Raw genomic sequence first — 135,109 nt, 5'->3', positions numbered from 1 at the left:
GGTTCAGAATGTCCACTGACTACACTTCTATATCGCACACCCTTTAGTTTGTCCATTTTCATCCCACATGATTTCACATGAATTTTGTAAACATTTGAATTTCAATAGCTCTTTGGTCATGTGATCTACTGGACTCGAAGGTTCAGAATGTCCACTGACTACCCTTCTATATTGCACACCCTTTAGTTTGTCCATTGACTGTACATTCTGAACCTTGTTTGAAGTCAGTAGGTCACATGACCAAGGAGCTATTAGAAAGTTTAAAAATGTAATGTAAAAACGTGCGATGACAATGGACAAACTAAAGGGTGCGCAATGTGTATGCCCGCTGATTGTACATTCTGAACTTTGTCTGAGTCCAGTAGGTCACATTACCAAGGAGCTATTGAAATTAGAAAGTAAAAATGGACAAACTAAAGGGTGTGCAATATAGAAGGGTAGTCAGTGGACATTCTGAACCTTGTTTGAAGTCAGTAGGTCACATGACTAAGGAGCTATTGAAATTAAAAAGTTTAACATTTTCTATGTAAAAACGTGTGAAATGGAAAAAATAAAGGGTGTGCAATGTGTCGGCCCGCTGAGTGTACATTCTGAACCTTGTTTGAAGTCAGTTGGTCACATGACCAAGGAGCTATTTAAATTACAAAGAGAGAAAAATTAGTGTAAAATCATGTGAGATGAAAATGGACAAACTAAAGGGTGTGCAATATAGAAGGGTAGTCAGTGGACATTCTGAACTTCCTTTGAGGTCAGTTGGTCACATGACCAAGGAGATATTGAAATTCAAAGGTAAAAAAGTTTACTTTGTTCACGCTCCCTAACTAATTCAACTAGGAATACAAAATACTGCTCACATTTCCACACGTTTATTAGTTTTGCAAAGCGAATTAAGGTCCAAATCGTGAAAATTTGAGTATTCAGACCCCTCTAGCGACACATTTTCAAAAAAGCGACTAGCGACAAATCTAGCTACTTTTTCTGGTGTTATTGGAGACTTTTGAAGACTCTGACGTGAAAGCACGTATCGTTCTTACTCTTCTCAAAGAGCAGCGGGTGCTGCCGTGGGCCCCATCCCCTTCCCAAAGCACTCACAGGCGGCCCAGTCCTCGCACAGCAGTCCCTCCCAGCTGCAGTCAGAGCAGATGTTCACCCCTCCGCGTCCAGACTGCAAATGAATCGCGCATGCGGGAAGCCGCCGCTGGCTGATCCCGCCCTGGCTTACATTAAGGTGGGATGTAAAGGTAAAAAACGAAACTAAAAAACTAAAAATTGTAATTAAATAAAAACGAAGTAACTCCGCCAGAGTGTCTCTTTTGGGTCACTTTTGCCGGTCCCAAGCCCGGATAAAGGAGGAGGGTTGGAATTGTGACATTAAAAAAACAAGTATCTACAGAAGAAATTTCATTTGTAGTTCTAAACATATTTAGGGTGTTTTTTACTCACTTTTTGTCTCTCCCACTACGTTATTCCTCTCCTACAGCGTCCATCACAATTACATGCACATGGCCAATTATGCAAATTAGATAATGATGTCATTTAGCGACTTTTAGGACAGCCAATAGCTACTTTCCTTGCTGAGGAATGGACACAATACAACACTGTATTGAGGTTTAAAAGCGCGAATATCCGTTGAATATCCAACCTGAAACTGTTTTTACCTTGGTCAATTTTTGGTTTGTTTGTTCCGGGACCTCTCAACACCATCTATGCACGTAACCACTCACTTACACTACTGATTACACACACCATTGTTACTTGTTTATAGTTTACTTTAGTTAGTAAATATATTTTTGTTGTTGCCTCTTTGTTACGGGAAACGATCCGGTTCGTGACAGGACCTCAACGGAGCTGAATACTAGCACTTCAAATGTTCTACTGTTTAAACTCCTGTTCCCTTTATAGAATATTAGCAGCTCAAAAGTATTGTGGAGCTCCTGCACTGATAAGAAGTCTATTATATTATGTTTCCACTGGATCAGAACATTACATTTTTCCCTTTCACGCTGAGTGGTTATCGAAAGAGAGAGAGCTGGAAAGATTTTCAGATACATTGAGAAACTATTATAATTCTCAATGGATGTAAAAACAGGCTTCGTTTTCTTGCTGTTTGAGGTGAAGAAAACATTACTTTGAGAAACTCCACAGGTCATTAGTGGTGGTGCGTTAAGCCAATCAGAAATACTATCAGATCCCCAATGGGCACATTTATATGACTAGGTTTGCGCACAGGCCAGGTAGCCTATAGGCCTACTTACTCAACATTGACAGGGGTGCTCTAAACAAAAGACAATGACAAAATTGACAGGACGCCTAATTGGATTTAAACAAACCAAAACTAGTTTTTTACAAGTGTAGCATAGGTTGTGCACTCTGCAAACAATGTGTCCACTCCGAGAATGAGAACAGGAAGATTGGAATAATAATATTGAATGCATAAAAAAATGACCGTAACCAAAGTAACAAATGTAGATTAGACATTATGGGAATTAATAGTAAATGGCCTACTGGTGATATATGTAATGGGGAATTGATATACAATAACAATGAAATGCAAATAATTCACACAATTAAATTATGAAAGGATGAATGTGCACAAATTGGCAAGAGAGAGCGCATTCTGGAGTGAGAAGTGCATTGTGCATCTGGGCGTATTGGCCATGCAGCATTTACGGCATTTACGGATATGGCCTCAGCAGAAGTCAGGGCAAGAATGGCCTTCGCAGAAATCAGGGCATTCATACTTCTTGCGCTTTGCGGCGTAGTGCAGAGCTGTTGTCAAGGAAGTGAGTTTGTGTTTATACAGTATGTACCTCTCCCACCTACCATCAACTAAGCATGTCAATGCGGAGATATACAGACCCCTCTGCATTGTTACAAAATGTGGGAGGCGCATGGCTATGCGGTATAGAGCTCGATTCGGCCTCTGCATTCCTCTGGAGGCTAAGTTACATCCTTATTCTAAAATTGATTAAATAAAACATTTTCCTCATCAATCTACACACAATACCCCATAATGACAAAGCAAAAACAGGTTGTTAGAAAGTTTTGCAAATCTATAAAACAAAAAAACAGAAATACCTTATTTACATAAGTATTCAGACCCTTTGCTATGAGACTTGAATTTGAGCTCAGGTGCATCCTGTTTCCATTGACCCTCCTTGAGATGTTTCTACAACTTGATGGGAGTCCACCTGTGGTAAATTCAATTGATTGGACATGATTTGGAAAGGCACACATCTGTCTACATAAGGTCCCACAGTTGACAGTGCATGTCAGAGCAAAAACCAAGTCATGAGATTGAAGGAATTGTCTGTAGAGCTCCGAGACAGGATTGTGTCAAGGCACAGATCTGGGGAAGGGTATCAAAACATTTCTGCAGTATTGAAGGTCCCCAAGAACACAGTGGCCTCCATCATTCTTAAATGGTTGGAACCACCAAGACTCTTCCTAGAGGTGGCCGCCAGGCCAAACTGAGCAATCGGGGGAGAAGGGCCTTGGTCAGGGAGGTGACCAAGAACCCGATGGTCACTCTAACAGAGCTCCAGGGTTCCTCTGGGGAGATGGGAGTACCTACCAGAAGGACAACCGTCTCTGCAGCACTCTACCAATCAGGCCTTTATGGTAAAGTGGTCAGACGGAAGCCACTCCTCAGTGAAAGGCACATAAAGGACTCTCAGACCATGAGAAAGGCCATCCCTACAGTGAAGCATGGTGGTGGCAGCATCATGCTGTGGGGATGTTTTTCAGTGACAGGGACTGGGAGACTAGTCAGGATCGAGGGAAAGATGAACGGAGCAAAGTACAGAGATCCTTGATAAAAACCTGCTCCAGAGCGCTCAGGCCCTCAGACTGGGCGAAGGTTCACCTTCCAGAAGGACAACAACCCTAAGCACACAGCCAAGACAACGCAGGAGTGGCTTCAGGACAAGTCTCTGAATGTCTTTAAATGGCCCAGCCAGAGCACGAACTTGAACCTGTTCGAACATCTCTGGAGAGACCTGAAAATACCTGCACTGCGATGCTCCCCATCCAACCTGACAGAGCTTGAGAGGATCTGCAGAGAAGAATGGGAGAAACTCCCCAAATTCAGGTGTGCCAAGCTTGTAGCGTCATACCCAAGAAGACTCTAGGCTTTCATTGTTGCCAAATGTGCTTTAACAAAGTACTGAGTAAAGGGTCTGAATACTTATGTAAATGTGATATTTCAGTTATGTATTTTTTATACATTTGCAAAATTTCTAAAACACTGTTTTGCTTTGTCATTATGGGGTATTGTGTTCAGATTGATGAGGGTGGGGGGCGACGATTTAATACATTTTTGAATAAGGCTGTAACGTAGCACAATGTGGAAAAAGTCAAGGGGTTTGAATACTTTCCCGAATGGACTGTATATATCTGACCAACAGCCTAACGACAAAACATCAACCAGTTGACTGATTGAGGTCAGCCCTAAATCAGGCACATTTGAATAACCTTAATATTGACATATTTTATTGCAAAAAATGCATTTAGTTCAAAGACGAGTAGATACAAGACAGCCCTGAGAAAGCAAAGGGGTAATTTTAGAAAAGTTGCATAAAGTATACTAACATCACAGAAAGCCATGTCCTCTGTCTTTCCCCTTTGAGACAAAGACACAGCAGAGACCAAAGGATCCCCTATCTATTGATCAAACATGTTGCCATTAACACAGAATCCTGATCAAATCAGTTAGGGCCCATGCCCGCAAAGATTATTGATTGGAGGACTCGTACAATAGAACAGGAAGCACATAATAGGACAACCAATCAGAACACACAGTGGGAGGTGCTACAGTATACAGTATCCCCTCCCCCCCATTAATCAGCAGCTTATAGAAGTTTCACAATAAAAATGGATGATTTCTTTCAGTCCACTCTATCCATTGATTAAAGTATGGTTTGGCATGGCAAGAAAATGTGTAATTTGCGCTCAGGGCATACATACATTCCACACTACTGACTTTCTTCGGTGGTAGATGTAGAATTTATGACACTTTACAAGCGATTTGAGAGGAAAGATATGAAACACATGGACAATTAAGGCACTGAACTGAACTGAGGAGATGTTCATTATATATACACTGAGTCATTTGTTGTAATGTAGTCTGCCTTCTGAGAGTACAGGCTCTGACCAGTGCTCTCTTCATACAGTAGGCTTGATAATACACAACTCGGGTAGGTATTCAATGACGAGCTATGACTGTCCGATACAAACACTTTGACAAGTATGTGGTTATAATTGAACAATCACATTGATATTCAGAGTTCTGCCCATGTATTTTGTGTTATGTAGTCTTGTGGATATTGAGGGGACAGAGGGACAGACACATGTTCTAGGTTTGTGTCTGGTTAGTACTTTATCTCTAAAGTATATGCTATCAGATATTTAAAGCCTGCAGAATTTGGTCCTGAGATTACATATGAATAAATCTCATGAAGGTGCAGTTGCTACTGCTGCAGATGAACAGTATATAAAAGTCCATTAAAGCATCCCAATGTCTGAGGAGCAAAGAACTGCATTCTGATGAAACAATTGAGTGATCTTTTTCTGCCAGGAGTTTCTTACATATCATTTACAATGTTTTTTGTCTATGAATGTTCACATTTGTTCAGTGAAAGACACAGGGAACCCAAATCATTCTGGGACTGTGCATGACTACAGCAGTTTGAGATTCAGTATGAGGTGCAACATCATCATGCACTCGAAAATAATGATTTCCTATGGAACAACTACTGTTTCTCACTGTGATGATGTCATCTGACCTTGGACCATCTGTGACCTCTGACCTAGAATTCCATCCTTGTGATTGTCTGGTCTGTTACCTCCTGTTCTGAGGCATCCAGGTGTTTGTTAGCTTAATGACTGCATGCTGAGAGTTCAGGTGGAAATGGTGGACAGTTGTGGGCACTGCGGGAGGAAGCCAAGTACTGTAGCGATGCCCCTGTGTCCTGGGCAGAGGGACTCGCCTGTGTCCTCCTACCCCAGTGAGCGCTCTGATTCTGGGGATATGGATATGGCAGTGAAGATTTTCCTCCCTTGGGCTTACATGGACACACCTCTGACTCCTGGTGAAACAGGCAAAATTGGAAAACTTTCAAAGGATATCACTCAAACACATATTAGAGAACTAGACCAATAGAAGACAAAAATCTAGAACATAAACTTTATTAATACAGTATCATGTATCAATAATCTGCCCACACTGAAACAAAGGTTATCACAAGACTGTCATTTTAATCTAGAACTAGGCAGTGCTGAGCACAATCACTTTGGGCTGTCATTGCTGTCTCTTACCATTTCAGAAAGTCATCCCCTCTGTGGCTGGCTGGGTCACTGTTTCCTCTGGACCACCTGTTTGAGGTGCAGCTCGCTCTCGGCCGCCACGATGGGCAGCTCGTTCTTCAGGTGGTAGCTGATCAGGTGACTAATGCTCTCAAACAGCATGTCTTTGGTGCGTACCTGACAGTGACGAGGAGGAGTGGGCTAACAGATGTTAGCAGGTCACCACATATTTAAGGATGCTAACAAGAATGCTTCTGATACTATTATTTTGCACTCAACAATGCTAATGCTAGGCTATAGCTAAGTGGCTGACACCATTTCCATATAAAATATATACTCTATGGGGCAAATCCTAATTTTCACTTAAGTAGAATTTTCACTTAGTCATGCATTGATGTCAATAGGTGACTGTTGTAAAATGTGAGGTGATTATCACTCACCACTCCCTCTGGGTCCACCAGTAGCAGGTGTTTGGGCAGACCACAATGCATGCCCGTCAGGACATACTGGCCTGGGTTGGTGGCACTGTCTCGTACCAGGAAGTCCCCGTCTCGGACCAACAGTTTCTCAGCATCACGGCGGCTCATACGACCGTGGTACCAGGCCTCCCGCCGGAGCTGCTCCTCTGTAGGGGCGACAGGGGCACGACGTCGGGGCGGGCTGGGCCACTGGTCCTTCAAAACACACACCCCACCGTTACCACCGACACCACCAGCCTCGTGCATCTTTAGAGCATCCTCAAAGGGTCCTGCAGAGAACCAGGAAAAGTGAGAACACATGCATGGCACACACGTGGAACCTGTAACATGAATGACATCATCCATACATGCCAACCCTATTTCCCAGATACTCCCTTCATCTTGAATAATAATATCTCTATTGTGTCAGTGGCTGTGTTCAGTGGATGGATAGCTGTTGATGAGACTCACTCATGTCAAAGATGTCTTTCATGGGGCTGTCTGGCCCCCAGTCCCCCCTGTGGCCCTCTGCTCCCTGCTCCAATCCCTCCAGACTCTGGGTGTTCACATATAGGTGCTCCTCATAGTCCCTGCTCCCCTGGAGGCTGGCCATCTGCTCGCTGGTAACCATCTGATGTCAGACCTGTCAATCACAACTCAGTTTACTAATACATAGCTACTTACACACTCTCTGCAATATTCTTACTTAAAAAATAAAGTATCCACAAACATTGTAATATCTGTGACTTGCAGTATTGTGACCTGTAGTACCATATCAGACTACCGTAATTTCCGGACTATTGAGTGCACCTGAATATTATAAGCCGCACCCACTGAATTAAAAAATATATATTATTTTGAACATAAATAAGCCGCACATGTCTATAAGCCGCAGGTGCCTACCGGTACATTGAAACAAATGAACTTTACATAGGCTTTAACGAAACACGGCTTGTAACAAAAATAAATAGGCTTTAACGAAACACGGCTTGTAACAAAAATAAATAGGCTTTAACGTAAAATGACTACCGTAATCAGAATGATGGGAAGTTTGAGAGCACTCGATTTAATCTAAACAGTAAACAAAAAAGTTGTTTGACCTTAACCCATTCGGCAATTTCATTGGTCTAATGAAAGCTTCATGCCGCCAAAAACCTGAGCACGTCACAGAATGTTTTTTTATTTTTTGAAAAAAAAAATTGAAAGCGGGAAAAATCCATATATTAGCCGCGTCATTGTTTAAGCCGCGAGGTTCAAAGCGTGGAAAAAAGTTGCGGCTTATAGTCTGGAAATTACGGTACATAGTGTCTCACCTGAGCTGCTGTTGTTTTCAGTATCCCAGTGAAGCTCGTAGCACAGCTGACCTGAAGGGCAGGAAGCTGTGTCTCTCCTGGACGGAGAACCCATCTAAAAACAGATGCCCAAAACTCACATTAGCATTAGACTCTTCAGACCACCGGGTAATAAATAGTTCCACTTCTACAGACACCATATGTTTGAATCCTCAGTATAGGCTGCAGGGTATGAGCAAGACTTTCCTCTCACCAATTAGCTAACCCAGAGGCCTGGTTTCTATCTCGAGTGATATCAATCTCTTGTAATTATGTAGCAGGCACATCTACAAGACAGTTATTGGGTTCCCTGCTACTGTATGCTCACAGTTCTCTCTCTTCTCTGAGACTTTATGTTGAAAAGCCAGGCAAGGTCATAAGTCATGTGTCCAGAAATACTATATCAAAGGGTTTGGTGGTGAGGCTGGAGGCTAGGGAATCACCTGCACTGCCTTGCTCTCTGGTTGGCTGTGGACGTGGCCCAGCAAGGCCGTACAAGGCTTCAGCCTTGAGTCCACCACTCCCCCAAAAGGAGGCACCTTCCCAGGGATGCTGTTGTAGTAGTCGTGCTCCAACGAGTCCTCGTCATCTCCCCACGCCGAGTCTTCTGTCCTGATGTTCCTGAGGTGACACGGTTAGAATAGAGGTAATTTAATTCCCAAATATGACAAGGCAAGGGATCAGATACCTCCTCCACATTCGATAACGTTAAACACTAGAGTTGAATGTTTCTATTGTTGGTAGCAGGAGATACATTTGAAACCAGAGCAGAGCAGGTACGTTACAATTCTCCTGTCTACCTGGTGACACTCCGCTTTAAATAACAGTTTTGATTTCGATGGATTGAAATCTGAGCACATCACATTTCTAGCAAGTGACTGAGCTAAAATATTTGAGTTTCATATTGAGTTGAGCGCGTGTCATCATCCCAGATTCACTGCAGTGGCCCTGTCTCACCTTTCCATGGTGGGGATGGCTTTGGGAGGGCTGTGGAGGTACTGTTTAAACTGCAGTTCGAAGGCCTGCCCGATGGTGCTGATGACATTCTGAGCTAAACCGTCACAACACTCCAGGATATGGCATGCTGAAGAGAACATAGAGGATATGAGTGCCGCAACGCCACTGTGAGAATAACAACTTATATTTTCAAGAAAAAAATTGAAAAGCCTATATCTTTAAGTTAAACAAGCATTAGTAAACCATAATGCCAGCAAATCCTAATGCGTTTAATGCCAGGAAAAAACTGCATAGCTTTGTTTCTGTTTATGAAATACAATAGTAAACTGAATAGTGTGTAAGGAGATACCTCTCTGATTGACTGGATCTTTGGCCACATAAGCAACATAATCGGGCGTGTCCTGCAACAGAGGGAAAAACCTCAATAAACTCTGATGAATTAGGATATAATTGCATTAGAGGCCGTATTGATCATGAAGTCATGGGATTGGAAAGCGGTCAAAAGCAACCAAGTCAGACATGCAGTCTGCCAAGCGGCCCATGTCAACAAACAGACAGAGAAAGCAAAGCACAAAGTGCACTTATGCTGCAAACTCTCACCGTGTCTCCCCCAGAGGCAAAGGAGATGGACTGCATGGGATGGTGTGCTATCACCTATGAAAGAGGAAGAGAGGGAGGTGCAGCTTTTATATCCATCCTTCATCACATCAAATAATCTACAATTCAGCTATCCTGTTAGGACAACAGGATTCTAAAGATTGAAATGTATTGTTTGTGTTGCATTAGTTGAAGAGATCTCCAACCTGTCGTGTGGTGGGGATGAGCAAGCTGAGACCCTCTATAGAGATGTTGACAGCGATGCTCATACCAGCGAAGCGCAGGTTACTCTTCCCCATGATGGACTGCAGGGCCTTGTTAATGTTCTACAGGACATGAGCACAGAGCCTGGGCTTAGCATCACACACACACACCCACATACACAATTTAACTAGTGTTGCATCAAAATACGTTCACGCACCTTCCTCCTCCAGGCCCCTTTACCCCCAGGCACAGCTTCACACAGTCTGTTGATGGCCTCCCTGGGTGGGTGGAGAGGGGGAGAGGAGAGGTGGAGGGGTCAGAATGACAACACACAGACAGTTACCCCCATAATGAATCCCAAATCTCCCCTAAACCATACCCTTTACAAACAGCAAATCTGAGCATCATGGTAATAGTTCCATCTTGCCCTTTGATAGGCTAGAAGGGCATCTTGCCATATTGGATACATCTAGCCAATCCTTTCAGATCAACTAAAGTGCCTAGATGATAGAGGCCAGGGGTCAATTTGGAATTCAGCTTCAAGCAGCTACATGGGAAAAGGTTGAAAAGTCTAACTGTACTCCATCATCATCATCATCCTATAGACAGCGTACGGGTAAAGTAGTTGCATAAACTATAAAAAGAGCAGGTCAGTGGCCCTTCCCTCAGCCTCAGGCCATGGTCAGAGGTCAGGAGTCACCAATCCATCTCAGTTCAAAGGACACAGGGGCCCTCAGAATAAAGCAGGACAGCAGACGTCTAATCTCAGGTTACACACGGCTAACAGGAACACTTAATATCATAATCACATTTAGCTGAGTTCACATAAACAAATTCTCCCCAGTAAATTCTATTAGGGTAAGGAACACAAGTATCTCAGCATGATTGAAAGTAACAGCGTAATGTCTTGGTCTGATGATTTATGTGCTCATCAGGCTCTATTTGATTTGCATTCATTTTCCTCTCCATTTTGTTTCCAATCAGAAGCGTGTGGTGTACTACTGCAGTGTATTCTATGTCATTAGGCTGTGAGCATGGGGAGCATTGGGGACTTATGAGGGATGATGTCTGATGATATCCCCTTGTGTGGTGGCAGAGTTAGCCGGAACACAGGGTCTGTCAGGGGACAGAGGGGACAGGTGCGGCTGGCTGCCAGAGTCAAGGACCCGGCCCCTATCAATTGACTCGTAAATATTTAAAAAGCAGGAGCGGCCGTCTCCAGTAAAGGACTTCTCAAAGAGACTCAACTCGCCGCCTGGGAGAATATTAGTGCATGCAATGTGTGAAACTTACTCTTCAGCCTGAAGTGTCCCCACTTGCACTACCAAATATCTAGCTTTTCATGTGGTGCGACTAGTAAGATGCTTCAGGAGGGCTGTCATGTGTGCTAGCAACGCAGAGGTCCTGGGTTTGTGCCTCGTGTGAGACGAATCAGAAGGAAGTGGTACTCGCTAAACAAGCAGCGTGACGTCCTTTACACATGGATAATGGACGTGAGTGTTTGTTTGCAGTATCTTTCCTGGCCAAGTACAGTCCCATCCCACATAAAAATAATACTACAGTTTACTATAGAATACTACAGTACTTACTAAAGAATGATATAGTAAACAGTAGTGTACTGTAGAATACTATACTACACATTGTAGTATCCCTCGATCATTTGTAGTACTTACTTACTATAGAATGTTGTAGAATACTATAGTAAACACTACAGTATTATCAGTTTTAAAAAAACACTGTAGTAAATACTACAGTAATGTCCGCAAAAACATTACAGTCCGCAACTATAGTAAATATTATAGGATTTAATTGACATATACCCTGCCCATTCCCCTCACCCATATTGCAATTTGTGCCATCCATAAGTGAGAAACCTACATGCCAAGTATAGACCATTTATTGTGTTCCCTACAGGTTATGGAAAAGCGCAGAAGCTCTGAACTATCTGTTCAGACCCCAGTCGTACAGGTTATGGAAAATGTGCTCTTTTAGTATTTCTCCAGTAAGTTTCCTGAAGGAGAAATCCCCCACTTCTATGATAATCAAAGATAACCAAACAAAAACACAATAGTAAATACTACAGTAATGTCTTCAAAATAACTACAGTATACTACAGTCCGCAAAAACACTACAGTAAATACAATAGTATAGTACATTCTGAAAAACAATACAGTAAATACTACAGTGTACTAGAATCTGCAAAAACACTACATGAATACTTTAGTATATATTACAGTTTTCTTTTACTACATTATTTATACTATAGTTAACTGTGCATACTACAGTATACTACAGTGAATATTACAGTATTCACTGTAGTGTTTTTGTGGACTTAACAGGAAAAAACACTACAGTGAACACTATAGTATTTATACCATAGTATAATATAGTATTTTTTCATGTGGGTTTGTAGAATATTGGCCCAAAACCATCACACTTTGACACCTGTCAAAGAAGACCTCCAGACTCATGCTGGACCGACTGATAATCAGTGTTCTCCAGTCAGTCTTTGAAGATGTGTCATGGGGAATGTCAGGCTCTTTCTTACTCTGATAAATAACAAGTGACTCCAGAAAAGACACAACAGGAAAAACCAAATAGAAGCGGAACAGGAAACCTCAACTAAATGTAATTCAATTAAATGAATTAATCCGGAATGCACGGTAAAATGGAGACATCCCCAATCTCTTCTTCAACATCCTTAAACAATAACAGTATAATGTAAACAGATGTCATTCTGAAAGAAATGGCAATATTGAACTTCTTATTATGCTACTAAGTTATTCAAATGGAACACTGTTAAATTCATTATTTCATAGATCTTGCCATAACACTGTCATAAATACATACATTTTCAATCTCTGCTCTTCTCCCTATTCCTTGTTGTCTCCTACATGCATATTCCAGCAGGCAGGCAGGGGAGTGTCCGCGTGGACCACTGCAGCTCAGCTCTCAACAGTCATTAGCGAACATCATCAATAATAGATCTCTCCATCACTCAATTTCTGCCTCTCCCCCTGCACTTAAACCGTGTGTGTGTGTGTGGGGGCGGCTCAGATTACTGGCAATCGATCATGGAGGAGGGAAAGATCGGTCTGGTGTTCAAGATTACACACAATGTAGCATCACCACCTCTGAGGGTATTTTTTAACCTCTGCTCAGACCAAAATAGCAGGGTCACAAGCAAGTAAACAAAAACTGAAATTAAAATAAAATTAAACCATCATAAATTATGTTCAGTTGTAGGTTTTTGGGGGGCAGGAATTTAATTTTTTTTTTAAATTAAATTAATTTTTTTATGGAGTTTTCAAACCTGAATCTGGCGGATCACATTGGCATTGACTTTCTAATTTAAAAGTAGACAGCGAGATGACGTTGTTATGAGCTGCACCGCAGATATCGGGGACGTTTGAATGGTAAAGCGAAAGCAACAAACTGCAAACGACAGTAGAGGAATGAAGTCAGGGGTGGTTCATCTGCGACAGATAAAAACCGGAAACTACATGCTGACTACACGTCTGCTGTCGTGTGCGCGAGCGTTGCAAAATAAATATATACATACATGTTATTCAATCATTGCACCCACACTGCTGGTGCACGTCAACGAGCGGCTGCGTAGCCAGGTGCTAAAATATAATTTAGTTCTCTTTGTGACAATTGACGCCCTGCAGGTCCCGCCTCTCCCATCTCCTCATTGGTTTTTAGAAGCATATACCCACATAGATGTTTGATAGATGAACTGAGGTCCACACTCCAGTCCAGTCAGTTGTGGTAATTCACCTTAAAGTTGGTTGCCAACCGCCATATAAAGTCCAAAGAAGAAGAAGCCTGAAGGAGGAGAGATTACTAGAAATGATTTTTTAAAACCTTTTTATCTGTGGATTAATTGTTGGAGTAGAGGACCTTGTGCGTTTCAGGTAAAATAACAACCCAATGTTTATATCCGAGGACAAATTAGCTAGCAACAGCTAGCTAGCTAGCTAAATTGACATAAATATTTTATGCTTTTTGACCTGTCCCCAAATTAGTATAGTTGGTTCAGAGTTCGTTTTGATATTTCAACCTGCATGTCCTGATCGCGTCTGGTGTGCGTGCGATCGTGTCTGATCGCGTCAAAATGCGTGCGATGGCGCACATGGACACACGCGCGGTCTGGTCAGCATGTAATTTTCCAACAGCAAGGCTCAGATCAACATGGCAGTGTTGCCTTTGTTAATAAAATGTGTTCTTTATTATGGCGAAGTAAACATGTATTTTTTTTATTTATTTATATCTTTTTTATTTCACCTTTACTTAACCAGGTAGGCAAGTTGAGTAGAAGTTCTCATTTGCAACTGCGACCTGGCCAAGATAAAGCAAAGCAGTTCGACACATACAACAACACAGAGTTACACATGGAATAAACTAACATACAGTCAATAATACAGTAGAAACAGTCTATATTCAGTATGTGCAAATGAGGTAGGATAAGGGAGGTAAGGCAATAAATAGGCCATGGTGGCGAAGTAATTACAATATAGCAATTAAACACTGGAATGGTAGATGTGCAGAATATATACTGCTCAAAAAAATAAAGGGAACACTTAAACAACACATCCTAGATCTGAATGAAATAAATAATCTTATTAAATACATTTTTCTTTACATAGTTGAATGTGCTGACAACAAAATCACACAAAAATAATCAATGGAAATCCAATTTATCAACCCATGGAGGTCTGGATTTGGAGTCACACTCAAAATTAAAGTGGAAAACCACACTACAGGCTGATCCAACTTTGATGTAATGTCCTTAAAACAAGTCAAAATGAGGCTCAGTAGTGTGTGGCCTCCACGTGCCTGTATGACCTCCCTACAACGCCTGGGCATGCTGCTGATGAGGTGGCGGATGGTCTCCTGAGGGATCTCCTCCCAGACCTGGACTAAAGCATCCGCCAACTCCTGGACAGTCTGTGGTGCAACGTGGCGTTGGTGGATGGAGCGAGACATGATGTCCCAGATGTGCTCAATTGGATTCAGGTCTGGGGAACGGGCGGGCCAGTCCATAGCATCAATGCCTTCCTCTTGCAGGAACTGCTGACACACTCCAGCCACATGAGGTCTAGCATTGACTTGCATTAGGAGGAACCCAGGGCCAACCGCACCAGCATATGGTCTCACAAGGGGTCTGTGGATCTCATCTCGGTACCTAATGGCAGTCAGGCTACCTCTGGCGAGCACATGGAGGGCTGTGCGGTCCCCCAAAGAAATGCCACCCCACACCATGACTGACCCACCGCCAAACCCGGTCATGCTGGAGGATGTTGCAGGCAGCAGAACGTTCTCCACGGCGTCTCCAGACTCTGTCACGTGCTCAGTGTGAACCTGCTTTCATCTGTGAAGAGCACAGGGCGCCAGTGGCGAATTTGCCAATCTTGGTGTTCTCTGGCAAATGCCAAACGTCCTGCACGGTGTTGGGCTGTAAGCACAACCCCCACCTGTGGACGTCAGGCACTCATACCACCCTCATGGAGTCTGTTTCTGACCGTTTGAGCAGACACATGCACATTTGTGGCCTGCTGGAGGTCATTTTGCAGGGCTCTGGCAGTGCTCCTCCTGCTCCTCCTTGCACAAAGGTCGGAGGTAGCGGTCCTGCTGCTGGGTTGTTGCCCTCCTACGGCCTCCTCCACGTCTCCTGATGTACTGGCCTGTCTCCTGGTAGCGCCTCCATGCTCTGGACACTACGCTGACAGACACAGCAAACCTTCTTGCCACAGCTCGCATTGATGTGCCATCCTGGATGAGCTGCACTACCTGAGCCACTTGTGTGGGTTGTTGACTCCGTCTCATGCTACCACTAGAGTGAAAGCACCGCCAGCATTCAAAAGTGACCAAAACATCAGCCAGGAAGCATAGGAACTGAGAAGTGGTCTGTGGTCCCCACCTGCAGAACCACTCCTTTATTGGGGGTGTCTTGCTAATTGCCTATAATTTCCACCTGTTGTCTATTCCATTTGCACAACAGCATGTGAAATTTATTGTCAATCAGTGTTGCTTCCTAAGTGGACAGTTTGATTTCACAGAAGTGTGATTGACTTGGAGTTACATTGTGTTGTTTAAGTGTTCCCTTTATTTTTTTGAGCAGTGTATATATATGCATATATGAATGTGCAAGTAGAGATACTGGGGTGCAAAGGAGCAAGATAAATAAATAAATACAGTATGGGGATGAGGTAGTTGGCTGGGCTATTTAGAGATGGGCTATGTACAGGTGCAGTGATCTGTGAGCTGCTCTGACAGCTGGTGCTTAAAGCTAGTGAGGGAGATATCAGCTTCAGTGATTTTTGCAGTTTGTTCCAGTCATTGGCAGCAAAGAACTGGAAGGAAAGGCAGCCAAAGGAAGAATTGGCTTTGGGGGTGACCAGTGAGATATACCTGCTGGAGCACGTGCTATGGGTGGGTGCTGCTATGGTGACCAGTGAGCTGAGATAAGGCGGGGCTTTACCTAACAAAGACTTGTAGATGACCTGGAGCCAGTGGGTTTTGCGACGAGTTTGAAGCCAGGGCCAGCCAATGAGAGCGTACAGGTCGTTTCTAACCCTCATATCACACACTCACAAACTGAAATCATAATATAATATGATGTGTGTACACATTGTACAATCAATTAGTGAGACAAAGCCTCAAATATCACATTTATTTGTATATCCACTGTACACATAAATCACGGCAAATTGGTTCCTGTTCACGTGGGTTAAACTGAAACACCCTAATGATTCGTTGGCAATAGAGCCTCCCACAATGCAGGCGATGGCTGCAGGATGAAGTTGGTAAAGAGCAACTGCAAAAACTTGCAGTCTTCTGCAGTCTAAACTTAATGACCTTTGATCACATGATTTTTGTAAAGTTCATGCAGTCTACATGTAGGAGCCAGTCGGACAGTTTTTATCTCCAGAATGAAAGGCGACTTGACAAAAGTGATCTGATCGAACACACCCATTGAGATGAGCACCATGCAAAACTTTGCTCTCACACAGTCAAACAGACTATCTGCGCATGTGCACGGATTCTTCACCCTGCTACAACGTGGTAGCTACGGGACCAAAACAGCTGAGAAGTTTAGCTTTGCACTTCAACGCTCCTGGTTGTTATGGAAATTGACTCACTACTACTGTTTACTTCCCACATCTACGTCATCTCGCTTCTGTAAGTCTACCTTTAAACCTAACCTATCCTTTGATTTGACCCCTCACCTTATGCATTTCTGCCCGACAGTGGCAAGAAGTAACATCCCTCCCCCCATAAAAAAAATAAACAAGAGTGTGCAAAGCTGTCATCAAGGCAAAGGGTGGCTACTTTGAAGAATCTAAATTATAAAATATATTTTTATTTGTTTAACACTTTTTTGGTTACCTCATGATTCCATATGTGTTATTTCATAGTTTTGATGTCTTCTCTATTATTCTACAATGTAGAAAATGGTACAAATAAAGAAAAACCCTTGAATGAGTAGGTGTGTCCAAACTTTTGACTGGTACTGTATATACAACACGTAAATGGTTCCTAGCCTCCCACACAGGATACTTTCTGTCCCCAACACTAAAACAAAAACTGAAACAAAATAATATAAAAACGTAATATATACAACTTAAACAACTAGTAAAGTAGATCTGAAAAATAATTTAAACTAAATAGAATTTCAAATACAAATCTTAAAACTAATAGAAATAAAAACGAATATAAAAAACACAAAACTATAATAACCTGATTTGGTATCACTGTGACTCTTCTGTGTACCTTATCCTTCTAATCAGATCGGGTTCTACTGACTCATCACTAGCAGGGCAGAATCAACCCTCACTTACCTCGTCACCTGGGTCCGAGTGTTGAAGTCTAGCGATCGCATCGACTTTAACACCTCAATACAGCCCATGTACTGCAAAGATAGAAAAGATAGAAAAATACTTTATTACATGATAGATTTCCAACCAGATGTATTATTCTATAGATCATTTTTCTCAATCCAATTAAAGCACTTTAGGTCATGAGACTGGAACTGTCATGGCAGCCTTTTTCACTGATACGCGGTACTACGGCAATAGCATGTATCACACACCGTGTAACATGTATTTCCAGAATGGTTAACACATAACATGTATGACAATCATTTATACCATAGTACTAAAGGCCCAGTCATTTGCGGGCAGTGTGAGTGGCGGAGTGATGGCCAGATTAAGGTGGTAATAATGTCTCCATGACTAGATTAGCAACACTGAGAAGCCAGTGTATTCAGGGTACTGTAGCTGCAGAGGCCCCAGAGGAGCTGTGTGTGTGTGTGTGTGTGTGTGTGTGTGTGTGTGTGTGTCACTGGGGACCAGGCAAAGTGCTCTGGGAGAGGGGACTCCCATCAACTCCTACTACACCAAAAATACTATTATACAAGATACGTATGCTAAGTATACTAGGACATTAAATGTGCCACGTTACTGAACCATATCAGTATCGAGGTCATTTAAACATCATAGGCATAGGCCAAATTAGACTATGTTTAAATAGGCCACAACGGAGTCCTCATTTAGCTCCTCCCACCAGCATCCACTGAGATAGGATATGTATACTGTAGGGTAGTCGCCTTTACTTTCAAAGGTGTAGAGCGTCTACTAAGCTCCTATCATTCATGTCCATGCATCCTCATTAGACTCAAGCTCAATCAATGTCTTCTTAGTTTGTTGTCTGGATATGTTGTTGTGGCTGGCTGCTGCCAGAGACAGGGAGAGAAATAATCAGGCTAACTCCTCTGCCTGAGAGCTAAATGAGCACCCTAACCAGATTAGGAGACTGGGGAAGTCTTCCATCAGTCAGACAGTCTTCTTCTTCTCCCTCTCTTTCCCTCTCCTTCTCTCTCTCAATGCCTTCATTGTCACACTCTCTTCCGCACGATACACTGTCCCATCGAGCTCTCAACTTTCCTTCCGCCCCCCGGCAGAATCTCTAATACTCCCTTCCTGGAACCAGTGATGCAGCGTTTCCAAGAAACATTCCAGAGAAATGGCGAAAATGTGCCTTTCTTCTCTGAAAGAGACGCCATCTCAGCCACTGCCTTGCCTTCAAGGAAGTGAACATCAACGAAGGATATCTATCATATTACTGGGGCTAATCTGGCCCCACTATCACTGCAACAGAGAACATCCTGTTCACGTCTCCAGCCAAAGTTTATTATCTAATATCTCTGCTGCTGCTGCTCGGCTCTCCAGATAGAAGTAGGGGCCAGCAGGGAGAGACTGGCAAGGGGCTCATGTTGCTCAGTGGAAAAGGTATACTGTACTGTCGCTACCTGTCAGTTGAACCAAGTTGCGGTTTGCCAGGTCAGGAAGTCTGCATTGCAGTGGCTTGGCTCTTGAAGTGGCAGATGCAGGGCCGCCACACCACGAATGCTGGTTTAACTTGCCCGGATGGTTGGCTGGCCGCGATGCAAGAAAGGAAGTGACTAGGTGGAAATGTGCAGAAAAGAAGATACACACTACATGGTAAGTATATGGACACCTGCTCGTCGAACATCTCATTCCAAAATCATGAGCATTAATATGGAGTTGGTCCCCCCTTTGCTGCTATAACAGCCTCCACTCTTCTGGGAAGGCTTTCCACTAGATGTTGGAACATTGCTGCGGGGACTTGCTTCCATTCAGCCACAAGAGCATTAGTGAGGTCGGGCACTGATGTTGGGTGCTTAGGCCTGGCTCGCAGTCGGAGTTGCAATTTATCCCAAAGGTGTTCGATGGGGTTGAGATAAGGGCTCTGTGCAGGCCAGTAATTTTCTTCCACATTGATCTCGACAAACCATTTCTGTATGGACCTCGCTTTGTGCATGGGGGTATTGTCATGCTGAAACAGGAAAGGGCCTTCCCCAAACTATTGCCACAAAGTTGGAGGCACAGAATCATCTAAAATGTCATTGTATGCTGTATCATTAAGATTTCCCTTCACTGGAACTAAGGGGCCTAGCCAAAACCCTGAAAAACAGCCCCAGACCATTATTCCACCTCCACCAAACTTTACAGTTTGCACAATGCATTCAGGCATTCTCTTGGCATCCACTAAACCCAGATTCGTCCGTTGGCCTGCCAGATGGTGAGGCGTGATTCATCACTCCAGAGAATGAGCTTCCACTGCTCCAGAGTCCAATGGCAGTGAGCTTTACACCACTCCAGCCAACGCTTGAGCCGTTGCTGCTCCTAGACATTACAATAACAGCACTTACAGTTGACCGGGGCAGCTCTAGCAGGACAGAAACTTGATTGACTGATTTGTTGGAAATATGGAATCCTATGATGGTGCCATATTGAAAGTCACTGAGCTCTTCGGTACGGCCCATTCTACTGCCAATGTTTTCCTTTGGAGATTGCATGGCTGTGTGCTCGATTTTATACACCTGTCAGCAATGTGTGTGGCTGAAATAGCGGAATCCACTAATTTCAAGGGGTATCCACACACTTTTGGCCACGTGGTGTATGTCATGATGACAGAGAGAAAAGCAGAGAGCAGCATAAATCTGCTGTCATACAGACAGTAATAGATTCACTGGTGCTCCTCCCTGCACACCACATTATATAGAGAGGATGAAAAGACACAACGTCCCTTATATACACACATCTTATCTGCCTGTCTTGCTGCAGGGGCCATTTAAATATTATTATAACGGATTAGGCTAGAGCAAACTGCTAATGAAAACTGGTGCAGGGCACAACCATAATACTTCCTGTAATGCTCTCTGGTGTTTCCTCTCAGTGTAGTATGTTTAGCTGCGGACTATATTAGGCATGGCAGAGTCAGAGGCGTTAATGTGAGGAAAGCACGGTTAGAGCTGAGGGAAGCCCCTGGCTGAGTGTTCTCTCTATGCTGTCTGCTACTACTACTCCTCAGTGTTAATGCAGATGGACCCTGCTATGTCACCCTAGTTCTTCCCTACCACGTGGGATACAAACGACTGTGATTAAATGTAATGGAGTATAGGAATGAATGGTGCCTGTGTGATGTAATTAGAAAGCGTGCTTGGGCCTAGACTGTGCTAATAAAGAGCCATGTTGAGACTGGGGGGAGTAGAGGAGGGGGGATGGGAAGAGCGAAGGGGCAGAGGGGATTGCTGAGGGGAGATCATTGACATTGACGTCAAACAGTCTGCCTTGGATGTAACCCATTGTGAGCCAGAATCACGGGCTTAGACTAGGAAATTACATCTTACTCACTAATTTCATTGGACAATATTATCATTTGTTTTCTATATTTCTCAGATATACTTCTATTTGTAAGTCAAATTTCAAGAAAATGTATTTATAAAGCCCTTCTTACATTAGCTGATGTCACAAAGTGCTGTACAGAAACCCAGCCTTAAACCCCAAACAGCAAGCAATGCAGATGTAGAAGCACAGTGGCTAGGAAAAACTCCCTAGAATGGCCGGAACCTAAGAAGAAACCTAGAGAGGAACCAGGCTTTGAGGGGTAAGTGTGGTTTGACCAAATGTGTGATAACACCTAAAGTATCCACTACCATCAGGATTTGTAAAAAGATCATTACCATTGTCACTGATTAAGACTTTATGTATTGTATGTATGTCTGTCCAAAATGATATGACATCCAATATTTCACTTAGGTGGAAACAATCAAACTAAGATCAAGAAACATGCCACTCACTCACACACACACTCGCACACACACTCGCAAACTAGCACACTCGCACACACACACACACACACACACACACACACACACACACACACGTATCTTTCATTCACCACATGCAATATGTGTTGTTCTATTTATGATTCCATTCTGTTTATTTCCTCCCTCCCACCCACCCTGAAGCCTGTAGGCTGACGCAGTCTCCCCACCACACCACAGCAAACAAAGCAGAGAGAGCCATCAATCTGGATGAAATCATGTATTCCTCCTCATCCTCGACCCATTGGGTTCATAACACACTGCCTGACATTTTAATGTCCAATTATATCCAAGAGACACCTTTAGGGTGGTGAATCATCTTAACGTTGATGTTGTTTCTAAGGAATGAGACGTCCCAAATGTTAACTGCAAACAGGATATCTTCTGACAGTTTTGTCTTATTAAAGCTTTACTGAGGGGATTTAAATGATTCACTATTCGACAGGTTTGTTTGTGAACAACATAACATGAACTCTGGGTGGAAACCATCAACAAGCTGTAAAATTATCGCTGATAGATACAGTATTTAACTGGATGGAAGACGACCCTTAAAAAATGCAATGCAGAAATGCTCAAATGTATGCTGATCGATAACAACATTTGGGTAATGCACAAAGCTGTAGAGGGGCTGCATGTATGGTTACTCACCCTGACTATGTAGGAAGCCCCAGGGCCTGTGATCTTCTTGTCTGGGTGCAGCCAGCCCTGGGAGGGCTTGTGGATGAAGCTGCCCTTCTGGTTGAAGTCCTCCCCTCCCAGCCACATGCCCTCCACCCTTGTCCTGCGGTTCATCCCCGCCCTGGATCCGCTGTGGCCCCCGGGGCTCCCTGTGCACTCTGCAGCCCCTGCGGCGTGGCCACCTGGACTGGCTGAGCCCGCTGCAGATCTCTGCCTGCTGATGGCCTGTAGAGAACAGGGGTTGACACACACAGGGTCACAGGAGTTCAAAACAGAAGCCAGACTGGCCACAGGACCATTGGGGGCAGAAGTTCCACTGGGGCTGTGCGAGCCCTGCGATGAGGGGGCTGCAGCCTTGCCCGAGTCCTTGCTGGAGTTGGAGTTGGAGGGGCTCCTACTGAGCAGTGAGTTAGAGAACTTCCACTGAGGCATCCTGGGGATGAGCATGCAGAAAGTGGTGGTGGCGTCCTGCTCCCCGTCCAGGCAGGGGGAGTCGGCCAGAGCAGGGGCTGCAGAGGAGGACCGGGGGATGGACTCCAGAGGAGGCAGGGGGGGAAGTGGCAGGCTGGGGGCGGAGGAGAGGACCACCGGGGTGGCCACCACTTTGCCGCTCATAGCTAAGCTCTGCATCAGGTCGTCGGAGGAGGTCACAGAGTCGTTGCGAAAGCGGCCATACTTTGGCTTAAGTAGCATGCCCGGAGGAGCAGCCTGAAGCAGAGGCTGAGAGGGGCTGACAGAGGGTGAGGGGAAGGGGAAAGGGGGAGGGGGAGAGGTGCAATGGAAGAGAGGGAAAAAATCTGCAAAATCTTCCGGAAATAGCTGTATCCCCTGTTGAGTGAGTGCTGTATGGTCCTCTCCCACTCACACAGGCTCATTTCACTCACCAGCCTCTCTGCATCTGAGCTGGCCTGCTCCAGCCTTCTCCCTTTCTCTGGCTCGCTCGCACGCTCCCCCACTCTCTCTCTCTCTCTCTCTCTCTCTCTCTCTCTGGGTGATGTCATTGTGTTATTGCTTGTCTATTCGCCCTGCCCAGCTGCTCTCAGACAGCATTAGCTATCACACATCTGCCTGACCCTCCCTCCTACCGCACACACACAAGCATTCACACACATGCACGCACGTTCATTCGTTCACACAGTCAGCATCTACATGCAGAGCACAGACACCATTTACACATTATATTGTCCCTGCATGTGGCAATGACAGAAAGACAGAGCTTCCCACCATAAGACATACCGTAGGCAATTACTGCAAAAGCAAAGCATGCATGCCTGCTGCCATTTTTAACAAAGACCATCAATTAATTATTTAGTGAAGAGAGTCAATACACATCATATTTTAGCTACTATACATTAACATCAATATTTCACATTTATGGGACTGAATTGTGCTGCCAGTATATTAAGACAAAGCAGCTGCGACTTTGACAAAATGCAATAAATTATCAGTGGTTGTAGAGATGTAAAACATTTGAGAAAAGCCCACTATACCTGAAATGTCCTATCTCTCTGCTCTCTACACTTCTGATTTCATAATGGGATGATGATGATGACTGAGAGCTGGGACTTGACTGAGGAACATGAACTCTTTGACAATCTTTTATTGTTTCGAATGTGAGAGAGTAACACCTCAAGGGAAACTCATTTATTAGTATTGTGCAATATGGGGTGCTGTGACGTTAGAAAACCCAATTTTCCTTTGGTGTTGACGTCAATGTCCCCAGTATCGCGTCCAAACTGCATCCTCTGTCACAGGCAACAAATAACAGGAAGTACTCTCCTCTGCTGTGTGGTTGGTGTGTGTTCTGTGACTGTAAGTGTTCACCACCCATCTCCCTACAGTATATAGAATACAAAGGTTTGTACTTAATCCATAACTACTAAAGGAAATAATAATTTAGCAAATGGTTTGGCACTGCACCTAAGTCAATAATAAGGAAAAAGCAATAATGATGATGTGCACCTGTCAACAATAAAGTAGATGAAATTAACTTATTTTCTAACTAGCATATGTAAAATTGTAATGAATGAATCAATTTATTTTTGCTATAGAATATGAAAACAATTCATATTCAGATTGACTATATAGACCCTTTTCCAGTACACAACACACTGACGTCAAGCACAGATGCACGCGACTGCTGGCGACAATAAGAAAGCCATCGCCCATTCAACATTGTCACGTCCTGACCCTAGTAAGATGTAATTTTCTATAGTAGAGTAGGTCAGGGCGTGACGGGGGTGTTTTGTGTTTTTCTATGTTTTCTATTTCTATGTTTAAGTTCTAGTTTTTCTATTTCTATGTTGGGGTTGTTTGGGTTAATCTCCAATTGTTTGGGTTAATCTCCAATTGGAGGCAGCTGATCCTCGGTTTTTTCTTCCTGTTTTGTGGGTTATTATCTTTTGAGTAGTGTTTGTTTCACTCTGCGGCACAGTTTGTTGTTGTTGTTGTTGTTGTTGTTGTATATTCAGCTATTTAGTGTATTGCAACACGCTGCACCTTGGTCCGCTCCTTCAAACAGCCGTGACAAACAGCCTAGATTTACGTTTGTATTACTTCTAAACAAAATTACTTTTTTGGGTTCTCATAATATGCTTACAATGATGTTTTGATTCTTGCTTGAATAGTCGCTAAGATTATATTTGGATGTGTTCTTTGCAAAATACCTATTTTGGATGCAGCAGTTGTTAGCTAAAATGCTAACTCTCATTGATATACTGTAGGTTGTAGCAAAAGCTAGCCAAAGAGACATTTTACTGGTTGAAGTTGAAGTGTTTTTTAAGTATAATGCAGTTGATTTGCGATGATGACAAACATTATATTAAGCAGGACATTATGCAGGACAAAAGTAGTATGAAATGCTTTTTTTTGCTGGCGTTCTATAAGAACTCCCCCTTGTTCTGACACCAACTTGCGCACATCGCCCTCATGCTGCAATGTTTGCAAACACAGAAAGGGGTCTATGAGTTCAAATCATTCGGTGTGATGGGGAAATATGGTCACGGCATGTGACTCATGTCCAATAATGGTAGAATGTAACATCCGATGTCCAAATGCACACATATTGATTGCATTTGTCATGAAACAGGCAAAAACTAAAAAAGCTAACAATACATTTCTACTGAGAATTACTCCCAGTAACAATCCCAGCCCGTCCCATCTGTGTGACCTCTCTCCCCATGTCTCCCCCTTACCCACCCTTCTCTCGAGATCTATCCACCGTCTTCTAAAGGCGCCTACTGAAGGAGATCAGACCTTTTAGCTCCCCACTCTAAACTCTTAGAAAGAAACGTGCTATCTAGAACCTAAACTGGTTCTTCGGCTGTCCCCATAGGAGAACCCTTTGAAGAACAGTTTTAGGTTCCAGGTAGAACCGTTTTGGACTCCAGGTAGAACCCTTTTGGGTTCCATGTAGGACCCTTTCCACAGAGGGTTTTTACCTGAAACCAAAAAGGGTTCTCCTATGGGGACAACCGAAGAACCCTTTTGGAACCCTTTTTTTCTAAGAGTGTAGTCCTCTCTCATTCTCTCACTTTCACATTACCACAGAAGGGGGAAGAGTCATCTCAGAAAGCCACAACAAAGTGGGTTAAGCAGGGATTTGTTCTGCTCACCTTTCTGGGAAAAATATTTTGTCATGCAGCAGATAATCAAACCCAAGGTCATATTATCAGACACACAGGAAGTGGACTTAGAATATTAATAGAGTGAAATACAATCATAAATCTGAAGCCATTCTGCTCTGGAACACTGCACTACTCAGCTCAAGTGATACAGTGACTTCATAAAGTATTCATACCCCTTGACATATTCTACATTTTGTTGTGTTACAGCCTGAAGTCAAAATGCATTAAATATGTTTTTTCTTACCCATCTACACGCAATACCCCATAATGACAAAGTGAAATTATGTTTTTAGAAATGTTTGCACATTTATTGAAAATTAAATACAGAAATATCTCACACACTTAAGTATTCACACCCCTGAGTCTATACTTTGTAGAAGCACCTTTGGCACTGATTACAGCTGTGAGTCTTTCGAGGTAAGTCTCTAAGAGCTTTCCACACCTGGATTGTGCAACATTTGCCCATTATTTAAAAAAGGTATCAAGCTCTGTGAAATTGGTTGTTGATCATTGCTAGACAAAAATTGTCAAGGCTTGCAATAGATTTTCAAGTAGAATTAGGTCAAAACTGTAACTCAGCCACTCAGGAACATTTACTGTCTTCTTGGTAAGCAACTCCAGTGTAGGTTTGGCCTTGTGTTTTAGGTTATTGTTCTGCTGAAAGGTGAATTCATCTCCCAGTGTCTGATGGAAAGCAGACTGAACCAGGTTTTCCTTTAGGATTTTGCCTGTCCTTAGCTCCATTCCATTTCTTTTTTACCCTGTAAAACTCCCCAGTCCTTAACGATTACAAGCATACCCATAACATGATGTAGCCACCACTATGCTTGAAAATATGAAGGGTGGTACTTAGTAATGTGTTGTATTGGATTTGCCCCAACCATAAAACGTAGTATTCAGGGCAAAAAGTTAATTGCTTTGCCATCATTTTTTGAAATATTACTTTAGTGCCTTATTGCAAACAGGATGCATGTTTTGGAATATTTTTTATACTGTACAGGCTTCCTTCTTTTCACTCTGTCAATTAGGTTAGTATTGTGGAGTAACTACACTCACAGCCATTCAACTCTGAGACTGTTTTAAAGTCACCATTGGCCGCATGGTGAAATCCCTGAGCAGTTTCCTTCTTCTCCGGCAACTGAGTTAGAAAGAATGCCTGTATCTTTGTAGTGACTGGGTGTATTGATACACCATCCAAATTGTAATTCATAACTCAAAGGGATATTCAATGTCTGCTTTTTTTTATTTTTAACCATCTACCAATAGGTGACCTTCTTTGCGAGGCATTGGAAAACCTCCCTGGTCTTTGTGGTTGAATCTGTGTTTGAAATGCACTGCTTGATTAAGAGACCTTACAGATAGTTGTATGTGTGGGGTACAGAGATATGGTAGTAATTCAAAAACCATGTTAAACACTATTATTGCACACAGAGTGAGTCCATGCAACTTATTAGTCTAAACATTTTGAAAAAACATATTTCCACTTTGACATTATGGGGTTTTGTGTGTAGGCCAGTGTAGGCCTTTAAATTCAGGCTGTAGTACAACAAAATGTAGAATAATTCAAGGGGTGTGAATACTTTCTGAAGATGCTGTAGATTAGAAAGCCAGTGGGCCTAATATAAACTTTCAAAAATTTGAATTAACAGGCTTTTTCAAAAATAATTAGAATGGCCAACATACTCACAACACACTGTGCATGGGCCGAGTTAGATATGTATTCATGCAATTATTCCACAGTGACCTCCATTACAGTACACAAACAACAACTAATGCTTTTAGGTTAGGCTTTGTATCCAATCATGTGATTTGTTTTGTAAAAATAAAATAAAAATGTACCTTTATTTAGGAGAGCATGTTAACATGGATGACCAAATAATTTACTGAATCACCTATTATCTAAGTAGAGTAACTAAAACATGCCACCCACTCATCCAAGGCAGAGCAGAACTCCATGGCTAGCTGCTCATACTGTAATACGCTGTAAAAACAAGTTCATTTGAGCTTAAATTGGATAAAGCCACAAAACAACCTGGTGACTTCCTCCAACAACCCAGACTTTGAGATGAAAGACAAACTTTTTGTTTTGCCCCACAATATATTACCTTAGTCCACAGTAATTCCTCAGCGGGCATAGTCTTGTTACTGCTCATGACATAGAGACATGGTTATTATGACACTAATTGAAAAAGCAACACTGGGAACATATGATTACAATTCAAAAGGTCACATTCAAATGTCAAAAAACAGCTTGGTTCATTTGCAAAGGCCAGCACTTGCGGAGGTGGAAGTTGAAAAGGCTTAGCGCACCATAAAATTGATTGTGCAAGGCAAAAATGACAAATGCACTAGATTTAAAGAGTGCGTACACTCAGAGATAAAATAGAAAACAGATACAATACACTGTACATGCAGTAAACATAGGAATTATGAGAGGCAGCAATAGACTCACCTATATCTCAGACATTTGGAGAGCAGAGTGAAGATCCCCTGACTTGAACAATAACCCAGAAACCTACAACTCAAAATCAAAAGCAATAAAGGAAGTTCAGAGTATGTGAGAGAGCATACCGGCTTGATGAGCATAAGACCCTTCTGTAAGTCATAGACGGAATGAACAAACTCGCTCCAGCAATGGCAACAAGCCACAGTTAACACAAGTTACACACAAAAAAACATACACACATGCCAACTCCTCGACAACCAATCACATCACTTGGTTGTTTGTGGCATAGGGGAATTAAAAAGTTACTGATAAACCAAATGTCATCAATATGTAGGATGTGGCTGATGACTAATAGGAGAATAGCATCAGACCATACTACTAACTAGGTCTACCACTTCTATGACAAGTGGGAGGAGAGTGAAAACAGGCTCCACAATATATCATCAGATTAATTTAAATCTATCAAAAAAGTAAGCAGCATTTCAGACCTGACAGGCTTCTTTATAACACATCTAAATAAAAAAAAGTGAATGTAGACTTTTAATACACACTGCAGACAAAATGAAAAAACTTTTCTGATCAAATTGAATGCATCTGTATCTGTAACACTTACTGTGTGTTTGGAAATGCAACTAATTTGTTTGCACTGCAATACAAGGAGCTAATATTCACCTGGTTTTCAGCGTGCTGTACCACTGCAATCAGCAGTGGAATAAGTCAGGCTGTGCATGCACTATGTCTCATTAGCAACCATTACAGAGCCCAGAGATGTGATAACAAGGTGCAAACACACTCTCTGAGAACTCAGGCTGTTTCTATGTAACTCATTCACAAGGGAAACTATCATACATGGGGCCTGTGGAAACAGCTGGGTTTCTAAAGTCACAAATCCTCCACTTTTAAAACAGCCCAGGTTTAAACCTGTTGTTACATTGCAGTTATAAAGAAGACAATGTCTGTGTATGTGCATGTATACTATCTACAATTATTATTCTTGTATAGGTGATGAATTTCAAATAGATGATAAAGCACAGAAGTAAAATTACAGTATTTGTTTATACAGTACTCTAACCCTCAAAGGTCACAGGAACAAATGTTGTTCCTGTGACATTTAAGTGTTATTTAGCAACTCAAAATAAACACTGATGGATAGCTACATTACGTACACCACAAAAATAATTGCTTATGACTTTATGAAAGAGTGTGACTGATGTTATCAGTGGAAAAACTAGGATTCCTTAAGCAACATTTCTGATTGAATATTCATGATTGTAGTACTAAAGAAGCACGCTAAATGGACATTGACTCTATTTCTATAACTAGTTGGCTAGTGTGTCATTCTTTCGATTAACAAAACAAAGGGAAAAAACATTATTTCACAGGAAACATTTTTACAAACAACTCTTACAAACAAATCTAACGTTATAACTGTCAACTTCAGAAGACGGGGACGGGGCGGGGCGCCTCGCGTGTCGTTTTTGATCCGCGCGCGCCTTCACCAATCCGGGCCAAGAGAGGGACGGTTTGAGTTCAAAATTTGCCGATAGAGTTTAGATGACAACTTGCGCCCATTCCAAGCTAGTTAGCTAAGCTTATTGACATCTTTCTGAAAATACGAAAACGAATCCAGAAGATTGTGTAATATATTTATGTTTGATTAAACATGTCGAAGAAAGAAATTTACTACTCTGACAAGTACACAGATGAAGCATTCGAGTACAGGTAGGTTGACGTTGTAGCTAGCATAGCGGCTAACATGCATGCTTCCTTGATATGCTAGCGCAGGCAAGTGTAACGTTAGACAACCCCCAGGTTGATTAGCTAGCTAGCCAACGTTGGATTTGCCAACTTGCTAGCTAGCTTTAGCCGAGAAACAGCTATAATACTTTATTTGGCTAAAATAATAACGATACTTAGCTACTGCTATTAAAATTATATTTGTTTGCTTTTAGCTGAAGGCTGTATTCATGTGTTTATTTTGCAGTGAGTAACGTTAACTATCAGGTGACTTGGTTAACGTTAACTAATAATATCAGCTGGTGTTGCCACATGCCCCAAGTTATTTGGGATACTGCACTGGTACTAAAGTTACATATAAATCACAGAGGCCTTTCTATTTAGCTAGTAACTAAATTAATTGGTTGAACTCAATGTCCCTTTCCTACACAGGCATGTTATGCTACCGAAACAGTTATCCAAGCTGGTGCCCACCTCTCATTTGATGACAGAAGATGAATGGAGGGGTCTGGGGGTGCAGCAGAGCCAGGGCTGGATCCACTACATGATCCACAAGCCAGGTGAGCTATTGACTGATGTTTCATAGAGCAACATCTCAGCATTACTAATGTTATTTGTTTACTTATGTCACAAGTCTTCTCATGACTGTTTATGAACCGATTAATCAGGAATTATTGCTTTTCTGACATCCTCTTTAATACAATTGAAGTACTAGCCATATTGTATTGCCTATTACATGACTCTGACACAAACCATTGACCTCTTTTCCTCCAATCTTATGTTGTCATGATCACATCCCTACAGGTGTAAAGCCATTGTTCTGTCATCTGCATGTTTGAAAATAACATAGCTATCTCTGGTAGCTTGAAGTGAGTACTGAATAACTTTACTTGTTTTACTTCTAGAGCCGCATATATTGCTTTTCCGAAGACCTCTTCCAAAGGATTGAATGGAAATCATTTTCCACGTCACGGAAAACCGCCTCAGTTGAATTGTATGGTCTTTGTTGACTAAACATGATGTACATCGCTCCATGTGTTTTGGTGTATAGAATAGACCATTTATTTTCAGTTTTTTTAAACTCCTCAAAATATTGGAGGTATGATAGAGGTAGCCCAAGGAGAGTGGAAGGCAGAATGCTCGGCCCTGACTAAGAGATGGTGAGCAGTTCTGCTTTGATAAGTGGCAACAATATGACGATGGAATTTCTCTCATGAGACTTTACCGAGCTTGAATAACATTTGCTCCACTTTTATTGATGTTTACTTGTCAATATATGTTGTATTAATGAGCATAGTGGTCAAATGTAGTTATTTTTTTTCTTGAATGTGGAATATTTTATTCAAAAAAGAAATGTTTTTATTTGTTTTTCTGTGTGTGTGATATATATATATATTCTTATTAGACAGTATACATTTTGACTGACTAGAGTCACATTTCTGTTCATTCTAAATAGCACTGTTGCTGGATAGTACGTAAATACAATATATTTCTTTACTTTCTGTGTGGAATGTGTATATGTTCTTTTTCTGTATCTAAACGTCCTTCATTTCATATTTTATAATAAGCCAGCACGGCAGTAGAAATGGTTCTCATTTGTCACCTCATCGAGTTGTTTGTTTTGCAGATAAATCCAACCTTGGTTAGGCCTAGTCCCATATGACGGAGGAACATGGTTGTGTAGTCAGCTACATTGACCACCAGTGGGGTGACAAACTCTGTGTCTGATGCCCAGAGAGAATGCTGGGGCCCGGGGCTTGTGGACAATCACCTTCTCAGGGTTACGAGTTCCAGGGCCAGGCTTTAGAGTGGCATCGTTGGGGAAGCCATGGTGACCTAGCATGGAGAAAGCTGGTTGCCTGGGCATGTAGACACTTGGATCTGTACTGTTGTATCTACCAGGGCCTGGGGTCTTGGACATGCCCTCTGAGGACCCCCTGGCTAGCTTGGTGGGGGCCCATGTGAGCAGGAAGACAGTGCTTGTTAGGCGCTGAGTCACTGCTACAGTAGCGAGTGTGGAAGCACATGTTATAGGATGGGGGTCTGCACTGGATGTTGCATGGAGGAGCATTCTCAGGGCTATATGCTCCCTAGTCCAGGAGTCTGGAAAAGCCCTGCTGGTGGAAATGGCTGCAGTTAGCTTTGGCTTTCTAAAAACAAGCAACATTTTTAAGTGGAATGCAATAGGTTAGTTTAGAGTATGCATATTTGTGAAGTACGTTCATGAAGTTTAGATCTAACAGCAGAAGGCAAGGCTTGAGCTGTCACATCCAGCTGTATCTTGTTGCCCTACTTTTGTAAGTGGCCTATAAACTGCCACACTCAACAAGGTCTTTATGTAGTTAACATCTCTATCAGGAAAATCTACATTTTCACATATCCAATAAATAGCGCCCTGAGACTGCAGTCCTCTTGTAGGATGCTTTTGGTCTTTGTCAAATAAAAACATGGTTATACTTGATTTATTACAATGTTATAGGCACATTAAAACATGAAATCAGCTTTGAATTAAAAGTGTATTTACCTGAAGTTGGTGGGAACTTACTTGATTGTCCTCTCACTTTGCCCAGCGTGGAGTATGCAGTGTTGCCGTCCCTGCTGAAATGGGTGGTTTTTGCATCAATGTAATACTGAGGCTGTCGTCAACACCTTACACTACACAAACATACAAGAGAAACAATCAAATAACTAGCTGACATACAATACTGTAGTAAGTTTGCCAGTACCCCAAGGACAGTGTCACATTTGGCTGATAAGTGGTATACTGTAGGCTGGTTCACAGTTTGAAAAGTGTTTGGGGTGTCTCCCCTTAGTGGATTTACATTGGTATTACATTCAATATTCCCTTTCATGAGCAACTACTTGTTGGGGTAGTTTTCCATAGACCATTTTGGACTCTTGAATAGAGTAGCATGCCATGTTTAAAGCTTGGGATCTCTTTTGTGACCTCTGTAGTACTCACAATTGTTGCTTATTCTGCCGTGGAAGGAGTAAGCAGGGCTGGTTGGCTTGGTGAAGTCATGGCTGATGAAAGCAATGGTCAGTGGCAGAGCATAATGCCCAGGTCCTGGCCCTGTGGGATTGATATTTTACACAATAGATTGAGGACCTGTGTCTGCGCGCACACACCAGTTTAACTATGAACAAAAAAGATTGTCTATTTCACACGTTACATGATATCTGGTGTAGGGATGAATACGCTGCAAAGGTTAAAGCGAAGACGGGCCTGAGGATATAAACCACATATTTGCATCTGGCTGGTGCAAATTAGGCATGCTACAGTAGGTCATCAAAACAGCTGACTTTCACAGCCAGAGACATAGTGCTGCAGGGAGTACACTAAGAGTTGTTCCACCATTTCTGTGCCTTTTGGGAAGTGTAACTTGGTAAAAAAATATATATTTCAGCAACTTTTAACATTCTGTCATAAAGAGCACGTTCAACTTTATAAAAAACAAGTTTTCCCATCTAGAGGTTATTAAATAAAAACCTAATGACTATAGTAAGTGCCAAATAAAGTAAAAGGGTTGATAATTTCATACTTAAATCAGTCATAATTCTCCTTGTGACGGGGAATGGAAGCTTGGTGTGGCAATTAAATGCAAGCTTCACATTTTTTTAAATTGTTAAAATATTTCTAGCCTGTGGGTTGATGTTATGCTCGACCCACTTTGTTTTCCACTAGAAAATGGCCAAAACCAGCTCACTTGCTTTTACACTATGATTTGACTATTAGATGTTAAATGTTTCACCATATTAAAACAGTTACGTTCACATAACAGGGTTGACCTTAAAATGAGGGACAGACATATGTGAATCACTAATCACATGAAATAAATAATCTTTTGAAATGACTTTCTCAAAGCAGTAATATAACTAGGGCTTTAAAATGATGGTGAACATTTTGAGAAATCTTGGGATTAAGTTGGTTAAAATCTTCCTAGAAGTCACAGAGGGATGTCAAATTGCTGAAGTCTTTATTCATACACAAAATCATTAATTGAATTCTTTATGTGGTCTATATTAAAGGAAACTTCATTCAATATAACTTTTAAAAGTAAAATATTGAAGACACATTTTGTGGAACGAACCAAGATACAACCTGGAGAATGACATTAAGTCAGCATACAAATGTTCATATGCCTGTGCACACTGCACAAGCAGAGCTACTGGGAACTGAGAACATTAACACTGAATAAAGGGAGTTCTGGCTAGTCCAAGCTCTGAGAAATGGTCAACTCCTCTAGTCAATGTTCCCTCTCTGGCATGATGAAGTACATTCAATTACTAACTAGCTAAACATGTAACATTTACATGTTATATTAACTCATCTCAGAATACATGAGTGATCTGTATTGAATAAGTACAGTACCGTTTCTTCCATTTAGGAAGCTCATCTTTCTCTGCCGGCAATGATGGGGCTCTTTTTCACCTCCCCACAATGGTCAAAGAGATTTACGGTCTTACACGAAGTCCTACAAAAAAATCCTCCAAATCATTACATAGACTGCTCTATTCAATCAATAATAAGATGGCATTTGACAATACAGTATGCACAAAAACACAGATATAGGGAGCATACTACTGTAGATGTAGACAGAAACAGGCTCTAGAGATGCTTCATAGCCAGCAGGTCTTCCTCTCTCCTTAGTCAGGTGATCTTCTGTGTCAGATGGATGTCAGCTCTCCACTCAGCAGCATCATCTCCCAAGTCCTGAGTTAAATACAGTATGGAGCTCGCCTATTCAGAAATGCATACCTTAAAACAGTCTGTGCAGTTCATCAATCCAAAATAAGATCCATTACCATCAAATAGGGCTGGGCGATATGGCCAAAATATATCACAATATTTTTCTCATTTTTTACAGTATAGCGGTATTTTATGTTTCTAAATCAGAAAAGTTCTTAATATGTTTTATGAGTAGTGAATGGCAACAAACCCGAGAATGGCAACAAATTCATTCTAAGTGTTTTTTTATGGGCTTTCTCCATTCTGATTATACTTAACCAAACTAGGACAAAACTGACAGGGAAGTAGTCCAATTTGTAGAACGTTTTATTTATTTAGCACTGTATTAAATTACCTTTATAGACAGTATAGTAAAATCTATACCGGTATACCTTAAAAGACGATATATCGCCCAGCCCTACATCAAAGGCCCATAAAGACCATAAAAAATAGAGCATCTTGTTTAGAAGGGCCTTTAAAATGAACAAATGTTTGATCTCACTCCAATGCTGAGTTTCCAACTAGTCCATCATCTCAGCCAGTTAAATGGCAGCCCAGCTCTGCTGGTGCAAAGAAATAATGTCATCACTCGAATTCACTGTCATGTAACACTATCTCCACAGAGCAACATGAAACCAAGATTCCCCCCTCCTTACTCTTTCACTCTCGCTGTTCATCGCAGCATGGAGGCAGAATATTACACTTCAACCATGCATGCAGTTGCCAGGGAGATGTTCCTTGATATTCAGTCTCAGAAACCAGGGCTCCAGCATCGCTTGGTCAGCGAAGTAAGTTTCCCTACTGTACCTTCCCCATTCATACAGCAGACCTCCCACTTGTAATGTAGATATACCATTCACATTTTATATCACAACAGAATCCCTTCGAGACCTGCAAAGCAGTGGATTGAACAAATATTATCCTTCTTGATATAGCACAGTATATGATACACTGAAAGTGAGAAAGACAATGCATATTATAACATATGTAATGTGTAATCTGAGTGTTTCCACCACCATTCCTGTAGTTTGATCATACAGTGGGTTCATGACCCATTCAATAACCTCTACATTGAAAAGGCATACCCATGTGCCGTTTTGACCAGGTATTCATTTTAAACAGCAGCAGAAGCACACGCTATAGTTGCCAGAAGCTATATTATAACTGAGAACATTGACAAGTGCCTTAACCAACATTAACAGGCTCCAACTCTCTCCTGGCTGCTGTTTAGGTAACCTGAGTGTGTTGTTAACAGGGGCAAACACACGGGTTGGTCCAGCTGCACACAGCCATTCCAGGGGTCACAGAGTCACAGCCTTCAAAGCAGAGGGTATTCTGAAAGGCCGCAGCGCTTCATAATAACACAGCTAACTGCTGATAGGATGACAGGAAATTCTCCTCAGGCTAAACTACCGTATCAAAGGAAATGGACCAACACAACTCCTTAACCACCAGGTCTGCTCCTCGTTTCCTATGTAACATATAGGCCTATACATATAGGGAATAGAGTTACTGCTACCTGAGGAGAGACTTACAGTAGCATGTAAAGTTAACTGCAAACAGAGACATGGATTGTATACAAAGTTTATTCTCTTGTTTTTCAAAAGCAGCTGTATTGAAAATGGATGTGGGGTTACATTGGTTTAAATGTGGTAAATGTACCGTAGTTCCAAACCTTTATTCTTGTTTTAGGATATCAAGAATCAAAATAGCTTATGTACTGTACAATCAAATCCCTGTCTGTTCAACAGTAAGGTGACAGCTATACCCAAATAGGACTTGTTATGTGGAGATATTGGTAGCTTGGTAAAAATGTTTAGAAGAATTGAGCTGATCTTAATCCTCCAGTTTAAGGCTGCAGAAATTCAGTCTCTAGTAGGTTAACACACCAAATATGTACATAAAGATATCCACTGTACACCTCAGTGTTCGACCTAAGGCTTCCTCAGAATAAGAAAAATAGGTCCATGACATCTTGACATATTTTTTATGAATTAAATGAAGACATTGGTGTAGGTGACAGGACAAAAAGGCAATAGGGGGAGGCATTGGAACAAATAAACCAAAAAAAGCACTAGCTACAAATAAATACCACAGATAGAAAAAAACAACAAAACATTTGTTTTAACTCAGGTGTAATTACACCTCCATCTAGAGGTTACAGAAAAACAATGTAAAGGCACTACAGTGAATATCAAAGACGCTATGGTGTCTACTGTTGAATAGGAGACTGGAGATCGAAAAGAGAGAAATACAGAGGGCTGGAGGGGGACTAGCTTAGTAACACACACACACGCACACACACGCGTAGTCCTTAAGTCATTCATATGCGCGCACGCACACACACACACCCCACCATCTCTTCCTTTCAGGATGGGCAGTCCCCACTTTTCCTTCTCTCTCCACCCGCTCTAACATATTAACAAACAATGTACAATTTGGAGATCTGGCTGGTGATGCAGTCAAGGGAAGTTTCTGTGGAGGAGAGGAGAACAGTACACTGAATAAGATCTCTGATGATGTTCATTGCAATTTTATAGTAAGGTATAGATATGCTATCTTTGATGTAGAGCAGTGGAGGCTCCTGAGAGGAGGAAAGGGAGGACCATCCTCCTAAGTGAATTTCATAAATATAGTAAAACATTTAAAAAGTTATCCTTTTTAGATCAAATTATACTAAATATATTCACGTCACCAAATAATTTATTAAAATACAATGAAGGTCTACAGTAGCCTCAACAGCACTCTGTAGGGTACCATCTTCATGTCGACGGAGGACAGCTAGCTTCCGTTCTCCTCTGGGTAAATTGACTTCAAAACAAAATCTAGGAGGCTCATGGTTCTCACCCCCTTCCATAGACTTACACTAATTATGACAACTTCCGGAGGACGTCCTCCAACCTATCAGAGCTCTTGCAGCATGAACTGACATGTTGTCCACCCAATCAAAGTATCAAAGATTGAGTCTAGTACTGAATGCATAAGCTACAGCTAGCTAGCACTTCAGTGCCTAAAATGTGGTGAGTAGTTGACTCAAAAAGAGAAAAAGACAATACTTTAACAGTTTTGAACAAATTAATTTCTTCCAAATGAAGGAGAAGCAAGACAGAGGATTAATTAAAAAAATCACTTTCAGTTTAACTTACTTAGCTAGCAAATGCAGCCTACGCAAACAGCCTGCTCAAACAGAGGTATGCCATGTTAGCTAGCTGGCTATGACTATCCAATACAACACTGGAACTCTTCCAAGTCAAGGTAAGCTTTTGGTTTCACTAATTTATTGCCTCCGGGGCCCGCCGGTGTAAGTGCTCAACTGCTTACTGACTGTACACTGTAACGTTACTGCATGATTGTAGCGGGTTTACTAACGCGTTAGTTCTATTAGCTATTTTGACTATGACTTTGCTTTAGCTAATATGGTGACAATGATGTAGGCTGTGTGTAGCGGTTATGATATGGTTTGGCTTGGATAGGTTTTGTCGTCTGGCCACATATATCTGATTTGAAGTCCACAAGTGAAGTGAAAAGGTGAGAGGAGGAGAGCGCATAGATGCTAGAAGGAATATAATGTGGCTGCTATGAAAGTGAACTGTGTTTACGCATGATCAGGGGTGTATTCCGTTGAAAAACTTTTCTTAAATGGAAGAAAACGGAACAGGGATTAACATACCTGAATTTGTCCAATAAAAAAACTTGTTTGCAACTTAAAGCACAAGCATTTCGCTATGTATGTGACCAATAACATTTGATTTGACGTAGAGGTATCTGAATACACTTTGTTATTACAGAGGAAATAGACTGAAACAGGTTTGAAGTTACAAAGTCACAGTTGAGTTAATTTCAAGTCCTATCCACATTACCATTGTGTTAACAGTTCCAACTCAGTGTTGTTGTGCAAACAGAGGGAGAGGTCAGAGGGCCATACCATTGCTCATGGGTGTCCTTTGTGTCCAGTGTGGGTAGCTGGCTATCTGATGGACTGTCCTGCTCTCCGCCCTGCTCCCCTGCCGCCAGCTCAAAGTGGTCCTCCCCCTCCGCAGCGAAGGGTTCTGAGTCTGGGTCATACTCATAGGAGTAGTAGGACACCTCAGCCATGGAACCCTGCTCTTCCTCACCTACAGCATAAGAGAGAGGGACAGAGAGAGGGACAGAGAGAGGGGAGGAGGGATGTTGAAAAAAATATAAATAATAAAGATATGAGACAGTTGTTCACACACATTGTTTTTGAGAGAACACTAGTTTTGGCTAAAAAGTCAAGGGGTATAACAGTATGTTTCCACAGAGAATCTACCAAAAATGAGTTAATTGTACAAAGTGGCCAGTAGGGGTCACTATGTCCTTTAAAAGTTCAGCCTCATGTAAAGCACTGCATGCACATTGCTCCTTTTGGAAATCATATATTTCAGATGACTACACACACTACATTCCATTTATTTTAACCAGTCTCTTAAACATAGTGTTTTGTTGAATTAATCGTGCACTCAGCTCTGATGCTGTTTCACCACTAAGGGAGGAACTGATTCCAAAGTCTCAATGTTTTCACTAAATCTGTTGAGAATGCTGTCAGATTCTTGGCACACAAAATCACATCCATCACAATCTACCTAACCTAATGCTCAGTGTAGCTCAGGTCAACAACATATGATAGCTCAGAATGACAGTTTGCACAATGTTCATTGTGTGTAATAATCTGGTTTGATACATGTTTTCTGTACGTGTGTACCGCACTAGAGTTTTAATGGCATTCCTGTGGTGAGGTGTCTTCCAATGTGAAGCATCAGTATTTGTACTGAGGAGACCTTTGACCTTTGTGGAACTCCATTACAGCTACTGTGAGCTGCAGGCTGGGATCAAGTCAGCGCAGGCATAGGCCACATCAAACACACGCACGCACGCACGGTCTTGAGCCTACTCTATATCACAGCCACGATCCCTGCTACACACCAACATAAAGAACGATATATCTGACCAGGAGATCAGTAACAAGTTATTTCAGCATGACATCTAAGTGAACCCTGTGGTGGAGCAACACATATCACCTTTAAGAAAAACGATCCACCTAAGTGAAGCCTATACTCCTGTTTATCTGAATGTGAGTAGCCTGTTGACGTGATCCGCTGAGGACTCAGTGCTCTACTTCCCCCTCTCCTCACCTTTCCTGCAGACTGGGACAAGTCCCAACAGCCCCCAGCACACTGCAGGCAGACAGAGTGATCAGACCTGGAGGACAGGAGGGAAGGAAGGGCAGGGGCTCTCATCTACACCTCTAGCTCTTCTACAACACTGATCAAACGCCTTAGACTTATTTTTACCTATAAAAATGATCAAACTCTTTATAAGCCAGAAGAAGCAGATGCATGTTGGTGGACATATACTTTACAGTGGGTGTAGGGTAGAGCAAACTATTGGAGGCAGTCTGTATGTGAATGTTCTCAGAGGGTTGCATGTGTATAGTCTGAGCTGGAGTAAGCTCCAATCCCTCATACAATACAGATCAATGGATACATGCAGATATACATTTACAGTGGGGACAGTAGAGGTCTGGTCCTCCTCTGTCAGGTGTGTATACAGTGTCTTGAGAGTGGGAACAGAGCAGAGCAGGGTTCCCTACAGTATGAACCGCCTAACACGCCTGCACATGTCAGCGCAAGCTTCACTCAGAGGTGATCTGCCTGAACTCTCCAGCCCCTGCCTTTGGCTGGCACTCACAACACACACTCCTCAATTCTCACACACACTCCCTCCTGCAGCTGGGAACGGCTGGCGTCCAATGTGAGACAGGGGTGGGGGAGGTGTAGAGAGAGGAAAAGAGAGAGTGGTGTGTGAGTGTGTGTCTGTATGAGTGTGTGTGAGTGTGAGTGCTTTGCCTGGCACTGTATTTACCTTTGTGTACAGGCACAGGAGCTTGCCCTGGTTCCTCGCCTGTTGCAGTCTCTCCGTCCTCCGTGGTGGATTCCGCTGTGTCAACAAAGACACAACACAATGACAACAAGCCAGTGTTACACGGACCACATATTAAACTGTACGGTTACAGTACAAGTGTGATATCTTTTCCTGTATTTCCAACTTGGGTGCATATCTCTAAATCACCCATACACAAACAAGCGACATTAGGAAGGTCTAAACATGTATCCGTTCCTTCTGATAATCTACTGTATGAAACATTTGGCACAGGCAGCCTAGTGTTCCCACACAGGTTTTGTCTGTGTCTTTTCCCAATCCGCTCCACAACAAGAAGGCTCCTTTGTTGTTGGTCTGTGCGTCGGAAAGGAATGTGACAGGGTTTTCAAAGGCCTGGACAAAAGCACTCTGTCATTTGGGGTGCCCTGTAATATAGCAGCGCTGGGAAGCTCTCCTCACAAACTTCATCCAGCCTGCACCTGAACAGCTGTTACCACAGCCACACACACACACCACCCCTTCTTCTCCTACTTTTTGTGTGTGTGTGTGTGTGTGTGTGTGTGTGTGTGTGTGTGTGTGTGTGTGTGTGTGTGTGTGTGTGTGTGTGTGTGTGTGTGTGTGTGTGTGTGTGTGTGTGTGTGTGTGTGTGTGTGTGTGTGTGTGTGATAGATTATGTGCATGCTGGGCTGCCCTGCACCCTCTTCCAGCACATCCTCTCTTCAATTCCTCAAAGGGTGTTTCTAATAATCAAAACATTTTGGAGACATATTTTCGGTGGATGTAATGTTTGACTATGAAATAAATAATGTTTTAGCTCTTCAATGTGTGGCAGCTGACTGATAAATTAGAGCCACATGTCAGCCTGGCTGGCAGAGACACTGGGAGGGGTTCAGAGCCTGGCTGGGAGGGGTTCAGAGCCTGGCTGGTAGAGACACTGGGATGGGTTCAGAGCCTGGCTGGCAGAGACACTGGGAGGGGTTCAGAGCCTGGCTGGCAGAGACACTGGGAGGGGTTCAGAGCCTGGCTGGCAGAGACACTGGCAGGGGTTCAGAGCCTGGCTGGCAGAGACACTGGGAGGGGTTCAGAGCCTGGCTGGTAGAGACACTGGGAGGGGTTCAGAGCCTGGCTGGCAGAGACACTGGGAGGGGTTCAGAGCCTGGCTGGTAGAGACACTGGGAGGGGTTCAGAGCCTGGCTGGCAGAGACACTGGGAGGGGTTCAGAGCCTGGCTGGCAGAGACACTGGGAGGGGTTCAGAGCCTGGCTGGCAGAGACACTGGGAGGGGTTCAGAGCCTGGCTGGCAGAGACACTGGGAGGGGTTCAGAGCCTGGCGGGCAGAGACACTGGGAGGGGTTCAGAGCCTGGCTGGCAGAGACACTGGGAGGGGTTCAGAGCCTGGCTGGTAGAGACACTGGGAGGGGTTCAGAGCCTGGCTGGTAGAGACACTGGGAGGGGTTCAGAGCCTGGCTGGCAGAGACACTGGGAGGGGTTCAGAGCCTGGCTGGTAGAGACACTGGGAGTGGTTCAGAGCCTGGCTGGCAGAGACACTGGGATGGGTTCAGAGCCTGGCTGGTAGAGACACTGGGAGGGGTTCAAAGCCTGGCTGGTAGAGACACTGGGTGGGGTTCAGAGCCTGGCTGGTAGAGACACTGGGAGGGGTTCAGAGCCTGGCTGGCAGAGACACTGGGATGGGTTCAGAGCCTGGCTGGTAGAGACACTGGGATGGGTTCAGAGCCTGGCTGGTAGAGACACTGGGAGGGGTTCAGAGCCTGGCTGGTAGAGACACTGGGAGGGGTTCAGAGCCTGGCTGGCAGAGACACTGGGAGGGGTTCAGAGCCTGGCTGGCAGAGACACTGGGATGGGTTCAGAGCCTGGCTGGTAGAGACACTGGGAGGGGTTCAGAGCCTGGCTGGTAGAGACACTGGGAGGGGTTCAGAGCCTGGCTGGTAGAGACACTGGGTGGGGTTCAGAGCCTGGCTGTGTTAGGAACAGTCAGTGGGTGTGGGGGCACAGCTGTAGCAGCTTTTAATTAATTCCTTCCCGAGGATGAATTCACATCAAAGTCATGAATTGATTAATTGGCCATTACTGTCATTAAGGTTTTTTCAACTCATTAACTTAATTTCAAATGGAATGGAGCCCATCCCTGGTAGAGAAGTCTTACTCTGAGGACACTGGGACATAAGCACTTGTTCTATGCGGGTCCCGTTGCGGCAGGCAAAGACCTCCATCTGGCACTGGTTCTGGTAGAGATGTCCGTCTGAGCCACACACCAGCTCTCCGTCGTAGCCACAGTCCCTGTAGCAGGTGCAACGCTCAAACCTCTCCTCCTCCAGACAGCCAAACACCTTGTTACATTGGTTCCCCTGGACAAAGCCTGGGTCAGAGGAAACACACAGGACAGGATCTTTTGCATTTTTCTAACAATGTTTACCAACATTGTGTGACTTTAGTTGTTACATTTAACCATCATAATAGAGCTCATCAGCTTGTCGCCCTAAAAAACAGAAATGAGTTACCTCTGGTTCGTTCAGCCATTCCTATGGGGGACATGAATGGGGAAAGAATAGGGTTTTGGGATAAACGCCCAAAATAAGGTCTGAGGTAAATACTAGTGCTTTATGTGCTTTTTTTGGTTACATAAACGCTTCAAAATTCACAAAACGTGATGCTAGCTGATGCAGATTATCATAGACCAAAATGTATACAATTTCTTAAGCCTGTGTTTACCACAGACCTTATTTTCTACGTTTATCCAGTGCCCACATGGGAAAGGGTAGGAAAAAGAGAATACATATTTCATAGGAAGGAAAGTTGAGAGAGAGAGAAGAAAGAGTGTGTGAGAGGATGTGTGTGTTGATGAGAGCGGTTCCCCAGGGTTCGAGCATGGTCTTGGTTCCAGCTGCACGGGGTCCCAGCCCCTCAGCCTCTCTCTCTTTGCCACTCTCTCAGCCAGGCCGGCAAAACACAGTGCCAACACACACAGGGTCATCCACTCATCACCACGGTGACAGAGGCAAACTTCGCCATTTGTTGTAGCAACATCGGTCCTCGCTAATGAGACAGTGTGTGTGTGGGTGGTTGTGTCTCGCTGAAACGAAAACACTCGGCTCGGCACGATGACAACCGGGGCCAGTGGGCATTCCTGTGTGGGCCTGCTTTTCTGTTTCTTCTCTTTCCAATACCGGCCCGTGCCAATAACAATTTAGGCACGACACACACGCTCTTAGAAAGCATAGGGACAGGGAGGTTTACAGAGGAGCCCCGTGAGACATGTCACACTTTCACTCTCTCTCTCTTAGCTAAGCTTCATGGGCACTAACACAAATATAATGGCGTAGATCCATTGATGGAAATACAGTAGAGTGTTGTAACTTGGTGGTGTAACTCTTACCTATCCACTGGTTGGTTGAACTCTCCACCTCGTTGCACGTGGTGCCATCACACAGCTCGCGGGCCAGTGGACTGCTCTCGCTCACGTTGTAAAAACGGGTGGCCTCAAACGCTGTGGAGAGAGAGAGAGAGAGAGAGAGAGAGAGAGAGAGAGAGAGAGAGAGAGAGAGAGAGAGAGAGAGACAAACACACACGCACAAAGTTTGTATGTGGTGGATGCACCTCTCTCTCCACAAAACAACGCTGTCTCTATATTTTAAACCACATACTATTGAATTCCAATTTCCTCTGAGAGAAGGCTGTCGGTAAATCATACTAAATCATTGTGAAGATGGAGGAGGGTTTCCCTGCTCGCAAAGTGAGCATATTCATAACATCAGAGGCACACCTGGTTCGTAGTAGTCGTACACCTTGACTGGAACAGGCGCTGTCTTGCCCACTATGTACTGCCTGACAGCCTGGAAGGCCACACACGTCATACACTGACTGGAGATCTGTGTGGTGGGAAAACACAGAGACAGGTCAAATGTTAACCAGTTAGAATTGATCACACAGTACAGGACACCACAGCTATAAACAGATCACAATGGTGATATACTGGTACCTCATCAAAGTAGAAGAGGACCTTCCTTCCGTCCACTTCGTACCTCTTCAGACCAACCCTCTTGTCCATCAGCAGCTGTTTGATGAGAAAAGGGGCGAGGATAGGGATCAGTACATATTCTAATCTACAATTAACCAAACATTCAATAACATCCCTTTCAACAAACACTATTATACAGTTCAGAACCACTGTCAAAGCCTTTTAGTTAAAAGGGTTAAATATAAAGCTTTTTTGTTGTCTCACTGGTAAGTGAGTATTCTGGTGACTGCATTTCAGCCTAGTTGTACAGTAGGTAGGTCAAGTCTGTTTACAAGCTGAAGAGAGGGAGCCAGAGACAGCTTCCAATAACAGTATCAGTGTCTATGAGGGAGTTGCTGTTTACAGCGTAAGGGGTTGGGTGTTGGGGGGAGCATGGGGGCACGGGTGTTAATTCCTCCCACAGGGCTCTCTAGAAGGTGGCAGTCCTACGGACAGATGAAGTTTATGAGGTGCTCAGCCTGAGCTGGCGCCACTGGGACACACACACACACACAGAGTTCGGTAGAGAGTAATAGAGTGTGTGTGTCTGTGTGTGAGTAGGCTGTGTGTTGGCTGTGTTGTTTGACAATAACTATAATTATAGTAACAACTTGAAATGTATTCCATTCACCTTCTCTTAGCACTTAAAGTAAAATAAAATAGGTAGCATAGTTAATGTGAGGCATTTTGTTCCATTCAGCTCAGCCCCATTATACTGATAAAAGAGCCATAGAGACATAAGCCAAAGTGTGTTGTGTAATCAGTCCAAGTAACATTGATGAAAACAACAACACATGACTGCATAAGCGAGGCTCCATCTCGTAAAGTGAGGAATGCTGCTGGTCAAGGCAGTCAGGCAGTCGTAAGGCAGGGAGGCTAGCAGGGGTGGCTCTGTAAACCTAGCTTGTTAGCCACTAAACAACACAGGTCAGCACTGACTCCCTCAAGTCTCAGGGAGCTAGTGTGTGTGTGATATCTCCCCCCAGGTAGGTAGGTCTTTATAAAGGATAGCTGGAGACTGTGGCCCATAACTCTGCAGTAATGGGGGAGATAAGCATTTGATGAGTGCCTGGGGAGGTGACCTCAACTAACCCCTCCCTAAGATGGCTGCCATGGGTCCCTCTCCCCTAGCTCTCAGAGGGGGGTAGTTGGGATAAACAGTGGCAACCCCCTGCCCTGGCGGCTGGGTTTTAGGCCAAGAGAGGGTAGGTGCCCCCTGCCCTGGCTCCCTGTGGAGCCCCAGAGACACAGTAATGAACACTGGGCCAGAGTTGGCCCTCATCCAGACAACACTACAGTCCTTAAACACTGCAGTAAAAATACTCTCTCAATAGTGATTACCCCACTGCTTCATAAACACACACACGTAGATCCAGTCGACCCAGTTCTGGCTATGTCTGCCAAGAGTTACAGCACACTCACATGAAAAAATACTAAAGTGTATACTATGGTAGGAATACTATAGTATTCACTTTAGTGTTTTTGGAGATTTTACTGTAGTATATAGTAGTATTTATTGCAGTATACTGTATTATCTACAGTTTATTATAGTAAAAATTCCTCTCCTTGAGGAAACCTACTGGACAAATAGTAAAAGAGCAAATGTTCCATAACCTGTAGGTAGATAGGACTGGGGTTTCTATAACCACAGGGAACACAATATACTGCATGGTCTATACTTGGCATGTAGGGTTCTCACTTACAGGTGGCACAAATTGGGATATGGAGGAGGGGAATGCGCAGGGTATATACAAATAAATACTATAGTATTTACTATAGTTAAAAAAAGTAGTTACTACAGTGTTTTTTTGGTCAGTAATGGGATGCAATGGAGTTTACATTGTGTGTGTGTGTGTGTGTGTGTGTGTGTGTGTGTGTGTGTGTGTGTGTGTGTGTGTGTGTGTGTGTGTGTGTGTGTGTGTGTGTGTGTGTGGAAGAAGTTAAGCTACACCAAAGCTAACCTTAAGAAAAAAAATAAGTTACTTTGAAAAACTACTTCACTACATCCAAACTACTTCGTGGTAAATAATCATATCTAAATCTGAAATATCATAGACTACAAGTTGCAAGAACTGATCACTCTGGAGTAAAGGTTTAATTTAGCCTATTAAACACAAAAACTATGTTTCAAGTGAGAATTAGGAAGCCGAAAAAGAAAATAAATTCTTGCCCACTTCACCTGATCAATACCACGCCACACCGCCTCCTCTGAAATGGCCTTCAGATTTGAGTCGTGTCTGTCTGTCTGTCTGTCTGTCTGTCTGTCTGTCTGTCTGTCTGTCTGTCTGTCTGTCTGTCTGTCTGTCTGTCTGTCTGTCTGTCTGTCTGACATTGTAACGTGTGTGTGTATGTTAATATCCTACCCTCTCCAAGCTTTCCACATCAGCACGGAAACCTGAGAGCAGAGGGACCTCCAAGACAGCCATGTTGGAAGAACCTGAGTGGAGCCACCTGAAGAGAGAAACAAAGTTAGATGCTAAGCTAAATGCTAGCAGAACTAGGCCAACTACCAGACTAAATGCTAGCTAGGCTAAAGGCTGCTGCACTGAGCCGACTGTCTCTGCCCTACCTGGCGCAGGCTTCCAGGGTGATGCGGTAGTCCAGGTTGTCTTGGTGAGCTGCGGGGTCTTCATCATCGGTGGCCGCCCGGCGTTTGCGGCTCAGCTCTGAGCGGTTGTCGGCACGGGAACGGGAGCGAGGGCTAGGGTGGCGGGGGGAGGGTGGTGCTGCCGGGTGCCGCTCCTGCCTGGGTTCTTTCAGGTCCACCTTGAGCTGGAAGGCTGGCTTGGCCAAGGGGTCAGGCACGTTGTAGGATACATCAATCTGAGGAGAGAATGGTCCACCACCCAAAGGACATCCAGTTCATTTAACACAACTGGTGGAAGCATTGGAGTCAACATGGGTCAGCATCCCTGTGGAATGCTTTTGACAACTTGTAGTCCACTCCAGATAAATTGAGCCTGTTCTGAGGGCAAAAGGGGTGCAACGCAATATTAGGACGGTGTTCCTAATGTTTTGTACACTCAGTGTATACAGTGCATTTGGAAAGTGTTCAGACCCCTTCCCTTTTCCACATTTTGATACGTTAAAGCCTTATTCTAAAATTGATTTTTTTTTTATTGTCTGCACACAATACCCCATAATAACAAAGCGAAAACAGGTTTTGAGAAATTGTAGTTAATTTATATTTTTAAAAACAACAGAAATATCTCATTTACATAAGTATTCAGACCCTTTGCTATAAAACTGGAAATTGAGCTCAGGTGCATCCTGTTTCCATTGATCATCCTTGAGATGTCTCTACAACTTGATTGGAGTCCACCTGTGGTAAATTCAATTGATAGGACATGATTTGGAATGGCACACACCTGTCTATATAAGGTCCCACAGTTGACAGTGCATGTCAGAGCAAACACTAAGCCATGAGGTCGAATTAATTGACCATAGAGCCCCGAGACAGGATTGTGTCGAGGAATAGATCTGGGGAAGGGTACCAAAAAATGTCTGCAGTATTGAAGGTCCACAAGAACACAGTGGCCTCCATCATTCTTACATGGAAGAAGTTTGGAACCACCAAGACTCTTCCTAGAGCTGGCCACCTGGCCAAACTGAGCAATCAGGGGAGAAGGGCCTTGGTCAGGGAGGTGACCAATAACTCAATGGTCACTCTGACAGCGCTCCAGAGTTCCTCTTTGCAGAAGGGAGAACCTTCCAGAAGGACAACCATCTCTGCAGCACTCCACCAATCAGGTTTTTATGGTAGAGTGGCCAGACGGAAGACACTCCTCAGTAAAAGGCACATGACAGCCCGCTTGGAGTTTGCCAAAAAGTACCTAAAGACTCTCAGACCACGAGATACAAGATTCTCTGGTCTGATTAAACCAAGATTGAACTCATTGGCCAGAATGCCAAGCGTCACGTCTGGAGGAAACCTGGCACCATCCCTACGGTGAAGCACCGTGGTGGCAGCATCATGCTATGGGGATGTTTTTCAGTGGCAGGGAATGGGAGACTAGTCAAGATCTAGGGAAAGATGAACGGAGCAAAGTACAGAGAGATCCTTGATGAAAACCTGCTCCAGAGTGTTCAGGATCTCAGACTGGGGTGAAGGTTCACCTTCCAACAGGACAACGGCCCTAAGCACACAGACAAGACAACGCAGGAGTGGCTTCGGGACAAGACTCTGAATGCCCAGCCAGAGCCTGGACTTGAACCCGATCTAACATCTCTGGAGACCTGAAAATAGCTGTGCAGAGACGCTCCCCATCCAACCTGACAGTGCTTTAGAGGATCTGCAGAGAAGAATGGGAGAAACTACCCAAATACAGGTGTGCCAAGCTTGTAGCATCATACCCAAGAAGACTGCAGGCTGTAATCACTGCCAAAGGTGCTTCAACAAAGTACTGAGTAAAGGGTCTGAATTCTGTAAATGTGATATTTCAGTTTTACATTTTTATAAATATGCAAAAATGTCTAAAAACCTGTTTTTGCTTCAGCATTATGGGGTATTGTGTGTAGATTGATAAGGGGAAAAAAAGACAATCCATTTTAGAATAAGGCTGTAACATAACAAAATGTGGAAAAAGTCAATACTTTCCAAATGCACTGTATGCTCGGCCATGAAAACCAACTGATATTTACTCCTGAAGTGTTGAACTGCTGCACCCTCTATAACCACTGTGATAATTATTTGACCCTGCTGGTTATCTATGAGCATTTGAATGTCTTGAAGAATGATCTGGCCTTAATGGCCTTGTACTCTTATAATCTCCACCTGGCACAGCCAGAAGAGGACTGGCCACCCCTCGGAGCCTGGTTCCTCTCTAGGTTTCTTCCTAGGTTCCTGCCTTTCTAGGAAGTTTCTTAGCCACTGTGCTTCTGCATCTGTATTTATTGGTCTTTGGTTTTAGGTTGGGTTTCTATAGCACTTGGTGACAAATTGCTTTATAAAATACATTTGATTGATTGATATATACATATATATAAATGCAGCATTACAACAGTAGTAATACACATAAGCTTTATGTGCTTTTTTAAAGGATCCAAAAACTGTTCAGTGTTATCTGAAGGACCACCAGCATAATGATCACCTGTCATGTGAAGAGGGATAAGGTTGACACGCTCTTCTAAACATGCAGCAGAGGAGAGGAGAGAAGAAGAGAGGAGGAACTGGCCCCCCAAGAAGTTGTTTATGCACCCTGGCCTCAAAGAGCCTTTTGTTTTTAGTGACAAGGTACAGCAAAACAGCATCCTATCCAGGGGGTCAGTGTTATTGAGGAACGAACAGTCCCCGCTGAACAACTGCCTAAGTTTTACCAGATCATTCCAATTTACAGTCAGGAATTTGGGCATTAGAGCAATGAGTCATGGGAATGGACTGGCTTTTCCCCTCTGGCGGATTCTCAGTGTGACTGAAGGATAGAATGATAGAAGAGGAGATCAGTAGTAACATACCTGCATTAGACAGCAGCCCTCGCCTTTAGCACTGACAAACAGCCCTGTGGGAATACTGGGGATCTAGACAGAGCGAGAGGAGAAAAAAATGGGGTTGAGAGAGAGAGAGAAAGAAGGGGGGGGTGAGAGACACTTATCAAGTGAATTAATGCTGTAGACCCAAGCAGTAGCAGTCAAATAGCCTGGCCACTAACCAGCACAGCTAAATTACCCCCAATTAAACTGACAGAGCTAATTACAGCAGAGAATTACATGCCCGGCAGAGGGAACAAAAGTTCAAGCCTTCACCTGAGCTACTCCCTCACTGTGACTGATTGGCAGGTGCTTGGGAATGAGAAGGAAATGTAGACGAACAGCCTGAAAACACTCACTGGTTCATTCACTGGGAAACATATTCCATTGCTCTTAGATAGAGTCTTATTGTCATCTTCAACTGAATTGACTTTGTGGATGTTATTTAAGGTACCTTTCATCATTGAAAACGGACAATTGTGCAACTTGAGTTTCTGTGTGTAGTGTGTATCTTGGTCCAGTAGGAGTCTCTTCACTACCTGAGAAAGAGCGTTTACCTCAGAAAGAAGATGTCCTTAGAAACAGATCTAGGATCAGATTACCTTCCTCCAATCCTAACCTTAACTATTAAAGGAAAAACCATAACTGACCTTACATTAGAGTCTAGTGGCAATGTGGCACTACTCCTTACCGAGGCGCTCTGCAGCATCTTTTGGTTGTCGCGGTGCAGTTCAAAGCTCTCCTGGAAGTCCAGGTTGGTAGAGGCCAGAGAGATGGTGAGGTTGACTCCTCCCACGTACGACAGGATGGCGTACTCGGACAACGCCTGAAGAGCTACACACGTGTCCTAGGAGAGTGGATGGACAGACAGTTATTAGGAGGCTTTGGACACTGACTGACCAATTACCAGTTGTTTCAAATAGACCTTGGTGAGACAGTTCTCTCTTCTAAAAGAGATTATCAGGCTAACCTGGTAAAACCTGGTCAAATAAAACCACATTTGGCCACTTAAAAAACACAATACATATGGGAGAGATGCATCTGGGAGAATACTTTAGACTAAGAGACTGAGAGGCTCTGGTTCTCCAGGGTTTGTGAGGTGTACCTGTGTGGAGGAGAAGCCCCCGAGGGCGTTCCTCTGTTGGGAGAGCCACTTGACCACAGGCAGGGCGGAGGCCACGTCACCCAGCAGGGCGTAGGTCAGCAGGCCGTATGCTGTCATCTCCACCTCCGCTGACACCACTGGGACACGGAGGAGACTATTAGCGTACAAACACTAGACAGCCACACTAACACTAAAAGTCCCGATCTGAGAACAGAATCATCCGTCATAGAGGACAGTCAGGCTGTGGCCTGACAGTGTGTGTCTACCTGACTGAGAAAGACCGTCACTAAAGCCCATGAAGGTGGCCTCATCTGTCACCGTGCTGCCAGTCAGACTCCAGTGGGTGAAGCCGTCTGATTGAAAGAGGAGAGAAGTAACAGAAAGAAGGAAATGGAGAGAGACGAAAGTGTAAGAAACAGGATGAGGGAGAACAGTGGGTTAGTCATGTCAGCTTAGTGTTTCATACGAATTGGTAGGCAACCAAGCTTCCTAACAGCTGAGTACCTTGTGTGATGGCCATGTGGTTGAGGCGTCGGAGGGCGAGGGAAGCGTAGGGGCTTCGTAACAGGGCCAGGGCGTAGGCAGACAGGGCTGTGGTGTAAGGGTCGTCAGCTGTGTATGTGTTACTCTCCAGGAAACCCTTCGCCTTGGCCACAGCAGTCTTCTCCTCCTGGGGAAGAGTACACATATTTATTTAAATAGACATAAACACAGGTGCGCTAACACATGTCACACATATGTGTGTACAGAGACCAAACCTTCGTATGAGTGATGGATACACCTCTCTCCACAACTCCGTCCATCCCTCCGTATTCATCTTTCACTTAAGTCCGGCATATTTGATCTTTGCTGAGTGTTCAAGATCAGTCCTGTTCCAACTCATACTCCCCAACTCAGATGTGCTGCTTATCAAAAGGCAAATAAACATCGACTTTGCCATTAAAGGCAGGAGCTTTTCCAGATGTGCGCAAATGAGAGACCTCAACAGCCACTCACTTTAATCTGCCGAGTTACCTTTTAATTAACTGAATTTGGAAGGAAGAAGGAGTTTTGCTTTGATGTCAAGTATCCCTTTTCAGTTGGTATCAGTTTTAGAGGCCTGATTCTCCAGAGAGCCCTTCAGGATAGATAGGGAAGGATAGGAAGACTGGAAGAGGAGGGGGGTTTGGTGAAGGAGGAGGGAAATGGATGGAAGGGGAACTAGAGGGAAGAACTACCTTGTGAATACTTTGCGAAGAGCTGTGCCTGAATGAACAGAGAGCTGACACAATAACAATCTGGATTTTAACATCGGTATTGGCAACACACTCAATGTAGGACAAAGCATAAACATTACATGGACTCAGTCACTGTACACATAAACAGCAACATTCTTCTGCAACAATGACTTTGGCAGATAAAGAGCATTCCACACTTGGCCCTAAAATAAGGACACTGCTACCTTTCAATAGCCAAAGATCTCTTTTTACTAGAGCGATCATGACGGTGATCAAACTGCCAGTGTGGCCTTTGGGTTGCTTCAATGCACACTGGAGAGAGTTCAACAGGTCGGTGAGCACGTCGTCAAGGGTTCAGCACCAGGGTAAGAGCATGGCGAGGTGACAGGAATGTGGCCGGGGTGTACTACCTTTCACAGGCATCCTTGTCTCTGCATGTCCTCCTCATAAATCTCTTGAAGCAGTCAGCCAGGGATTAGATATTAAATTACAGCCACTGGAGCATAACAAAAATGAATGGGCTCTGTGCCAGGACATCCATATTTCCAACTGATGGGAATGTACCGGCACACACACACACACACACACACACACACACACACACACACACACACACACACACACACACACACACACACACACACACACACACACACACACACACACACACACACACACACACACACACACACACACACAACCTATATCTGGGTGAGAGAGAGAGCTGTATTTACAAAAGTCTGGTATTAGGTCTGAGCCTGAAAGTTTAATTGAAAGTCCAATTTACACTAACATATGAACGTCAGGTTAAGAGTCGCCCCTTGAGGAATGCTGTGCTAAATAATACTGTTTGGGAGGTGAGGGTGTTTAATGGGCGAGGTCATGGTCCCCCCACTGATCCTCTTACCTCTGAAGTTATTCCTGTCTCCAGGAGGGCTGCAACCACGTACGCCGTCAACGAGATCTTTCCATGGATTCCTCCCTTTAGATGGAGAATAACACTGGTTAATGGTGCTTATGAAAACACGCACGCACGCAGGCACGCACGCACGCACACACACACACACACACACACACACACACACACGCACGCACACACACACCTGCAAGTCTTTGTTGAGGATGCGTCCCATGGCGGGGAAAGAGCCCTCCTCTCTCTGGTGGTTGATGAGCCAGGCCTTGGCAGCTTGCAGCTCCTCTGGGTCAATGAAGATGAACCCACGAGACTGAGCAAAGGATTTCAACACAAACGCTGTCAGCCTGCAGAGGAGAGAGGAAGAGGGAAGAGACAGAGACAGAGAGAGAGAGAGAGAGAGAGAGAGAGAGAGAGAGGGGGAGGGATTGGGTCTCTTTCAAGCATGTGCTGACATATCTTTCCAAAATACTTAGCAAACTTCATATCGGAGTTCACATAAACCATTTGAATGGGGTGAAATATTCCCTAACCAGTCACACCTTTTAAATCTCTCAACAGCAACAGGGATGAGTGAGATGGCAGCTGATACATGCCAAACTACACAGCACGTCATGCTGAGAAGATCAAACTACATCAAAATCCTGTCAGGCAAAAACAGACTAACTGACAGAGAGGGGGTTGGAGGGAGAGCAGATGAAGATGAAAGAGGGGAAGATGGAGGAGGAGTGGGAAAAGCGCATATTGCCACCACAGGATACAGCAGCTGTTCCGTCTCAAGAACAAGGAATTTCACAAAACAAAATCAAGTATGTTTCTGCATGCCGGAATATCCCATAAGCATTCTGAACTTATACAAACAGCCATCGCCAGGGTTGGCATTCCTAATCTCCAGCAACAGTGTGTGACCTGTAGTTTCTGAACTGGAATCACAGCGGGAATCACAGAGAAGAACTCAAGACCCACAGAGAGGCCCAATGGTGATGACTGAGGGACCTGGCTAGGCTAATAAACACACGTTCATACATAAACAACTGCCCTTCAGTAACCCCTGCACACAACGGCCACTGCTCTTCAATTACAGACTGGCATTCCATTACAGCATCCTCCCCAGAGCAACCAAGTGATGAGGCAAGCTGCTTACCATAAAAAGGTGAAATAAATAAATAAACCATGTGTGTTTTTCCCCCAAACATACATTTGGGCTGTAACTGAAGGAACAAACCAAGAGAGTAAGAAAAAATGCTCTCCCATAAACCACGGTACTAAATCTTCCCTTGCTGGGCCCTGGAAGCTATGTCTCCCCAGAGAGCCAGCAGGGATGGAGTCTTAAGCCGGCAGGAATTTTTATAATGTTAAGTAATATTGTGTCACCGGCTTTAACTGCCAGGCCCCAGGGAGAGGTGCTGGGTAGCGTATAGATGATTTAGTGTGTGAGGAAACGACAGAGACAGGGCTGCTTCCTCCACTCTGGCCCGCTGAAGTCCCTCCCTCCGGGCTTCCACTCCCCTTGTATTGCAGTTTGGGGAGGTTGTTGACATGTTTTTCTGGAGAGCACACAGAGGTCATTCAGAACAGCACACTGGATCTGGATCCTGCAACGTCAATGCAAGTTGAAACCAAGGTTTTTATAACTGCCTACAGGAACGACCGAGACTTACTGACAAATACGGCCCATGTTAACAACTCCACAACATGATAACTTCCCTGGCTACTGGTTATTTTGATGCAGGTTTTATAAACATATTTATTGTTTGAGTAGCAGTTGTAAAACGTCGGTCATATGAAGTCCAAATAGACAGAGGTTTTCTATAGAAGTCCAAAACAGAAGATTTTTGATCTTCAAAGTAAAGACAGTCAAAATGATAGTTTCTCAAAGTCAAAATGATAGTTAAAGTTCCTTAAAGTCTTCAAAGGCAGCAGATGACCCTGGTTCTCACACAGTTCTTACTGCAGTCAGTTTTTGTTTGAATGAATGACAGAGTGCTCTGTTTGTGGTAAAACCACATGGACAGGACACACACACACCAGGGCTTCCATGGCAGTGTGTGTGAGAGGGGAGAGAAAGGGTTACCACATCCAAGCACAGAACAATAACAACCATTCTCCATTTCAACATGTAAACATTTATCAATTCAGCACCCAGTTATCTAAGATCTGGCTTGATAAAAACACAAAATTCCTGCTATAATCACCCAATGTTTGGCATTGGAGTGGAAATAGATAGTTTAACAACACTGTAGATCAGTTCTCTCCATCTCCGCTATCCAATCCACTCTAGCCCCACTGCCAGATCAATCTCATTCACAGGGAAATGCCTTGCCAGCCTCAACACGTCCCCTGTGTATCTAATCAGGCACCACTAACATAGTCCTGAAAACCAGACCCTAGGAGCATTTGAAAATTGTGGGAGGCAACGCGGATATCTAGAGTGACTACCAATAACAGACCCACAGTGTGGAGCTGTGGAGCCCTCCATCGGGCTGCATATTTACCCCAGGCCAGGGTATTAAGTAGGCTACGGGGTTTGAGGGGGTGGAGGGTGGTGATGGTGGGGGTTCTGCAGATTACAGCAGCATGTGGCTCTCATTGGATCCAGACGGAGACAGGTATGCAAGCGATGCCGGAAGAGGGGCTGCCACGTCCGCTCCAGGCCCCACCACAACACCCCCACCTCCAGTCCCGCAAAGATATGTTGATATATCCCAACACCACCCCCCTAAACACACACACACACCAGTGGTATCTGCATCTGCCTGAGAGGCAAGCAGGGGTTAGTGATGAGAACCAGCCCCTCCTCATCCTCAGCTCTGTGCCCCGAGGTCCTGTTCAACCCACAGGGACAGATACAGAGACCAGAGCAGAGCAGAGCAAATTACAGTAGAGCAGCGTAGAGCAGAGCAGAGTAGAGTAGACCAGAGCTGAGTAGAGCAGAGCAGAGTAGAGTAGAGTAAAGTAGACCAGAGCTGAGTAGAGTAGAGTAGACCAGAGCTGAGTAGAGTAGAGCAGAGTAGAGTAGACCAGAGTTGAGCAGTGTAGAGCAGGGCAGAGTAGAGTAGAGCAGAGTAGAGTAGACCAGAGTACAGTAGAGAAGAGCAGAGTAGACCAGAGTAGAGTAGACCAGAGTAGAGTAGACCAGAGTAGAGTAGAGCAGAGTAGAGTAGACCAGAGTAGAGCAGAGTAGAGTAGAGTAGAATAGACCAGAGTAGAGTAGACCAGAGTAGAGCAGTGTAGAGCAGTGTAGAGCAGGGTAGAGTAGAGCAGGGTAGAGTAGAGCAGAGTAGAGCAGAGTAGAAAAGAGTAGAGTAGAGTAGACCAGAGTAGAGTAGAGCAGAGTAGAGTAGACCAGAGTAGAGTAGAGCAGAGTAGAGAACAGTAGAGTAGAGTAGAGTAGAGCAGAGCAGAGTAGAGAAGAGTAGAGCAGGGCTAAGTGCCTTGGCATCACCCAGACCCAGCATTAGCCTATGGAGACATTACTGCCTGTGTCATTATGTACAATCTTTTCATTAGGCCCTGCAATTTCCGCTTAGATACAATTTACAACTGGAATACATTAACACTGCATTAAGAACGCTGTTTACCTGCCCATAAATGACCTGAACGAATGACTAACTCTGGAGGCCAAACAAAAGGTGGGTTGTTCTGACATATAAACACCAAGCTGATGGATTAATAAAGTGTTTGTTGCTACAGGTTTACATAAGGTTCAACATCTGTGTCCTGCCATGTGGCCTGTGGCTCCAAAACCGACGCTTACACTATTATGACCGTTACACTTCATATCTTCTTAATATCCTCTTCCCGCATATGGAGGTTTCAAGGGTTTTCATGGAAAAGTTGAATGATATTACCAATTACACCAGAGCAGTGATTCAATTGTTTTGGACAAGACATGCCCTAGTTCCAGTTTCTAGGGCATGTCGAAAGTCAAAATGCTTTTTTCGTTAAGTGGCCTAGAGCCTAGCAAGCTCCTGTGTTTCCAGTGGTAGTAGGGGTCTGAGGAGGAGATTGGGGAGGGGGGGGGTGGTCAGTGTAGCCTACATACAGAGGTGCTACTTCGCCGCTGGGCCAACCAGAGGCTATTCTGTTCCATATGCATTAACCCTCTTTAACAGCAAATAGCTTACTGGAGCCCCACGGCTGCCTTGGGAACCAATTAGAAGTTTGTGTATGATTCTCCTGGGTTTATTTAACCTACTGTTTCACAGTCTGAGCTCTATTAAATATCATAATACCCACATCAACTAATAAATCACCCTGAAGGTATGCAAGTGGCCCGAATATGCAAGCAGAACATTGGAGCCTCTCATTCGCTCCGTATTCACTATTCCAAATATTATGACATGGTCGTGGCCGCCTGCCTGCCTCCAGGGATGTGTAAACATTAAATAAACACTCAGCGAGCATAACTCAGACCGATTTAAACACAGGAATATGAGGGTATGAATGATGAACATGCGTATACAATGTTACTGATAAGAGCTCCCATTGTTTCTGTCAATAATCCACTTCAGGTCAGGGTAAGTGGAGGAGCGGTATGCAGTTTTAAACTATGTACCATCGGGAGTGAACTGACATACTGAGGGATGTAAACCTAAGGAAAGAGTAGAGGACTTACTGAGGGATGTAAACCTAAGGAAAGAGTACAGGACTTACTGAGGGATGTAAACCTAAGGAAAGAGTAGAGGACTTACTGAGGGATGTAAACCTAAGGAAAGAGTAGAGGACTTACTGAGGGATGTAAACCTAAGGAAAGAGTAGAGGACTTACTGAGGGATGTAAACCTAAGGAAAGAGTAGAGGACTTACTGAGGGATGTAAACCTAAGGAAAGAGTAGAGGACTTACTGAGGGATGTAAACCTAAGGAAAGAGTAGAGGACTTACTGAGGGATGTAAACCTAAGGAAAGAGTAGAGGACTTACTGAGGGATGTAAACCTAAGGAAAGAGTAGAGGACTTACTGAGGGATGTAAACCTAAGGAAAGAGTAGAGGACTTACTGAGGGATGTAAACCTAAGGAAAGAGTAGAGGACTTACTGAGGGATGTAAACCTAAGGAAAGAGTAGAGGACTTACTGAGGGATGTAAACCTAAGGAAAGAGTAGAGGACTGACCACATGCTTCCAGAGGAGTCCCTCTCTCCAAAGGCACTGTAGGATCCATCTTGGCGCTTATAGGTCAGCTGTCTCTGGTACCCTGGGATAGTACAGGGGAGAGGGAATTAGTGGGTTGATGCTAAAGTACTTTTTCATTAATACTGCTATCCAAACCAGTGTCCAGATTCACAAAACACTTCCTACGCAAAAACGTAAGATTCTTAAGAGAAAAAAAAGTTCATAAGATAGTTTGTAAGTGCAATTCCTCAACAATATCTTAAGATGTAATGATTTTCTTAAGAACTTCTCAAACATCTTCTTACACATTTTCTTAAGATGTTTGTTGCTAAGCACCCATTTTTGCTAGCTATCATGTTAGCATATTTCTTTCTGAGATTACTGTTCTAAAACATGTTCTTGGGTTTAAAATAATCAACACTGAAACTTTCAGAGGAAGTCTGAGTGAATAAAACATGTTCAGTTGCTTTCATGAGCTTTTTTTCTCACTGCCCTGAGTTTAGCTATCTTGGAATTAACAACATTTTACATTACATTTTAGCAGACGCTCTTATCCAGAGCAACTTACAGTAGTGAATGCATACATTTCATACATTTTTTCTCCGTACTGGTCCCCCGTGGGAATCGAACCCACAACCCTGGTGTTGCAAACACCATGCTCTACCAACTGAGCTATACGGGACTACAACATTTCCAATAACTTTATTTTCAAGAATCTAATGACTTCTTAACTTTTTGCTTAAGGAGAAGAAACATAAGAAATAGCGCAATAACATTTCCAATAACCTTTTGAGGAATATAAACCTTTCTTAACCTTCTTCTTAAGTCTATAGTTAAGGAAAAAATGGCAGTTAAGAAGAAATTTCTTCTTAAGAAAATTTTGTGAATCTGGGCCCTTGGTGAATATCAGAGAAACACTGTTTTAGAACTAAGTGGACAGTAAATGCATTGACTTTATAAGATGATCTTCACAGGGGTAACTGACATCACCCAACGGGAATATCTCAAGGTTCTCAAGGTAGGATTTGGCCCTAGGTCTCAAAGCCCTTGAACTACTTGATCTCTCCGGTGGTTACCTTGCAGCAAGTAGTCTGTGGCCTCAGCCTCCACCTCCGGGCTGAGCTGCCTGGTCTTCTGCAGGTACTTGAGGACAAAAACATTGGGGGCGAAGTGGATCATGTTCTGCTCCCCACAGCCGAAGGGCAGCCGCAGCAGCTTGTCCAGGTTGTTGAGGGTGGGGCCCATCACATCTCCTGACACATCACAAAACACAATACAGAAACTGTTTCATTAAGATAACATATCTTCTTCAACACAGCTGCAGGGTCAACAGTATTACAAATGCTAGGTTACAACTGTTTCATCAAATGTCATTCATAGAGAAACGATTAATTCCAACTCTAATTAACCACATGGACAAGGTATGTCAAAGTGAATAGGAGGAGGAGAAGCAGACATTCAGATAATGGAAATGATAGGTCTTTGAGAAGGATGACAAATAAATGGTGTCCCTCCTCACCTATCATGGAGGCAGTGGCGGTCTCAGAGCCAGGCACCACGTTGTGAGGGACACCCAGGGTGAAGGCCTCGTTGTGGTTCTCATCAGAGTCCTCCTTCCTCCAGATCTTAAACTCACCCACCGAGCCCCAGCCCGTGGAGAAACCTATGTGACGCACCTGGCCAGGGAGGGGGCCAGACCACTGTAGGATCACCGACTCATTGGATGGCTGCAAACCATGTCCGACCTATCAGAGATCGATTTGAGAGATTTGAGGTTTTTGACTGGAGTGAAAGAGTGAAGTTGTCCCTAATCACTGATGCAGGGTCAGGTGTCTTCCATTGACCTAATGATTAGGATTGAGGGTAAGGTATCTGATTCTAAATCTGTGCTTAAGGGCAACTTCTACCTCGAGTACTGGTCAAACTCAGAGAGATAAACCAGGATGTTGTAATTCAAATTCTATGGTTGTTACAACAGTGTGTAGTGACTTGGTTTTTGCCAGGTTCAAATAAAAGCCTCACGCGATATAAATGTGGTCCTGAATTTCACCCTGATTAAATGAATATCTAATAACATGATAGAAATAAGTGTTTGCTAATGCTCTATAGAGGAAGCCCCTGTGGCTTAAAGTCAATAGTAAAATACTGGAAACCAATAAGATACTACTTAAAAAGCCGTTTGGGTTGCTTTTGCATTTCAAATCCTAGGCACACATAAAGTACATTTCCAAGAGTTGGCAACAGCAGTCTGCATCACCTTTTTCCTACATCCACTCAATCCGTAGTTCCAAATGAACAGATGGCACCATGGGTATTTCTAGGCATTTTGTAATCACATTAAACCAAAGACCATGCAGAGCTGAAAATGAAATGCAATCAGTCACTAGAAAAATAAATGAATCTTATTGGGCCATACTGGGTTCTAGTGCAAGGTTTTAATTGCTCCCTTTGGTGAATGGTACGAGGCTAATGCAGGGTTCAGGCCCGTGTGCCAGGCAGCGCCATGCGGACGCCACAGATCACAGAGTGTCCAGCCCATTAAGCGTGACCTCACAGGCATGTCATTAAAAGTGGCGCCAGTCCTCTTGACTACACAGCCCCTGTGCCTGCCCAGTCAAACACTCCCTCTCTAACTTACTACCCCAACTCACTACTATACTCTACCTCAAGCCCTGACTTGCTGACTGACTGAGTGACTGTCTGAGTGACTGACTGGGGCTCTATGTTGGAGATGCCACAGTGGATCTGTATAGGATTCATATGAGGACACAAATCCCAGAACTCATTAAATAGAATAGATGCTACAATAAACAAGAGAACTAGGCATGACCACCCCCCTCCTCTCACCTGCACCACGCCACCCTTCCAGCTGACCCAGAAGCTGCGGAACTCATCCCAGGAGAGGATGCCCGGGGTGGGGGAGCTGACCACTGGTTCACCCATCTTGCCCAGAGAGATCCAAGAGCGGGTGTTCTGTCTGCCCCCCAGTACAATCTCCACCATCTCAGCACAGTCGTGGGGGCTGGGTGAGAGGGCAAAATGGGCATCGTTGTGGGTCTTCACTGCCACCTCAAAGTGAGTCATCTTGGCCGGCTTCTTCACGTACTGGTACTCATACTTGTTGGGTGTGGAGATGTGGATTCGCTCTGAGAATGGAAATGTCAGATTCACATTCAATTGTGGCCCAGTGCAGAAAATAAACCAGACTGTAGAGGCAGAAAGGTATTGGGTAACACTTAAAATGTATTTGCTCTTATACCCATGTAGTACTACAGTACAACATATATCAAATCAATTTGTATTGGTCACATACACATAGTGCTTTTAGTTCCGACAGTGCAGTAATATCTAACAAGTAATTTAACAATTCCACAACAACTACCTTATACACACAAATGTAAAGGGATGGAATAAGAATATGTACATATAAATATATGGATGATTGATGGCCGAGCGGCATAGGCAAGATGCAATAGTCGCGCATATAACTGTATACTGACCGTTGGGGCAGAAGAAGACACTGTAGGTGTACTGTCTGGGCAGGCCCTCTGGCTGTAGGGGGAGAAACAACATGTTAGAGCTGACATCACTCTCTCTAATGACAGTACATGGTACAGCAAGCATCTGCTCCCCATCTCAGCTCTCTCCCCAGGCAGTCTCTCCCCCATTTCTCATACCTCCACCAGGACACTCCTTCGGACATAGTCAAGGCCAATGGGGGTCCTCCGGTCCTCCAGGTCATCTATGTTTTTGCCTGTTTTAGTTGACTGGAGTCCATCTAAGCAGCAGCCCGGCTCACTATAGGCAATGGCCCGTGCTACGGCAGGAAAAACAGAGACATACTTCACCTCACCATACTGTATATCAGGATGGGTTTTTTGCTTGTAAGTTCCCACTAAGTAGGACTTTTATTGCATACATTTTAAGTAAAAATGTACTGTATACAATAAACCAAACAAGCAGCCAAAAGACTATCCCGTGAAGAATGCTATTTGAAGAAAACATAGTTATGTTAATGAAATAGTTTTGTAATACATCTATCAACAACACAATCCCACATTGCCCAACAACACAAATCATGGTTGTCAAAGAACATGTAGTTCCCTTTGCAGAGGAGCACATTGGAGATGTGGCTGTGTGCCAATGTGTTCTCTTTGTATGTGTGTAGTGAAAGGGAAAGACTAGGGGCCAGGGGAGAGAGAGAGCCGTGGGGGGCTCATTGACCACCAGTGACCTGAAAACTCATCAACATGCCACTGAGTGTCAGTGCAAGGCCCCGGCTGCTCCCCTGCTGGTGGCCTGCTTTGTACCTTTGATGGGACTGTTTGTATCGCTGGATGACCAGATCACATAAAGGCGTCAGCATGCTTCAGTTTGGCTGGTGGCTAGGCGAACCGAACGAGTGTGCTCGCACACTCCCTTAAAAGACCTTTGCGAGAAAAAAGCGGCAATAGTACTCATTGTCCAATTTGAGAGGCCGTAGCCAGTATACATTTCCTCAAAATAGTCCAATTAATCTACGATAACTCAAGAAGTTTGACGTTTTTGCAGAGGAAATCTTAGTCGCGCAATTTTACATCTAACTAAGATGTTTGGTGCAGTACTTCGCAATGTCGTCATAATATATGCACAAACTCTTCCGAACTGTTTCGTCTGGGAAGAATGCGGACGCCTTAAGCGTCAGGTCTTTTAGCAGCATGGAACCTCTTGGGCATACCATACCAACCTGCAATATCCTATCAATCAAATCCCAAACTTCAAGAGTTACTAGCAATACGCTTACAACATCAGAAAACTGAGGATTTCCGGAACCGTAAGAACTATGAGAGAACTTGGAACTCTTCCCCAGGGGTTCCCCAGTAACTGACTAGATGGAATAACCTGTGATGTTGGCCGCTCCCAGCTCAGTGAAGGACAGCACTATGGATGTGGGTGTGGCCTCTCCAGGAGCCACACATTTCTTCCTGGTCAGGTGATGCTTCCCAGGGTGACCCACAAACTTGATGCCTTTGGGAACGGTGACTTTGACATAAACCTGAGCAAGATGGAGAGAGAGGGAGACACACACACACACACACACACACAGGAAGGCCCTGCATTAGCGCAACAGATATGGATTTCTTCTGACAAGACATGATTGCGTCATATCTGCTCTCCGTTTCGTCCCTTCATGTAGCGTGACCTCCTCAAAGCTCTTAAAGTATTTTGGGGAATTTCGAATCACATTGCACATTTTCCATGCTGACTGACTCATGGCTCTAAGGCTCCCTGAAGGATTAAGTTCCACCCATCGTCCAAATTTCGCAGAGGGCTCGGTAATGCAGTCAGATTGTTTCACTGTTCTTTATCCACACGCTAGAAGTCGTAAATAACTTTGCAGGAAATATAAGAATCACATGTTTTCAGGCAGACATCAAAGGCAGGGCTCCATTGGCTTACAGAATCACCTAACATGACATTAAAGCACACCATGCATAGCCCTTCAACAGGCTCATCTGCCAACATCATGATGTCATCTCTGTAAACAGGAGGATGGACACACTTATGGTCATCTTAGGACCAGATTTCTCTACTCCAAGCGTACATATTTCCTTGTGGTGGTCATGGTTTAGGATCCACCCCTTCTTTCGCCCCCTCACCTCTGCGCAGGTAGACAGGTAGTTGTAAACAGTCAGCGGTACTTTGGTCTGCTCCCCACGTATCACACCGTAGGGGAGGGTGAAGTCTACGAAGAAGGGCTTGAAGGTACGAAGCTCCGCACTCTTGGCAAGGCCCAGCCCCTTCTCCTCTGACAAGCCAATGGCCTCTGTCACCCAGGTGGTAATGGAGTCTGGAACGTCCAATCGTAACTCAGCTTCACCGGTGACATCACTGCCAAAACAGATTTGGGTGGAACATTTTTACTCAAAAGCTAATGCACCATTCCAACAAACAATGTTCTCTAATCATGACCCCATAGAAAACACTGTTTCAGACTAATGTTTGGAACAAGACCACGTTATGGGAATGAAGGGGATTGATCTAATATGTGTCTCATCTGGGAAACACCTATAACTAAGTAATATTCTGCCCATAACACATTGCAATACATAGGTGTGAAAAACAGGCAGGTGTTCAGTAAAGCTGTAAATTAGTGAGATCATTGTTGGCTACCAATACTGACGTTGGTTTTGGCCGGCTTTCACAGGGCATAATAGGCGTTCTCGGAAATTACTAACGCACTGCCTTTTGATCAAAGTCAACCCAAAATTACTTTGATACACTCAATAAGGGAAATCAAAGCGTTGGATTGAATAGGAAATTAGGCAGAACATAACTCTGCCCAAAGGAATCAAGCATATGGAAATCTATGGCCAGTTCATTTATATTGGCTGGAAATGAATGGCAGGAGCTGTTGAGAAAGCCGACGTGTGTTCCAAGACAACCCTGCTTAAATGGGCCACATTCACACCCACTGGGAGAAAGTGCAGTGGTGAAATATCCCCCTCTCAAATATGTGCTCCCTTACCCCTCCCACTCCTCCATCCTCACAGATCTGGAACACCACCAAATCCCAATTAAATACCCACAATCTGATGCAGCTGAGACCATCTCCACCCACTTTCTCAAACACACACACACACACACACAACAAATGCATTCAGACACACAGGTGTCATACCCATAGGGGGCACAGGGGCACGTGCCATCCTCAGATTTGACCCAAAAAGTATATGTATATATATTTAATTTTTTTCTTTTGTTGTCATTTCTCTGTAATACTACAAGCCACCTAGCAATTTTATGAAGTTGGCTTTAAGCTAGCTCAGATAGGTTCCCAATCTCCAAAACCCATTCCAAGAAGCCATTTCAAGTTAGAGTAGCTAGCTTGTCTAACTATCTTAGCTGGTATGCCTGCTGGCAAGGTTGGGAGACTTTAGAAAAACAAGCAATTAATAAATAAGACTTACATTCCTTTCAATCTTTTACCCAGACTCATACACACAGACACGCACGCACACACAGACGATGTGGGTGTTCCTGTACCTGACATTGACGCAGTGCCACACCCACGTCTCAGGGAAGAATGTCCGTCTGCGCTTCTCGGCTCTGCAACCAAAACAACACAACCTGACATCAATAAAGGCCTTCCATTATGGATCTGGATGCAATAACCTGTAATTGGAAAATGGATTGTTTTTAAACCCACGCTGACATTTAAAGCACATGTGTGTAATGTTCATCTCAAGGGTGAAGTCATTTGAAGAGTAAAGTCCTAAATATTTATGGTCCCAATCCCAACAGTCCAGTTTCTTGTTCAGAATAGTGGGCACATTGACAAGTTCTAATGGGCAAAAACCTGGCGTTATACTGTATGTGTAGCTACCTGGGCACAGTGCGCGAGTGCATGGCTGCCACCAGTGTGGATGTGTGAGGCTGAAAGGCAGGAACGGCCTCGTCTGTGTACATCCCTCCAGTCTGTCTGTGGTTCAGGGTCACCATGTCAGTCATCACCACGAGACCAGTCTCCTTTTACACATCACAGACACACATTGTAAAAACGCTAGACTTAGGATCTTATGCTACGCCTAATGACTGGTGATTGGGCGTTGTTCTCACCGTGAAGGCGAAGCGGGCATCTTTAGTGATGTCCCAGTGCCAGGGGAACACTGAAGAACGCCTCCGTCGCTTAGACGACAGCCCCGGCCACCAGAAGTGCCCGTCGTCTTTGGGGACTCCAAAGCCATCGGACACATCAAAGTCTGCCAGTTCTTTAAACACCTACAGAACAGTGGACATGGATGGCTTACATTATTATCCTGTTCGAATGTAGTTAAGTGGTACTAAAGATTAGAAACAAGGTAAGATGGAGGGAGACAAACCTTGTCTGGACTGAGCTGGAAGTCTGGCTTGAGAAGGTAGAGGCTCTTGTCCACAGTGGCGACACACACGCAGGAGCCCTTCTCACCAGTGACACGCATACTGATAGGGTCACCTGGCATCGACTCATTGGTAGACAGAGAGACAGACACCTACAGACAAACAAAGATACAGATGAGAGTTCCTGTGAGACCCATAGCCATGATGATGTATTTATGGTCAGGAGTCAACAGTTAAACGCAAGGCCTGAAGATGGACAATGACAGCTCTAAACTTTAGCCCTTTATGTGTTCCGCTGACCTCCTTTTTCCAGCTCCTAACCTAACCCCTCATCATCCTGCCTGTCATGACCCCGCATGCGTGCACACGCGCGCACACACACACACACACACACACACACACACACACACACACACACACACACACACACACACACACACAGTCTCTGTCTAATCATGTCCATGCAGGTAGACACACACACACACACACACACACACACACACACACACACACACACACACACACACACACACACACACACACACACACACACACACACACACACACACACACACACACACACACACAGTCTCTGTCTAATCATGTCCATGCAGGTAGTCACACACACACCTCCCTACCTCATTGATTGCATACCAGGGAGCAGTAAATACTTCAGGGAAGGAGTTAACCCAGCCGGCCTAATGCAGCCAACAACTGGGGAGCTCATGGGCCAATACAGCTGGTTGTTTACAGGGACTCACTGGCACTAGCATGAGACTTCAGTCAACTACACACAAACAGTGGGTAATGTCTCAGTCATCCCAAACTAGGGCTGCGCGATATTCCAAATGCCTGTATCGCAAGAATCAAGGTTTTGTTATTTTCCGTTTTTATGAGCGTTTATGTTCCGCTTGTTCTCATGTTGTCTTTTTGGTCTCCTCTTGTCTCTTTCCCGCCTTCTGTGCTGTGTGCAACTTCACATTTACACCAGAGATCTGTATATAATGACGAGATTCTCATGTCTCCGCCCTAACAATTGGAGTCGTTGTCCCAAAGGCAGGAAGGCAGGTGACAAGCTTAGGTCCAAAATAAACCCATAGAAACACATTGGGCATATTTTGGACAGATTTTGGCAAGAGTGAAACCTCTTGCTTCGCCTCTTCCTTCTGCTTACGCTTACACACACGCACACACACACACCAAGCCCCTCTCCTGCCACTCACAACAACAAAGATGAGAGATCACTTCTTCCTCTCTGACAAGCGGTTTCAACTCGCTATTTGCATTTGATGTTTGGTCCAACAGAATTGGTCACATGGACACCGAAACACATTGAGGCATTTTATTGTAACAGAGGAGAAGTTAACCCTTTTTATGTCTCAACTACTCAAATTGCATGCAAAACAGACACTACTAAAAGAGGAGTATTGATGCACATTGGTTCTGGAAAATGAATGCTCAGTTTGTCGCGCGCCATTGCAGTACCACTATAGCAGCATTTCTGCCAAAGACTGTTATACTAGCTGTCTAGTCTGTGTTTTATAAATGTGCAATACGTATAAAAAGATGCATTTCTATAAGAAATTGGCAACTCGTTCTCATTCTGAGAAATAAGGTAGGCCACTTGATTTCAACATCTGAACAAAGTGGACAGGCTAGCATTCTGTTCCAACAGCTGGAGACACACTGTTCTACCTTGTCAGCTAGCAACTAGATCCAAGTCGGCTAAACTTCAAATAGAAATATTAGCTGGATACTCACTAGCACGTGGGCTTGTGCTTGAGATATTTTTTATGAGACCTGTGTTAATTTTCTATAATGCCTGTTTCAAGAAGTTAGTCATTATTAGTGAATGTGCATTATGCATGGTTCAGGTTAAATTGGTAACAAAAAGGGCCTTTTCATAGACTGACCTGAATGCCAGATCACTGATTATTGGAAAAAAAGCATATATTTTAAATAATGAAAGAATTAGTGGGTCTTATGGTTTTGTAAGGCTTATATTTAGTTTAGGTATCATTTCACAAGCCCTGAATTAATTTGATTATTGCTGACTGTTTGACATGCAGTGTATTTTACCTTTAATTGTACAGCAAAACATATTTTTTGAAAAATAAAAATAAAATCAATAATCGAGATAGGTTGCCAGTCTGTTTCTGCTTTAGCCAACTCCTTTGTTGTCTGGCATGAGTTGGCTAAATCAGGGACAAACTGGCAACCATGATAGACCTACCTATCATTCTTACAGCTACTGTATGTACAGGTAGGACTGTACGTACAGGTAGGACTGTGTGTACAGGTAGGACTGTGTGTACAGGTAGGACTGTGTGTACAGGTAGGACTGTGTGTACAGGTAGGACTGTGTGTACAGGTAGGACTGTGTGTACAGGTAGGACTGTGTGTACAGTGCACAGATGCAAGGACTCAGAGAGGGACGTCCTGTACGGTACCTGGTTCTCAAAGCTGGGCTGTACAGGGATCTGTAGACTGTCAGTGACGCCCTCTCCATTCTCTTTCACATAGTAGACCAGGAGGCGGCTGAGGGGCGCCATGGAGTGGGTCACTGGGAAACGCAGCACCATCATACAGCTGTCTGTCTCACCCTGCGGGGAGGAGGCTGCCGGACCTAGAGGGCATGGGAAGAGAAAGAGAGGGTAAAGGGAGAGAGGAGACAAGGGGTGGAAGAGACAGAGAGGGGGGATTCAGAGCTAAATATGTACAGAGTTTGACCAACTGTCCTCTATGCATTCTTAGCAGAATGCATTGAAACGTTTGGTGCAAACATGGTGTCCATTGGTCAAAATCCTCCGCTCTTCATTATGAGACTCTATAGTACTAACCAGAGCCACTGGGTGGCGTGGTGGTGTGGATGTTCTTGTCAAAGGTGACCGCTGCCCTCTTGCTTCTGTGGGCTGTAGCGTTGGGCTGCTGCTGGCCGGACTGGACGATGTTTCCTCTGGAGGCGATCTCATAGTGGAGGGTGAAGTTACAGGGACAGGTGGACTTCAAAGTGACCTCAGCCTCTTGACCGATCTAAACACACAAAAACACACACCACTATTACCCTAGGGACATCATAAGGATCATAATAGTATTAGAAGTACCATGTGATTACTGTTTACATACAGTCTGTATATGATATGTGGCCCATGTCTCAACGATGGTGTTGGAGACCTGATGATCTGTAATGCCAGTAAAGTAATGATAAGTCGAGTGGAGTGCCTACCTTGAGAGGAGCGCTGAGGCTCTGGATCTGAATGTGACACTTGCTGGGGGAGTACCAGCTGCTGATGGACAGGTAGCTGGGGAGGTACTGGTCTCCAGCTGGACGGCCATCTATGGCTGTCACCTTGGTCTGGGGCACAACACACAACAGGATTTAACCCACCAATACATCCCACTCTCTGGACTATGATGACATCAAGCAAAATCCTATCAAACAAAATCCTGATAGCTCGGGTTTTATGAATAGCTCTTATGAGAAGCTAACTAAGCTCTAACCATGTCCACCTCCACCTCTCCCTCTATTTCCACTCCCTCTATCTCTCCACCTCTGCCTCTATCTCTCCCTCTCTCGCTCCACCTCTCCCTCTCTCACGCCACCCCTTCCCCCCATCTCTCCAATAGCCGCTATCTGTCCACCTTCCTCTATTTGTCCTCCTCCCTCCATCTCTCCACATCTCTCCACCTCCATGGTCCACTGACCTCCAGCCAGACGTACTGGGCAGAGTTGGGAATGGAGGGGATCTCAAACGTGGCCTGGCCATCCCTGGACGTCAGCACGCTGGTGTACACGTTGTCCTTAGGGGTCAGCTCCGCCTTCACACGCACCCGCACCCCATCTGCTGGGCTACCGTCAGGGTAAGTTACCTCTACCTGGGGGACAAGGGGACAGACAGTCAGGTCTCTCGCATTGAGACGCATAAGTGAACGCACGTCTTGTACAGTCCAGCTTCCCTTGATAGAGGCCATGTGAAGTCAATCATATGAATACCTTTGGCTGTCTCTTACCTTTCCCTTGTAGGGAAGGCCAGGCTTGAACTGTTTGCGAGTGTCCTTTGAGTATTTGATGTCGATAAGCTGCTTGTGAACTGGGGTTGAATCATCGAACATGGTTTGTCGCCCTCCGTCCTTGCTGGTCACTGACACCCACATGTTCACCGTGCCCCGGAAATGATCAGCCACATCCAGGGGCATCATGTCTTTGACACACAGGCTGAAGGTCGCTGAGCCTTTGATCTAATAATAGTGGAGGAAACAGACAGACTGTTAAATATCTGAAATGAATCCTAAAAGGGTTAAATGTGATTCCATTTTCCTGATAGTTTTAGATTCTTCAGCACTGCAGCAGGGTTCACTCACCTCCATGGTCTTGACCACAGGATGGCCCACCTCATGCCGGTAGTACCCAACTCCATTCACTGTCATGTTCACTGTCATCTTCCCGGTCACTGGCTTCCCAAAGACATATCTAAAGACAGAAAAGTAGTTTGTGTTTTAACAAGAGTAGAGGTGCTACTTTGCCTCTCTAATATTCAAAGAACAATATGTGTTAGGAAATCACATTGAGCATGTTGAAGTGAATGATGTGAGTCAGTCACTCACCTGGCCCTCACAGTGGCCTGTTCACACATGTTGAGGTCCTGGATGTACTGTGGAGGGTCTATCACCAGCTCAAACTTGGGCATCACTGTGTGGAGCAGGGGGAGAGGAGTCCACATTATGCAAAGAGAGGCATGACAACTGTACAGTCCCAGTTCAAACCTAGAAATACCACCTCAAACAGAAGGGTCTTTGAACGTATCTATGTTATGTAATCATGCTGGAGTTCCAAAACCTTTCAACCCAAACCACATCCCAATCTGGATAAATGGTCACGCTCAGTTATCAACTCACCATACTTCTGCACTTCAAAGGACTTGTTGTAGGTGTGTCCCTGCATCTCTACAAAGATGAACCACTCTCCAAACACGGGCTGGTCTGAGAGAGGGAAACTCATGTTGACGACCCCTGAGGAGAAAAGCAGGGGTAAAAAAACAGTGTTTTTGACTCAGTCAACATCACATGATAACATAGGGAGTTTCTCTCACCGCAGCAGAGGGGTTTAAGCCCTTTCCACTGGATCATCCGAGATCCTCTTGGGTCCTGCAATCCAGAGTATGAATACACAGCTGATCAAGAGATTCTACTTTCATCAAAACAAGCATCAATCTGTTTCTCCCTACGTGAAAGCTGTGGGGGATTGCCCTAAAACAGCATGAACTTACATAAGTACTCATGAGTGAAGTTATGTAACGGTTATGTAAATACATATATTGGGGATACCTCTCCATGTCCCCCACTCCTACAGTAAGCTACTTCTTACTGGCCTGGCTCTGACTCTAGGAGAAAGACTAACACTAACTGCTGTCAATCAGGTAATTAAAGCTACTCTCACAGAAACTCCCCTACCCAGAAGGCCGCTGGTCTGCTGGCTGCAGGTGACAGAATAACACAACAGCTACACAGTTATTCTTAGCGCCTGAGCTGAGTTCATTTATACAACAACTTCTACTGGAATCTTAACACCAAGTAGCATATTTACACTACAAAGCCACCGCAGACAGAGCACTGGAGGACATGAGATGGACGGAGAGTGGGGGAGAGAGAGAAGGAGAGCGATTGAGGAGCTAGTAACAGCAGGGGAGAGCAGCTGAGTCAAAGAGAGCAGTTCCTTTCATGTTCAGTGTTAGGTTGGTCTGCTTCAGGGTCCAGGCTGGGGCTCAGAGCACAGGCCTGTTATCAAAGTGAGCCCTTCCCTGCCCTGTAATCTTCTGCCTGGGGTTGGGACACTAAACCCCCAGTGTCCGTGGCCCTCCCTCCCGGCCCAAGTGGTCCTTCTCCATCCACTCACCACAACGTAGGCTTCAATCTGCAACCAGGGTAAGAAGATGGAAAAAAAGAGTCAAGGTTGGCACACACATTAGACAAACTGCACAGCCACATGGTAAAATATCTCCTCCCCCTCCAACAATCATCCATCTGTGAGTGTGATCGTTAGCCATTGCCAGCAGCAGACCTTTATAGCTCTAGCCATCAATAAACACACTGTCTACACAGTGGCAATGGTATATTTGGAGCCATTTCAAAAATTCCAACAGAAATGACAAGGTTTGTGGAGGTAAATAGGTTACTGTATATTTAGTACACTCAGGCCAGGTTTCCCCCACTTCACTCCCCTCTGAGGGGTTCTTGGAAAAAAGAAGTGTGTAAAACTAGCATGATGCCGCCACCCTTCATTTGAAGCCGGTACACATCAAAAGAGAGGAGGCCAGCTGCTTGGCATCAAGGCCCACTGACACACATTAGGTCAACACACCTGATTCTCATAATTCATATCCCATCCATTTCCTGTAAGTGGGTGTGATGTCTTGGCTTTGATGTGAGAGACTGGTTGCATTACCTTGTCATTGGCCGGCCTCAGATCCGGAGTGACAGAGTACACGTTGATGAGCACTGGATTGAGAGAGGAACAGATTATTACCCACTTTAATGCATTTGTTTTATGTAGAGTGGAATAGACAATCCATGTCATTAGCTTTTCTCCTGGGCTGCTATTAAGACATAATGGCCTATGAGTAAATCTATCTACTGTAGAAGGTTTATGCCAATGGCTGATACTAAATTCAAAATGGAATTCAAAAAATGTAGAACCAGGAACAGATATAGCCCTTGGTTCACTCCAGACTTGACTGCCCTTGACCAGCACAAAAACACCCTGTGGCGTACTGCACTAGCATCAAATAGCCCCCGTGATATGCAACTTTTCAGGGAAGTTAGGAACCAATATACACAGGCAGTTATAAAAGCTAAGGCTAGCTTTTTTAACAGAAATTTGCATCCTGTAGCACAAACTCAAAAAGGTTCTGGGACACTGTAAAGTCCATGGAGAATAAGAGCACCTCCTCCCAGCTGCCCACTGCACTGAGGCTAGGAAACACTGTCACCACCGATAAATCCACTATAATTGAGAATTTCAATAAGCATTTTTCTACGGCTGGCCATGCTTTCCACCTGTCTACCCCTACCCCGGTCAACTGCCCTGCACCCCCCACAGCAACTCGCCCAAGCCTCCCCCATTTCTCCTTCCCCCAAATCCAAATAGCTGATGTTCTGAAAGAGCTGCAAAATCTGGACCCCTACAAATCAGCTGGGCTAGACAATCTGGACCCTCTCTTTCTAAAATGATCTGCAAAGAATTGTTGCAACCCCTATTACTAGCCTGTTCAACCTCTCTTTAGTATCGTCTGAGATCCCCAAAGATTGGAAAGCTGCCTCTTCAAAGGGGGAGACACTCTAGACCCAAACTGCTACAGACCTATATCTATCCTACCCTGCCTTTCTAAGGTCCTCGAAAGCCAAGTTAACAAACAGATCACCGACCATTTCGAATCCCACCATACCTTCTCCGCTATGCAATCTGGTTTCCGAGCTGGTCATGGGTGCACCTCAGCCACGCTCAAGGTCCTAAACGATATCATAACTGCCATCGATAAGAGACAATACTGTGCAGTCGTATTCATCGACCTGGCCAAGGCTTTCGACTCTGTCAATCACCACATTCTTATCGGCAGACTCAACAGCCTTGGTTTCTCAAATGACTGCCTTGCCTGGTTCACCAACTACTTCTCTGATAGAGTTCAGTGTGTCAAATAGGAGGGCCTGTTGTCGGGACCTCTGGCAGTCTCTATGGGGGGTGCCACAGGGTTCAATTCTCGGGCCGACTCTTTTCTCTGTATACATCAATGATGTCGCTCTTGCTGCTGGTGATTCTCTGATCCACCACTACGCAGACGACACCATTCTGTATACTTCTGGCCCTTTTTTGGATACTGTGCTAACTAACCTCCAGACGCACTTCAATGCCATACAACTCTCCTTCCGTGGCCTCCAACTGCAAGTAAAACTAATGCATGCTTTTCAACCAACCGCTGCCCGCACCTGCCCGCCCGTCCAGCATCACTACTCTGGACGGTTCTGACATAGAATATGTGGACAACAACAAATACCTAGGTGTCTGGTTAGACTGTAAACTCTCCTTCCAGACCTACATTAAGCATCTCCAATCCAAAATTAAATCTAGAATCGGCATCCTATTTCGCAAAACAAAGCATCCTTCACTAATGCTGCCAACCACGTAAAACTGACTATCCTTCCGATCCTCGACTTCGGCGATGTCATTTACAAAATAGCCACCAACACTCTACTCAACAAATTGGATGCAGTCTATCACAGTGCCATCCGTTTTGTCACCAAAGCCCCATATACTACCCACCACTGCGACCTGTACGCTCTTGTTGGCTGGCCCTCGCTTCATACTCGTCGCCAAACCCACTGGCTCCAGGTCATCTACAAGTCTTTGCTAGGTAAAGCCCCGCCTTATCTCAATTCACTGGTCACCATAGCAGCAACCACCTGCAACACGTGCTCCAGCAGGTATATTTCACTGGTCACCCCCAAAGCCAATTCCTCCTTTGGCCGCCTTTCCTTTCAGTTCTCTGCTACCAATGACTGGAACGAACTGCAAAAATCACTGAAGCTGGAGACTCATCTCCCTCACTAACTTCAAGCACCAGCTGTCAGAGCAGCTCACAGATCATTGCACCTGCACATAGCCTATCTGTAAATAGCCCATCCAACTACCTCAGCCCCATACTGTATTTATTTATTTATTTTGCTCCTTTGCACCCCTGTATCTCTACTTGCACATTCATCTTCTGCACATCTATCACTCCAGTGTTTAATTGCTATATCGTAATTACCTCGCCACTATGGCCTATTTATTGCATTACCTCCCTTATCTTACCTCTATTTGCACACACTGTATATAGACTTTTTTCCTACTGTATTATTGACTGTATGTTTGTTTATTCCATGTGTAACTCTGTGTTGTTGTATGTGTCAAACTGCTTTGCTTTATCTTGGCCAGGTCGCAGTTGTAAATGATAACTTGTTCTAAACTAGCCTACCTGGTTAAATAAAGGTGAAATATATATTTTTTTAAAGGGCCTGGGAGATTGAGACCTTTGTGTTTGGGCTTGTAGACTGGCTTATCCGTCTGGATGAAGACTGCTGTGCCCTTGCTGTCCACAGTGACAGTGGTGTAGTTGTGGAAGATATATCCCCCCTCAGTAATGTGGCGATTCCCCCACACCTTCAGATGGGCCTGACCTCTCAGACCAGGAGGGACCTGGAACCAGGAAGGACACATACAGTATATCTTCAGGATGCGGTACCTAACACAACACCACACCACACCACACAGAGCAGTGGCAAACCAGATGCTAAAGTGCTTAGCTAACACAGTGGACAATACAAGACTATATTTCATAAAGACAGGGGTGGAGGTTAGAGGGATGGGAGGAATCAAGTTGTGCATGTTGGATTGATCCATTCCAGCCTTTGGGGGCTGCAGACCCTTACATGCACATTAACAGATGTTGCATATTATATTGAGGCTGTTACCTTATTCCAAATGAATGTGCAAAAAGGCAGATGTTCACATACAAATGATGTTAGTGTTGTTCTGTATGTCGTTTGTGGAATGCGGACAAACTGAATGGGATCTCACTACTGCGCAGCTGGAGCCACAACCATTTCAAATACACTCTTGAAACAACAATTGCGTTCTTTATTTATAACTCTACACAACAAAGACCTGATATAATCAACTGCTGAATGATAGATAAAAATGCTGTTAAACACAATGACGTTGCTCTCACCTTTAATTTGATTGTACCTTTGTCTGAAATGGAGAAAAGGGAATAAAATCAATCAGTAAAAGTACACACAAAACCAAGTAAAACCTTCTCTCAAAATGATTAAGCTCTTGTGATTGAGGTGTGGTTTGATTCAAGGAACATTAACTCGTGTCAACACCGGTCCTTGAGGGGCACATTGTATACCGGTTTCCGTCCTTGCCGTTTACAGTAATCAAGAACTTTAGTTATATAATGTTTGGTTATACTGTACTTTAGGCTCAGACACATGTCCAATAGCGTTTGCTGGCCGAGAGTACTTAGCACTAATGAACGTAATTTGCGAACCGAGGACGCACCGATTTTACATGTAGAATCGAGTGACAAATGTCTGAACGATTGGCAGACAAACGCTAGATCCACACTCGGTGCAATGTGTGCAAACATTTAGATACATCACAATAACCAGTTATGTGAAATCTCAATTTTACAGTTATCAATGAATTGCCAGAGGAAAGGAAAACCAGTGGAACTGGAGCGATGCACTCTGCAGGAAATACAGCTACAGGCTCTTTCAATGAAGTGCAGAAGTCCCATTAGTAGTGCTGTCAAACAAAGCCCACATTGATATACACAAAAGCCTGGTTAGACAAGCCAGGCTTTGCCATAAAACCCCTATCATAAGAAACATCCGTTAAGGGCCCTGTGAGGTCAGGAGTTTACACTCAACCCGACAGGTCAGGGGTCAATCAGCCTCACACTGTCCCCTGTAAGAGCGTGTGTGTAATTGTGGTGTGTGTTTCTATGTCAGCATGTGTGTGTGTGGGTCCTCACCTAGCACAGTGCCATGGCTGTGTGCCACCGTCTCACCCTTCACAGAGAGCTGGACTTGGACATGCGTCTCCTCCACAGCATTGAAGATGGTGATGCTCAGGGCCTCCTCCACGCCAGCGCGGAAAACTGAGGGAGCAGCAATCAGGTAACCCCTAGTGACCAGGACAAAGTGTAGGCTTGGTCAACAAACAGTGGGCCAGGGAAACTTTTGATCAGACAATACTTTAGCCAGTGGTTCACAACTCTGGTCCTTGAGGGCTTGCTGTTTTTTACAGGTTCTGATAAATAGATCATTCTCATTGCACTATACTTCCAGCAGCACCCAATATCAACACACCAGTGGCCTCAACTTCACGCTCCTCCTGCCCTCCAAATATGGCTGTTCCTAAGGCAGTATTGACGCGCACACACGCACACAAACACACCTCAAGGGATTTGCAAAGTGAGATGAGGTTTAACTGCGAGGTTAGCAGCGACACAGTACCTGTCAGCCAACAGGGCTCTGCTCTAGTGTTCTCTTTGGGTGGTCTGAAACCACTTCTGATGTAACCTTATAGTCATTGTTTTTTTAAACATAATGTGCAAGATTCCAGACAGTCATTCTGATATTTAGTCGAGGGAAGACGGCTGTCAGAAGGGTTGGAGGCCAAAGGACATCCTCAGATGCACATAAACATTCCAAAAGTCCAATTAAACTTTGACCAATGGTAGGCAAAAGACAACCATAAATGAGAGCAAGGGGTTCAACTGGCTTTAGTTTGGAGACATCAAATCAAATCAAAGTTTATTTGTCACGTGCGCCGAATACAACAGCTGTAGACCTTACAGAGAAATGCTTACTTACAGGCTCTAACCAATAGTGCGAGAAAAAAGAAAAAAAAAGGTATGTGTGTGTAGGTAAAGAAATAAAACAACAGTAAAAAGACATTTGAAAATATGAGTAGCAAGGTTATATACAGACACCGGTTAGTCAGGCTTAGTCAGACATACTTAGGTTTCCATGTTGTACTTTTATCACACTATTACGTTACAATTACTACGGTATTATTACATGCTCATTTCACCTTTTCATGAGTGAAACGCAACAAAAATGTGATTACATTATTTAAAAAGCAAGTTCTGTTTGTCATTCTGGTGACAAGTTTTTCCAGACCTGGGAGCTCCCTTCTTAAACTTTAATCGAGATCACCCAAACTAGAATGAGCATGGAATCCACCAACCCAATTGCATGTCTGAGTTTCCGATCATGTGTTTAGCATTACAGTGCTGGGAGCCAGAGGCTATCTAAGGCTATCTAAGTCCCAGAGTCATGAGAAAATCCCTTGGAAAAGGGGGGCTTTGAGAATAGCAAGATAATATGAGGAAATTGACTCTCAGGGTTTGATCTGCAGCAAGTTCAATCATCTCTTTGATAGGCCTGTGTCAGGTGCTGAGGACCATGCTCACTTTAGTCACACAGGCAGATGCACTGAACTTCACAGTGGTTTCTGCCTGCCTCAGAATTCAGTCTCCAATGCTTGAGGACTGATGTTATGTTGTTAGGAAAGCTGGTATTAGTCCTGTAGCGTTCTCTATGGTGTGGTGTTGTGGCCTCAGCACAGCTTGTAACCCTTCACAATTAACACAGCCAAATTCTCCACTGTTCAGGATTAGGCTCGGTCATACTCTTGACAGCAGCCCGACTGATAGCATCAAAGAGCCCAAAGTCAAACGAATTTCAGTAGAGATTTTTGTCAAAAACAGGGAGGTGGGGGAACTAGTGGTATGGTACTATAGTGACCATAAGGTGCTAAGTGTGGAGGATAGTTTTCCATTCATAGGAAATAATATGTACACAAATCAAGTAAAGCATCTCATTGCTCTTAGACTGTAAGCTCTTTGTCATTTTCTACTCCTACCAGAGATAATGTATATGAATGGTGTATTGTAAAATAAAACATTTACTGTTTTCTTGTTGTAAATGGGCTCTAAAACACTTCTCGAAGCAGAACAGGAGTCCTGATGGACCAATTTTATACAAATGACTTTATTTTTAACTGTTTAAATTTCAATTGTGTTGTTTATGCAAATAGGGAGTAGGTGAAAACTAATTAGAAAAACACAAACTTTTATCAGGGTTAATATTTGCTGCAAAGTACTACAACGAAGGCACAAATAAATAAACAATTGGTGCTCAACCACTCGATTTGCATCATATAACCCAAATGTCGTCTGCCTATGGGACATAGTATAAATTATAAAGCGTTGTAATAACATTTTAGAATTTAAAAAATCCCATACTTCTTGTGAAAACGTGTCTACAGCATCATCAATCCAACCGCAACTAGGGCGCTGAACGTGTCAAGTGAGTTCGATACATTGTTTCACGTTCATAGCATAATGAACAAACCCTCTTTATAAATCCATGTCATTCGATTTTTCCGAACAATCCTGAATTCATTCCGCAAATGCTTGTACTGAAAATGAAGGGGAAAAAACAATACAAATACAAAACAATGCGATATGTAAAAGTAAAAATGTTTGCAATAAATTAAGTAGTGATTGATCTGTTAAACTAGGAATGAACAGAGTTGAAACAGTGTGGTTTTGCGTATTACAGTAAAAATGGCAACATGCTCATTTACAATAGAATTAGGTCAACCACTTACTGTCTTTCTTGTGCATAACTTCTGACGATGCAGATGAATAAAGTCCACGAGATACACGCTGTCCAGCAGGACCTCCACATTCTCAATATTACCCCAGTTTGCTGTGACGAGAGTTCTAAAGTCGCTCACAGTTATAAAGTTCAGACTTTCACTCAACGCTTCAAATGTACAGTAGCTTCGACCAGCCTCTCATTCTTACGTAGCCTATTCATTGAGGCACTAATGTGTGAGCGCCAACTTCTGCCTCGAATCGGCAAGCAAGGATCATGTTATCATCATCCCACTTCGAGAAATCCCGTTTCGGGGCAACTGGCTTTTTCCGTCAGAGCTCAAGGCACATAGACAGTCCTCTTTTTGCGTGCCTGATTCACCCGCCTCAGTTTCGTTCTCTCATATTTCAGCATTACAGATTATTAGTGTCCTCCCATCCCCTGAAATGTAGCACGATAGAAAATACATCATGTTTATCAATTTATTTCCAGAGCCTTGGTGTTGTCCCTTTCTTCTCCAACTGTGCCTCCTCGCCTCCTTGACGTTTCAAAGCTTTTGTCCCGGCTGGTTCGAGTCAGAACAGCTTCTATAGCCTAGCTCAGGGGTTCCCAAGTTCTCTCACTCCGGGGCCCCTCTTCCAGAATTCATCCCCCGCGCGCACGCGCCAAGTCTATTTCTATGGGCACAGCACTGTTCATGACACAAACTGCTTGTTGGTGGAAATAATTTAAAGCTTAATTCCTGCAATTCTACACATTTTGTCATGGGTGAAAAAGAAAATGTTGCAGTTTTAAAGCTACATTTCTTGCAATTTTATACATTGTGTCATATCTAATGTGTATTCATGTGATATGACTAAATAATTACAATATATATGGGCTAAAAAAAAAAAGTTAGCTGACATGGGCCAGTTGATCTGGACATTTGACAATGGCCCTGGCCTGAACAACAATAAAATACAGCTAAGCCCCTGCTTCCAATCTGTAAATAGCACACCTGACTACCTCATCCCCATATTATTACTTACCCTCCTGCACCCCAGTATCTCTACTTGCACATCATCTGCACATCTATCACTCCAAGTATTAATGCTAAATTGTAATTATTTTCACCTCTAGGGCCTATTCATTGCCTGCCTCCCTACTCTTCTACATTTGCACACACAACATAGATTTTTCTATTTTTCTTTTGTGTTATTGACTGTACGTTTGTTCATGTGTAACTCTGTGTTGTTGGTTTTGTCACACTGCTTTGCTAAATCTTGGCCAGGTCACAGTTGTAAATGGTTCTCAACCGGCCTACCTGGTTAAATAAAGGTGAAATAAAAATTAAATAAATACATGTAACAGTCTGGAGTAAAATCTCTTTGCCTATGGCATTACATTTTGTACTAATCAGTGTTGAGTCTACTTAGCAGTCTAATTAATCCAGGCATGATCTGCGATTCAATGCTTGCAGTGCTCACACTCTCCAGATAAACCTTTAGCCCCCTCAAGTGGCAAATTGTGAGCACTGATAAGTGTAATACAGTCTGGACAATCATCTCCATTGAATGAGCACTTGCATACTTTCCCATACAGTCTTCCAGCGCTTCATACAATTCACAAGGATTCATTAGAAAGACAGCAATTGTATTTACCCGTTTAGTTATAGGAAAACAGCCTGTCACAACCCCTCTAGCCTCACATGACCATCCTTCCAAATGTTGTTTCATTGACTCATGTGAGAAGCCTGAACGTCTAGGCTACACCCACTCATACTCAACCACTGCAGCACTCACAAAATGTCAATAGCAATGGCAGAGAAGTAAAAATGCATGAAAGAAAACAGACTAAACTCTTCAAAAAAAGAGTTTCTTTATTTTAAAACCATAGGTAGCACAAGTCAAAAACAATTACAGATACAGTATATAAAACATGGCAATTCATGTGGTTCTCTATATGACATACATTTCTTGTCTGATCGCTGATCTATCATAATGAAATGTTTGATTTGTACAGAAGAGCAACTTTATAATCACACAACATTATGTGTAAATGTAACAGCTGTCAATGTTAAGGGAACATTCACAATTCACATTAAAACAAGTTTATTTAGAAAACAACTTTCAAATCTATAAAATCAAGTGCATCTCAGTCTTCTTGGAGCAGACAGGCTGCAGTTTATCCAATGTCCATGTCTGGTCATATCAAGTGCAGCCATGAATGATGCTACCAACAGTGAGATCCCTCTGCTTCCGGTCCACCAGATCATGAAAGTGTGCACACTGTAGCTTCCCAGCCTCTGGCTCAGTGAAGGAGGTCTTGGAGAAGACCACTGAGTCCCCATGGACTTCCACCCCATGGGCCTGGCACAGCTGGTTGGTGAGGGGGACGTCCAGGGCTAGGATGTGGGCCAGCTTGTGGAGGGGGAAGCGGCAGTTCTTGCTGCTGTGTCCGTGGCTGTAGATCAGCAGCAGGTCCCTGCGACAGGTCTCTAGGTGCCGGTGCAGGGCACAGCTCTGCAGGAAGTCCAGCCTGTGGGCCAATCGGAGGAGTCGTACAGGGTTGCGTTCCATGAAGGCCCGGCTCACTGATAGGGCCAGATGCATGACAGGGGAGGAGCGTATCCGCTCTGGCAGCTCCATGGTGTGCTGAATGGCACGGCTTGAACCTGGATATATTATACAGGAAATATGAGTCTTAAGAGAGAAGACAATGCACAGTAGATCACAGTGAAGATCAACATGTAGAATCGTCTAGAAATTAATATAAAATGACTGACGATGTTCTGTGGTCAGAGGCGATAGGACGACCACCTGTTGGTTTTCAGTACACTCGGCTGTCAGTTTCTCTGGCGTTTCCTCTTTTAGTGACATTACAAGCTTGTAATTTGCAGTAACACCATCATTAATCATATGCAGCTCTTGTACACAATATTGGTCCTTTGGCCATTTCCATTTCCTTCATCTCATATGTACCATTGGTGAACCCAACCCTGTCCTCAGAGAGGCTGTGATTCAATTATCTTTAAGAGTCGTGCTCTGCATGTCAGCTATCTGTATGAAGACAGCAATTTACCATCCATTTTTTGTGTTTTTTACTCCCAAACTCCCAGTGGATGTCTCAGTAAGTGAGAGTAAAAAAACAAACAAGCTAGAACCTAACCAGGTTGTCTTGTATCTGAACACAATGTTGGCTACAATCCAGGGCCCAGAACTTACGAGTATTTTAACCATGCATCTTTCTTACAACGGGAAAAGATGCAACATGCGTTTCCCGAAAAACCACACACAGACAACAAACGCTAAGTAAGTTGGAGCATGTGTTGATACTGATAGGATCGAAAGGGTGTGCTGCTGTCAGATCAGCTTTCTCCATTAAAATCTTTCCTTAACATTAGAATTATTTCAGATCAGCTCCTAGAAAGATATTACCACCTATGGCTGCAAATATTGAGGTGGCTTATCGCCAATTTGGCACATCATTGCACCAATGTTAAGCTATACATGAAATATGTTGACAAATTACAGAGAGTAGCAAAATATAACTGATTGAACATTAAATGTATTTTAATATGATTGAAATGGGCCAATAGCTTACTGTTCATATTTTAATGCAGTTCTGGGTTTTTATTTGAAGCATGTTTTTACACATGGCTTGTTTGTATCAACTGCAAAAACATTAGCAACTTTGTATTCGTAGTCAACTTTGTTGAGAGACAAATAAACCATGTGATTCTATGTTTAGTAAATAAACCATGTATTCTATGTTTAGTAAATAAACCATGTTTAGTAAATAAACCATGTGATACCATGTTTAGTAAATAAACCATGTGATACCATGTTTAGTAAATAAACCATGTGGTACCATGTTTAGTAAATAAACCATGTGATTCCATGTTTAGTAAATAAACCATGTGATTCCATGTTTAGTAAATAAACCATGTGATTCCATGTTTAGTAAATAAACCATGTGATTCCATGTTTAGTAAATAAACCATGTGATTCCATGTTTAGTAAATAAACCATGTGATTCCATGTTTAGTAAATAAACCATGTGATTCTATGTTTAGTAAATAAACCATGTGATTCTATGTTTAGTAAATAAACCATGTGATTCTATGTTTAGTAAATAAACCATGTGATTCTATGTTTAGTAAATAAACCATGTGATTCTATGTTTAGTAAATAAACCATGTGATTCTATGTTTAGTAAATAAACCATGTGATTCTATGTTTAGTAAATAAACCATGTTTAGTAAATAAACCATGTGATTCTATGTTTAGCGGAGAACTGCGTATAAAGTGAGGTGGGAGGGCAAAAAAAGAACATCTAACGACGCATTTAGCTGTTCAACGAGTGGTCTGAGGCAGGCGTTAGATTACCAGTGGTCTGAGGCAGGCGTTAGATTACCAGTGGTCTGAGGCAGGCGTTAGATTACCAGTGGTCTGAGGCAGGCGTTAGATTACCAGTGGTCTGAGGCAGGCGTTAGATTACCAGTGGTCTGAGGCAGGCGTTAGATTACCAGTGGTCTGAGGCAGGCGTTAGATTACCAGTGGTCTGAGGCAGGCGTTAGATTACCAGTGGTCTGAGGCAGGCGTTAGATTACCAGTGGTCTGAGGCAGGCGTTAGATTACCAGTGGTCTGAGGCAGGCGTTAGATTACCAGTGGTCTAAGGCAGGCGTTAGATTACCAGTGGTCTAAGGCAGGCGTTAGATTACAAGCGTTTAAGTGCAACGTTAATAACGATGGTTTTGGGGAAACAGCTCGGGAATTTACCGACGCTCCTAGGAAGGTTCTAGCGACAAACTTATCTTAAAGATGCATTTGGGAGACTGGGCCCAGGGCTACTCACCCAGGTTGTAGAGGAGACTGAGGGCCTGGAACTCCTCCTGGTTGGGGTGCTTTCCACTGGTGTAGCATTCCAGCAGCCAGCTGAGGCTCTCCTGCAGGTGGGTGTCATTGATGCGGGGGTCGTAGAGGCGCAGGGGCTCCCCACACAGCCGGTAGGAGGCGTAGATCAGGAAGCGGACTGTCCTCTCCAGCACGGCCACACAGTCAGCGCCAGACACCCTCTGGATGATCATATCCTGTCTCACACTGCGCAGCCGGTCAAAGACAAAGTCATACACCTAGAAATGCACAGCACAAGAAGAAATGTGTTGATGAAACGTTGCATAAAATAACATGACAAGATAACAGAAGGCATATAGTGGAGATGACTAGCCTCGGTCCATGGACGCAGTGTGGGGGAGGCAGCGATGTTGTCGACGAGGTAGAACACCGTCTTTAGCAGCACAGCTGGTGGTCGCAGGTCACTAGGTCGAGTGGAGTCCTTCCCTGCTGCAGGTCTAGCATACTCCTTTACCACTCCTGAGGGGTCAGCCCTGGGCCAGCGTTCCCGCTCAGTACCTGACAACACCTCAAATCGGTGCAGTAAGTTCTGGGCCTCCCTGTCCTGCAGCTCGCGGATAGGGCACATAGACAGGCAGACACCCCTGGGGACGGACTCCTGCCTCCTCTCCTCTTGCACTTCTCGCCATACCCCCTGGTTGTGGTGTTGCCTCCAATCCCTTTCCACGGGCTGTCCTCTCCTTCTGGAGTGGGAACTACTGAACAGACATTTTTGATCAAGCCTCAAAATACTATCACTGAGAAAGAATAGTGGCAAGTGCATAACATTAAATAAGTATAATGGACGCAGCACTAGCGGTCCTTACAAAAGCATGTTCATAGCCGGAATTGCATTATTTCATCCTTCTAGCAGCTTTACATGCAAGGCTGCCATTCAAAATAACTAGTACGAAGAAAATACCAGTCGACTAAGCACTCCCTGAATGTATAGCTAACGTTAGCTAGCTAGGCGGTGTGCTTGCTTGCCAGTGTTAGCTTACTGTACCGCGACTTGATTCTACATAATACTGTGCAAGATTATTTTCTTATCCATTTTCTACGAAGCTACAGATCATTTACAAATTCATCTTAAAAACGTGGATAAACACTTATATTTAGATCAAACCAAACAAAAACTCACAAACGACAGGACGTTCTCTTGTTGTTCATTGGCCAACTGTGACGCAACAACGTCACTTGCCAGAATGAGCCAATAAGCAACAACGAATTCCACGTTTATCGCGATAGCTTCTACGTCACATCCGGCGAACGGAACTTTAGCAATAATTTGTCACATGTATCAATTCAGTAACGGCGCTACAATGTATCCTTGCAGCAATATCATACGGATACAAATATTTACAATTGAAACACTTCCGAGGTGACGGAAATGTCTTACAATATCAAGTCACTTGAAAAGTATGTAAAATACATTACATATTGAGGTATACAATTTATTATAAAGTTTTACAAAACAATCCCCATGTTCAGTAATTAAACTATGTTAACAAAAACTATAGACTGTACATGCCATACAAGGTTCTCCAATGCTGCTTCACTGTTTGGGGCACTTTTTGGTCAAGCCAAGCCAATCTGAACAGTCTGGCGACTGACCAGCGATGACAGCTCCACCAACTCTGAAAGACCCCTGTGAAGAAGGAAATCCTGTGGTCACCAAAACAAAAACAAACCCACTACACATTAATTAATTGTTTATTATGTCTTTGGAAAACGTTAGTGTCTTGAAGTGACACCATAATGTTAGTGTGTTGACCAGTGTAAACACTTAGCTTATGAGTGCATACACATACAGTAAATCAGTCAAAGGGCAAGACTCACTAATAACAAGTAGAAAATGCATAATTGCTTCAAAACACTTAAACAAAAAATAACGTCTTAGGTCTCTAATCTATAGTCTTACCCTGAGAGCTGATGTTCTGTGCAGCAGCTTTCATCCCTCTCAGGCACTCAGCAGAATTCTCATTGTCATGATGAGCTCCCTGTGTGCACTGCAGTAACACTTCCTCACTCAATTTCAGGCTAGCAGTGACTTTATCTGCATGGGTAGGACACATTCAAACACATTCATTGGAAATCATATCCTATGCGTAAGCAATAAATACATTTTTAACTCTGATGTAGGTTTTTCGCTTCACACCAGTAAAGAAAGAATTGAATAATACCAACCCAGAAACATAATTCTGTCCCCCTCAATGAAGAAGTTCTTCACTGGCAGCTCATGACGTGGGTGTCGACTGCGGTGGCAAAAGGCTTGTATTCCTGTGTGAACTGCTTGATAGCATCAGCCACAGGAGTTAGCGCTGTGATCAGAAAATATAACATTTTTTGATTGTTTTACATGTTACAAGCAATTTATCTTTTATAATTCAAATCAACAACGATCCCACAATGATAACACACGCAAAACAAACAGGATAACATTTTTTCCAGCTTCACAACTTGTTTACATAAATCAAAGATTGTTTAGGATGTATTGAGAGAAATTACCTCTGACCTGTAAATCGAGCTGGTCATCAAGCTGCTTGTTCTTCTCCAGGAGGAGGTACTAATGCTTCTTCTCATGGACTTCCTTCCGTAGCTGCTCCTCTTCCTCCATCACTGATAAAATACACCCCCGCCTCAAATTTCTGGCTATTATTCTCCATCTGAAATTAAACAGAACAGAGTAGATTACGAAAAAGGTTCATCCTAATGGGCAAAATACCAATAGAACATGTTGTCCAATTTAGAAAAACACTAAATACAATAGTTAGTAGTTACCTTTGCTGTGAGGTAGGCCAACAAGAATGTCTGCATCTCTTGGAGTCTCTTTTCATGTTCATTGTTCCTTTCAGGTTCTACTGCTGTGTTTGGTAAGACTGTCTTGTCTGTAGTATATATGAGACATGGCATGTTAACTTATTGCTGGTTTGTTATCATCATGATCTGAATAAAAGGACAGTTTACCTTTAAATGGCAGATACATCAATGTCTGGGCGAAGACAGTGAGCATCTAAGATTGTGGATTGCAGAATACTTGTTCCAAATTGTGAAGGCTCAAGGACACTGGACATCATTGCTGGAGGATAAAAAGTGTTGTGTTGCAAGTAAGCATATCATCTCAGACTTGGGCTCTCGACACTTAACCAACTCCACATGGCCAAAGACATTGGGAAAATAAACAGGTTGCCCATGGTAGATCACAACCAAACATCTCACTGATGACTGGAAGCACTCACGAGTAGGATTGTGAAATGACTGAGGAGCCATAGAACGCCTTGCGGGAGAGCCCACCTGTGGTTTAACACCACCTGGTTTAGGTGGGGTAGGCCTTGGTGGCATGAAGGTGAACTCATTGGTGAGGGAATTGTTCTGTGGAAAAGTGCATGGGTGCAATGAGTTAAAATTATGAGAACTCTAACTACTAATAAAAATGTTAAAAAAGAAGAGATCAGCATTTGACATTAACTCATAACACTACCTTGGCGAGAGGTGCCATTCAACAGTTCCACTGTTGTTGTTCTTGTTGTTTTCACTCACAGTTTTCGAACTTGAAGATATTTCGATGTCTAGCTGTCTTCTGGACTGTTTTGAGTTCAGCGACAGACACACCTCAGAGAACTTGGCAGAGGAACTGTTGAGAGTGGCCAGAGAATGGCAAGTAGATGGAAAAGTGGTCTGTTGTGTTAGTGACAATGCAGCTAACATAACCAAAGCCATGAAAATGTTTAAATGGACCCATCATCCATGTCTTGCCCACACAATCAACCAGGGGCGGAAATCCCGGGGGGACGGGGGGGACACGACCCCCCCATCCTGGGAAAAATATGATTTGTCCCCCCCAATATATCACTGAAACATAACTATGTAATTGAAATAATATTAATAATACGCAATGAAAGCAATTGTGCTGATTATAGACACTTAATAGCGCGTTTTTAAGTTTCAAAAGATTGCGACCCCCCCACCCTTTGCCTCACAATGGTTTGATCCACTGCCAGTTCCTTAGCTTGCTAGGTAACAGAGAGGTCGTATCTACTATAAGTTAGTGCTTCAAAGTCCCTGTGATAAGGTTAGCGATAAACTGAAATCCAAATTGAACAGAACTACACTCTCTACTACCATTGTCTTAAATATATTTAATGGTCTCGTTGCAAAAGCTAAATTGTCGCAAGGGAACTTTTATTTATTTATTTTATTTCACCTTTATTTAACCCGGGTAGCAAAGATTATAGCAAACACCACTGAAATGGAATTGGTGCTCGCTAGCTTTGCAAATTCAGCTATTGTTGGAAGCCAGCCAATATGAAACAAACTATTCAAATTACAAAAGGTTGCAGCATATGTTGTGTAAATGGTGAACTCATACAGCTGTCAACTCTTGTCATTTTAATCCGTTTCACATTTGCTAGCTACCTTTTAGATCGAAGCCCAAATAGAATGATTGAAGATGATAGAAGCCCATCTCCTACTGTAAATAACCTACACACTGTGTGTGTAGCCAGCCAGCCAGCCAGGTAGAAAAATGGCAGAAAAATAAAAGACGGACATCAGAGTATTTTTCAATACACCAAAACGCATAGTAAGAACCCTAGTAGCCTAATATCTCAAAGACTAGTTGATAAAATGTTCATAAGAAAGAAATGAAATTCTAATGGAAATGTTTCACAATGATGTCATTAGGCAGAGCAGGCAACAGATGGCACACAGACAGCAGAGTTGGGGACAGATATGCAGGGACAGACTGGCAGAGACAGGGAGTCTCAGGTAAGTTTGTTGAGTCTTTGTTTGGCAACATTATGAAAGGTTCTCAATTTTTTTGACTTGTAAAATAGGAACATAATTGGAAAATGCCATGCATACCCCCACTCTCAACTTAAACTGGTTACTGAACTAAGATTTGTTAAAGGCAATGGTATTGCTGTTGTGATTAGTTGTGTAGTTTTGGGTACCGGTAGTTAGGAGTACGGCAAACACCTTATTTCTTTGGTTCCTCAATATACATTTACCATATTACAATGTAGGCTATGTGTTACAGCACTACTTTTGGTGTCCCCCTCAGGAATTGCTCTTGAGAAAATTTCATGTAATTGTCCCCTCCAAAGTTGATATCAGATTTTCGCCCCTGCAATCAACCTGATTGTAAGAGATGCTCTGAAGGTGATGAAGTCCACTGTGGACAAAGTGAAAGCAGGTGTGGAATACTTCCACAGGAGCACAGTAGGTGCTGAAAAACTCAAGTCTACACAACACCAGATGGGGATGCCTGAGCTGAGGCCTAAACAAGACTGCACTACAAGGTGGAATTCAACATTTTATATGTTGAAGTGGTTTCTTGAGTCAAAGGATGCCATCATCTCTACTCTCATCACTATTGTCAATGCACCTGTTGATGCTCTGACCCAAGAGGATTGGGAGGTGGTGGAGGAGGTGTGTAGAGTCCTGGAACCCTTTGAGCAGGTCACTGTGGAGATCAGTAGAGAGGTACAGTAAGCAATTATTACTACATCATTATTTAATCCAGTATTATATATGTATATGAGCAGTAGATTAGAATGTAGTATGAGTAGACAAAACATGAACCTGAACTAATAAGTTACTGTTCTCTCTGTTCAGCTATGTGACAGCCTCAAAAATGATACTCCTGTGTAAGGGTCTGCAGTGAATCACAGCCAGCCGCCAGAGAGAAGCAAATGTAACCACAGGACATGTGACATGTGAGTTGATGGACACCCTATGTTCATCAATGGACAGAAAGTTCCACAGAATGGAATATAATCACGTGCTATCAGAAACCGTTGCACTTGACCCCAGGTTTAAGAAGTTAGCCTTCAGTGATGCCAGAGCGATTGATGAGGCTCTTCAAAGAATAACCTCAGCAGCAGGGAGGGACAGCCCCAGCAGTCAGCTGGCTCAGGCACCAGGGCAACAAGAAAAAGAGGGATCAGATGGAGCAGAAGCACCAGCAGTAGTACCACAAATGTCTGCTGTTTGGATGCTGTTTGACGAGAGAGCAACTGGGGATGCAGTACGAAGGAATCCCTCAGCAGATGCCATAATGGAGGTCCGATCCTATTTGGAGGAGACAGATCCTCTGAGCTGGTGGATCTGCAGATTATAACATGGCAATAAAGAAGAGAGAGAAAATAGGGACCAGTTTAATGTTTTAAGTGGGATGCTGCAGTTTTGCACATTGTTATTTATTTTTCTTTGATATGGTGCAATATTATATCATTATGTTGTTCAGATTGCATTCGTTTTGAATTGTTACATTTATAAGCACTTTGTTTATATAGATTAAAAAAGTTATACTTTAAATGCACATGTGTAATAGCATCCTTCTTCTTTACATTTATTTACATTTGTGGGATGCTGCAGTTTTGCAAATTGTTATTTATTTTTCTTTGACATGGTGCAATATTCAATTATGTTGTTCAAATTGTATTCGTTTTGAATGGTTAGATTTATATGCACTTGGTTTATATACATTAAAAAGTTATACTTTAAATGCAAATGTTTAATAGCATTCTTTTTCATAACAAACCAATGCATTTTTAAATACATTGTGGTTAAGGTAGAGTATGATTTCATTTAATAATTTAATTTGAATTGTTTTAACGCCAATCATCGTCAAACTATCGCAAACTGTTTGACTTTAAAAAATACAAAACATATTTTTTTTAAAGAGCCGTTTGGGAGCCAAACGAGCCGGCTCTTTTTGGTGAGCTGAGCCGAACGAGCCGGATCACTGAAAAGAGCCGGAATGCCCATCACTATGTCAACCTTGAATATGTCAAACAACACTATTTGACGCGTCAAATAAGCTTGCTGACCAATCATGACCTGAATATGACTGCACGTCACATAATAATTGAACACATTCATACATTTTTTACGTAGTTATTAAACATTGATTACACTATCACTCGTATTTCATGTCACAACGATTCACCGATACTTATGATGCTGTTAAAGTTGTCTCGCGCACCTGCCGCTGCCGCACGAGCGCAGACACACGTCCCCTTGCTCTGCACAGTGCTGGTCATAAAAAAGCTTGGTAGCTGATTTTTATTTTTTATTTAACCTTTATTTAAACTAGGCAAGTCATGTATGTATGATGGATGGACGCAAACAATGTTCTTCCCCCCCAAAAAATAAATATTACAAATAAAAAATAATGTTCTTCCCCAAAAACATAGAAAACGACATAATCTGTTTCAGTAGCTATAGTTAGTAAGCTAACTATCTAGCTAGGTGTCATCATCTAAAATACCCCTAATTTATAGAAAGCTCTTTGATTAATGGTGGTCGGACCCACCTATATGAAGCTAGCCACAATAAGGATTAGCCGCAATAATGGGATTTGCGCTTCGCCTTCAAAATAAAGGTCTATCGTTGAAAGTGATGCAAATTAAAACAAATGGTGCCATAATGGAATAGATCATGCTAAACAAGTTTGGAATGTTATATAAATGTAACAAAATACAATAATTTGTTAATTTGACAAAAATATGTTAATCACACTGGATGTATTAGACTTTAGAATTGCATTGGGGGCCATACTTATTTCACTGTACAGCCTTACCTATGGAGTGTGGATCAATGACATATGGTACCAGTCTACTCAGTGACACCCAGAGAACATTAGGGTCGTAGCTCTTATTCTGGCCTCTGAAACCACTGTGAATTGAGCAACATTTATTGTACAAGTCAACCTACAATGTGTATTGAACACTATTCCAGAGGAAAAACAATACGATGTGGATGTTTTGGAGCCTGATAACTCTGAGGAGGACTTTAGGAAAAAAAACACCTGGGTACTGAGTAGACTGATACCCCATTTCATTGAACCCCAATCCTTGGGTAAGGCTGTACAGTGCAATATGAATGTCAATACGCACAATAGGCTGACTGGGTAGGTGATTTCCCACAGTCAAGTCCCGCAATAAGAGCTACTACGATGATAATATTTGCGTAAACTCTTCACAGTTGTGTTCTGTGGGTGTCACCGAGTTGCTCCACATTCCAACACTCCAACATTATCTAGTCTAAACATGGCAGGATTCCACCAATTGTAACCTTCTGCATCACTTTCAAAGAGGGACTTTTATTTTGAAGGCAAAACGATGACTAAATGACTACAGACCCGTAGCACTCACGTCTGCAGCCATGAAGTGCTTTGAAAGGCTGGTCATGGCTCACATCAACACCATTATCCCAGAAACCCTAGACCCACTCCAATTTGCATACCGCCCCAACAGATCCACCGATGATGCAATCTCTATTGCACTCCACACTGCCCTTTCCCACCTGGACAAAAGGAACACCTATGTCAAAATGCTATTCATTGACTACAGCTTAGCGTTCAACACCATAGTGCCCTCAAAGCTCATCACTAAACTAAGGATCCTGGGCCTAAACACCTCCCTCTGCAACTGGATCCTGGACTTCCTGACGGGCCGCCCCCAGGTGGTAAGGGTAGCTAATAACACATCTGCCACACTGACCCTCAACACAGGGGCCCCTCGGGGGTGCGTGCTCAGTCCCCTCCTGTACTCCCTGTTCACTCATGACTGCATGGCCAGGCACGACTCCAACACCATCATCAAGTTTGCTGATGACACAACAGTGATAGGCCTGATCACCAACAATGATGAGACAGCCTATAGGGAGGAGGTCAGAGAGCTGGCCGTGTGGTGCCAGGACAACAACCTCTCCCTCAACGTGATCAAGACAAAGGAGATGATTGTGGACTACAGAAAAAGGAGGACAGAGCACGTCCCCATTCTCATCGACGGGGCTGTAGTGGAGCAGGTTGAGAGCTTCAAGTTCCTTGGTGTCCACATCACCAACAAACTATCATGGTCCAAACGCACCAAGACAGTCGTGAAGAGGGCACGACAAAGCCTATTTCCCCTCAGGAGACTGAAAAGATTTGGCATGGGACCTCAGATCTTCAAAAGGTTCTACAGCTGCACCATCGAGATGATCCTGACTGCTTGCATCACTGCCTGGTATGGCAACTGCTCGGCCTCCGACCGCAAGGCACTACAGAGGGTAGTGCGTACGGTCCAGTACATCACTGGGCCAAGCTTCCAGCCATCCAGAACCTCTATACCAGGAGGTGTCAGAGGGAGGCCCTAAAAATTTTTAAAAACTCCAGCCACCCAAGTCATAGACTGTTCTCGGTACCGGAGTGCCAAGTCTAGGTCCAAAAGGCTTATTAACAGCTTCTACCCCAAAGCCATAAAAACAGCTAATCAAAAGGCTACCCAGACCCCTCTTTTACGCTGCTGCTACTCTCTGTTTATTATCTATACATTGTCACTTAACTCTACCTACATGTACATATTACCTCAATTACTTCAACTAACCGGTGCCCCCGCACATTGACTCTGTACCGGGACCCCCCTGTATATAGCCTCGCTATTGTTATTTTACTGCTGCTGTTTAATTATTTGTAACTTTTATTTTAAATTTTTTACTTATCTATTTTATACTTAACTTTATTTTCTTAAAAATTCTTAAAGCATTGTTGGTTAAGGGCTTGTAAGTAAGCATTTCACTGTAAGGTCTACACCTGTTGTATTCGGCACATGGGCCAAAATTCACCCAACTTATTGTGGGAAGCTTGTGGAAGGCTACCCGAAACGTTTGACCCAAGTTAAACAATTTAAAGGCAATGCTACACTTAGTATTTAGTATGTAAATGTGATGAAAGAAATAAAAGCTGAAATGAATCATTCTCTCTACTATGATTCTGACATTTCACATTCTTAAAATAAAGTGGTGATCCTAACTGACCTGGCAAGGGACATTTTAAGGTACACGCAGATGTAACGATGTGAAACATCATTCAAGGGCTGAGGGCTGTCTACTTTGAGTTTGAAACACAGTCAGTTTCTCTTACCCAGTACACTTTAGCCTGAGTGCCAGTCTGTTTGTGCTATCATGTAAAACATGGCTTGACTATGCTCAATGGAGATGGCAAGAACACAAACAGATCTGGGCCCAGGCAACACACCCCTACCCTTCTCCCCCGAGTGTGCACTTGCTCACTCCTCATGAATTGAAACATTGTATTGGAATAAACATGGGCTTAACTAATTGTGTAACATATTTTTTTACTCCATGTTTAGTGGGACTGAACCGAAGTGCAGGCTCTGTATTGCTGTAACAGTGCCTAGTTGATAGATGTTGGATCTTAGGGATTACATATGGATGTCAAGCATTGAGTTTTATACAGCTTTGATGAATCTTCTTCAGTTGAACAAGCATATATTGACAGTACATGTACAATAATGCAGTGTTCTGCAACTCCAGTCCTGGCAATTTACTGCATGTGCATGCTTTTATTCAAGCCTATTAATATCACACCTAATTCAAATCATGGTCTTCAGCCTCTGGGCCAGCTAACCAACATTTGTAACGATGTGTTTAAGAGACAACAAGTGCTCATTGTGCAGATGTATTTATGTTTTCAATAAATATTTGAAGAGGAAATATACAGGTAACTGCCAAAATAAAGGAAACACCAACATAAGGGCCTTAATAGGGCGCTGAACCACCAGAACAGTTTCAATGCACCTTGGCATAGATTCTACAAGTGTCTGGAACTCTATTGGAGGGATGCGACACCATTCTTCCATGAGAAATTCCATAATTTGGTGTTTTGTTGATGGTGGTGGAAAATGCTGTCTCGTGTGCCACTCCAGAATCTCCCATAAATGTTTTTTTTTTTATTTAACTTGTATTACAGTTTTTCTCCATTGGTTTGGCTCATTTCTTGAAACAGAAATTACATTCTCAAAACTACATGGACAAACCTCCAAACCACTTGGCAATTGTTCACAACAGAATTGAATTTCTCATTCATTTCATCAAATTGCAAATGTCTAAGTACATGTCTCAATGTCTCAGTACATCTTTGCAAATGATTAAGTACTTGTAGCCTACAGTTAGCACAATTTCCAAGTGAATAGATCTTATCGATCTAAACTGATTGTTGATTCTCAGTCTAATGGTTGTTCGCTCCAAAACGTGTCAGCGTCATTTCATTGTATAAGTCATCACATGCACAATAGTCTGTTCAATTGTCAAAATTAGTCAAGAACATAATACCATGAATACCATATATGAATCCCTTGGAACATTTGATACATTTATTACAGCAATTGACAGTCAGGTGAAACTAGAACTTGACTAATGAAGGAGGAGTTTCACACATCTCAGATGACCAATCAAACAGTATGTTTAGTTACCTGACAGGTGCTGTCCATGACTGTGAATGCTGCCAAACATGTATGTAAAGAGCTTGACCATGCAGGACCAGTACAATTTCTGAACATGGAGGCACCTGGCCAAGTAAATGAACAAGGGCAACTGCCTGCTCGAGGAAGAGGAAGAAGAAGAGGAGGAGGAGTAAGGGTGCGGGGTGGTGGAATAGGGGGAAGAGGCCGAGGAGCACGAAGACACCATGCTGTCCCGGATGAAATTCGGGCCACAATTATAGACCATGTCATCAACCATGGCCTCACAATGGCGGAGGCAGGTCGCCGAGTGCAGCCTAATGTGCCTCGCTCAACAGTCTCCTCCATCATCCAAACCTTTCGCAGGGAAAACAGGTATGTAGTCAGTCAATGATGGAATTATATGTTGTATAGGACAGGACACTGTGCATAGAGCAAGAAATATATTTATTTACACATTTACCTATTCATTTAGTGTGTGTGTGTGTGTGTGTGTGTGTGTGTGTGTGTGTGTGTGTGTGTGTGTGTGTGTGTGTGTGTGTGTGTGTGTGTGTGTGTGTGTGTGTGTGTGTGTGAGTGTGTGTGTGTGTGAGATAGGCCTACAGTAATATCTTACCTCAATGGGATGTTATGATACTAAAAATGACAAGAAAAACATTGGAGAAAATAAACTATGGAATAGTTTATTTTCTACAGTATTGATGATACAGTTTACAGTAGTATTCCAGTCACTGTGCAGTGATGCATTAGAATTGTGGTAAAGTTACTGTAAGTAAGACAACAATACAATTACATAGGTAACTCATTCTGTAAGGAATACATAAGGTATACATTACGAATGGAGTGTTGTCCTTTGACTTCTATATCTAGGATTGGACGACAACCTTGCACGGGTGGCAGAGGAAAACTTCTCAATGAACAACAAGAACAAGAGATCTGTAACATGGTGATGGCAAATAATGCCATCACATTGAGACAGATCCACGCTGCAATCCTACAAGACAATGCCATATTCCAAAATGTCAACTCTATAAGCAACTCCACAATAGACCGGATATTGAAGAAGCATCAGATGACAATGAAGCAAATTTACAGGGTACCATTTGAGAGGAACTCTGATAGAGTGAAAGAGCTGCGGTACCAGTATGTACATGTAAGTCAGTTACTGGTTGTCCATCATTATAACCTTTTTACAATTAAGCAGTGGTTCCCAAACTTTTTTGGCTTCAGTACCCACTTTACCTGATTTGTGTATCCAGGTAATCCAGGTATGGAAGTATTTGATTTATCTGACTTCAACATTTCGCCTAAAAACTGCAGCTTACTGTATGATGCAATTATCATTATAATCCTTATTTTGAAGAATATAACATACAATAAGAAAAGGGGTCAAAGAGCTGCAATTAGTGCCTCCCATGTAAATCTATCTAATACTGTGGGTTTTACTGTAACATTTCAGTAAGTCTAGTCATTGATGATTTCCCCCCTCCCCTTTCTGTCAAATACCCCCTGTAGTACCTCTGCATAGGGGTACATGTACCCCAGGTTTGGAACCACTGGAGTAGTGGCCAGTAGTATATTGAACTTGTGGAGAACATAGAACATTCCTATGTAATTGTCTGTAACTGTAGTGTATGACTCTTCTGTATGACTGATTTGATGTTTTCTTTTTTACGCTATTGTAGAGAATAATGGCATTGGAAGGAAACGAGACCCATCACATCCTCGTGTTTGTGGATGAAGCTGGCTTCAACCTGGCCAAGGGCCGAAGACGTGGCCGTAATATTATTGGCCACCGGGCCACGGCGGATGTCCCAGGCCAGCGAGGGGACAATATAACTATGTGTGCTGCCATATCTGAGAATGGTGTGGCCACTCACATCCCCAGTCTTGGCCCATACAATACACAGAAGCTCCTCATCTTCTTGGACCGCCTTCATTTTGATTTGATCCCTGAAAATGAGAGAGGTCTCGTAGGGCCTCACCTACCATAATATGTCATTGTAAGGGACAATGTGAATTTCCACCGTGGCCCGCTCATCAGGGCCTGGGTCACTACTCATCCAAGGATGGTCATGGTGTTCCTACCACCTTACTCTCCTTTCCTCAATCCTATTGAGGAGTATTTCTCCACTTGGAGGTGGAGAGTGTATGAGCATCGGGCTCAAGATCAGAGGTCCCTGCTCCATGCAATGGACGCTGCGTGTGAGGTTATTACAGGAGATCAGTGTAGGGGATGGTTGCGACATGCACGCCGTTTCTTCCCTCGTTGCATCACAAGGGAGAATATACGCTGTGATGTGGACGAGAATCTGTGGCCAGACAGACAGCAGCGTGTGGATGGCCAGGAGGGTGAGGATGGTGGCCAGGAGAGGGAGGGTGAAGACAGCGACCAGTGAAGAACTGTTAGTTGTGAAACTCCAGCTTTATTTACAGCACTGTAGGCTGCATATCATTTTCATTGTTTTTTTGTTTGTGTGTTTATATTACAGTATATTATGCTGTATACATTTTCTTTTTACTCTGATGTATGGAAGTTACTTTATGTGTGTGAATGATAATGGTTACAATTTCCTTGGCAGTATGAGTGCAATGTGTGATGTCAAACCTTGGAGGCTACTCTTACCCTAAAATCCTATTTCTTTTTTTCAGTTTTATACACAATTCTATTCTGTTAGCTGGACAAAAAACAGTACAGTAACCATTGTCAATGAAGGACTGGGCTAAGACTGAAAGGTGGACATGAGGGATATTTCAATGGTCCTCTGCCATAGTGACAAAACATCTAAACATTTTGACTTGCAGTGCTTACACAATACCAAAGGGACGAAGCATTTTGGGGGCACTGACTGTTTAAATGAGAAGGAAATGTAGTTTTGGTTAAAGCACCAAGAGTGTTGAGAACGTCCGGTCTCTTTCAAGAAATGAGCCAAAGCAATTGAGAAGGATCTTTGCCATTTTCGTGGCACTGACTCTTTATATGGGAAAGGAATTTAGTTTTGAAGCATGAGTGAACAGTTTTAGGAGAGATATGAGCTTTTGCAAGTGAGCTATAGTGTTGTGCTGAACTGTAAGACTCTTTTGCCAAATGATCTTAGAGTTTTGAGAATGTAATTTCTGTTTCAAGAAATGAGCCAAACCAATGGAGAAAAACTGTAATTGGAACCCTTTGAGACCAGGGTTTCATTTACAATGGTGCCCTGAGGACAACAGTACAACAAATTCAAAATGATGAATAAAAAATTAATTAACTACAAATTACAGAATCAACACTACAGCTTCAAACACCACAAATACAGTTATTCAATCCAAACAGTTGAAATTCTCAACATGAACGTCCTAAACCTCCCTAGAGGCACCAGAGAGTCAAGATGTAGGGAGTTTTGTAGGCTGTTAAAAAAATGGGGGCACCAAAACTGATGGCGGATTTACCTAAATCAGTACGTAGTTGTGGATCCTTGAGTTAACCATCCCTGTGAACGGGTTTGGCGTGTCATATGTTTACATTTTAACAGTGAAGTGAGGTAGGTCGGAAGCTTGTGTAAACAAAGAGGGAATAATGATGTGATCTACGGGACTTTAATGGGGACCAGCCAACCTTTAAATACAGGATGCAGTGATGCGTATTAAAACACTTGTGATAAAGTGAAGGGCGCTATGGTAGACTGCATCCAAAGGTTTAAGAGTAGTAGCTGCTGCATTCCAATAAATGGTGTCACCGTAGTCAAGAACTGGCAGGAAAGTTGACTGTACAATCTGCTTCCTGCTGTTTAGGGAGAGGTATGATCTAGTTATATAAAATAAGCCTTTAAATCTCAGCTTCTTAACTAGCTCTTCCGTATGTCATTTTTTTAAAACATCAAATTATTGTCAATCCAAAAGGACAGATATTTAAAGGATGAAAGAACCATCCAATGCATAAATGTGTAAGCCATCTGAAATATTTCTAAGAGAATTAGAAAACAGCATGCATTAAGAACTAAGTTTAAATCAACAAGGATTTTCTGCAAGGCGGAATTGCAGCTCCAACAGCCTGGTTAGTCGTAGGGGCAATAGCATACGTAACTTTCATCTGCATACAGATGATTGTTACAGGTTTTTGCAGATTGACCAATATTATTTGTATAAATAGTTAAGAGGTCTCAAAATCTACCCCCGCAGGATACCTTTAGTAATATCGAGGTTACTTGACACCATCAGAAAGCACACATTGTGTCCTGTCTGACAGATAGTTTCCAAACCACTTGCAAGACGTCTGGTCGAGGCCCATTTCAGACAACCTTTGAATGAGTAGGGGATGCTCAACAGTATCAAAGACCTTGGACAGGTCTATAAATATGGCAGCCCAGTGATTCCTATGATCTGAGCAATTTAGCATAATATTTAAGAAACTGTGCTATGTCCAGGTCTAAAACCAGACTGGTACACATTAAGAATATCATTTAAGTTATTTTTATTTATTTTATTTTTATTTCACCTTTATTTAACCAGGTAAGCTAGTTGAGAACAAGTTCTCATTTGCAACTGCGACCTGGCCAAGATAAAGCAAAGCAGTTTGACACATGCAACAACACAGAGTTACACATGGAATAAACAAACATACAATCAATAATACAGTAGAAAAATCTATATACAGCATGTGCAAATGAGGTAGGATAAGAGAGGTAAGGCAATAAATAGGCCATATTTATAAAAGGTATTTGACAGTTTGCCAGCGATTCTAATATTTTCGCAAGCCAAGATTAGTTTAGAAATTGGGCAGTAGTTATCTAGGTCAGGATCTCCACCAAGGGGGAGGGCATGTGCTGCCTTTCAGATATTAGGGATTGCACCAGAAGAAATTGTTAAATAACAATGTGGGTCAAAGGTTCTAAAATGAGGGGGGCAGAATGCTGCAGTAGAAAGGGATCAAGTGAATCAACTCGTGTGTATTTTTTGTTGTTGTTGACATAAATGTTTTGCAAGACACTTAATACATAATTGACATTAAATGGTTCAAATGGGAAAAAAAGGCAGAGAGCAGAGAATGATGCACTTCCAGGCCATGTTTAGAGGTGAATATAAGACTCCCTCTAGTGGAACTTGAGGTATTTTCAGAAACCATTCTGTCAAATAGATGGCCAGCGGAGGCAAAATGGTTATTAAAAGCACCAACAATGTCATTTATGTGCCTGTTATGGGAGCAGAGGCATGTCATGACCTGCTGGGGCAAAGACTTGACCACATTCCAGAATTTAGCTGGATTTCCACCCCTCTCACATACACAATTCAAGAAGTACGTTGACTTTGCTTTTCTAACCAGAGTAAGACATCTATTTCTCAAAGAGAGAGAGTGAGCACACACCCTCCCACACATACAACCCCAGGTCATACAGGAAATTCTGCTCATTGCAAGTGTTCAATTGGGTTGCGATCTGGTGACAGACACACACACACACACACATACATACTTTAAACCCCCTATTCGCCTTTGAGACCTCTTTCAAAGTCAGATATTTTCTTCTAGCCATGGTAGCCAAAATACTGGGCAACTGGCATTTTAATACATGACCCTAAGCATGTTGGGATGTTAATTGCTTTATTAACTCAGTAACCACACCTGTGTGGAAGCACCTGCTTTCAATATACTTTGAATTCCTAATGGTTTCCTTTATTATGGCAGTTACCTGTAGTTTACATGTTGTCAACAATCCTTTGATTCTAAGCCAACCACACCTGTTTTTGTCCACGGTTGCGCACACATCGCTTTTGTTGCTGAACAACCCACCCTTCCATAATGCATGACCTCCAAGGTTCATCATAAGACTCCTTCCAGTCAGCCACAAGGGGTCAGGTTTGTCCTCTGAGAATGTAACAAATATCCTGTATTTTCTGCTTCATTGTTCAGGGATTGAACATGACCAGGTAAATTAGAGATGCATAGGGTCAGACATTATTCTTGTTATCAATCGAAAGAAGGTATCATGCAACAAATGTCTCAAATAGTAGAGAAACTTCTTAAGGATCTGACATCGTAATGCACAATTGTAATGTGAAGGACAGAATCGCAGGCAGTAAACAGGAGAATTTAACAAGATTTAAATAATGGCTTTAATTTCCATTCTATCAATTTTGCCAATGTCAAATGTCTGGCATCGGCTTCCCTTCTGGGCAAGGCTCGGGCTGGTATTAACATTTGATTGCTCCAGCTCAACGTTTGATAAATGGTTTGCACATGTCTGATGTGTCTTGTCCACAGACGGCCAAGCTGCAGCTGGCAAAGCAGAAGGCTCAGGATCACCCAGAAGATGAGGGCTGTCAGGAGAAGATCCAGGAGATCAAGCAAGAGTAAGAGCAGATTTTACCCCTCCTTTCAGGGCTTTATCTCCCTATTGACCCACCCATTCCCTCAATGTGCTGACTCTAAAACGGAGTGTTGTAGCTGCTGAAGCGGCTCAGTGTCTCGTTAAGCTGCTCCATTGTCATGTCTGATCACTGATGTCCTTTTTCATTAGGCCTACCTGCTGTTTGCATGCAGACTACGCAACAGGAATGCACTCAATCCTCTTATACCTCTGTCTCCCCTCCTGCAGCATCATAAAAAATAAAGAGGCCCTGAGTGAGATCCTGCAGGACTTTAAATACGACTCGGAGGAGTCGGAGTGATGGGGACTCCCTGGAGGCTGCTGCCCAGACAGGGATTGATGGACTCCTCTGCTACAACTTTCCTCTTTGTATTCATTTGCCTAAGTTATTGATCCCTCCCTCGCGCCACCTGACTGCTGCAGTTTCTTGCGTCCCAGGGTTATTCCGTACCCTGTGTGTCTCTGCGTGTGTATGTCTGTGTGGCCTTAGCAAAAAAGCCTTTTTTCTCTTGTCCCGTCTTGTAAATATTTTTAAGGATACAAATATTGCCTTGCCTTATATTACTTCAATAATCTGACAATTGCTTTGTTAATAAAAAACATTCCAAGGCAAGTGTCATTCCTTTATTGTTTTATAGACAAAAACTGCCAAACTATTTGACATATTCATAATTATTATTGATAATTGACATAACTTAATGAGAGAAATATTACTTAGGATCTCTTAAATATGCAGATAAAAAAATATAAAAATTTCTTAATCCGCACAGTCACACAGACACAGTATATACAGTTAAACATTATGTCACTTAATTTCAATAAGAGGAATCCAGAGTGGTGCAAACCCTCAGGACAAGAGAACACTTCCATATTACCAACAAACTGCAGAATGGGCTTTGGTCATGGTGACCCACAAACCTGACTTCAATCCAAAAATATATCAAGTTCAATTGCTATTACTGCAACAAAGCCAATCTACAAAATGGTGTGTTAGCGTTTGCTAGCATACCAACCATGTTTTTGCCAGTAAAGGGCCCATACAATTAAATTGCATTGACACATAGCTTAGACAACTGTGTGGCTATTAAAGTGGTTAGAATGGAAATACATTATGAAAGTACATTCATCTTCTAGAATTCTGACAAATGTTCTGTGATTGAGTTTCATGAACAGGAGCTGAATTAGTGAAGTTCTTTGTATTGTATATGACATTCCAGGAGGATTGCGTAATGCCCTTGTCTCTCTGGTAAAAGCCTGTGAAGCTGGCCACTACGTGTCTGATCTGATGGTAGTCAGTAAGATGATTTATGGCCATCTGAGTCAAACATGTACTAATGCTACATTAAGAAACTTGTCCATGCTTCCACTCAGTGATCAGAGAAAGGCTCTCCTCTTTGCCACTCCCCGGAGATGTGTGTGTAAGAGAGAGTGTGTCTGGAGAGGAGTGGATCGAGCAGTTCTTCGAGATAGGTATTGGTATCTGAGCAAAGAGCGATTCCACTCTATTTGAATCCTGGGCTGCAGACAGTAGTGTAACGCTGGCGTCTCGCATCAGTTCTTTTTCTGTTCCATATGGATTCCTACAAAAAAAAGTTGGTGTGTGTGACCAAATGCTGGAATATCCAGAGTGTTGGATGACTTTCACCCACAGGCCTCAAAGTGGCCTTCAAAGACAGTTTCTCAGTTGCTGTTGTGAATGTTGTTTAAATACTTCAATGATATTTAGCATGTGTTAGGATTTATCGCCTTGTAGAATCTGAAAGGGAAAACATATGCTTAATATTGGGATAATTAAAAAGACAAAGGACGGAAATTCATCTCATTATCATACTGACACCAATTGCGTATTGGTAACAGCCAGTTAAACTGCTCGTTTTTCTCTGAGGTTAATCAATATAAGCCTGTCAGAGCAGTTAAACACAGACATTATTCAGGGACACCACACAAATCAGGTAAGATAAGACTCGGGCAGTTCCCTTGTCCTCAGTAGCATAACAACCAGCGATTGGGTTCAGGGGGCGAACAGAGGATGTGGCTTAGCGGTGAGCCCAGTCCTCCTGGCTGCCATTTGGGCTCAGTTATGTTGTGAAACAAGCTCCTCACGTCACAGAGAGACAAAACACAAAAGGAACACATTATAGTGGTTGTTAATTATATTTACATGCTCATTTCCCTTTGTTGTGGCAATCGACTGAAGATCATAAGTATATGCCATTAAAATATGTAATAAAATGAGATTTCATGACTTGGAGAACTGAGCGGATATCAACTTTATGCTGTACTCTGGGCCAATAAAGTGGAAACCGCACACATACCTGAACATAAAACATCAGACTGAGACTTCAGAAAGTCTAACCAGTTCTAGGGGAATGGTTCTGTGTGCTTCCAAAACGCTGACCACATCGCAAAACACAAAAGTACAATTCAGGACAAAGGGGGTCAGAGAATAGGGGGTGTATGCAGAGTTCAACACATTGACAACAGAGGGTGTTGTTGTGATAAGGAGCTACAGTAGCCTAGTAGTACATAATCATGGTGCATAACTGTGAAGCGTATGCTGAGCTGGAACAGAAATAAAGGGGATATTATTCTTACCTACATGGTTGCGCGTTTTATGCGATTTCTGCAGCCACACCCGCCACTGGTCGTAGAGTTTGATTGACATGCCGCTGCAGCCGCATGCGTGTTTGCGGACCCAGCCAAAGAACTGCTTGAGCTCCCGTCGCAGGGTGGAGTTCTGCTCGCCCGACTTGGGGTCACATGACCCACTCTGCAGCGGCTCTGCCCAGGGAGAAGGAAGGCAGCAGTGTGGTCAAGGATAAGGTTAGATAGAGAGCATAGCTCCTGCATGCTGTCCACGCACTACCTGCAGTCGCTGGACCATTATGTGTTTTTGTTTGACCATGGGGAAAAAGAGCTATTGCGTAAACACCTTAATTCAGGTTTAATGGAATTGAACCCACTGTCTCTTCCTACAACTAAACCAGCTGGGACCAGATTTGTCAGTGGCTCACACAGGGCTAGGACCTCAGCATGACCTCTGGGCTCTGGCTATTGTGAAAGGTCATTCTGCTGCGTATTGAGAATAGTCAATTTGATTACAATATATTTGATATGACTACAATATGACTATTGTAGTCATATCAAATATATTGTAATCAAATTGACTATTCACAAAATGGATCTGGTGCACTTCCAGTGTAGAGGGCAACATTATTATAAAGCCTGCCACAACCAATACTCCATGGCAAACAACAGAGCCTGATAACAACTTCCTCCCCATTGGAAGTAAATACCACATAACCTATGTAACCCATTATCTGCTGTTGTATTCCCCAAATCTGGTTCCACTCTGTGTTAATGCCCTGTGTGCAACTGACAGACTGCATTTCAACTTGATCAATTTTTCAGGGCTAACGAAAGTGAAAAAGAAGTCTATCTATCAGATGTCCCCCTCAGCTCTTTGCAATTTCAGCTCGAGTTCTTTTAATCCTCGGATGAAAGATCTCTATCGTGTCATTTGATGTTTGGCTTTCTGGGGTCACATACGGTTTGGATCTCATTTTCCCAGGATGTTGAAGCTTAATCTGGGATGAGGTTATTGTTTCTTTGGTTTATTTGGCAATGAAAGGTTGATTATTAGTGGGTAGTTTTTATGTCCCATGGCTTATGAGCTATAATAACACTGTTTGATCTAAAAATACACTTTGGGAAGTATTAAAGATTACGACATATCTCCCACAGTAATATCTCCAATGTGCACAATTGAAGATCATTTTATTAATATCCCCTTCCCCTTCAAGAGCTATGTAAATCTGTACTCACCACTGTGAGGCGTGGAGGCAGCTGTAGGGTGGCTCCAGTCACTCCAGATCCCAGCCTTCCTGGAGCCGTAGATCCCCACTGGGTTACACCTCACCTGGACAAAGTACACTGTCCCTTCCCTTAGCCCTGCTAGCCGGCACGATGTCTGGTTACCTACATCGTCCACCAACTGAGCGCAATATTAAAGAAAACATATAAAAACACGCTCACAGTGAGGCTATTAACCACCACGCACACATGTTAAGTAGTATAAATCAGATCTTCACACATGGCACTTGTATCTTTCAGTGGAAACGGAACTCAAACAAGCATGCACAAGATTGGCTTGACAGCCAAAATATAGCTCTGTAGTCCCTCGAGAGTACCTGACACTCATGCATCTCAAATATTTACACAGATAAAAGATGCCATCGGGTCTCTGAATCATAGAGACAGAGAGAGAAATGTGTCTGAATGTTGAAATAAAGTACTACTCTACCTTCCATTCAGTGCTGTCTTCCAGTCGGTAGCGTATCTGGTATTTGGCCTGGAAGAGGAAGTCTTTGAGTGCTGGGGGGCTGCCCCAACGCACTGTCAGCTGGTCCTCAAGCTCTCCCACACGACTCACATGGACGTTGTCTGGAGGGTCTGTGGTCACTGAAACAACGGGGTCGCAGACACAGGTTAGTCACAAAGCTGTGTAGTTATGTGCCAAGACTACGGAACACAAAACTCAGTACAAAATTCAGTACATAGACTATATCACACTCTCAGCACTGCTTCATAAGCACTAAAATACTGTATACAATCTTCGTTGTTTAAGGTTTTGCAGTACATTATGTTCTGTATTTCTGACCGAACAAGTAGAGGACTGATCAGCATCCTTTGGATGACCCCAACAGAGTGTACCTGAAAGCACTCTCCCCTCTGAGAAACCTCCTGGTAAATATTGTACCACACTGTAAAGACACTACAGCTATTTCTAGACACCACAGCCACCATGCTTGAATAAAACATGGTGATGAATGTTTAATGGCAGGGCTGGGCTGTACTGTTGTCCAGCACCATCGCTGTCTCCCTCATGTACTCTGACAGAACACTTTGCTTCGCTCCTTAAATTCACTTTATTTCACAGTCTATCCACTACATTTGTTTGTTTCTCTCTCCCTCCCTTTCAATCTCACTGTCTCGTTCTTTTTCTTTCGCTCCTTCTACTCCTCGCTCTCCTTCCCTCTCTCCTGCTCTTTTTCTCTTCTTCTCTCTCGCCTTCTCTTTCTCCCCCTCTCCCAGTCCTTTTAATGAGTGTAGTTATGGAAGCAGGGTAATGAGGTCAGTGTCTGTTTCTGCCTTCTCTCCCCAGTCTGATGATTTATGCACACAGTACTTTTGTCCCTCGCTCCAGCATTAAAAAAACATGTTTTCCCTCCGCAATAAGGCTCTCAAAGAAGTAAATGACTTTGATGCCGCTGATAGAGGGAAAGAGGGGGATGAGAGAGGAGAGAGAGAGGGAGAAAGAGAGAGAGAATCATGTAAAAATGTCAGCAGCCTATTTGTGATTTTCTATAAATCTATAGCTCCCTTCGTTTTAGGTTTGCCTTGTTTGTTTACTGATGCGCTTTATTGGTTTGATCAAGTTCACCCCCGGGGGAGCAGAAAATCATGGAAGATTCCACAGAAAAATCCCACAGCTTATTGTTTCCATTGTGGAGAGGGTGAAGAAACAAGAGGTTAGTGATGCATCATGTTATATCTGTCTTCTGACCAACCTACCTGTGGTCTCTAGATGTGTCAGGTACAGTAAGGATGTGGCAGACCAACACAAAAGTCAATTGCTTACAGTTTTCTTTCTACTTACAGGGACACGCCTTAATCCTAAAGCTAGACAATACTGCAACATATGGCTAATGATCATCTTTTTAGCATAAACTAGTGTGGTAAGCTGGCTTACTGCAACATTGTAATACAACACCAAAATGTACAAGGCCAAGCTAAATGTTGTTGGAATTAACAAGTGATATTTCGTTTTGCGTCCTCAACCTTATCTATCCATCATCATTTGTGTATCACTTTTTTTTCCAAACGTCTGGTGTTTAGTGTACTTTTATGACAGGTCAGTTTATCTTTTATAATCACAGCCAGAATCGATGATGTTGTTATAGAGATGGACTGAGAACACATAAAATTCCTTTCTCACATGAAAGTGTGTTAGCCATATGCAGGCGATCTGGCGGTGAGTTAGAGAGTGAAGTGAGGCGAGGAGGAGAGGAGAGAAAAAGGAAAGGATGGACTCATGAAGGACTCATGTAACAAGGGGGAGCGGAAGCATTTATCACGCCCTCTTGTCACTATTGTGACGGGACACTTTCATGCCCTGCCCACTCTGGCACTCTGGTGAGGGCGTGGTGTGGCGGGCTGGGGAGCAGGAGGGAGACTGGGCCAAAGGCTCACTCCACTTACCCACATCCAGAATATCCAGGGTGATGACATCAGAGGTGGCAGTCCCCAGCTGATTGGACGCCTCCACCCAGATCTCGTAGGGAGTAAAGAGGGCCAAGTCCCGGGGGATGTAACATGTGTAGCGTTGCCCCGTGCTGTAGTCCTCACATTCTCTCTCTCGCCCGTACCACCTGCACAGAACACACAGCAACGTGAAGACAATCATATCTGTACTAAAATGGTCAATGTAATGTACTGCCAACAACTAGTGAAGCGTAACATTTCCAGTTTGTGCTGAACCATGAAATGTTAACAGTGCTAGTGGCATTACGAGTCAAATGAAAGTCCATTACACATCTATCTGCAGTACAAAAGGCACAACTGCAGTCTTAGAAATGCCTCATCAGAATGACATAGGCTTCTAGTGAGTGAAATAAAGTCATTGTGTTCCAGGTGATGCATCTATCATTGTTTCTAAGCAGAAATGATGGTGGGTTGGGTGATCACCTGGGAGATGCTGGAGATCTGTGGCTCTCACCTCAATTTGTACTTGAGGGTGTATTTGGTTTTGATGAAGGTTTCGCCCCGACCACCGGGGGTCCACTTGCAGCTCAGGTCCTTTGTGTTTCGGGACCAGCAGGTTAGGTTGACCGGCTTCTCCGGGGGCACTGCATATTAACAGTGAAAATACATGGTTCTCTCAGTAACTAATCACAGTGGTTGTGAATCATACAGAGCATGCATTGTCACTCATAATCCCTAGCATGAATTAAACAAAGTGGTTTTGAACCACAACAAATACATCACTATAATAGTTCCTATCACAACGGGTATAAACGGTCACTCAATTCCATAATCATACACTGGCACAGGTGTGTCAAACTAATTTTGTCCTGGGGGGCACATTCGGTGTTCAACGAGGTTCGGAGGGCTGCACTGAAAATTGGTTATATTTCCTTGCAGTCAAAATTAGCAAAATATTTTCCTCTCTCCATGGTTTTGAACAATTTCGAAGCTCCCTGACTGTCTAGCTTTCATTTCGGCTTTTATTAGTGGGCTGGACACAGTCAAGAAACTGTATGAATGTAGGTCCGTTCACATTTCTAAACAGTTTCGATCTGGGTTTAGTCATTTTAAAGTTTCCCCCAACCCCCAAAAATATTTATAATAAATAAAAAGAAGAATTGTATATATATATATATATATATTGTTTATTGTGGCCCGGACCCGGCCAGTGGAGCGTAAGTTTGACACCCATGCACTGGCACATTATTTAACCTCAGACGACAGGCTAGAGGATTCAGCTGCCTGTCTCATTTCCTCTCAATGATAGACTATCAAACACAGATGTGGAGAGAGAGAAGCAAAGTAGTGGCGCTGATTACAACCTACTGAGCAGCTAAACTGAGGCTTTGGGGTATGATTCAAAGACAGCATTACATACTGTGCTGGGAGACACCACAGATTAGAGTGGGGTAATATAACAGGCTTTAAAAAGCAACTACCTTTAAAAAGCAATGAATCCAGTTGAAAATGGCCTACATCGATATGTCAGAAATAGTTATTCTAGTGTCAAAATTGACTGCAAAGTGTAAATAGGATTATTTCGTCTTGTCTAAAACGGAGTATGGAACATCTGTGTGTCACAATGGGTAAATTATGGTTGGGTTTTGACTTGACGATGTACATTTGCCCTCTAACATGGGGTGAACAGATACAGTAATTGCTCTCTATCCAATAGCATAGACATTGAGACAGACCTGCCCAGCATGCCAACTTTGTTTACATAAAACAACATGTCGCACATTTTTTACTTGAGAAATACTGCACCAAACACCTTAGTTAGATGTAAAATTGCGCAACTAAAACATCTTCGGCAAAAACGTCTAAATGAATTACAGATTTCTTATTTTAGTTATCTTAGATTAATTCTGGGGATTTTGAGGAAGTGAAATAATCTGCTTCTACAGTGTCTCATGGGGACAAACATCATTAACCGTACGTGGAATCAGTCAGAAAACACACCTCCGAGACTGAAATCTTGTTTTTCTAATGAGCAACAGAAAAACACATGCCAATCGGAGTGTTCAGTGGTTCTTTAAAATCATAGCAAACACACCGTTTATCACCAAAAAGGGAAAAAAAACTATAATCTCTTTGTAAATGCAGAGCCCTGAGCTGCTTACTCAGACAATGTTGATGCAAACAAACAAATGCATTTGCCAATATCTCCTTGTTACCCCACAGCGCTGTCCTTTTGAGCACACCCCTTTTAATGCACCATGAAGCGTCATAATGCAGTTTATCAGAACATCACAGAATTGGTTCAGAATTGTCATTTTCACCCAAATTTAAGGAGGAACTAAATCTGGAGTGGGAATATAATTTTGTTGTTGATTAAATGTACTGACAACTTGTCCCCAGAAGAAGAGGTTGAGGCCTCCAGGGCCAATCTGACACTTACTGCCCACGTACAAACAGGAGCCAGCCAGGACATGTCCGTCTCTGCTGTGACACACCAGGTTGTCCCCAGACTGCTGCTGGGAGCCGTTGAGACGGTGGAGGGTGACACTGAGGCCGTTGGTGCTCAGCAGGCCGTAGGTGCTACTTGGGAGTCTCTTCCCGTTAAGGGTCCAGTACATAGTGTTGGCATGCAGCCCCCGCTCGGGGCTCACTGTGCACGTGGCCGTCAGGCTGGAGCCCATCCACAATGCTGGGTCTTGGGGGAAGATTACAGCCACCTCTGGGGGGGAGACACACAGACACACTTTACTTTATATGGGCTGCACTCCTAGATGTGATGATGGGCTTAACACGTACGGCAATAAACTTTGATTTGATTTGCTTGAAAAGGTTTGTTCTTGATCTCATGTCTGTTCAGAGTGAATAGATAATGAATCATAAGCAACCTTGCTATTTTTTGGAGCGCAAACACTCCAATTCGGAGAAGAGCTGGCGATATTTATGACCTGAGAGTAATGAAGTGGATTTATGGGTCCTGGGCTGAAACTGTTGGGAGATCACTTGGAGAGGTCAGACAAGGTTGTTGGTCAAATTCTTTAATGCTTTTCCATCCTCACTAATCCTTTACTCTTCTGACTCTTGTCTTATGATTAATGCTTCTTGAGAAATGCCCTGAGAAGCGATACTGTTTGAAATGTATGTTACCACTCGGTTCCTTTGGGGGAGATTCAAGGGTTAATGTAAGGTTTATTAAGTGTGCTCTTGGTGGGCGGTGGACAAGCTATCTAACATATGTGCCAATATGCTGCTCACTATGAGTCTGACTGGGCTAAAGAGGACTTGGTGTGAGACATTTTGTGCTGTATTCAGTGTGTGCACTGATATTTCCACAGCAACATTGCAAATTAGGAATTTCAAATGAACTTGAAATGTTGAACTTGAAAACCTTTGTGGCACATTTCTCTGTTATTTCGGTGCTATAAGTCCAATAATGCATTATAATGAAAAGCAATACTGTAGATATAAAATTATTCAGCATTCACGTTGTCTGTGGAAGATTGTCACAGAATAGCCTATTGATTTCAATATGTGAAATATCAATGGAAAATAGTTTACATTTAGTCATGCACAAAGATGTACAATGCCATAATCTCCTTACAATACGTTTTTGCAGACTTGTTGCATTAGACAGAGCCTAAGTAGTTATAACCAATGATTTACCATTTATCGGCAAATCCACAATGCCCTATATTCTGGACAGCAAAACATCTAGAAGTATGATATCTTCAAATATCACTCATGATCTGTTCATTCATTATTGTATAAATATATGTTCTTTACTTTATTACAGGTCAAACATTTGATAACTTGGCAAGTACACATGTGGACAGTCTGGACACCTGTGAGTCAGTGAGTCTTGTGTTTCGTGCCTTTGCACAATGTACATACAATGTACATTGTTAAGACTTGTACCATGTACATTAGATGTAACTTTTTTTGCTGACAAATGGGGTAGCGCCCCTCCCCTTCAAATCAGTCTACCCGGAACGGGCTTATGGTAAATTTGGTAGTCAGCTTCTCACAATATCACACTTCAGAGTTTTGTACTTACGTGTCGATGAGGAGAAGACACGTGGAACAAACAGCATGAGACACAACATGGAGATCATGTTTCAGATAGCCTTTTTCGTGTCCTTTCGCTCTCTTGTCCTTTCTTTCCCTCTTACGTGGGTTAAAACCACACTCCTAAGGGAGAAAACGAAGGAATTGAAACCCAGCTCTCCAACAACGTTGAATCAACAGTCTGATTCTAACGAAGGAACTACGTTTTACATCGAACGTCGGAGATCCGTATGTAAGTGCGGATACGCTGATAAACAGTGGTTGTATGAAAGTAACTTAAGGTTTGCCTTTAGTTTAGTGAGGGTTTGCATTGGTGCACGCCTCAACAGCTAAAACATTCAAGTTGATACTTTATAAGCCCCTCCCTTGTCTTCCCACACAGTCTCAAGTCATTATTGCTCTTTATTTTGTCATATCCATTCCCCCCCAAAAGAAAATAAAACAACATTTCAATAGCCCAATTTAAAGTATATGTTCTATTTTATTCTATTGTAGTACACCCCCATCGGTTTTATGTTTAGGTTTACTTCATTGTTAGGCTAGGCAGGTGCTTTGGTTCACTATAACACAGCATGGGGTTTATAGGGAAATGTGATTCAAGTTCTCTTAAGGCCCTATAACCAAAAGCAAAGCTAAATTCATACAGGTTACATGGCACATTCTTACACTGTACAGGATCCACTCTATCCAAAGCACTCATTAGAATAATAGACTAAATATGCTATTTTGATGTTTATAAAACCAAAGTTAAATGTGGTGCAAATGAGTTTTGTTCACTTTTCACATGACAAAGGGGTAATTAATTGTAAGGGGTTTAAACCCAGTAGGCTATAGTTAATAACTAGGCTATGCATTAATTAAAATGAATACAAGTTTTTACATATATATTATAGGCCTATAATATAATACTTGTTTAGGCTACAGAATAAAAGACTGTGGGTCAATAGGTGGCATGTCTCATAAGCTGCACTGTGCCATCAGGTGTGGTCTCTGTATTAGTCGTATTTGTATACTCAATTATTTACTATCTTGCATCTCATTAGACTCATTATTGCAATAATTCAAATTCCTATTTACAGATGCCTTGTGAATAAGGGAAGGCATCTTTACGCATAAATATAAGCATTATCTTACATACTGGTTAAATAATTGATAGAATATAATTTAGTGCAAATAATGTATCTTTTACCCCATGATATATATATATATATATATATATATATATATATATATATATATATATTCAATCATACATTTTATGAATGCTTAGTTTGTAGGCCTACAGTGCATTCAGATAGTATTCAGAACTATAGACTTTTTCCCACATTTTGTTACGTTACAGCCTTATTCTAAAATTAATTAAATCGTTTTTTCCCCGTCATCAATCTACACACAATACCCCATAATTACAAAGCAAAAACAGATATTTATAAATGTTTGTAAATGTATAAAAATGTTTAAAAAAACTGAAATATCACATTTGTAAAAGTATTCAGACCCTTTACTCAGTATTTTGTTGAGGAACCTTTGGCAGCGATTACAGCCTTGAGTCTTCTTGGGTATGACGATACAAGCTTGGCACACCTGTTTTTGGGGAGTTTCTCCCATTCTTCTCTGCAGATCCTCTCAAGCTCTGTCAGGTTGGATGGGGAGAATCACTGCACAGCTATTTTCAGGTCTCTCCAGAGATGTTCGTTCAGGTTCAAGTCCTGGCTCTGGCTGGGCCACTCAAGGACATTCAGAGTCTTGTCCCAAAGCCACTCTTGGCTTTGTGCTTAGGGTCGTTGTCCTGTTGGAAGGTGAACCTTCGGTGAACCTTCGTCGAAGGTGAACCTTCGTCCCAGTCTGAGCGCACTGGAGCAGGTTTTCATCAAGGATCTCTCTGTACTTTGCTCGGGTCATCTTTCCCACGATCCTGACTAGTCTACCAGTCCCTGCCGCTTAAAAACATCCCCACAGCATGATGCTGCCACCACCATGCTTCACGGTAGGGATGGTGGCAGGTTTCCTCCAGATGTGACACTTGGCATTCAGGCCAAAGAGTTAAATCTTGGTTTCATCAGACCAGAGACTCTTGTTTCTCATAATCTGAGAGTTCTTTAGTTGCCTTTTGACAAACTCCAAGTAGGCTGTTATGTGCCTTTTACCAAGGAGTGGCTTCCGTCTGGCCACTCTACAATAAAGGCCAGATTGGTGGAGTGCTGCAGAGATGGTTGTCCTTCTGGAAGGTTTTCCATCTCCACAGAGGAACTCTGGAGCTCTGTCAGGGTGACCATCGGGTTCTTGGTCACCTCCCTGACCAAGGCCCTTCTCCCCCCATTGCTCAGATTGGCTGGGCAGCCAGCTCTAGGAAGAGTCTTGGTGGTTCCAAACTTCTTTCATTTAAGAATGGTGGAAGCCATTGTGTTCTTGGGGACCTTCAATGCTGCAGAAATGTTGTGGTACCCTTCCCTATATCTGTGCCTCGACACAATCCTGTCTCGGAGCTCTACGGACAACTCCTTTGACCTCATGGCTTGGATTTTGCTTTGACATGCACTGTCAACTGTGGGACCTGATGTAGACAGGTGTGCCTTTCCAAATCATGTCCAATCAATTGAATTTACCACAGGTGGACTCCAATCAAGTTTTAGAAACATCTCAAGGATGATCAATGGAAACAGGATGCACCTGATCTCAATTTTGAGTCTCATAGCAAAGGGTCTGAATACTTATGTAAATAAGGTATTTCTGTTTTAAATTTTTTCATAAATTAGCAAAAATTGCCATAAACCTGTTTTCGCTTTGCCATTATGTGGTATTGTGTGTAGATTGATGAGGAAAAAACATATTTAATCAATTTTAGAATAAGGCTGTAATGTATCAAAATGTAGAAAAGTGAAAGGGTCTGAATACTTTCCGAATGCACTGTATACACCTCAGAGAATTTGCACTGTGTGGAGTCCGCACAGAGAGGGGGCGCGCAGCAGCGTGTGAGCGATGATGTTTGGAGTGACGACACCACGAAACCATAGCACAAGATTACCGAAGCAGATAGCAATCGGGTTGGAGCAACATCCATTAGAGAAGCCCAGAGCCCACTAAAAGTGTCAGTGATCGTCCAGACTGTGGTGATCAAATCCGGCTTGGAAATGCTTCAGTTCGGCGGAAGGGTGTGCGTTGTCTCCGCTGTCGAATGGCTGCTTCTGGCGGGGCTGGCGGCTGCGTCTTCTGATCTATTTGACAACCAACTAGGCGACATCAGTTACTGCAAAAAGCAATGCCAGATCACCATCAAAAACAAAAGCCCAGCTAAAGTAAGTGATACTTGGAAACGATATAGACCTCATTGAGGAATAGCAGAATAGCATATATATTCGGCTACATATCAATGTGACGAAAAGTCTGTTTTCGTGCTTAAATCGCTGCTATAATAAGTTCTTACGTTTCGACGACTGTATCCGAAATTGAATACGGTATATCGATAACCGATAGACTTCCCTTTAGTCTTTAAGTGCTGGCAATCTGTTGTGTAAATGTAGCATGGCCAATGCGTAACGAAGGCCCACATTTTTACTAAATGGCATGTTTATCCTAAATCGTATCAACCGTAGGCTAGGCTACGCCACCTAACTTAATTTCTACACTATGTGGACATTATCATGCACGATTTGGCCGAAAATATCATTTCATGACGCATCTAATTGTTATTCTTTCCACAGCTCTGATCCTCCATTATAGTCATATAGCCTACTCCCCCTACTTCCTCTGGATTGATTTACACATTAATTACATAACTTATGTATGTTCATATAAAACCCAGTCGTAAAATTGTTGTGAGGGCACCAGACCAAGCATGGCATTCTCCAATAGAGCCTATTGCCATTTGCAATTATTTGTCGATGAACAGCAATATGCAGGATATGAAAATAATATCTAATTAATTACAATATCCATGTTTGAATAATCTTAAATAATGTACAATTTGAAAAATACTGTTAGCCTGTAAGATGGCTAATGGATGATTAGTGTCTATAGCCAATAACGGCAACTCCCTCGGTTAGGATATTATTTTCCCAACTACACACCATCGTTTCGGCTCAGTTCAGGTGTGGTTCAGACATCATGCAGGGGAGTGCGGAGCAGAGCAGCAAAATGGATCACAGTGAACTATGCGGAATCACCTGTTTTCAGAACGCTGCACCAGTTTATAGGCCCTAAAGTATGCCTTTGATGTGCGCGTATTATTTGAACAACACCTTAGTGACGAATAGTCAGTGCATGAACAATGTTCAGTTTATTTTATTCATGGGACTATAATTGGCACGTTGTAGTAAGCAAATAATGACCTATAAAATGGAACCGTGCATCCTGGGTCAGAAGAAAGTCCCGCTAGACCCACCACGAACAGGGAATAAAGCAGTAAATCGAAAGGATGACACGCGTGACACTGTAATACGCCTGTAAACCGTTGATGGTCGGACAGGGGGATCTCTTTGTCACTCACGTTCCTGTGTCAGTCGCTTGGGGGCGCTGTTTTGTTCTTGTGTAATAGAACCAAGCTTGGCGGAAACTGTGACCAAGTCATTGTTATTCTTCACTCATCACAACATTCCCTGGCACGACATTTGCAATATTTTCCATGTGTACCGCTAAGATCAATAATTCCTCACCTCATTTAAAATATTTAGTCTGTAACATTATCCAATTGAAATACCTCTGTGGTATAGGCATATCTAATTGCCTATCTAATTAATCACACACAAATCCAGGACAATATCTCATTCTCTTTGAGGATATCTGCTTTGTTTGAATAGTCATAATTAGCTCCTATGTTTTTCTCTCTCCTGAAGGACTCCATACTGAATGCCTGTCACCGTGGTTGTCGTCTCTACTCCATATGTCAGTTTGTGAATGGCAATGCTGGCTTCAACACCAGCAGGGAGGAGTGTCAAGGAGGTAAACAAAACAAAAAAATCCCAAGCTATGCTTCAAGGCCAGAAAGCACTTGATTCAACCTATTGGCCTATCATGTGCCTGTACCAGGGCCAACATGACATTAATGGAACCCTGTGTGTGTGTGTGTGTGTGTGTGTGTGTGTGTGTGTGTGTGTGTGTGTGTGTGTGTGTGTGTGTGTGTGTGTGTGTGTGTGTGTGTGTGTGTGTGTGTGTGTGGCTCAATTGAAGCTGTTCACTCAGTTGGTGACTTGTTTATTGAAAATCAATCCTGTGATCTGCTGTCCTCTCTCGTCCTGGCAGTAGATGCTCAAATGTTCTGATATTGATGACTGTAGGGAGGGGTGAAATTGGGACGCAATGACTAACACATGCTGTGTATTTTCTCTTGAATTTCTTTGTATTTTTCTATCTCTCTCTTCTCTCTCTCCCCCTCCCTTCTCTTTCTTGCCCCTCTCCCCCTCTCTCTTCTACCCCCCCCTTTTCTCTCTATAGCATGCCAGGAAGCATACAGCAAACTGCTGGAGCAGGAGGCCTGCAGCACCGGCTGTGCCAGCCAGCCCTCCGAACCTGAGATCAAGAGGAGGAAGGTTAGCATGGTCATTCAGTAGCCATTCAGTAGGACACACACACACACACACACACACACACACACACACACACACACACACACACACACACACACACACACACACACACAGTCTTGTACAGCAACACACACACCATTACGTTTTTGCCAGAGGAAATAATGGCACCTAAACTCAGACAGTTCAACCTGTTGTTCCCTGCAGCTGAAGGCCATGGCCCACCGTCCCAAGCCCCCCTCTGTCATGGACACCGTGTCGAGCTGGTTTAACGACATCGTCAGCTCTGCTCAGAGCTTCATCTCCTCTACCTGGACCTTCTACCTGCAGGCCGACGACGGCAAGGTGGTTGTCTTCCAGGTGAGACACTGTCAGGACTCAAGTTACACAGTGACTATTGGGGGTACAGCTGTAATTCAAACCTTAGGGGCAACAGAGGTGAACTCAACTCAAACATAAGGATGAAAAGGACGTGGGATCAGTACTGTATATGATTTACTTGATAAGTGACGGCTAAGTCAAGACAGGCTGGCTGAATCTATAGAAGGACAACCGAGATCTGTAAATCCAGTAATAAAAAGACACGTGGTGAGACAACATGAAATTATGAAAACAACAGTCTTCATGCGATTTCTTTCTTTAGCCTTAGGGGTGATGGATGGATGCTTGTGTTTTATGGACGTGACATGCTAGCAGAGGCGAGAGCAGGCTCCACAGGCTCTGAGCTGGCTAGCAGGCCTGTGTTTAGTGGGCAACTGGCTGGCTGCCACCCTCTTGACAAATTGACTGGGGGCAAAGAAACAACAGAAAAGCACTAAGGCTGAGGGACAGCTGAAAGAGAAGACAAGCCACCGCTGCAATACAAATCACAAGTGCAGACATTCAGAATGAGTGGGTTCTGCAGAGCAGAGGGCTGGGTAGGATGACAAGCTGTATGGACTCACTAGGAGGACCATGGTGACTTGTAGCCTTAGGCGTGATACAAAACAAACAGGAAATGGTCGGGAGACCCACTGTGCTAGCAGTTTGTCTACATTATGTAGCAGTTTTATTAAGTTCTCAAAAAGGGCCATTCAAAGGCAACACGGTGCACTACTGGAGTTGAAGTGAATCGGATAAAAATACATGTATTAACAAGTTCATCTGAGTTTTCAGCAATTAGTGAGAGAGCCAACTTGTGGAATAAATGGCGCTTGGTCTTCATGCAGTGTTCAGTATGACAGGTTTATTTGGGCCAAGTGATTTCTATTTGAATCAGTTCACAGTGGAACTACTTGCGCTCTCCTTCAGTTAATCAGTCGTTTGTACAAATAAGACTTTTAATTCACTAAGGAGCCAATAGATGTAGGTGTATTTTGCTATGTGATGTGCAGAGGTGATTCCCAAAACGACTTTCAAAAGAACTGAGACTCTATTTCCAAGAGCTATTGAGGTTTTAGCTCACAGGTCTAATGTGGTCTTGAGTCACACAAACGTCTGAAGATTGATACCAGGTCCATTACATTTAGAGGGCTAACGTATGGCACATAAACCATCTGGGTTCTATATCAATGTGGGTTACCCACAACATTTTCCAAAAGTTTGTGTGTTTGGATGCAACTGTGATCAAAGCAGCTTCTCTGATTGCTCCAGGCAAGCCACCTGTGTCTGAGTGAGGCGGTTTGAGTCCCAGTCCCACAAGCGGCAGATTCTCCCTTCCTCAGCTCCCTTTAGCTGTATCTCAGACAATGGGCTGAGCTCCAGCTCGGGGAACATCCATCCCTCTCCTACCCACATTTGACATGGGTTAAGTGGCAGCCTCCTTCTTAATCACACTTATTCATGCCATCCTAGCCTCCCAGTGATTCAGGAGTGCTCCTCTAAGGTAATCAGCGAGAATCAAGCTGTTTCCTCCGGGCTTAGAGGGAGTAAACACAGTCGACAGGGCCCTCTCATCACTGATTGGGGGGATAACGCTTGTTTGGAAAAGGGGTCTTGTTTCAATTCCTTCCGCGTCCAACATTCACATGATGCAGGGTCCCCTTGAAGAAAATAGGGACATACATAGATACTACTTCTATGACCCCCCCTAAGAAGAAAGTGAGCCCAAATAACCCAAAAATACCAAATAAGGGAAGGGAGGTTGTTACTTTGGAAAAGGATCCCTCCTTCCTGTTGGTCTTTGTGCCTCTATAGCCAGAGCACCTTTGGCATTCTGGGACAATAATGCATGACAGATGTACATCAGAAGGCCTACTCTTACTGATGGCAAGATTTCCAGTCTGCAGCCAATAACTACTAACATACTCAAATGTTCACTCTTCTCTTCCCATTGCCTTTCCCCCCAATATTACACCTGGATCCAATGCGCTCCGTAAAATCGTTGCTATCGCATAAACTGGTTGTGAAATGACTTTGAAAATAACAATAGTTTGTCTGAATATCTATGACCTTTTGTTAGACCAAGCCTTATTCTCTTCCACATAGGTCATCTCAGTTAAATGACTATATCTGACCAATTTATTTCCTTTTCTCTTTGTTTATCTCACATTCATTGACCCATAGACTATTCAAATGCCGATTGATACGTTTTATTTTCAGTTGTCATAACTACACATGCATACATGGACCTGTGTGTCAAGATTATTCTTTTTTCTTAAAAAAAATGACTCCCTCTGTCTTCATGTCTTGTTGTTGGGAAAGGTTCAGTTGAGGGTAACCAAAATCCTATTTTAATGAGTTCTCCAGGGGGAGCCAGAAACACAGTCTCCATAATGAAAGGCACAATGATGCCTCTGCTGACAGAGCTGGGTCAATGTGTGTGTGTGTGTGTGTGTGTGTGCGGCCGCGCGTGCATATGTACGTGCGAGTGTGCTTGTGTGTGTGTTTGCGCGCCTACTTGAATGTGTGTGTGTGTAGACATAGGGATTAACCCTGTCTTCACTCTAAGTGATTCAGGTTCGCTCACATACTGTAGTACACAATTGCTGTTTTTAAAGGCCTCTTTTCAGAGACACTTTCTTCAGTCAAGTGGCCTTTTCACTCCCCTCAGAGAGAATGAATTGGGGGGCTCTTGAGCAGCCAACCAGGACAGACTCAGCAATGGGCAAGCAGGGGGTCCTTTAATGAAGTTAGAGAGAAAGAAATGCTGATTTAAAACTCCACCTGTGTGCCAAAACAATCCATACAATCTGCTCTATACAATCTACAATGCAATGTTCTCCTATAATCAGTGAGTCCTCTCTTTGTTTGAGTACATGTGGCAGTATCCTCTACATCTAAGTCTGCAGTTGTGTGTATTTCTCCCTGTCGTGTTTAGCTGTTCATTGAGTATTCTTAGTCCAGACTTCATTATGGTCTAACCTCAATGTGTAAAACAGACATTTTTCTGCCACTTTTTCAGTGAATTACTGTGTGTAGTTACTAGTGCCTGAATTGACTTTGTTTGTTGTTCCTACCAGAGCCAACCAGAGATTGAGTACACCCTGCCGGAGCTGCAGGCTCCCCGCTCCAATGTGGCAGACAAGCCCTGGCCACAGGTCCAGTCCCACACACAGAGACCCCATGGTGAGACACCAACCGTCTGCAGTGTTGTGGCATACAGCTCTGTCACACATCGAGACCCATAATGTACAAATCATAATAAGACCTGTAGGATATATAGTATAGAGTGCATTAAAGGAGATTTACATTGAATTGAATATGCTTTATTGATCTCTAGAGGGATGAAATTAGGTTACATTTGGTACACTTCCTCACAAAGTCTGTTGCTCATAAGTGTTCACCTCTGTGCAGGTGTGAAAGGACATGGGGAGAAGGGAGCAGCCAAGGCGGGAGGCAAGGGGAAGCACCCAGCAGTCCAGCAACATACAGAGGACCCCACCGCTGAGCATGACTTCCTGGGTTGCATGTCAAGGTGAGGAAATATTGAACAAGAACAGTCATCTGCCCAAATCAACCCATTTCGTTCCCTCTGATTTAGAGGTCTTCTGAGTTGTAGGACCTCCCCTTTCTCTCAGGCGCTCTGGACTGCCTCGTTGGATCCTGGCTGCCTGTCTCTTCCTGTCCATCATGGTGATGTTGTGGCTGAGCTGTGCCAGCCTGGTCACTGCACCTGAACAGCGCATCAAAACAGAGGTAAACACATCACCTGAACAGCGCATCAAAACAGAGGTAAACACATCACCTGAACAGCACATCAAAACAGAGGTAAACACATCACCTGAACAGCACATCAAAACAGAGGTAAACACATCACCTGAACAGCACATCAAAACAGAGGTAAACACATCACCTGAACAGCACATCAAAACAGAGGTAAACACATCACCTGAACAGCACATCAAAACAGAGGTAAACACATCACCAGAACAGCACATCAAAACAGAGGTAAACACATCACCAGAACAGCACATCAAAACAGAGGTAAACACATCACCTGAACAGCACATCAAAACAGAGGTAAACACATCACCTGAACAGCACATCAAAACAGAGGTAAACACATCACCTGAACAGCACATCAAAACAGAGGTAAACACATCACCAGAACAGCACATCAAAACAGAGGTAAACATTGCACCAGAACAGCACATCAAAACAGAGGTAAACACATCACCTGAACAGCACATCAAAACAGAGGTAAACACATCACCAGAACAGCACATCAAAACAGAGGTAAACATTGCACCAGAACAGCACATCAAAACAGAGGTAAACACATCACCAGAACAGCACATCAAAACAGAGGTAAACACATCACCTGAACAGCACATCAAAACAGAGGTAAACATTGCACCAGAACAGCACATCAAAACAGAGGTAAACACATCACCTGAACAGCACATCAAAACAGAGGTAAACATTGCACCAGAACAGCACATCAAAACAGAGGTAAACACATCACCAGAACAGCACATCAAAACAGAGGTAAACACATCACCTGAACAGCACATCAAAACAGAGGTAAACATTGCACCAGAACAGCACATCAAAACAGAGGTAAACACATCACCAGAACAGCACATCAAAACAGAGGTAAACACAGCACCAGAACAGCATCACGAAAAACCTGAATTATATTGGCAAACTCTGTCTTTTAGATTAAAAACAGCTAACCATCTATGTAACTTCATTTCCCCTGTGTTAGATTAATTGTTAACTCACTGAAGTGTTACCTGAAAGCTGGAATCTGCATTTGGGGAAACAGAGCCACCGAACATTTGTTATTGTTTTTGTTTTGTTTATGAAATGGAGGAGAGTAGCATCCAGCATCGTGATGAAGAAATTGCAATTTATACTCTGCTCTTCTATCACACGTGCAAAGGTGTGCATGATGTCCTAGGGAAACAAACATTTTTCATTGTTTTAAGGAATTTCTTTGTTATTGTAATATCGCAAATGGATGTGGCAGTTTCACCAATACTGATTCCAGCTTTAACATGTGTTTGCCTGAGATTAATTACTCCTAGAGACAATGGGAACATTTCTATCGATTTGAATGAATAACTGATTCCTTTCCCAGCTGAGCATCAACGGAGACAATGAGTTTCTGGATGACGTCCAGAAGGTCAACCCCTACCATCTGACCCCTGTGATTGCTGTAGCCATCGACCAACCAGAGGAGAGCGAGGAAGCGGGACCACTGCCAGTCAAGGTTGACCTCAACAAGACTTCTCTTTAGGGGACCAAAGGGATCGGCTCTCTGGTTTCTAGGGTAACCATTTCGTAAAAACCTCCCTCAGTAAAAGAGGGGAACAGAAACACACCAACACACACACCAGATTTTCTATACACACACGGCACCATCCCTTCACAACAGGTTTGTCCCGTCTGAATTCTAGTTTCTATAACAAGTCCGACCATCAGATCTTAGCCTGTTGTGCTTATCTCTGCATACAATACCGATTTCCTAGATCCCTAGTGTCCGTTGATAAATCTCACTAAGAGTGTGGAGATCTAGTTGTCACCACCTTCTTGTACCTATCATTTTGTATTTGACAATGCAGATGCTTAAGGCTTATTTCATGGTCATTGTAACTATTAAATGTAACTACTTAGATCTGCCTGTGAGGAAGTCAAGGAGAACATGTGCTCTGAAAGCTTTCCAGGCTTTTGATGTCAAGGGATAAAAAAGAAAGGACACACACAGGGATTCAAATTGAAGATGAATAAAAATTATCTTACATCCTCTTGGAATTCATTTGTGACTTGCAGATAGAGAAAAGGTATGGAGATGTTTAAAATGCTTTGAAAGCTATATTGTGAACGCTGCAGGAGACAATGGCTACCAGGTTTCACCTTTGATGATAATCACTGATATCAACAGTGTGAAGAAAATTCTCACCTAAAAGAAGCAAATACACTCCATAAATTATAGATCTCTGTAGATCTTACAGAGAATTCTCAGATCAGATGAAACACCCCAATTAATTGAATTCTGACATTTGGCAAATAAAGGAATTGTGCTCAAATTATGTTGACTGACACCCTCAGCTAACGGTGTGTGTGTGTGTGTTTGTGTGAGTGAGAGTGCGCACGGCGTGTGCATGTGTGTGTGAACAAAATAAAAACAGTACTTGGTGCTGAATTAAACTGGAATTGAACCGCCCACTCCGAATGAGAATTATTGTATGTATTTATTCATGCCTTTGTGTATTTATTCAGAACCAATAACATAAGGTACATGTTTACTAGTGTCAGTGAAGTCCCATGTAAATAATCATCTATCCAAATTTATCCTATTGCTACAACTGTAATACAACCTTGTACCCTCTTTTCCAGAGACGTGCAGGAAGACGAATATTACTGTATTATTACTATATCTCCTTAAGGGTTAGTCCTATTAGCTCTTAAATGTCCCATGCGCTTTCTAATAGTAGACTGTTTTGTATGCTATACAGGCACATAATGATAGGGAAGACCAATGGGATGCTCGATGCAAGGCTTTTAGAATAGACCTTTGTTATGGAGTAGCACCGTCAATGAGATTTCAGTTCTCTCCTCAGTGATTTTGATGTCCAGTAAAGTATATTTTCCTTTTGCCTAGTCACTGTGCATGCTAGTACGCTACACCACATTCAATGAAACCACCCACCTCAGTATGGCAGGAAACTAATGTACACTTGTGAATTTTGTGTTTCTATTTAAATGTCGAATAGAATGTTAGGATATTAATCTCATGGTTTAAGTTAAGGAAAGAAACAAGATGGATATATCTAAAAGCCATTCGATATCAGTCCTGGTTCAAGTGAAGGTTACAGCGTCATGTAGAATGTGATAAGAGTTTCGAACTGTAATGGTTCCTTTTTATCTGTTTGTTTTCAGTGAAATAATACATAACTACAACATGATGAATAAAGTGTGTTCATGGTAAATATAATGGAGATGACTTTGTGGGTTTTATGTCAGTACACATACATGTATCGAATCTACAGTATGCATTATCAATTATGGAATGACTTGTAGTCCCATTAAGCCATTCTTATACCATGTTAATTTAAGACATATATTTCCACTTTCTTCCATACATTCAAATTGTTCATGGAGGATATAAAATATCAACAACATAATCACATAGCACTACGTCATACTAGCTGGTACAGTATCTTCTGTTTGTCAAATGTTCTATTTTGGTTGTAAAAACGTCCCACATTTTTCATGTACATGATCTCCCCAGACTCTCATTGTTTCTGTGTGCTGTTTCAGAGTCTCTGTGCTCCCAAGTGAGAAACATTTCAGTTGCAGGGAAGTGAGGGAACCCCACCAAATGCTTCTGGAACTCATTAGAAACCCAGCTGTCCAGACAAAAGGCACACACACAAAGCCTTGGGTGGCTGAAATGTTGTTTTTTCCCCTCTCACTCTGCTGTGTGGCAACTTATTTTGTTTTCTGTAGCTTGTACACAGGGCTACTAATTCAGAATGAACTCCTAATGATGGAGGTGGATCACATACACTGAGGATTGAATGCATGGAAAATCTCATCGCGATTGTCATTTTTATCCACACGGTGGCGCCTAAAGCTCCTCACTGATTTCATTGTGTCTGTTTTTAGCTGTTTGTCTTGCCTTGTGACTCCCGAATCAGAAGAGAGGTTATATTATACAAGGGCAACAGGTAGCCTAGTGGTTAGAGCGTTGGGGCAGTAACTGAAAGGTCGTTGGTTTGCATACCCAAGCCAACAAGGTGAACAATCTGTCTATGTGCCCTTGATCAAGGCACTTAACCCAAATTTTCTCCAGGGGTGTTGTACTACTATGGCTGACCCTGTAAAAACAACATATTTCACTGCACCTACTGTATCTGGTGTATGTGACAATACAATGTATTAATATATATTTTATAGTTCTTTGACTTGTGATATCTGAGAGGTTATGATTCTGCTGTGAGAATTTGAAACCTGTATTTTACTGTGGCCAGGGCCCTATTTGTGGATTTGATTGAAACTTACTGAAAGCTGATGCTGTGCAAATTTTCACATTACAAATGCACTCGATCTCATCTTCTACTGTGAGTATTTTACTCTTCCACAAATTGTTATACTCATTTGTTGTAGAATGCAAGCAACACCTAAACTACAGTACCCTATCTGTACTCCTGGCCACTGGCCACGTTTCGATTACCTTTTATCTTTGCTGTGACAGAATCATATCTTTCAATTTACGGTGTGAATTTGGCCCTTCTCTGTTCTGTCTTCACAAGATGGTGTATGTTGGCTTAGAAACAGAGACAAACAGAGAAATATGTCAAACTTATCATGTTGCTGTGTCCATCTCAGTGTGTCCATGTGTCAATAATTTAATAAACCATTATTTTTTTAACTGACAAAATATTTTATTTTACTCGGCAAGTCAGTTAAGAACAAATTCTTATTTTCAATGACAGCCTAGGAACAGTGGGTTAACTGCCTTGTTCAGGGGCAGAACAACAGATTTGCACCTAGCCAGCTCACGGATTTGATCTTGCAACCTTTCGGTTACTAGTCCAGCACTCTAACCAGGCTACCCTGCTGTTCATTGAGCATATAGGAAATGCGCTGGTGGAAACATTAACAGATCCTTTAAGATTTTTATACCACTTAAACCAGGAGTAGGATTTTATCCTCTTCTATAGCAGTAAAAACGTTACAAATAAATGTATTTGAATTGAACTACATTTTAATCTTACGCTAATGGCTCTGAGTGAAGATTTCATATCAATGATAATGATCCTCTAAGAGAGCCAATGTTGATGAATCTCTACAGCTATTCCAATATCGTCTTCGTGTTTCTCCTCTGACTTCCTCCACTTCATAGATATTAATGTCTTCCTATTTGCATGATGTCCGTTTGCTCACCCTCAGTCCATCTGCATAATCGGCAGCCAGGCTGTGTGAATATTAGACAGTGAGAAAACAATGTGTTGTGGTGCATATTTAAACATGTCCCCCAGCCTCGTCATGGCCCATAATGAGGGGAAGACATTCTCCCTCATAACTTGAGAAGAAGCCTATTCGCGGTGGAGGGATGAGTCACTCTGGAGGCTGTCTGGGCTCTTGACGCAGCCAGTGCGGTGTGCAAACAATGCCACCCGACTCCCATTCAGCGGCACACCGGGGCTGAGAGCTGCCTCAATGTGCTGATTGTCTCCCATATGTTCAGGGGCTCTACAGACTAAACCCTGCATCCCATTGTACCGCCACTCCAATAACGTGAACCATCCGCGCTATATCTGGAATGAATGAGGCGGGCTGCAGCTGGGCTCCCATTGATAACAATGTCAGATGACTAGGCCTGGTGAAGGGGAGGACACAGAGATCACAGGCGCTGATGCCTCATGCCAGAAAACGCTCTTTGGTGGGCGCACAGGGTATCTGATCTGGCTAAAAATATCCAGGTTTCTGCGTGGGCATTGATGAAGAGAAACAACACAAGAAAGAAGTTGGGTGTTCTTTTAATTTGTGAAATAGACTTTAATGAAAATACATTTTGCTGGCTTCCCTGTGTCTGTTGACATAGAGAGGTAATCTGTGATTTTTATGGGTTTCTGCCTTACAATCGTTTGAAACTGTGAAATGTGATCTCACGGAAATAATACCCTCTACAGTTGTACCTAATTCAACATCCATGAGCAGCCGGTTGTTTATGTCTGCCTGTCTGTCTAATAGGGGGTGAAAAGCTGTTTGGGTTGTACAAATCCATGTTGGTTCAATTAACATGGAGCACTGCCTTGTTAGTCTTCACTAACAGCTGTGTGTCTGACGACAGTGCCTACAAGCCTGGCACGCCAGGCTACCAACTTGGTGGTGGCACTGGCGTCTTACCCAAACATGAGCTCTAAAATGATCCACTCTAGTGTCTGCATTACTGTGAGTCAGACACAGGGGGAGCCACAGATCCAGGTTTGAGCGCAGCTCCTTGCCTTAGTTCCTAGGGGTTGGAGGCACTAGGCTTCTTCCACAGGCTCTCTTTCTCCTCTCCTCTCCCCACCCCTCCTCTCCTCTCTCTTCTCCTTTCCTTTCCTCTCCTCTCCTCTCTCCTCTTTCTAATCCTCTCTTCTCCTCTCCCCCATCAGAATGAAGGCAGAGCTGCTCTCTTATCTGGTCAAACCTGCTGCTGCTGGAGCCAACCTGCAGTGCATTAAACAGCACAGCCCACCACCGCACACACACAGCACCACTGGACAGGACTGGAGAAACCAACAGAATAATGAGAAGGGAAGGAGGGAGAGATAAAGAGAGATACAGAGAGAGGTGGACGTAGAGACAGATTGAGGGGAGGGATGCGTGAGCCATGTGGTCATGCTTTGTGTGACATTTGGGAGATTGTGTAGCGTTTGTTGTTTAGTCGATTGCGAGGGTATTCTGTAGTTTTCCATCTTCATCGTGTTCTGGCTGATGCTTTTGTGTTTTGTGTTGATTGAGACTGAGGAGAAGCTCAGGAATCCAGCTCTGTCTAAACTCGGCATTGATAACTCCATGCAAACTAACTTGTGATCATAAAAAGGAAATAGTTAAGCTATATCAAAACAGTCAATAGGTTTCAGAGAACCTCTGCTCCTAATGCAAGGATGGGCGCTGCCTCCATATTAGAGCAAAACTTATGACAAAATAAAAACAATCTCTCTCATCAGGTCAAGACAGGCCACAGCCACTGGGTGGCCGACTCAATAGCTGTGTGAAGTTTGATATTTACAGTGGATTATGTTGTTTCTACTGGTATCCTGTGAAGACAGGCAATGACATCTGGCTAGATTTGATGGCTATAGTTATATTTGAAAGATTATATTTACTCCTAAATGGTCGTTGGATCTACAATGTAATTACAATGTAACACAAAAGGCCCGTGTTGAGGAGACTCCACTTGCCTGTGTAGTTAAAGCACTGTGGTCAAGAAAACAACATCACTTGACAGACAACCGATTCAAAAGTAAACCAAACTGAAATGGATAATACACTTTCATTGTAGGTGTACTACTGTAAGGTATTTAATTGACAAGATAATTCCAGGGATAGATGATGATACTTGGTGAGTGTATGAGACATCCAAACACAGAATACAGTCTTGTTTTGGGACTGACGTGACCTCACGGATAATATGGGTAATAATAAGGGGCCAGGAGTTTTTCATGGTCAGTTCACAGGGAAAACTCCTGACCCTAGTAACAGCTCCTGACAGGTCTCTCATGGGTACAACTTAGGGGGATTGTTTTCCATAATTAAGTGTGGGCTATAATCAATAGCTGAGTGAGGAACAGTTTTTACGGAGAGTGATACATTGAAATTGCTATGTAACTATTCACATCTGTGACTGAATAGTTTGGTGGACACATTCTGTCTGTTCCAATTCAAATAAACTGAGACATTGTATACATTTCAATTGTGGCCTTACACAGGTGCAAATCAGGCCTGTGAGCTGTAGTCAAATCTGTCAACATAGGCTAAATGGGTATTAGGCTACTATATAATATGTCCTAGTACTGCAAAGATGAGTATTGTCTGACGATAGACTATTCAGTATTTTTACAAAGTTCGTACAAAGTAAAATTTACAGGGACAGTTAGGAACACATCTATCTCTCTCTCTTTCACACACACAATCAATAAAGTTATGACAAGATAGTTTGGCAACATCAAATCCAGTTTAATTTGAACCCGTATTTGCGCTCTTCTTCCTACAGCATAGGCTAAACATCTGTTTTAAACAATTACAATTCCTATTAGATTTGAACTCTTACACGCATGTACATACGTATGGATAGACAGACTACATTGTACGGATGCTACTCGGACTATTAAACTCCAAGCTGCCCGACACGCCACTCTCCAAACTCGGCGCACAGGCATGAGTTGACGGTTTCAAGCTACCCTCTCTGTGAATTGATTCTACTATGAGCCTACTCGAATCTGCGCTTTTTTGAGCGGGGTGTGTATTAGTAATCTAAAGTCTATCTCTTCGTTTATGACCAACAAATCATATCGGGATAATAAACAATTTAATAATTATGTTATAAACCTAATTTTGTTTTACTGATGGCCAAAGTAATAATGTTTTAAATGGTTATCTCTCATGTTTCTTTTTCCTCATAGCTTCTGTACCCCGCATCGAAAAATGGAACGTTCCACAATTTATTCCAGGGAAAGACTGACAGTTTTTTGGGTCATGAAGCAGCTGTTCAAGTCAGCGTCCATTCCTCCCTCCGCTGGAATAAGAAATTAGTCAATTTTAAAGTAAATAACTAAAGCCTTTAGCTGATAAGGGGGAATTATAGAATAGTGTGCAGTCTCGATTTTACAGAGAAAAAATGGTCCAAACATTAAAGCCCATAAGTATGATTTTGTTCCTATATAGCCTACCATCAAATTATTGAACACATTGTGAGAGTTTATAATCAGCATAAGAAAAGAGCTGCCATCCTGTAATCATAAGAATAACCCATTGAACATAATAACCTATTGAACATAATAACCTATTGAACACAATAACCTATTGAACACAATAACCTATTGAACATAATAACCTATTGAATATAATAACCTATTGAACATAATAACCTATGCCCTCTGTGTTTATACACTGATAGTATAAATTCAACGGCTTAAACACGAGACGTATGTGGCAGGGTCTACAGCCAATCACAGATTACAAAAAGAAAACCAGCTCCGTCACGGACATCGACCTCTTGCTCCCAGACAAATTAAACAACTTCTTTGTGAGCTTTTGTGGGCTCTCCTTCTCAGTGGCCGACGTGAGTAAAACATTTAAACGTGTTAACCCTCACAAGGCTGCTGGCCCAGACGGCATCCCTAGCCACGTCCTCAGAGCATGCGCAGACCAGCTGGCTGGTGTGTTTACGGACATATTCAATCAATCCCTATCCCAGTCTGCTGTCCCCACATGTTTCAAGATGGCCACCATTGTTCCTGTTCCCAAGAATGCAAAGGTAACTGAACTAAATGACTATCGCCCCGTAGCACTCACTTCTGTCATCATGAAGTGCTTTGAGAGACTAGTCAAGGATCATATCACCTCCACCCTACCTGTTACCCCAGACCCACTCCAATTTGCTTACCACCCCAATAGGTCCACAGACGATGCAATCGCCATCACACTGCACACTGTCCGATACCATCTGGACAAGAGGAATACCCATGTAAGAATGCTGTTCATCGACTACAGCTCAGCATTCAACACGATAGTACCCTCTAAACTCATCATTAAGCTTGAGACCCTGGGTCTCGACCCCGCCCTGTGCAGCTGGGGCCTGGACTTCCGCCCCCAGGTGGTGAAGGTAGAAAACAACATCTCCACTCAACACTGGGGCCCCACAGGGGTGCGTTCTCAGCCCTCTCCTGTACTCCCTGTTCACCCACGACTGCATGGCCATGCACGCCTCCTACTAAATCATCAAGTTTGCAGACGACACAATAGTGGTAGGCTTGATTACCAACAACGACGAGACACCCAATGTAACCGGTGTGAAATGGCTAGCTAGTTAGCGGGGTGGGCGCTAATAGCGTTTCAATCGATGACGTCACTCGCTCTGAGACCTTGAAGTAGTGGTTTCCCTTGCTCTGCAAGGGCTGTGGCTTTTGTGGAGCGATGGGTAACGATGCTTCGTGGGAGGCAGTTGTTTATGTGTGCAGAGGGTACCTGGTTCGAGCCCAGGTAGGGACGAGGAGAGGGACGGAAGCTATACTGTTACACCTACAGGGAGGAGGTGAGGGCCCTCGGAGTGTGGTGTCAGGAAAATAACCTCTCACTCAAAGTCAGCAAAACAAAAGAGATGATCGTGGACTTCAGGAAACAGTAAAGGGAGCACTCCCCTATCCACATCGACAGGACAGCAGTGGAGAAAATGGAAGGTGGAAAGTTTTAAGTTCCTCGGTGTACATATCACCGACAGTGTGGGGAAGAAGGCGCAACAGCACCTCTTCAACCTCAGGAGGCCGAAAAATGTTGACTTGTCACCGAAAACTTTTACAGGTGCACAATTGAGAGCATCCTGTTGGGCTGTATCACCGCCTGGTAAGGCAACTGCACCGCCCACAACCGCAGGGCTCTCCAGAGGGTGGTGCGGCCTGCACAACGCATCACCAGAGGCAAACTACCTGCTCTCCAGGACACCTACAACAATGTCACAGGAAGGCAAAAAAGATCATCAAGGACGATAACCACCCGAGCCATTACCTGTTCACCCCGCTTCCATTCAGAATGCGAGGTCAGTACAGGTGCATCAAAGCTGGGACAGAGAGATTGAAAAACAGCTTCTATCTCAAGGCCATCAGATTGTTAAACAGCCACCACTATCAAAGAGAGGTGGCTGCCTACCTACAGACTTGATATCACTTTAATAAATGGAACACTAGTCACTTTAATAATGCCACTTTAAGAATGTTTACATATCTTGCGTTACTCGTCTTATATGTATATACTGTATCCTTCTGTCACGGTCTTGGAAATGAGCAGACCAAGGCGCAGCGTGAGTATAGTTCCACATATTTATTTAAGTGAAACTAACAAAACAAAACAACAAAACTTACAAAGACCGTGAGGACGTAGTGCCCAAACACACTAACAAACAATCAATATCCCACAAAACACAGGTGGGGAAATAGCTACCTAAATATGGTTCCCAATCAGAGGCAATGATAAACAGCTGCCCCTAATTGGGAACCACATTAGCACCAACATAGAAATGTATATACTAGATCACCCCCTAGCCACGCCCTGACCTACTACACCATAGAGAACCAAGGGCTCACTACGGTCAGGGCGTGACACCTTCACTATCTATTCTTTACTATCTATTGCATCTTGCCGCTCTGTCACTGCTCATCCATATATTTTATACTTATATTCTTATCCCATTCCTTTACTAGATTGTGTGTATTAGGTTTTGTTGTGGAATTGTTAGATATTACCGGTTAGATACTGCTGCACTGTCGGATCTAGAAGCATAAGCATTTCGCTACACTCGCAATAACATCTGCTAACCATGTGTGACAGTACCCCCCCCAAAAGGTGTGGATTAGTGTCGGTGGCTGCTCCGGTGCAGGTCGTAGCCCCCGCCCAGACCCCGGATCCGGCCATCGCGCCGGGCTGAACGCCGTGCCTGAACTGGGCATCGGCGCAAAGGAGGGCTCCGGCCATGGAGCTGGACTGGACGCCGTGCCTGGACTGGGCACCGGCGCAGAGGAAGGCTCCTGCCCTGGAGCGGGACTGGACGCCGTGCCTGGACTGGGAGCGGAACTGGGAACGGAACTGGACACCGTGCCTGGACTCTCCGGACCGTTGACTGTCACTGGAAGCTCCGGGCCGTTGACCTTCCCGGAAAGCTGCGGGCCGTTGAGCGTCCCTGGAAGCTCCAGACCGTTGACCGTCGCTGGAGATTCCCAACCGTCGCTGGAGGTTCCGGACCGTGGACCGTCGCAGGAGGTTCCGGACTGTGGACCGTCGCCGGAAGCTCTGGACTGTGAATGCGCACTGGAGGCCTAGTGCTACGCAGACGACACACAATTAATCTTCTCCTTTCCCCCCTTCTGATAACCTGGTGGCGAATCGCATCTCTGCATGTCTGGCAGACATATCAGTGTGGATGACAGATCACCACCTCAAGCTGAACCTCAGCAAGACGGAGCTGCTCTTCCTCCCGGGGAAGGACTGCCCTTTCCATGATCTCGCCATCACGGTGGACAACTCCATTGTGTCCTCCTCCCAGAGTGCTAAGAGCCTCGGCGTGACCCTGGACAACACCCTGTCGTTCTCCGCTAACATCAAGGCGGTGACCCGATCCTGTAGGTTCATGCTATACAACATTCGCAGAGTACGACCCTGCCTTACACGGGAAGCGACGCAGGTCCTAATCCAGGCACTTGTCATCTCCCGTCTGGATTACTGCAACTCCCTGTTGGCGGGGCTCCCTGCCTGTGCCATTAAACCCCTACAACTCATCCAGAACGCCGCAGCCCGTCTGGTGTTCAACCTTCCGAAGTTCTCTCGCGTCACCCCGCTCCTCCGCACACTCCACTGGCTTCCAGTTGAAGCTCCCATCTGCTACAAGACCATGGTGCTTGCCTACGGAGCTGTGAGGGGAACGGCACCTCCGTACCTTCAGGCTCTGATCAGGCCCTACACCCAAACAAGGGCACTGCGTTCATCCACCTCTGGCCTGCTGGCCCCCCTACCTCTGCGGAAGCACAGTTCCCACTCAGCCCAGTCAAAACTGTTCGCTGCTCTGGCACCCCAATGGTGGAACAAGCTCCCTCACGACGCCAGGACAGCGGAGTCAATCACCACCTTCCGTAGACACCTGAAACCCCACCTCTTTAAGGAATACCTGGGGATATAGTTATCCTTCTAACCCCCCCCCCCACCAAAAAAAATATATAGATGTACTATTGTAAAGTGGTTGTTCCACTGGATATCTTAAGGTGAATGCACCAATTTGTAAGTCGCTCTGGATAAGAGCGTCTGCTAAATGACGTAAATGTAAAATGTAAAAATGCGTGTAGCCGGTACAGGTGGCTAGAAGCATAAGCATTTCGCTACACTCGCAATAACATCTGCTAACCATGTGTATGTGACCAATACAATTCGATTTGATTTTGATTTGTTGTAACAATATCATATCATATCATATGCTTTGAAGAATTAAGTAAATATGATATTGAAGGTCACATATTCTGGACCAATAATTATGGAGTAGTGATTGTTGGAATTATTGGGAACCTTTGATAACATGAATTTGTTAATTTCCCTAATTCCTGGTGCTTCCTGCAA

The 135,109-nt window shown here is 43.3% G+C and overlaps 6 protein-coding genes and 1 long non-coding RNA gene across 13 annotated transcripts; 2 read left to right on the top strand and 5 right to left on the bottom strand.

Annotated features, from left to right (window-relative positions):
• Positions 1 to 4,474: 4,474 nt before the first annotated feature.
• Positions 4,475 to 24,425, bottom strand: LOC106613792 (SHC-transforming protein 2). The gene is given in 14 exon segments (XM_014216409.2): positions 4,475 to 6,086; positions 6,316 to 6,480; positions 6,744 to 7,051; positions 7,233 to 7,359; positions 7,361 to 7,404; positions 8,075 to 8,168; positions 8,536 to 8,713; positions 9,050 to 9,176; positions 9,399 to 9,450; positions 9,650 to 9,703; positions 9,853 to 9,972; positions 10,068 to 10,128; positions 17,695 to 17,765; positions 22,194 to 24,425. Coding segments are annotated over 13 exon segments (2,088 nt in total). The 5' UTR covers positions 22,917 to 24,425; the 3' UTR covers positions 4,475 to 6,086; positions 6,316 to 6,351.
• Positions 24,426 to 29,769: 5,344 nt separating this feature from the next.
• On the top strand, positions 29,770 to 31,529 carry LOC106613791 (cyclin-dependent kinases regulatory subunit 1). Its single transcript, XM_014216407.2, has 3 exons — positions 29,770 to 30,017; positions 30,465 to 30,592; positions 30,938 to 31,529. Exons 1-3 carry the CDS (start codon positions 29,959 to 29,961, stop codon positions 30,979 to 30,981), a joined length of 231 nt encoding a protein of 76 aa, XP_014071882.2. The 5' UTR covers positions 29,770 to 29,958; the 3' UTR covers positions 30,982 to 31,529.
• Positions 31,530 to 36,333: 4,804 nt separating this feature from the next.
• On the bottom strand, positions 36,334 to 80,149 carry LOC106613471 (C3 and PZP-like alpha-2-macroglobulin domain-containing protein 8). The gene is made up of 43 exons (XM_045687515.1): positions 79,569 to 80,149; positions 76,921 to 77,072; positions 76,111 to 76,133; positions 75,413 to 75,578; positions 72,792 to 72,844; positions 72,243 to 72,260; positions 71,440 to 71,494; positions 71,246 to 71,359; positions 70,955 to 71,039; positions 70,712 to 70,820; positions 70,361 to 70,588; positions 70,055 to 70,225; positions 69,576 to 69,704; positions 69,190 to 69,382; positions 68,800 to 68,975; positions 66,352 to 66,501; positions 66,089 to 66,250; positions 65,856 to 65,998; positions 65,516 to 65,578; positions 64,129 to 64,360; positions 63,371 to 63,524; positions 62,167 to 62,306; positions 61,990 to 62,041; positions 61,337 to 61,635; positions 60,009 to 60,234; positions 59,566 to 59,742; positions 58,490 to 58,571; positions 53,568 to 53,724; positions 53,372 to 53,446; positions 51,752 to 51,917; positions 51,514 to 51,600; positions 51,248 to 51,384; positions 50,834 to 50,989; positions 50,131 to 50,193; positions 47,246 to 47,499; positions 47,040 to 47,127; positions 44,659 to 44,733; positions 44,443 to 44,548; positions 44,056 to 44,166; positions 42,826 to 43,038; positions 40,645 to 40,719; positions 38,687 to 38,876; positions 36,334 to 37,236 (listed from the first exon to the last, which is right to left on the bottom strand). Coding segments are annotated over exons 1-43 (5,586 nt in total). The 5' UTR covers positions 79,649 to 80,149; the 3' UTR covers positions 36,334 to 37,235.
• Positions 80,150 to 81,398: 1,249 nt separating this feature from the next.
• sac3d1 (SAC3 domain containing 1) lies at positions 81,399 to 85,656 on the bottom strand. Of its 4 annotated transcripts, none has more exons than XM_014216404.2 (4): positions 85,575 to 85,656; positions 84,768 to 85,149; positions 84,396 to 84,672; positions 81,399 to 82,211 (listed from the first exon to the last, which is right to left on the bottom strand). In XM_014216404.2, the coding sequence occupies exons 1-4, from the start codon at positions 85,601 to 85,603 to the stop codon at positions 81,748 to 81,750; spliced, it is 1,152 nt and encodes a 383-aa protein (XP_014071879.1). In that variant the 5' UTR covers positions 85,604 to 85,656; the 3' UTR covers positions 81,399 to 81,747. The 4 variants fall into 4 exon arrangements, with proteins under 4 accessions (XP_014071879.1, XP_014071878.1, XP_014071880.1 ...); XM_014216403.2 differs by having other exon boundaries at positions 84,768 to 85,152; positions 85,575 to 85,653; XM_014216405.2 differs by lacking the exon at positions 85,575 to 85,656 and adding an exon at positions 85,261 to 85,559 and having other exon boundaries at positions 84,768 to 85,152.
• A 1,291-nt stretch (positions 85,657 to 86,947) lies between these two features.
• LOC123724605 (uncharacterized) lies at positions 86,948 to 87,500 on the bottom strand. The gene is made up of 3 exons (XR_006757144.1): positions 87,401 to 87,500; positions 87,215 to 87,321; positions 86,948 to 87,099 (listed from the first exon to the last, which is right to left on the bottom strand). It is a non-coding gene; the product is annotated as an uncharacterized lncRNA (long non-coding RNA).
• Positions 87,501 to 102,635: 15,135 nt separating this feature from the next.
• On the bottom strand, positions 102,636 to 112,705 carry LOC106613786 (cytokine receptor-like factor 1). 3 transcript variants are annotated; one of them, XM_014216401.2, is made up of 8 exons: positions 112,342 to 112,705; positions 110,731 to 111,009; positions 108,805 to 108,934; positions 108,288 to 108,457; positions 106,330 to 106,487; positions 105,852 to 106,020; positions 104,622 to 104,807; positions 102,636 to 103,606 (listed from the first exon to the last, which is right to left on the bottom strand). In XM_014216401.2, exons 1-8 carry the CDS (start codon positions 112,397 to 112,399, stop codon positions 103,578 to 103,580), a joined length of 1,179 nt encoding a protein of 392 aa, XP_014071876.1. In that variant the 5' UTR covers positions 112,400 to 112,705; the 3' UTR covers positions 102,636 to 103,577. The 3 variants fall into 3 exon arrangements, with proteins under 3 accessions (XP_014071876.1, XP_014071873.1, XP_014071875.1); XM_014216398.2 differs by having other exon boundaries at positions 104,626 to 104,807; XM_014216400.2 differs by having other exon boundaries at positions 102,636 to 104,807.
• Positions 112,706 to 115,280: 2,575 nt separating this feature from the next.
• On the top strand, positions 115,281 to 125,231 carry LOC106613787 (transmembrane protein 59). 2 transcript variants are annotated; one of them, XM_045687514.1, is made up of 8 exons: positions 115,281 to 115,648; positions 117,185 to 117,290; positions 117,783 to 117,877; positions 118,079 to 118,231; positions 121,312 to 121,417; positions 121,646 to 121,766; positions 121,870 to 122,023; positions 123,375 to 125,231. In XM_045687514.1, exons 1-8 carry the CDS (start codon positions 115,484 to 115,486, stop codon positions 123,531 to 123,533), a joined length of 1,059 nt encoding a protein of 352 aa, XP_045543470.1. In that variant the 5' UTR covers positions 115,281 to 115,483; the 3' UTR covers positions 123,534 to 125,231. The 2 variants fall into 2 exon arrangements, with proteins under 2 accessions (XP_045543470.1, XP_014071877.1); XM_014216402.2 differs by having other exon boundaries at positions 115,282 to 115,648; positions 121,870 to 121,987.
• Positions 125,232 to 135,109: the final 9,878 nt, after the last annotated feature.

The sequence above is a fragment of the Salmo salar genome, chromosome ssa10 (assembly GCF_905237065.1).
Source record: "Salmo salar chromosome ssa10, Ssal_v3.1, whole genome shotgun sequence".
Lineage (NCBI taxonomy): Eukaryota > Metazoa > Chordata > Actinopteri > Salmoniformes > Salmonidae > Salmo > Salmo salar.
The sequence above is the reverse complement of the archived record's forward strand: the minus strand, read 5'-3'. Positions and strand labels throughout refer to the sequence as shown.

Excerpts from the sequence above, each read along its gene's own strand:
- sac3d1 (XM_014216403.2), bottom strand. The coding sequence starts at position 85,603 with ATGAACAACAAGAGAACGTCCTGTCGTTT. Across the intron at positions 84,673-84,767 it reads CACTGCGTCCATGGACCGAG|GTGTATGACTTTGTCTTTGA; the intron begins GCTAGTCATCTC and ends GTGCATTTCTAG. Across the intron at positions 82,212-84,395 it reads CAGTCTCCTCTACAACCTGG|GTTCAAGCCGTGCCATTCAG; the intron begins GTGAGTAGCCCT and ends TAATATATCCAG.
- LOC106613791 (XM_014216407.2), top strand. The coding sequence starts at position 29,959 with ATGTCGAAGAAAGAAATTTACTACTCTGACAAGTACACAGATGAAGCA. Across the intron at positions 30,018-30,464 it reads GATGAAGCATTCGAGTACAG|GCATGTTATGCTACCGAAAC; the intron begins GTAGGTTGACGT and ends TTTCCTACACAG. Across the intron at positions 30,593-30,937 it reads CTACATGATCCACAAGCCAG|AGCCGCATATATTGCTTTTC; the intron begins GTGAGCTATTGA and ends TTTTACTTCTAG.
- LOC106613786 (XM_014216398.2), bottom strand. The coding sequence starts at position 112,399 with ATGATCTCCATGTTGTGTCTCATGCTGTTTGTTCCACGTGTCTTCTCC. Across the intron at positions 108,935-110,730 it reads CTCCTGTTTGTACGTGGGCA|TGCCCCCGGAGAAGCCGGTC; the intron begins GTAAGTGTCAGA and ends GTTAATATGCAG. Across the intron at positions 106,488-108,287 it reads CCTGGATATTCTGGATGTGG|TGACCACAGACCCTCCAGAC; the intron begins GTAAGTGGAGTG and ends CCGTTGTTTCAG.
- LOC106613787 (XM_045687514.1), top strand. The coding sequence starts at position 115,484 with ATGCTTCAGTTCGGCGGAAGGGTGTGCGTTGTCTCCGCTGTCGAATGG. Across the intron at positions 121,418-121,645 it reads CCACACACAGAGACCCCATG|GTGTGAAAGGACATGGGGAG; the intron begins GTGAGACACCAA and ends ACCTCTGTGCAG. Across the intron at positions 121,767-121,869 it reads TTCCTGGGTTGCATGTCAAG|GCGCTCTGGACTGCCTCGTT; the intron begins GTGAGGAAATAT and ends CCTTTCTCTCAG.
- LOC106613471 (XM_045687515.1), bottom strand. The coding sequence starts at position 79,648 with ATGTGGAGGTCCTGCTGGACAGCGTGTATCTCGTGGACTTTATTCATC. Across the intron at positions 61,636-61,989 it reads TGTCTTCTTCTGCCCCAACG|AGCGAATCCACATCTCCACA; the intron begins GTCAGTATACAG and ends TTCCATTCTCAG. Across the intron at positions 58,572-59,565 it reads CACAGACTACTTGCTGCAAG|GGTACCAGAGACAGCTGACC; the intron begins GTAACCACCGGA and ends GTACTATCCCAG.